This window comes from Pelodiscus sinensis, chromosome 14 (assembly GCF_052426305.1).
Source record: "Pelodiscus sinensis isolate ZL-2025 chromosome 14, ASM5242630v1, whole genome shotgun sequence".
Taxonomy (NCBI): Eukaryota; Metazoa; Chordata; order Testudines; family Trionychidae; genus Pelodiscus; species Pelodiscus sinensis.
Window position 1 is genome coordinate 26,290,081 of NC_143065.1, and position 116,855 is coordinate 26,406,935.

The window sequence follows — 116,855 nt, forward strand, 5'->3', positions numbered from 1 at the left end:
CCTAAAAGTCCAGTGGTGGCACAGGATTAAGGCAGGTTCCTTGCCTGCCCTAGCCACATGCTGCTCCTGAAAGCAGATGGCATGTCCCTGTTGTCCCAGAGGTGGGGGGTGTCTCCATGCGTTGCCTCTGCCCTGTATGCCAACTCCATAGCTCCCATTGACTGGGAACTGCAGCCGATGGGAACTGTGGGGAAGTACCTGCCCTCCCCTACCCCCAGGGGACACAGGGATGTGCTGTTTCTGGGAATGGCGGGGGGCCAGGACAGGAAGGGAGTCTACCTTAGCCCTCCTGCACTTCTGACCAGGAGCTACGTGAGGTAAGTGCTGCCTGGCTGGAGTCACCACCCTGAGCCCCCTCCTGTACCCTGAACTCCCTGCCCCAGCCCTGAGCCCCCTCCCAGGCCCAAATTCCCTTCCAGATCTTATACCCCTTGCCCCCTCTGGCATCCCAACCCCCCTGCCCTGAGCCCCTCTAGAACCCTAACTCCTTCCCAAAGCTTGCACCCGTACCCTGCACCTGTACCCCAACCTCCTGCTCCAGGCTCAGCTGGGAGCTCTTGCCCACACACTAACCCCTCAGCCCCAGCCCAGAGCCTACACCTCTCCCCTCCCCCTGCATCCCAACCCTCTGCCCCAGTGCAGTGAAAGTGAATGAGGGTGGGGGAGAGTAGATGATGGAGGGAGAGGTAGAGTGAGTGGGGTTGGACCAGGCCTCAGAGAAAGGGTAGGAGGTGAGGCAGGGGGCAGGACAAGGCTGTTTGGGTTTGTGAGACTAGACAGTTGGCAACTCAACACTTAGTCTAGCTAGCGAAGATGTACCCATCAAGCCCCAGTCTGATCAGATCTATCCAAGCACCAGGCTCTTGTCCAATTCAGTTTCTTTCAGCTGGCTCTGCACTCCCAGCAGATTTCCAAGTGAAACTTACTGTGTTCCTGAATTTCTCTTTGCAGTGGAATTGGTGGCAGGATAAAATAACACAAGAGAACTGGACAGAGCCACTCTGCTACTAACCCCCACTAAAAGAAAGTTTTACAAATCCAGACTCTAAATACGAAAGCACAGTGTTATTGGGACATGTTTATCTGAACAAGAGTTTTACTACTTAGGAAATCATGAAATATTTCTGACTCTGCTGCACCTGTACTATATATAAATGGGTTTACTACTGCAATCTACTCACAGCTTGCAGTTCAGCATCAGAACAAAGACCTAAAATGACCCTCTACAATTTTATGACAAAGAAAATATTGTAAATATAACAAGGGAATTCTTCTTTCAGGGTCTAAAAGTATCATCAAAGGCTTGATTGCTCTGATATTAAAGATTTAACGAAAAGAAATTGGAAGGAAAGGTTTGTGGGTCTAGTCACAGAAGAAAAAATACCCAAAGTTTAAAAACAACATCCAAATGGTCTTTAGCTCCCAGTGCACCTGAAACTGTCAGCAGTTTTGGAGACTGTGGTCACACCGGTTTGGGAAGAATGAAAAGCATAGCCTGCCAAGGAAATGAAGACCTGAAACTCCATGGTGCTCTGTGTTATGAACACTGGGGCTGCTCATAAGAAGGAGTTTACTGATTCAGATACTCTTGCATCACAAAGTTCTTTGGATCTCATTCATCTATGTGACAGTGAGTGGTGGGGGGGCAATGTAACTGATGGGGGCTGAAAAGTTTTCTGCTTAAATCTTTATAGGCTCCAACCCTAAATACAGAAAGGAAAAGAAAAACAGACAGGCCAAGAGGCAAAGTGCAAGGGGTACCCAAAAGATGGCGAGATTGGGGGAAAGAAGGAACACTAGTGCAAAGAGTAGTCAAAACCATGGATGGCTGGTATCCTAGAGGGAAGAAACTGCCAGCCTGGCCCCCGCCCACACTCCACCTCCAGAATACCTACTGTAGGCAGACTGGGGGCAGAGTATTGCTGCCCCTGAGTGCCCGCCCTCCCTGTGCTCTGGGACTGGGGAGGCTGGGGACATGCACCCTCCTGCCTCTCCATGCTCCTGGTCCAAGGATTCTGGAGCCGTGTGCTCTCCCTGTGCTCCAGGACTGGGGAAGCTGGGACATGCACACATGCCCACCTACACTCCCCTCCTTGTGGTGGTGGGGGTGCACATGGTGCACTGCTCCGCCTCCCCATGGTAGGGAGGTGGCTTGGCTCCTGTGAGGGCAGAGCCTCAGGGAAGGGGCAGGGCTGGAAGTGGGGCTGGAGGCTTGTCTTCTCCGGCTCTACCCTCATCGACCGCTCATGGTCAAAACAATGCTTAAGACCAGGTCCTCAGCAGGGGTAAATAGCCAGACTTAGCTGAGCCTACAGCCACCCTTGGGCCCAGGGCAACGGGAGGCGGTTCCCACCCTCAGACGGGGGCACAGCTTCAGGTGGAAGGGATGGGACTGGGCAGCCTGGACTATGGTGTCCCCCCAGCCCTCATAGCTGTGTGGAGCAACACTCCACACAGGGTAAAAATTTCTGACAGGCTATGATATTCTGTTAAGAACCCCTATTCTAAATTTCAAGTCTGAAACTATCACACAAACCCAGTACATGATGGTTACCTTCCCACCCCGCTTAGCTCATCGGAGGAAGGTCATCATGGAGCTAACGATCCAGACAACGGTGAGAGACAGGACATAACACGTTCAATGGTGCTAGGAACAAATGCTTATTGTCTCTGCTTTAATCTCCAGGTGCAACACCAATGGATCACATCCGTGCAAAGATACCTTCCTGAAGCTAACAGACACATCGCCACTTAATACATAACTGATAATTGATGTCTGCTTTGTTTAAATACTTGTTTAACTAGATATAAGGTATTCTCTAACCTATGGGTAGAAAATACTATGGAACCTTTAGATTATTGCTTCTTTGTGCCTTACGATTAGCACCTATCCAGGGGTCCTGGATTTCTCCCTCTCTCCCCCCCCCCCATCACTTCATCCGTCCATTAAGCATCCTATATACAAAAGGGAAAACTACCAGTATGTAGCACTTTAAAGACTAACAAGATGGTTTAATAGGTGATGAGCTTTTGTGGGCCAGACCCACTTCCTCAGATCATATTCTGGAAGGGTATGTCTACACTACAGCGCTAATTCGAACTAACTTAGTTCGAATTAGTTAATTCGAACTAAGCTAATTCGAACTAACGCATCTAGAACTAAAAACTAGTTCGAATTAGCGTTTTGCTAATTCGAACTAGCATGTCCACATTGAGTGAACCCTGAACAGGGCTTAAGGATGGCCGGAAGCAGTGCCAGCAGGGCATCAGAGGAGGACTTAGAGCGTGGAGCCGCTGTCTCAGGCTAGCCGAGGGCTGCGCTTAAAGGGACCCGACCCCCACCCCGGACAGACAGTTCTCAGGAGTGCCCTGCTTGAAAATCAGTCCTGGCTTGGAGTGCCCGGAGTGCCCACACTGGGCACATCACACCACTCGGCCATCAGCCCGGCTGCACTTGCCGCAGGCTGCCATCTGGGGAGAGGGGGCAATTGGGGGGCTGCAGGAGAGCTTCCACCCCCAGAAGCCCGCAGAGCCAGCCCAGTCCTCCCCATCGGGGGCTCGAACCCCATTCCTCCCTCACCTCCTTCCACTTACCCCTCCCTAGCCCCCCTTCCTGATGTACAAAATAAAGATAATGTTTCTTCCAACATTGACTCTGTCTTTACTGAACAAAACTGGGGGAGACTGGGAAAAGGAGGTGGGAGAGGGGAAGAGAAAGGCTGGGAGAGGGGAGGGCAACTAACATGATCAGGGGTTGGGAACAGGTCCCAGATGAAGAAAGGCTACAGAGACTGGGACTGTTCAGCTTAGAAAAGAGGAGATGGAGCGGGGACAGGATAGAGGTCTCTAAAAGCAAGGGTTGGGTGGAGAGGGTGCATTCAGAAAAGTTCTTCATGAGTTCCCATAAAGAAGGCCTAGAGGACACCAAAGGAAAGGAATGGGTAGCAGGCTTGAAACTAGTAAGAGAAAGTTGTTGTTCTTGACAAAGCAAATAGTTAACCTGTGGAACTCCTTGCTGCAGGAGGCTGTGAAGGCTACAACTAGAACAGAGTTTAAAGGGAAGTGAGATCAAGTCATGGAGGTTGGGTCCATGGAGTAGTCTTAGCCAGGGGGTAGGAGTGGTGTCCCTGCCCAAAGTTTGTGGAAGACTGGAGAGGGATGGCACGAGACAAATGGCTTGGTCACTGTCTTCGGTCCATCCCCTCCAGGGTCCCTAGGGTTGGCCGCTGTCGGCAGACAGGCTACTGGGCTAGATGGACCTTTGGTCTGACCCAGGACGGCCATTGTAAGCTCAGGGCTCAGGGTCGGGGGTCTCAGTGGACCCCCTTGATTTTCATGCACACCTGCTCCTGGGTGGCCAGGCTGGCAGCTCTCCTGCCCTAGACAGCCACTTTCCTGTGCCTAGTGCGGAGATCGTGGACGAGGTCCACGATGTCCGCACTAGCCCAGGAAGGTGCCCGCCTCTTGCGGTCCTGGGCAAGCTCCCGGGAGCCGCCAGCCTGGTCCCGGGAAGAGGGGGGTGGGCTGGGGGACATCGGGTGGGTGGCTCTGTGCCGTGCCAGGTGCAGGGTCTGCTGGCTGGGTGCTGGCAGGCTTGCACCTGGCACGGGCACCGTAGCCAGCCTGTGCCCCTTTAAAGGGTCCGGGGTCGGGAGGGGGGCAATAGAGTTTCCCTGGTGTTGGCCAGAGTGGCCACCAGGGAAACCTGGGGAGGGCTAGCCTCCCACTAGTTCGAATTAAGGGGCTACACACCCCTTAATTCGAACTAGTAAATTCGAACTAGGCTTAATCCTCGTAAAATGAGGTTTTCCTAGTTCGAACTAAGCGCTCCGCTAGTTCGATTCAAATTCGAACTAGCGGAGCGCTAGTGTAGCGCCTATGAATGTTAGTTCGAACTAACGTCCGTTAGTTCGAGCTAACATTGTAGTGTAGACATACCCGAAGAGAATTGGCATGACTATATATTGGTCATGCCAATTGGTCATGCCAATTCTCTTCCAGAATATGATCTGAGGAAGTGGGTCTGGCCCACAAAAGCTCATCACCTATTAAACCATTTTGTTAGTCTTTAAAGTGCTACATAGTTTTTCCTTTTGTTTTAGCAAGATCAGACTAACACGGCTACCTCTCTATTACTATTCAGCATCCTATATAATTAGCTGTAACCTGGCAGTGTTCACCAAGCCTAACAAGCGAAGTGACACTACACCAGCGCTGTGTGTTAATAAACCCTTCTGCTTGCTTCATATATGGTGTCCAGATTCTTTCCAACAGTGACAGTGGTGGCAGCTGGAGCCCTGGGTCCTTTTGATGGGTCCTGAGGCAACTACCCCTTTTGCCCTGCTCTCCTCCGCCAAAGCTCTGGGCCCTGTCAAAATCACTTCTCAAGAAAATTTATTTTTTAAACTAACGTAGGTCCCAGAAATAGGAATGTGCATTTGTCTGGCTCTTACTCTTCCCTGTCTGCTTGAACCTGCGCAGTCCTTAATGAACTGTGTGACTTCCCTTTGTCTTTCTCCAAATTCTAAAGTTAGCTGCTTCTTTCTTTGCAGCAAGAGATTGCTGCTGTGCTCCACTGTACATCAACTTTTCTAATTACTAGCTGTGGTGAATCTGAACAGTAACAATTTGGTACGTGGGCTCTGTCAGCCTCCCACAGAATGTGATAAAAGGAGGAAGGAGTGAGGTCTAAGCAGATGCTTGTCAGAAACCCAGTGACGATGCTGCCATTGAGAATCAGCATGAAGTGTATAATTATCCTGCCTGGGGAATGTTTTACATTAGTTATGGGGTTGTATGAACGCCTTTCTCGATAAAAGCACGTGAGCAATGGTTGTAAGGTAACTTCCTGCTACTGGATCTCAATTACTGTGCAGTTTGTGGCCAACGGGCTAAAACACCAAAAAATTGCACATAGAAAATGGTGGCTGCTGAAAATATCGTCTCTCCTGACAAAATCTAATCTCCTATTAAAAATATATGACGTTTAATCAAAGGCTCAGTGTAAACTGTTTCACCTTTGCGCTGTAGCAGCCTGGTCAGTCAAACTGCAGCAACAAAGACAAGAACTGTAACTATCTAGATACTGGAGCCCATCACTATAGTTAGCACCCTCCCAAATTCACAGCCATGCAAAATGTGTCATGGACTGTGAAATGTGGTGTCCTCCTGTGAAATCTGGTCTTTTGTGTGCTTTTATCCTGTACTATACAGATTTCACAGTGGGAGAACAATGTTTTATAAATTGGGGGTCCTGACCCAAATGGAAGTTGCAGGGGGAATCACAAGGTCATTTTAGGAAGGTCATGGTATAGTCACCCTTACTTCTGAGTTACCTTCAGAGCTGGACAACTGGACAGCAGAGGTTGCAATATTGGCCTGGCGCCCAGCTCTGAAGGCAGCAAAGCAGAATGCAGGGTTGCAACACCATAACATGCATCCTTCCTTCTATGCTACTGCCAGCAGGGTAGCTGTGCCTTCACAGCTTGATTCCTGGTCAGCAGCCACCACTCTCCAGTTGCCCAGAAGTAAGGGTCGTAGCAATTCACAACCCCCATATAATAATCTTACAACTCCCACTTAATTCCCTTTTGGGTCAGGACCACAATTATATCCCCATTAAATTTCAGATTTAAATATATAAAATCATGCCATTTACCATTTGAAAAATCCCACGACCATGACTGACCAAAATGGACCATGAATTTGGTAGGGCCCTAACTATAATAAATAGTTGTCATGCCTTCACTGTGTATTTAAGGCAAAAATTTCAATCCTAAATATCTAAAATTAGGCTCTTAAGCCAACATTTTCAAAGGTGACTTGTGATTTTGGTTCCTCACTTCAACAGTTCCTGATTTACAGGGGGTTGGTCCTTAGTGTTGTCTAAGAAGCCAGCTCCTTTAGGGTACTTCAAGCTGGATACCTAATATTGTGGAATCCAAAATGGCTATTTTTTTAAAAGTGACCCAAATCCATATTTAGGTCACCTTTAGCCTGTTTATTCTGCATTTGCACAAAATTAAGTATGTGTGTTTGTAGGGCCTTAGGAACCGCATGCACAGTTCCCCCTGAAGTTACTCACTGCCCTGTGGTCCGCACCTTTGAAAAATCCATGAGACAATCCAAGTTTAAAAATCCTGGCCCTGGTGCATATGCAATTCTATTGATCTAACTAACCCTACCACAAGCTAGAAGAGAGACACTTTTTAAACATTTCAACTGCGTGTAAAACAAAAACAACTTTCCCCAAACCGGCAGCGATCGCGATTAACCGGTGCGAACAAGCCAACCCAGACACTGTACTGGCCCTGGGGGGTTTTAGGGACAAAATTCCCCCGGGTCCGAGTCCGCCTCCCTCAAACAGCGGGCGATTGCGGCGCGTTCGCCAGCCTCCCTTCCCGAGTGCCAGTCCCAGCGTGGCGGCCCCTGCTGCACGCCGGGCGGGGGCACACGAGTGCGTTGCATCGCTACCCGCAGCAGCCACGTGCGGGCCGGCAGGGGGAGCGGCAAGTTGCGCGCTCTAGGCCCGGCGGCAGGAAGCCGCTGCAGCGTGCGGCGCCCGGTGCAAGTAGCCGCCCGTGCAGCAGGGCGAGCTGCTGCCTGGCTCACGCCGTCGGCCGCCCTAAGCGCCCGCGGCCCTGCTCGCCCCGCCTCCCAGGATCGGACGCTCTGGATCCGCAAGGGCTGGCTGAGCGGCTGCAGAAAGGCCTCGCCTCTTCCCCCCCTTCCAGCCACGAGGCGGGACCGCGGGCCCAGGCTCCCTCAGCCCCTGCTGGGCTGTCTCCGCAGGCCGAGCCGAGGCCAGGCTGGATCTAGGTAGGGAGAGGAAGGGGCGAGCGAGGCTGCCCCGGAGATAGCCCCCGGGTCAAAGAACGGGGCCAGCTCCGGCCAGGGATTTCTCTTGGGTCTAATCCGGGTAACTGGTATTGGAGCCACTGGAGAGCAGCTCGGAAGCCACCGGCTGGCGTTAGGGCAAACTGACTATTGCACCCCGGACTATCTTGCCTTGTGCAGACCGGACTGAATCGTGTGCTAGCAGGTGGGGGAACTAGCAACCCGGCCTTCCCATCTTTCAGTGCGCTTCTAAGTGGCAATAGTGCAGAATGTGGCGCCTCGAAATGGTGAATTGCAAGAGGTAGGCGCTTGCTAAGGAGAAGGGAAATCTGCTTTCATGGAGTCTTGTCTTAATTTTTTCCTATGTGCTCTTACCTTCACAGTGACACACAAAGTTTGCCTTTGCTAATGGTGGGTGGGCTAGTAGAAGAGCTCAGAATCCGGAGGACACAGAAGGCCTCCCTGGACTGTGATTCCTGGAGAGACAAACTTGGAATCTCAGCTGAAAAATGCTGAGTGAAAAGTAATGTTGCCATGTGATTCACTCTCTTTACAGGTTGCAAAGACCGACCCTCTCTTGAGTTAGCGTCTGAATTAAGTTATGCACACAGCCAGGAAATCCAGAAATCTGTGTGGGTATTTTTGTTTTGTTTTGAAATAAGCAATGAAAAGACTGAACTCTGCTTCATCACAAGTTTGATAATGCCAGTGTATCCAGCATGCATAGGTGTAACTATATTTTAATATGTTGCTCTGTTAAAGGAACATGCTTAGGAATTGTGTGTTCTGCCCAAAGATTATAATTTTGATAAGTGCCTAGGTAACCAATTCCTATTTTCAGCTGTCCATTGGGAACCTGAGTTCCATTGACTTTCAGTAAACCTTAGACTCCTAAATCACAGAAGGTGTCACAACAGCATCTGTCTTAACTCTGCAGAGTTGGGATGATCTCTTTGTTTCACTGGTAGCCTGTCCATAACAAAAATATGTGGGTATAATTGGTGATACAGCAACAGGGACACAAACTGATCATAGGAAACATTTTTGTGCTAATTTTAGTAGAAAATTAATAGGGCATTAAGGTACATAGAGGGTCATCCCAATAATTAATTGTCTTATCCTGTAATGGGGAAAATGGTTTGGATTTTTTTTTAACCTTTCTATCCATAAGTAACACAAAAGGTGTATGTTTTTCTTAGGCATGACTGAAACTGGCCCAACATAACATGACCTTAGAGATAGTGATGATAAGCAGCCTTGAATCTTCCACAGAGCAACTCTGCTCATCTGAGGTAGGTCTGTAGAAAGGTAATGGCAGGCACATAGCAATACTGTAAAAATTCTGGGCTCTCTCCATAGTTCTGTGGTAATGTAAAAGCCATAAGGGGTTCCTCAGTGAATATCTTCCGTGGAAGGGCCCCTGTGTTTGTTCAGGGCCAGCCATTAGTTATATGCTGCCTCCACAGCAGCCCTGGGCATAAGAGATGTTCCAAGGTGGAAGTGAGTTATGGGCAGGTTAAAGGAAGGAAGAGGCATGGATGGGGCCTGCACTCTAGCAGTTTGCAGAGTCACAAAGGCACCATTGAAGAAGGAACTTCACTGAGGGATGATCTGGTCCTCCAGCTATAGAATAAGACTGGTACAGACTCTCATTCTGTCCCTTCCAGCACAAGAATCAATATTGTTCTTCACAACTTACTCCTCCCATCATACTCTGCTATTAAAACTAGTCTTCGTGTGAGTTACAGAAATAATTACAGTTTTGCAGGTCGGTTGACTGCTATAGAAGAAGAGCTTGAAAAAGAACCACTCTTTGAAAGTCAGATCGATTTTGCTTCAAGATTTGGCCTTTTAAGAACAGTGAAACTGCATTTAGCTAGCCCGTGAGGCAGATGGTGCTACAGACTGCGCAGCACTCACCCTCTGGTGTGGGTTTGGGGCTGTGTGTGATTGTTAAGTTTGCTGCATAGTAAGGTTGTGACTTCAAATACCTTCTTATTTGTAATGATCCATCTTCATTATATACTTTCATTCTAGGTGCATCAGTTGATGAGATTTGCCAGCATGACAGATCCCTTTTGTCACTTCTGTGCCTCTGCATCGCTTTCAGCCATGGCTGCACTGGCTCTCTTGCCATTTAGGATAGAACCTTTTCTGATCTCTGTGTTTTCTCATGTTGGAAAGGTAAGCACGGCAGTAGCCAATCGTTCTTCATGTTGTCCACTGGGTTCTTGCTCTTGTGGGTGCATTGGTTCAGACAAGCACTCGTAAAGGCCAAAGCTGTGTCAAGTAGGGATGTGAAAAGTTAACCGGTAAGCATCACCCTAAACGGGTGATGCTTACTGGTTCCGGTTAACCAGTAAGATCTGGAGCAGCTTCTCTTCCTCCCCCACTCCCACTGCAGGTTACACGCGCCTTCCCTGGAAGGGGGCTGGCAGGGAGTTGACTAGAACCCACAGCAAAGCCTCACCAGGAGTAGAGCTGGCAGCCCCTGCTGACCCTACTCTTGGGAAAGCAGCTTCACTGTAGCCTCTTCCCCGGGAGCAGGTCCGGCAGCTCTCACCGGCTACATGCTCTGCAGTATAAAGCTTATTTCACTGCATACTGCAGAGCCCACAGTGTGTAACCATTTAACTGCTAAGATTGTTTACTGGATACACGGTTATCTTTTTAAACAAATTTTTACATTCCTAGTGTCAAGGGAAACTGAGACTGGCTTGGTGTCCATGCAGTCCATTACTGCATCATTTCACAGGTTGCAGCTACACAGGTTTTTGTGAACATTGTGTGGTACTAACTCCATTCCAGCTGCACTTGTGGTAGCAATGCAATCTAGTGTAAATTGGCCTGTGGTGTTTTCACCATCATAACCGTGGCTGTAACTCCATAGCATGTGCCGGTGACTCAGTGAGGAAAAGATCTGATCCCTATGTACATTCTAATAGCACCACTGGAGCTACACTAGTGCTAATGTGACTGAAGAAGATAAAAACTTCAGTGTAGACAGGGCATCTCTTGTGATCTTGAAACTGGTTCAGTGAAAATTATGCAGCCAGCTCTTAGTGGGATGCAGACTGTGGCTAAGTCTGAATATGAAATAAGAATTTGTTTCATTATTCTGCCGCTTTCTGCATCATTCTGTGCCTGCTTTAATACATCTCTCCAATGCATAACACTATAATATGGTTATCAGTGGTAAACATTATTGATCAAGAGCCTAAAATAGGGTGAGTATAAAAATGCCTGTGGGCTTCAAACCTATTAATTATTTAATAGAAAGCAAGGAGGATTAAGTAATTGCTCCCACGGGGAGGGAGGAATCCTAGTAAGTTACGGAAATGGACTCAGATGCAGAAGAACTGGATTCAATTTCTGGCTTTGCCATGAGGCATTTCTTATTGATGTTCACCTGGAGGACTAAGAAAGTAGAGCCAGTGAAGTCAAGTTGACTCTACTGATACTATCCTCCTAAATTAAATGGTAGAAGAACAGGGCCTGTCTCAGAGATGGAGTCAGGACCTACTTATTTTATCAACAGTGACTGTTTTATTTTGGAAGTTCTTATGGCAATAAAGGGACGCTGCCAAGTTAAAATGTAACTAATTCTCTTGTTAAAACGGAATAAATTTTACATTTCTGTTTACCTTTCAACTCCTTTCACCAGTGACATTGTGTGTTAAGCCCGTCACCTTGCACGTTACTAAAGTCACACTATTGACTTTTCGTGTCTTGTGTAACATGGATTTGTTTGCTTATAGCATTCTAGAGCCCTTCATTCCAAGCACTTCTTTTGACTGGATGGTGACAGAAATGGGATGGAAAAAAGATTGGTAACTGGTTGCAAGCTGTAATTGTTTCCTTATTATTTAGTGACTATCTCTTGGACTATTTAGTGACTATCTCTTGTCAGCTCTGCAGCTGATGGATTAATGCTGCCGTTCGTGGTGTCCATAAAATGCATTCTTCTAAACCAGCATCATTTGATGCCCTCAAGTGGTGACACTGTGTACTGGTGCTTGAAATTAGCAGTGGACAAGAGGAAATAGCAACAGTTATTGTAGATTGACTGGCACTAAACATTTGGTACGAGTGGTGACAAAAATATCTAGCACCCTAATGTGTTTGGCAAGGGCAGAAAGAGTCTTTTGCAGGTAGGCACTGTTCTGAGATTCATGAGAGCTGGGTACAATCCCCTGCTTTTTCATAGTCTTTCTGTTTGACTCTGGGGTAACTTATTTACAATTATTATTGGGCCTAGGACCTCTGTGTTTCACAGTTTTCCATCTGCAAAATGAGGTTTGTATTTCCTTACCATGGAGGGTGGTGTTGAGGATAAATTTGTTAATCTGTGTGAAGCATGAAATAGTCCAAAGATGGGGAGGCTTTACAAACAATATATCATGGGGTAGAGGGAAGGGGAGAAATTTGAGGAAAGAGATTCCCCCATATTTGTTGGTTATAAATATGCTTTCTTACTTACCTAGTCCTGTATTGTTATGTGCATCCATGTCATTCTAGAGTAATTTAGTAAATTAACCTGGTGTAAAACAGAGAAGAGAAATCTAAAAAAGTAAAAATTATTTAACCTTCTTTAAAATCTTAACACTCACTTAACCCAAATACTGACAAAGGAAGTCATTTGTTCAATAGAGCATTTATTGCATTTCAAGAGAGATTGGATCCAGCTTGCTCTTTAGCAATTACGGGCAGCTTCTAATCTAGTCAATTAAAGAATAAAGTAGCAGCTTTGGGTGTTATTCCTGCTTCTCAGCCTCCTTCCAAGGTTTGTGGCCTTACCATCATTTTTTCTACTGATCAAGATGGGTTTTCTCTCCCCTCTTGTGCTGCAGAGCCTCCCCCCCCCCGGCCCCCATGCAAAGCAAAAGGGAAGCTGAGCATACAGTGACACTCCCTACTCACAAGGGGCAGTCAGTATTGTCCTACAATCTCTTGCAGTATTTGCATAAATGGTCTGTACTCCTGCCTCTGGTAAACAAGAGCAGTACAAGGGCCTCTGGGCTACTCTGAAAGAAGTTCTCTGTTCAGGGACATTCTGGGTGGATCTGGGACTGGCCAGAGGTGAGACGAGGCCGGGATGGTCCTACACTCCCTTCCTGGCATATTACCAGAGAGTAAGTTAGGGTAGCCTTTGATGTTGAGCCTAGTCTGAGGAAAGGCGGAGGAGGGGCTACATCAACCCTTAAATACATGAATAGCACAATCCACCTTCCTTCGGTGTTGAGCTGGTGTGAGGATAAATTTGGTTTTGTGCTGCCAAATGCTCAAAGTAAACTGGTGGTATAAAGAAAAATACCAGAGGAGCTCAGGGGATTTTAGTGTGTTACTGTGATGGAAGTGGGCAAGCCATCCAGAGAGAAACCTGACTTGTTTTACGTTTGCTGGTGTCCCTGAGGTGGTCTACTCTGATAGGGAGCCAAACTTTCTTTCGTCAGCCCACAGGGGAGAATTGGTTTTGCTTTATTCAACTCTTCCTGCCCAAAGGAATAGCTCAGACACTTAAATCAATAATTAAGCAAATGTTCTAACAGTTTCATTCTTCTACTGAAAAAAACCCTGGATGGCAGTGGTTAATCTCCTGTGGAACTGCCAGGAATAACAAGTACAAATCTACTCTAGCTCCAGTAGGAAACTCATCCATTATTTTCAAATGCAGGTTTCAGTCTGTAAGGGGTTGGGCCCTCATTATCTTGAGTAAAGATGCACTGAGCTCTCTCTTCTACAGTGAGCACACATGCAAAAACTCTGGGCTCATGTCTTCAATACTGAGGACTGTGTTTAAGGATAACTCATAGTGACAGCTGGTTTAAAAAATGCAGGTTGTTTGTGCCTCTTCTGCTTTATATATATTTTAACAAACAACAAGCTTTGGATTCCCTAGAAAGATGCTTGGGCAACAGCCAGCCAGAGACATTTTTGTTAAGCAAATCTCTGCAAACTCATTTCCTCTGTTGTTTGTAACCTTGTAGTTAATCATTGTGTATTTGTTCTTTTTTAGATGTTCCTGTGGCTGTCGTTGCCAGGGATCTGCCATCCCCTTTAGTGAACACAGAGTCCTGTTGTGGTCAGCTCCCAATTCAATAGGAAACCACCAGACTTACTCTGACAGTCATACATCAAGCAACACAGTGACCTAGGTACGGAACTTTCACAAGCCCCTATTGCTATGGCAACTGAACCCCTCCCAATGATATCATGTGTGTATTCTCATCACAGCCTGGGGAGGTAGGGAAGTGCTATGGACCCTGATGATTGCTTGCCAGGTGGAATCTATTGTGGGCCAGGATCTTGGTCATGGTGGACTATAGAATAAGGGAATGGTGCAAAAATGTGTATATGCATGAAGGAAGATGTAAAGTGATTGTGGGGAGTGGCATCATTCAAATCTAGGACAAGGCGAACACCTGTGTCTGGTTTCAAGTATCAGAGGGGTAGCCGTGTTAGTCTGAATCTGCAAAAGCGACGAGGAGTCCTGTGGCACCTTATAGACTGACAGATTTATTGGCCCATGCATCTGACGAAGTGGGTCTTTGCTCACGAAAGCTTATGCTCCAATAAATCTGTTAAGTCTATAAGGTGCCACAGGACTCCTTGTCGCTTTTGTGTCTGGTTGGAAGCCAGCAGTGATTTCGGATACATAGTTTGGGAAAGCGTCTTCCCCTTCAGCCTTAAGTGACATAGTTAATCCTGCCTCCTGGGAAAGTTATTCAGTTGTCTTAATACTCATGTTGTCTTTTTTGTTTTGTTTTTTCCTCCTTCCAGATTTTGGTTCATTATTCCTTCTACATGAAAAAAGATTCTTGCTTGCAGGGGACTTTAAATTGGCAGATAGAAACATAACAAGGTCCAATGGCTGGGAGTTAAAACAGGACACGTTCAAACTGGAAAGGAGGCCCATATCTTTAAGTAAGGGATATGTTCTCAGCTGTGTCAATTGTCATAGATCTGACATCAGTGGAGCTAAGAATGTTTACAGCAGCTAAGAATTTGGGCCATTTTTACATCTTTCTACAATACGTGCTCTTGGCCAACCACAAGCTATTTGGCTCAATGCCGGAATTGCTGGGTCAAATTCTCTTGCCTGTGTTAGACAGGGAGATTAGATGATTGCAATGGTCCCTTCTGGCTTTAGAATCTGTGAATTGTTGCTAGGATAAATTCTAAAAGGTGATACTGTACCTTGATAGATTTGTATTACCAGACATCTTGAAAGAGAAGGTAGCTGCAAACATTGCCTTCATTTTAAAAGTCAGCACCCCCATGAATTTTCTCCTATTCCTCTAATGCTGGTAACTAAATTTTCAATGCCTGTGTTCAGTGTTCTTTGTAAGCAAACACCCAGGAAAGATTAAAGTGTTGCCCAGCTGATTGTCAGAGTGCCCACCTCTGCCCTAAACTGGCAGCATGTGTTTCTATTGGTGATGCATATCTGCACATGCCTCAGTGCGCATAACCATTTTTTTCCCACACACAGATGGAAAAAATTTGAGGGAACATTGCCTTTGTTTATTCCTGTGGAATGTGTGTTTTGCAGATTTGGTTCATTCTTGAGCATCTTCTGGCACGTGAGGTTGTACTGATAATTTTGTAATGTGAATACTAAATAAAACTTCATTGCTGCATCTCAGCTAATATTCTTCATTTAATGTATATAGCTTTGATACATTTGAGTGAAACTGTCTGGAATCCCTCCAGGCCTGCCAGCTGGAATATAGCAAGCACACTTTAAGGTTTTGGAAGGCCTGATGTTATCCCTGAGGGTGTGTCTAGACTACAGGGTTTTGTCGACAAAAGTGGACTTTTGTCGACAAAACTAAACCTGCGTCTACACTACCGCTGAGTTCTGTCGACGCTGGTAAACCTCATTTTACGAGGAATAACGCCTTCTGTCGACAGAGTTCTGTCGACAGAAAACGTTATTGTATCTAACTGTCCTTTGCGTCTACACTGCCATGTCGACAAAGCAGCTTGCTTTGTCGACAGAACTGAATGTAGTCTAGACACTCTTTGTTGACAGAAACTTTGTCGACTAAAGCCTTTAGTCTAGACGTACCCTAAGTGACGTGCCAACAAATAAATTGGAACTGAAATCAAATACTGGGTCGGAATACTTCAAACTTGAGTTGGGAAGACCTCATGCTAAAGGCACAGGTCCTCGATTCTATTCCTACTTGCTGCAGGTGTGTAAATATGAATAGATTTGTGAGTGGCAGGACAGTTGGCTCCTAAGTATGTAAGTGGGAAAGTAGCACATGCTAAGAATGAGGTCTGTGACTTTGTATTTACAAGCAGCATAAGAACGGTCATACTGAGTCAGACCAAAGGTCCATCTTCCGACAGTGGCCAATACCAGACGTCCCAGAGGGAGGGATCACAACAGGTAATCCTCACGTGATCACGCCCCTGTCAAAGATATGAAGGTACCATGAAGAGCCTAGTCTGCAGTTCTGCTGAAAAACTGAATGAGAAGCATAGACATTTTGTGAAATGACTTTTATGACTGAGCATATAACATGGTTGATTATTTCACAAGGCCTCTCCTAGTGGTAAAAGTGATTCACATGACAGTGAGGCGTATTTGATTATTTTGTTCATAGACTTCAAAAAGTCTATAGCAGCTGCAAAAAATACTTTGAGATCAGCTTTATGGTACTTGCGTAACTTATGAGCATTTTTGGCTTCATCTGACAACTCTGTGGTGATAAAGCCCTTTGCTCTTCTGGTCATTTTTGTATAGCTCTTTCCTAGCTCTTAGCCTTACATAAGCGAGAATAGAAATCACTTGGTTTTTTAAAACAATGATCATCAAAATATATTGGCGTTCCTTATGCAGTCTGCCCCATCCTCACTCTGCGTGCCTCTGCGTTTGAGCTGGGAGGCATGATTCCCACCATACCTAGATGTAACTGGGGTAGCATGGGTGGTGCCTCATATTAGCCACCTTGCGACATACCCACGACATCTCATTCTCAGCCCTCTTTCTGTGAACACTTGCAAGCTTACACTACAGGTGGGACTGAGCTCCCAGTTCAGAAAGATTCCTGCTATCTAGACCTGAGGACTGGCCCACCGATGAGGGAAAGCAGGGGGCAAAGGGAGCAATTGCCCTGAGGCATGGCGATTCAGAAGGGTCTGGGTTCAGGCTGCCTCTGCCTCTTACCATGGATTCAGTGGCTGTGTGAGCCCAGCACCTTTTCAATCACTGCCGGAATGCTGAGTGGCTCTGAGGGCTACTTTGCGGGGGTGGAGAGCTGGAGCACCGTGCTCTGGGCAGAGCTGAGGGCTGGCTGCCCAAGGCCCCGCCCCTTCCACCCGAGGCTCCGCCCCTTCTGAGAGCATGGACTCGGCTCCCCTGCCTCAGAGCATAAGTTTCAGCCCAAGCCACGCTGTCCACACTGCTATTTTTAGTGCACTAGTACGAGCTTGTCCATCTCCAGCAGGGTCAGAAACTTTCTGAACTTAGGAAGCCTGTGAATGACATAAGATGGATATATCAGTCTATGGGCTTGATCTTGCAGATCTTCAGCTGGCAGGGTCTTCCATAGGAGTTGTGCATGCAGTACTGAGCCTTGAGAGATTCACTGGCGTATAAATGATGTGTACATAAAAGGGAGAAAATGATTGTGATGGATTTTTGTCAGTGTGCTGGGCACAGATGTACCATGCTCTTCAGCTGCCCCTCAAGCCATTGATCATAAAAGAGTAATAGATGTGGGCATCGCGATGCCATTTCGTATCCTTAGTTTTCCAGGCTTTTCTAAAGAAAAACAGGGATGCACATAATGCTGGAAAGGACCCTCGAACGTGTAAAGGTGCTGTGCAATATCCAGGTTAAAAAAGGACAGTTTCCAGCTTTCATAATCCAGCAGGATGCCAATCCTCTTCGGGGGAACCGTAATCCTAATGTCTGGCGTTGTCCCGCTGTGCAAAAATTCATACTTATGCCTGCAAGTTTAAAATAGGAAGAAATGAACAATTGTCTGCACTCTGCCCTAGGGATGTAAGGGACTAGTCGACTATCCAGTTACATAAGAACGGCCGTACTGGGTCAGACCAAAGGTCCATCTAGCCCAGTATCCTGTCTACCGACAGTGGCCAGCACCAGGTACCCCAGAGAGGGTTGACCGAAGACAATGATCAAGCGATTTGTCTCCTGCCATCCCTCTCCAGCCTCTGACAAACAGAGGCCAAGGACACCATTTTATCCCCTGGCTAATAGCCTTTTATGGACCTAACCTCCATGAATTTATCCAGCTTCTCTTTAAACTCTATTATAGTCCTAGCCTTCACCGCCTCCTCTGGCAAGGAGTTCCACAGGTTGACAACACGCTGTGTGAAGAAGAACTTCCTTTTATTAGTTTTCAACCTGCTACCCATTCATTTCATTCGGTGTCCTCTAGTTCTTCTATTATGGGAACTAATAAATAACTTTTCTTTATCAGCCCTCTCCACACCACTCATGATTTTATAGACCTCTATCATATCCCCCCTCAGTCTTCTCTTTTCTAAACTGAAAAGTCCCAGTCTCTTTAGCCTCTCCTCATATGGGACCCATTCCAAACCCCTAATCATTTTAGTTGCCCTTTTCTGAACCCTTTCCAAGGCCAAAATATCTTTTTTGAGGTGAGGAGACCACATCTGTATACAGTATTCAAGATGTGGGCGTACCATAGTTTTATACAGGGGCAGTAAGATGTTCTGGGTCTTATTTTCTATCCCTTTCCTAACAATTCCTAGCATCCTATTTGCCTTTTTGACCGCCGCTGTACACTGTGTGGAAGTTTTCAGAGAACTGTCCACGATAACTCCAAGATCTCTTTCCTGATTTGTCGTAGCCAAATTAGCCCCCATCATACCGTACGTATAGTTGGGGTTATTTTTCCCGATGTGCACGACTTTACAATTAGCATATGCTTATCGGGTAGTCAAGTAGTGACTCAACTAGTCACTTTCCCCACCCCTTGCTGCCTCTATCAGAGAGGTAGTGGGGGGAGCAGGAGCCGGTGTTGGGGGGGAGGGTGCTGACTTAAAAGCCGGTTCCCCCAGCACTCTCTGTGGGGGGTAGGGGAGGCAAAAGCATCCCAACTACTGCATCTCTCCTTTTAAAATATACAAGAGCCACCCCCAGGTCTTGTACATTTCAAAGGCAGAGGTACAGCGGGATAGCAAGCACCCCCCCTCCCGTTATTGACTGAGTATTTGATGGAAATTCCATTGACTACTTAATTAGTTGATTAATCAAAATTTATCATCCCTACTCTGCCCCTTGTAGAGAGAAGCTGCTTTCCATAGTTATGTGTGCAGCCCTGTCCCACCCAATACTGTCCCTTTCTGCCCACAGGATAGCTGTGACCCCTCCCCAAATGTATACCTAGCCCTGTTTCACCCACAATGTACAGGCAGTCTCCCCCTACCTAACTATGAGCATTCTAAAATGGTGGGCTTATATAGTTGGCGGCTGCAGCCTTACTCACAATAGTTATATAGGCCCAGATTCTCCCTTTCAGGGAAAAATCAGGGTGGGGGCTATGACCTACATTTCCCCCCATCCCTGCTAAATGTGCAGAGTTTTGGCCTGAAATGAACATGAGAGCTGAGCTTTATGAAGCATCTATACAACTTCAGAAGCCACCTCTCCTCCATATAGGGGTTATGCTGTACCAGCCACCTTTCCTTCCAGTTGTACGTAGAATCCACTGGGAGTTAATCTTGCCTGGAGCAGCTTTATCCCCTGCTCAGAGCTGCAGTTTGATAGCTGCAAGCTCTGGCAAGGAATACGCTATAAAGAACAGCCACTGTGCTATTCCACCCCCTCAAGATCCAGCCCAAGTCCCCAGAGCTCAAGTCCTGTGGCAAGAGCTCTAAGGGATGTAGATACTATTAAACCATCTTCCCTGAGCCTTTGGGGGGCACTGACACTGCTCGCGTCTGTCAGCAGATGGGGAATGTGTCCCATTGAGCAAAGACTGTCTAATTTAGTGGAGGGGTTGATGGCCTCCAAAGTAACTAGTTTTGGTTGTAAAGCTGTATTTTCTAAATTGCATCTCTGGCCCCTTGTCCCAGAAGCACTCCTAATTCAACCACCGTGGTGCTGCTGAGACAAGCCAGTGAATTCTAGCTATGCACATTCAGTTACTAGATGGTGCTCTCTTTAAGTCGAGACTCCCAAGACGCAACTAAAAGTCACACGTGAATGGCATTCTGATTTCAGCGCTGACTGCGTTAGGTGTTTGTAATGGAGTTAGACCTTGTCTCCTTTATTAACTCACAATCAGGTAAAGGAGACTGCGAGTTGCTCAGATGCTCATATTCCACCCCCCCAACCCAGAGCGCTGCAGCCAGAAACAGGCCTTTTTGCAGCCTGAGAACACGCAGCCTGTGTTCCCGTGGGAGCACTTTGGAGCGAAAATGGGAAATGTTTTTCAGCAGCGGCAGTGAAGTGATCCAGCATTTCACAAGGGACAGCTTCCTCCCTCACCACACGCTCATCCCAGCCTGCTCTCAAAGGCAGCCTGCTTTCCCTAAGTGTTCCCAGAAGCTGGGCTTGGAATTGACTCAGAAAGAACCTTGCTCGTGTCAATTTATCTCCTCTCTCCCACCAAAGTCCTTATTCATCAGATTCCTCCAGAGTCACTAATTGTGTGTCTCAGCCACAGTTAGCTGGAAAATCAAACTAACCTTCCTGCAGGGGCAGAAGGGGTAATAAGTTTGGTAGCCTGGCCTGGGGGTGAACAGCATCCCTTCCTGTGTAAGAAATGAGTCCAGTTATTAATAGGGCTGTCACCTAGCCAGGGTCCAAACAAAACTCTTGTTGTATTGAATGGTGGTGAGCATGGAGCCTCCCTCAGGTGAGGCACACTGGGATAATGCCTCAGGGAGAATGCTTTTTACATTAGCCACAGACCAGTGCAGTGCGTGCTGCATCTCCCACCTCCTCTGGGTGTCAGTAGGAAGGCAGGGGACTTGGGGATGATTTATGGAACCTCTTTATGACTTACGAATTCTGGTTGCTATGACAAAGTTCTTACTGTGAAAACTGCTGTTTTGTGGATGCCCCGCTGTTGCTATGTATCCACCTCTGGCTGGCAGGGTTATATTACGTGTCCACCAGGCCAGAGGCTATGGTGGGTCAGTAAAACCCAGCCACCACTGAGTCAGAATGAAGCAATTTGGGGGAGTGGATTTGTTAAAGTGGTTCCCTGACAGAAGATGCTTCATACTCTTATCTGAAAGAAAGACGGAAGTGAAGAGAGTGGAAATTTCCCAAGTAGGACAGAGAGAGAGGAGATGAGACAAGGGCTTGCAGGGAGAAGACTCAGAGGCTATGTCTACACTGCAGGCTTCTTACGCAAGAACTGTTTTGCACAAGAGTTCTTGTGCAAAAAGTCTGCCACAAGAGCATGTCCACACTGCCATGTGTTTTTGCACAAGAGATGTGCTTTTGCGCAAGAGTGTCCATGGCAGTGTGGACGCTCTCTTGCGCAAGAAAGCTCTGATGGCCATTTTAGCCATAGGGGTTTCTTGCTCAAGAAAATCATGTTGCCTTTCTACACTGCCTTTTTATGGAAGAGCTCTTGCGCAAGAAAGCTTATTCCTCGTGGGAAGAGGAATAACTCTTCTGGAAGAAGCCCTGTTTTCTGATGCTATACTGTAAATTTACTTGCGCATGAACACATGTGCAATGTAGACACCCTGCAAGTTTTTGCATAAGAGCAACTGTTCTTGCGCAAAAAGCCTGTATTGCAGACGTAGCCAGAGAGACATACAGAGGAAAGTTTGAAAAGGAGATGGGAAGGGGACAGACTGGCCACAGTCAGAATAGGTATACGGGGGCCAGAAGGCTCCATGTTTCAGAGCCCCAGGCGCACACTGCAACAGAAGTACCTTGGATGACCACAGCCCAAAGAATGCTGTGGACTGGTGAGTAAAAATGAGGCAGAGAAATGTAAGAATTATTATTTTTCTGTAGATCTTATTTGTTGTGCTATTCAGAAGCAAAAGTGCTGTAGATTCCCATGCAAAGTTTTTGTATTATATGCTACCATATCATGTGCCACCTTGAAGATGTAAACCAGAAGCTCACACCTTCAGGTGGAAGTCTGGGAGCCTGTTTAATCTGTGGAATCAAATACATTCTGTATTTCTGACTTTAGCCAAATACCTGTATCATTTACTGTCTAAATGAATCCTTCACCTGGGCTGTTTCTGGTTGGGATTTGAATGCCCCGAAAGGGGGTCTGACACCCACTTTGACAACACAGGTTTTGTTTGGATTTAAATATGGGATAGCCCATTTCATGGGGAGATGCCTGCCGATGACTAGGACTCTTAAGCAGCTTAAAAGCCTTTTGTATAATGTTTCCATTATATCCATTTCCAGTTCACAGAGTCTAAGCTGGAAATTTACAGCCACACAGTTCAATGACTGGCTCAGGCTTTGTTCATCTGCCCGTCGCATAGGGCCACATACAGCTTTCTTAGCTATGGCTCCTGAGGGATCTGGAGTGCTCATGTGTTTACCTTGCTGGTGTGACAATATGCCTCATGCACCAGGATGAGTTGTTTGCCCCCAGGTACCCGTGTCTGTGAGTATTTTCAAAAGCCACGCCGACCCTGTATTCCATATTTTCATCAACTTCCACCTCCCAGTAATGTTTCCCTTGGAATGGTATCATGTTTCCCAGGATAGCAATGCATCTGGGAAAGGAAAATCAGAGCATGTAATTGTATATGCATAGTATTTAAAATGCTTCGGTCTTGCATGCAAACCTTAAATATTTACAAATAGAAGTGGAGCTAGCTGACTTGTTAACAACGTGGGTTGGTTCCTTCGTGATCATTAACTGTTATAGCTCCCCTGAAGTCAGTGGGACTATGCCACTTTACACCAGCTAAGGATCTGGCCTAGAGAATACAAAGGAAACATTTACTCAGCCTGTTACATCTAATGAAATTCTAAAGGTTTATGTCTGTGTTTTATTGCATAGAAGTGTGTGCTGAGCTCTTACGGGAACAGAGAATAGCTTCATATATTTTTGGTCGTTGGTTAAATAGTAATTTGCTAGAAAGAGACCCAGAGATTGCACACACAGTTGTTATATATCAGAGTGAACAGGACGAGTTTTAACATACCATAGCTAAGAAGCCAGATAAATCAGGCTTGTGAGAGAGACTGTTTTAGTAATAAGCTTTAGTTTCTGATCAGTGTGCATTCATTCCAACAGCGCAACCTGCAAGCAGCACGGAGCTAGACAAACATGCAGCAGTAGGGGATTGACCTTGCACTTATTGAAATCAATAGCAAAACTCCTGTTGACTGCAGTGGTGCAGGATCAGGCTTTATAAGAGCCCCTGTTCCATCAGGGTGTTTTTAGCTAAAAATTTACGTTGTAGAAAAGGCAAAATCTGCAGAAGCCCAGAGTCTAACCCTCTGATACGGCACAGCCACCTTGTATCATGCTGCCAGCAAAATCGAGTCTTACATCTGGTTAAATGGCCCTGAACAGTCGTGATCCATTTTTGCATTAGCAAGAGTGGGGCCTTCCAATACTCTCCCTGCTGCCAGTGTAGCAGGGAAAAGGGGACATGGCCAAGCCAACCCTTAGGTATTAATGTGTGTTTCTTCCTATGCAGCCAGGGATTTACTGTTACCTTCCAGTTCATCCACCCACACAGACACCAAAGTGTTAGAAGTAATGGGGCTACTTAATGAGCAGGATAGACTCAGTGTGAGTAAGAGTAGCAGACCGTCCCCATATTTGAATGCAGCACAGGATGAGTGCCAAAACTGCTTCTGAATTTGTACCCTCGTCACCTGTCTCTATATCTCATTGGTCTATGGGGCCTTTAGAAAGAGACTTGAGTTGATTTGTTTAGTGCCTTAAGCAATTTGTATGTTGCTTAAACTTCTCAGCTACACTCAGGGCAGTGAGCCCTAAAGGTTAACCAGTTACATTCAGTCTTGCCCTGGGAAAATCCATGCTACAGCCCTCTTCATGTCAATGTCACAGAGGAGAGCTGGTGATAAATCACACAAATAAGTTTTAATTGCGGATTTACAGGCTGTGTTTTTATTCTGTGGAAGTAAATTACAAAGGCTTAGCTGGCAACAGTGCTCTGCTGCTTCTAGGCATGATTAAACTCCCACCCTGCTGGGAGCTCAGTGCATGTAGAAGGGCACAAGGAGCAAGAGACAGTTCCTAAGCCACACAACACCTAAGCAACAACCACTTAAATCAATTCTGTAGTTCATTAGAAGCCCAAGTAAATGTCTCAAGACCAGAGAAAGAGAGAGTGTTGAAATTTGAAATAAGATGAAAATATTGCATTTTTTTATGAGTTGAGAGAGGGGAGAATGGGAGGACATGCACAAAGATGTGCAAGCATCCGGTAACAAAGTATTACCATAGTAATTAAGGTTGAGAAGCCAGCATGGCAAGCCTGCATCTGATTGAGAGGGTTAGGAAATGCATTATTTGTTTTCAGATTACATAAACTTTCAGAAAAAAGTTTGCTGCGTAATTTCCTTGTTGTACGTGTCTTAGTGATTTTGGCACAGGAGCTGTACCCTGACATAATAGAGGGTTTCAAAAATTAACAGCAGCTTCCAAAACTCAGTCTCAGCATTCAGAACTATTAGTGTGCCAGCACCAGCTGTTCATGTGCAACATAAAAGAGCCCCCACCCTCCGCGAATAGGGGTAAGCAATGAGCGGCCCACATGCCGGATGCAATTCGCCAGGATTAGCCCCTGCTGGGCTGCCAAATTGTTTATTTACCTGTGCACTCGCAGCTCTTGTTGTCCATGGTTTCTAAAATTCCCAATCTGATTAAGGATGTGTCAGTCCTTCTAGGCACATATCTTCATCTGCAGATGCTTAAATACCTTTGTAAACCTGGCTCTTAGGCTACTGAATTGCACCAGTTACAATGATTCTTAGGTTTCTAAGGGCCAGACTTTAAAATATATTTAGGCACCTAGAGATTTTGAAACCAATGGGAATTAGACACCTATGGACTTTTAAAAAATATACTAGAGGGCTATGTCTAGACTGGCATGATTTTCCGGAAATGCTTTTAATGGAAAAGTTTTCCATTAAAAGCATTTTCGGAAAAGCGCGTCTAGATTGGCCCGGATGCTTTTCCACAAAATCACTTTTTGCGGAAAAGCATCCGTGCCAATCTAGATGCGCTTTTCCGCAAAAAAAAGCTCCGATCGCCATTTTCGCGATCGGGGCTTTTTTGCGGAAAACAAATCTGAGCTGTCTACACTGGCCCTTTTGCGCAAAAGTTTTGCGCAAAAGGACTTTTTCCTGAATGGGAGCGGCATAGTATTTCCGCAAAAAACACTGATTTCTTACAGTAGGAAGTCAGTGCTTTTGCGGAAATTCAAGCGGCCAGTGTAGACAGCTGGCAAGTTTTTCCAGAAAAGCGGCTGATTTTCTGGAAAAACTGGCCAGTCTAGACACAGCCGAGGACTCTGCATCTTTAGGCAAATTAATACAGGTTGGACTTCCCTGGTCCAGCACTCTTGGAACCGTACTTGTCCCAAAGGAGGGAGTTTGCTGGACCAGGAGAGGTTAGCTCCTCTGCTGACAGACTCAAGGCTCTCCCAGGGTCTGTCAACAGATTAGCAGGCTTTGCTGCCCCGAGCCGGGGCTCTCTGGTCCAGGGGCTCTCTAGTTTGGCGACACCATGGAGATGTTCAACCTGTACTTTAAAAATCTGGCCCTTATGCATCTCAATACCTCTGAGAGTCTAGGCCTTAGTACCTAAGTCACTGTGGAAAATGTGATTTAGGCTCCAATGGCAAAAGCAGGGTAGGTATTTTCCTTTCAATAGCAACAGATAAAAACAGCCCCAGCTCTCACCATCCATGAATAGAGACTCATGGACACATCCCTGTGTTCCATTACGTGTGAGGAGGCATTGCCATGGCAACTTTGGCAGCTTTTAGTAATAGGAGCAGGAGGAAGGGAACTCCCACTACCTCTTGAAGCCTATGAAGTATGCAAATGTTGGATCACTGTATTTAAAAAAAAATCTAGTAATTATGCTAATTTTAGAATCCCACTGCTGCCGGATTAAGAGCGTATGGTTTTGAGCTGTTTTTGTGACATTCATCTTTGGGCTTTGAGCGCTGTGCCGAATTAAAAGACAAATGAGTTTCCAAGGCAAGAGATCTGGATATGTGCACATGGGCCGTGCAATAAGAAGGACAATGTAATTTATATAACCCAAGATGAAGCCACCACAAAGGAAATTCTAATGATGCTACAAAGTGAACTGCAAGCAATGAAATACGACGTCAAAGAACAATGCCCTCCGAATGGGTGGGGGCAGTTTTGGTGACAAAGGAGCAGCACCTGAAAGCTTATTTAAAGGTGTTTGGTTCTAAAAAAGGATTAAGTAAAAAAATAGTCCTTTTTGCTAATGTCGGAGAGCCACGAGCCTCCATTCTCAAGCTATGCTGAGCCCATGCCTGGTGTAAAGGCAAAGATGGCTTTATATTACCTGTGTCCCTAATCTGGGTGTGCTGGGGAGCTAACCCTGAAGTGAATTGAAAACTACCACCTTTGCAATGAAACTGAGGGCACGTCTACACACTAGCCCTTCAGTAGCACAGCCGCAGCTCTGCGGTCTATGTAGTGAAGATGCTCTAGGCCAACAGGAGAGTGTTCTCCAGCCTGCTTAGCTCTGTACATGTAACTTATGCCATTGAGGTGTGGCTTACTCAAGCCCCTGAGTAGCATAAATCATACCAATATAAGCTGAAACGAGGACATATCATGTGTGGGTAGTTTCAGGCTTTGTTTACACTGGCAATTGAGCAACAAAGCTTTTGTCATTCCCAGCAATGTTCCCTCTCATCCACTGGGTCTCAAACTTTTTGGCCTATTTATAGCCCATCTTTCTGTGGACCACCAGTTACTAATGGAAATTTGCCATTAATTACATAATTACGCCTGAACCATTTTGCTAATGCTGCAGCTAGGGAGAACGGTTTAATTTAATTGGTAAGAAAGGAAATATTAAATTATTAAAAAGCTTAAGAGTTTTAACTTTCTCATGTTAGTTTATCAAACTTCATTTTCAATAAAGTAAAATATTAATTTGTCCAACTCAAAAGGTTTCCATGTTTTCTTTATTAATGGCAGGGGTGAGAAACCTTTTCTGGATGGGGGCGGGGGGGCACTGACCCACAGAAAAATCAGTTGAGGACCACACAAGTGAGAAGCAAAACAAACAAAATAAAACAAAACAAAAACCCTCTGAAAACCTCCAACCCTCATTGATGTGGCCCCAGTAGAGACACCTCACGTCTCTGGTCCTCCAGCCCCATAGGGGAGCAGGGAGGACTGTGGTTCAGGCTTCTCATGGCTGGATTTACTCTTTTGGAATTTTGGGGTTACTGGAATTTGTGGACCCCCCTCTAGGCTCATAAAAACCAATATCACATCAATGAACCTTTTGAAGAGGATTTCAAGTTCTTGCAAATAAACAGAAGCAATAAGCTATAACTGCTAAGTGCCTACATTTACCTTGTAAAACCATTATCCCGGAAGGGCAAATCACATTCTAAGCTTTCTATTTCACTGCAAGCAATTGTTAATCCATCTTCTAGAACAGACAGCAAAGGATGGGCAGTGTCCTCATTAAGATAAAAGTAAGTGCCTACAAGAGAACAGAATGGTTGTAATTTGTCGCAGCACCTTGAAGCTGCATTAAGTAACATATACATAAGCTGCAATGGGGCTGGAGATCAGTGTCTGGAGCCAGAGTAGGGTTAGAGTCCTGGCAATGGGCTAGCAACTGATTTTGTGAGTTTCCTTTATTACAGGCCAAAGCTTATCACCACATCTCTGTTCCTAGCCAGTCTGATACACAGAAAAGGCTTTGTCTGGCCTAGGACCAAAAGCCAACCGTTAGTTGGGTTGCGAACAAAGTATTAAGATGTTACACGCTCACAAAAATACAGTAGGGTGGGTTTTGATGTTCCAGTTTTGTCTCATCTAGATCATAATCTAAAAAGCAGTTTAAAAAAATATTGACTTGGGAAAGGGCTTTAAATTGTGTGCTGTGGCCTCAATCCTCAGCTGCTGCCTATAAAGGCTGATTTCAGAAACGGCAATGGGGCCATATGCAGCATCCCAATCCAGAGCTGAACAGGGGTCTTTTCGGACCCTAGCATAGGGTTCCACCAAACTAGCTGTGGCCTGGCTGGATCAGTGTGGCAGCAGGAGAGTACCAGATCATGTCACACATGCTGTCCTGTACCGGAGAATCTGGAGCTAGCGGGTGCACTGCTCCAGTGTTTCTCAACCAGAGGTCTGAGTACCCTTAGGGGTACGTCAACACAACTGAAATTTGGAGAAAACTGAATTTTTGTTTTAAGTTTTACAGCGCTTTGTTATTTTTGTACTTTTTACACCCCCAAAATTTTATCACCCGCCCGGCTGCAATTAAGATGTTTAAACAAATTGTGTTGCAATGGTAGAAAAAAATTGTGTGTCTGAAAACTGTAGGTACTGGGGGTATTATAATTTTTTTAAAGGGGTACTTTATAAAAAAAGGTTGAGAAACACTGTACTATCCGCCTCGGGATTCTCCTATGTAAAGAGACTTGCCTGGTGGGGAGCTTCACAAACAGCACAAAGGGCTCAGGAATTCACAATAGGGTCAATATCTTTGAGTGCTAGAAACTTGCTGTAGGTAGCATGTAAGACCTGCTGGGACATTGCCATTGCACAGATGACACACTAACAAAATTGAGCACATCTGAAGCTGCTTGTCCAGCAGAAGCAACAGGACGCTTTTCTTGTATTTATGTTTATGCTGTTAGCAGCAGTAGAGAAAGAGAGAAACATGGGGCCCAGTTCATTTTTGCAGTGCAGTTACTAGTGTGTTAGTTCCACTGATGCAAAGTCACTACCAAGCCATAGTAAGTGCTTCCAAGAGAACTCCTACTTGGAGGCGGTACTTGCCCAGGCAATTACAAAGGCGGCATAGCTGGCTGCAGAAACGTGCCGTACAAGGGACATGCCAAGGTCTTTTGGGGAGCCTAGAGGGATGGGGAAATGTTACTAGCACCATGACACCTTGGCTACGTCTACACTGGCAGCTTCTTGCGCAAGAACTCTTCCACAACAGAGCATCTACACTGGCATGTGCTTTTGCGCAGGAGATGTGCTTTTGCACAAGAGCATCCATGGCAGTGTAGACGCTCTCTTCCGCAAGAAAGCTCTGATGGCCATTTTAACCATAGGGGCTTCTTGCACAAGAAATTCACGTTGCCTGTCTACACTGGCCTCTTCTGGAAGAGTTCTTGTGCAAGAAGCCCTGATTTTATACAGTACAACGTCAGTTTACTTGCGCAAGAACACGCAGCCAGGGTAGACAGGTGGCATGTTTTTGTGCAAGAGCAGCCATTTTCGCGCAAGAATGCGCCAGTGTAGACACAGCCCTTGAGTTTATAATAGGGGCTGCTAATTTTGGTTGCACATTTTGCTGGATGCTTTATTACATAACATCTCTCTATATATTAAAAAAAAAGTCTTTCCTGCGGCATGACAGAGTAACGTCATCATTTCACTCTACAACCCACCTGCCTCCTCCTCCTCCTATTCCTCCTCCCCTACTCCCAGCTCGAGCCCAACCTCACTGTTTCCCCTCATCATTTGGAATTGCTATTTTAAACTTGGTTCCTACTCCTCTTCCTCCACCCCACAGGACTTTCTATGCCAAGAAGCATAGCACAGTAGCCAGGAGACCTCCCCCCCCGACGCACACATCACAGGAGCAGGGTGAAGGAGGTTACAGTGCTTGGGACAGCAGCCCGGGGAGTGGGCTAGGAGTGGGACTGCCAACCAGACATATGTGCCAGCAGTGGGCTCTTGGGGGCTCCCCCGCCGCCAGGCTCTCGTGGTGCCCGACCACCCGGTGCAGCTGCCCTCACAGAGACTCTCTCCCTGCCCAGTGGCTGCACTTACTGTGGCTGCCAGAGCACCCCGGAGCTGCCTAGGGGAGCAGTCACGCCAACCTGTCTGCTCCTTCCCGTCCACTCCCAGCAGGTGGGCTGGCTGCCCTGGTCTCTGTGGGCAGGGCTGGGGTGCTGAGCGGGGCAGGCAGGACCAGATCAGGAAGAGGTCGGGACAGCGGCCCCCTGCACTACGGCTTTCCCTACCTCAGCAGGCTGCAGTGCCCCAGAGCATCAGGTGCACATGGCACTACCTGAACCCCACACAAGGCGGTCAAGCCCCCCTGCACCTCCCCAGCTGCCAGGGTTAGAGCTGGGCCAGGCACATGCCATGGACAGCAAAGGGGGGGGGGGAATGGAGGGGTGGGAGAAAGGACCTGGACTGGCCCGGCTGCAGGCTGGCCTACCCTGCCAGCAGGGAGAGCCAGGGTTGCCAACACCCCCACGAGAGACGGGTTGGCATTCGCGGTGAGCAGGCCCCACAGCCCCCTAGTAAGCTTTAATTAAAGTTCAATCTTTAATGCCTGAAAACTCCAGGACAATCCCGGAAGGTTGGCAAGCTTAGTTTATAGGCAACTGGGTGTAAATTAGAGCAATCCTCAGGCGGTTCTAACGTCACTGGGACCCAAAGCAGCTTTGGGCCATCCCAGCAAAGAGAACACACATAAGCAGCATAAATTAATCTTTGTCCTTTGTCCTTGTCTGCCATGTGCATGCTTTAATCCTGGCACTGGTGCAGGGATGCGTTGTGCCTACAGCATGCTGGAGCCCAGCAACATGTGCTGCAGGGGTAATAATGAACGTGTGTATTTCATCCCCAACAATAGCACTTTCTGATGATAATCCAGAGCATCCATTTTAACTGCTGATGAGATTCCCAGCATTCTAGTTTTGTGTTTACCATTCCCAGTAGTATCAGGAGTTTGCATAATGTCGACTTTGTGAAGAGAAATCGCTTGGCACTAATCCCAAGGGAAATCAGCATAATCAAAATGCAGTTACTTCAATACAAGTACAATACAAACAACAGCATGGCAATTATTGGCATGTGTTACCGAAAGCAAACATATGCAGTGCAAGCAGACGTCAAGCAGCTGTTTGTAATTTCAAACACCTAGATTGATTTATGCAGGTTGAAATGTCACACACTTGAGATAATAGCATGATTACAACTGTGGTGGAAAGGGAACCAGACCACATAATCATCCTCATAGCCAACAATAGAAATTCGGTGCGGGGGGATTTTTGTAAGTATTACGAGAAGTGCAGATTGACTGAATCTTCCATAATTCCCAGAAGCGCTATCTTTACACAGCAGTAACGCTAGGAGTAAAGTAAAATTACCAATGGTGGTTGTAGCTGGGCAGCACCCACAGTTACTGGGTTGATTTAGTCTCTCAGCAGCATTTCGAAATAGTATTTTTAAGCAACACATATAATGGCCAGTAATAGAGATGTAGCCGTGTTAGTCTGGGCTGGCTGAAACAAAAGACAGGGCTATGCAGCACTTTAAAGACTAACAAGATGGTTTATTAGGTGATGAGCTTTCGTGGGCCAGACCTACTTCCTCAGATCAAATTGTGGAAGAAAATTGGCATGACCATATATACCAAAGGGATACAATAAAAAAAAAGTGAACACATAAAATTGACAAATCAGATTTTAGAACAGAGGAGGGGGCCTTACGAATGGGCCTTAACAAATATGCTAATTATCTTATCCATTACAAAGATAGCTTCCCCAATTATCACCCCTAATATCATTATCTCATAGACACTAACCTCCCCCCTCAGTTCTAAAATCTGATTTGTCAATTTTATGTGTGTTCACTTTTTTTTTTTATTGTATCCCTTTGGTATATATGGTCATGCTAATTTTCTTCCACAGTTTGAGCTGAGGAAGTGGCTCGAAAGCTCATCACCTAATAAACCATCTTGTTAGTCTTTAAAGTGCTGCATAGTCCTGTCTTTTGTTTCATATAATGGCCAGGCCTCATTCAGAACTGTAGAGTTAAGATGATATATTTACTACTCAAAGAAATTCAGTTCACAAAAAGTACCACACGTGTAACTAGACAAGAGAGAGTTTGGGCCAGATCCAGAGCCTGTGGAAATCAATGGCAAACTTTTCCATTGATTACAGTGGGCTTTGAATCAGGCTCTTAAAGATGCCTACAGATTTATCACCGCACCTGTGGTATGGATAGAAATAGGCTCACTTCTCTCACTGGGACCACCCATGTTTACAGCTCTTACAGAGATAAGATAACTTTGTCCTGGCTGCAGCTGAATTAGAGCTTCACAGTTAGGAATTCCAACAATAGATCTGTTGAATATAAAGAAATGGAAAACTGTAAGATGCAAAATAAAGGTATATTCTTGTCTGTAAACTGAGAGCAATTTATTTTACTCTTTTCATCTTAGTTGCCAGCACAGTGAACATGGGGGGATGCCTGTTTATTCAGATTTTAAAATTACTGCATGTCCGCCACATTTCAATCCCTTGTAATTTAAATTGCGCATAAAACATTTGTACAATCAAATTTACTAACATCACAGAACGTGAGGTCACCCTTATGTGGAAAGCAAATTTTTCAGTTTGCTTTCTGAATATATTCACACCAAAATATAATAGGAATAGAACTTATCCAATCAGGGAACATGCTCATCATTCTCCAACGCTTGTGCTATGCATCATCCACATGTGTATTTCAGGGTATATTGTCTCATCTTTTCAACCTACAAGTGCTTTGAAATATACAGCATGCCATATAACAAGGGGTCGTTTTGGATCCCCAGGCGGTGTGATAGAGGACTGACTCACTCTGTAATGATATCTCCATTCTCTCCATTTATTAGTTTGGACAATTCAACTGTGTAGGAGTCAACAGGATTCATGTTTCCAGATTCCCAACACACCAGTGCTGCATTTTCACAGCTTCGGCTTTCTTTTCTTTTAAGGATAGGAGGTGAAGGCGCTAAAATGCAGATAAAATAGAGTCTAAGCCATTTTGTTATGGGATTTGCTATTTGAAAATAACGCTCTTATTGTTGTTGAATTTCCATAGAACTGATGTGATATTAAACGGTAAAAGGAACTCATTCATGACTTCCCCAGTGAACAGAAAACTCTTGGGCTGATAAATGCTAGTGCTACTCAGATATGTTATTGAACTGTTAAAGTCATATAGCAACCACAAGGCAGTAGATCAGAAAGAAATGTGAATGCTCACTGTTCTTTTTCATGTCGGTTTATCCTGGCCATTGACGTTTATCTTCACTATATGGATTATTAATTTAAAACAGCTGAGCATCAGACAGCTATCCTGAGGTCCAAGGAGATCTGGTGAGAGGACTTCCTGCTCTAAATTGCTCTTCAGAAGTTAGATGCCAATGTGTTAGGAAAGAAAACAGCAAACCAGGGACTGTGCTTGATTCTAATGCATTTCAGATTTTGTGATGTGTTCTGTGGACGCTACTTAAATTGTCTCTCATCCAGAGATGGGCAACAACAAATAGTGGGTGGGTCGCATGAGCAGCAGCAGCCCGTGGCCCACTTGAGTTCCACCTGTGGCCCTGTGGCCCACTGGCTATCCTCCCACCCCAGGGGCTTCTCACGCACTGGGGTATCAGAGACCTGCACTTACCTGCTCCTCCCCCTGCCTCCCAAAGCTGGAATGCCATGAACAGCTGATTTGTGGCCTTCTAGCTCTGGGAGGGAGGGCGAGGAGTGGGGAGGGAGCACAAATCGGGTGATTCATGGCTCCACTGAAAATGCTGGGAGGGAGGGAAGGAGCAGGTATGTTCAGGTCTCTGATACCCCAGTGCGTGAGATGTTCAGGGATCTAGTGCACAAGGTATATGGGGAAGGGATGAAGTCAGGGGGTCCATGGGCCACATGTGGCCCACAAACTGCAGGTTGCCCACCACTACTCTAGTCTGACAGCACTGCCTGTTCAAAAGTGCTCTTTGCACTCACATTTACCAATACATTAACCCTGAGGATTCCTGAATGTTGGTGGAGTTTGGAGCCAAATCCAGCTATCATGACTGGCCCCCCTCACTCTACAATGGAACCAAATCCCTGGATCTGAACATACCAAAATATAGGGGATGCTGAGATCTGGATCGGAACCTTGCGACTCTGGCTGATCACTAATCAAAATCTAATTTACTGCCCTGCAATTACAAAGAGCTCACTGACGGACAAAATGGCAAAACCTGTGCAGAGAAAGTAGTATTGTCCATTATTTGGAGATGGAAACCAGCAGAGCTGCAGACATTCCAGTCCCAGCTTAGTCAAGACCTTGTTTTGTGTCCTGGAATAAGTCATTTAACCTCCATGCCTCAGTTTCCCATCTCTAAATGACCATAATGGGCCTCATGCCCTTTCTCTATTCTAATATAAATCAGGGTAACCCCACTGAAGTCAATGGAGTCATACCACACTAAATTCAAACTGATTCTGCTGGCTTGGTGCTTTAAGTATTATTATTATAAAGTCCAGAGAGTCATCATTATGATAAGTCACTTACTCATATTATAGTCATGAAAAACATTTACCTGTCACATAAACTGCTCGTTCGCTCACTGGACTGATGCCGGCGGCATTTAAAGCACTGACCCAAAATTCATATTGTGTATTAGGCACCAGGTTCATTACTGTGCAGTATGTTTCTTTCACTTTCAGCATCAGCTCTGAAATGAAAAAAACACCAGGTATCCATTCCGCAGTTCCTTGGACATTCCACCTTCCAACTCACCATCCCAAGTGAAGGAGAACATTGCTTTTTGTTGCCTCTTGTGAGAGGAGTGTTGCATCATTCTTCTGTCTTGTTCGTTCAATTAGCTCTGAGATCACATTGCTCACTCAGTCACAGTACAGTTGCTGATACCTTAGTACCTTTAGATCCCCTAGTACTTCATCCATCATAAACGGGGACATAAATGCAATGAAGCATCCTCTTCTGTAGTATTAATACTACCCAAACAAAACAAAAATGAATGGCTACATCTTGGTCACCTGTCACTGGAGTTTCTTCAAAACGGATGCTGCATATTCCACAATTTATCCCAACAGCGGAAACATGCAAAGACCATTCAAAGATTGTTGTTTTCATTATTTGAATCTTATAAAGTTCATATGGGTTCTGCTTTCCTTTCTAACCAGCCCGTTCAGGCATGCTCAGGCCTCCATCTATGCTGGGAAATGGACTGGGCTCTGGAATTGTTTTCAACAGGAGCGCATACAGATAGTATGAGCTAATGCCGTTTTGTAACTGGGGTGGCTGGCAGGTGGGGAGAGTTGCAGCCTATTATTGGCATTGAGCTACACTGCAAAGTGAATGTAGTTTTTAAGTTGGCACATAGATAATATAGTGATCTATGTTCTAAAATACCTCAAGGTAGATCAGCTACCCATCCCCAAGCAGTAGCAGCAGCAGGTACAAATGTATTCACTGAAGCCCTTTGTGAGACCAGTTTCAGGAGCCAGTTGCTTTCTGAACTGGAGCCTATGGGTGTCCCTGGATCTGTGCCTTCTTACCAGCTTGCTCCTCACTAGGTGTGTCGTCGCTGACTTGTTTGTAATACAGCTGGTAGAATTCGACGGTGTCGTCTGAGAACAGGCCCCAGCATATTCTCACGGAGGTGCCAGTTGCTGAGTTGGGAGCCTGGGGATTTATCACTGGAGCAGAAGGAGCTGAAATGAAGACAGATGTTTTTGTTTATGAACACACGTCAGCAAGGAGAGGAACAGATACCCTCTTTAATAGAGTATTACATGGCATGAGGGTACTTTCCCTCAGTGGAAGCATGGTTTGTTATCCCCAGTTGAGACAAAATACACAAAGGTATCTAGTGTACACTGGCAGTCCCATTTCAAACAGTGCTATAGTAATGTGGAAACCTTTCAGAGCACATCAGCAGGGAGCACATAGAGTTGTTAGAATACACAACATTTAGGCCATGTCTAGACTGCAAAGGTAAGTCGGAAAAAGATACAATTTGCAAAAATCCACAAAGATTTTTTGTGGTTGAAAGAGGCATTTCCCAAATTTGGCGTGTCTACACGGCACCAAATTTCAGAAAAACATGCTTTTTCGACACATCCCTTCTTCCTCGTAAAACAAGATTTACTGGGATGGCAAAAGAGCGTGTCCGCTTTTTCAAAATTTTTTCCAAAAAAGTGGACATGTTCCTTGGGTGCAGAATTGCTTTTCTGGGATGCCTCCGGTACCTCTATGCTACACATTACTGTACTTCATAGGCCACCCGCATATTAACACAGAGCCCTGTTTCCACCCTCATGCATGCTAGTGTGCATCATAAGTAACACCACTAAAATCAAGGGTCTAAAATGGGTAGGAACCAGATTTAGATCCCCTAGTACTTGATCCAAACTCAGCCACTACCTGGGATTTGCTTTCAGGCAACAAAAACATAAACCTCTCCTAAACTTGGTTGTCCCTAAGAGTTAGACTGAAAGCTGCTGGCCTAGTGCATATAGGTGACTTTGAATGAGGGAAGGAAAACTGGAAACTTCACAAGCTGCCCAGTTAACAGGATGAAGGATGCCGCAGCAGAGAAGTCTGTAGTGATCTGCACTATTGCCAACAACAGATAAAGCTTTTAGTTCCAGTATTAAGAAGCCACTGGTGATAATGCTGAATGCACAAACTTGAAGGAAGAACATGTCAAGCACTTGGCTTGCATAATGTTCAAGGGCAAACAAGTTACATAGCAAATATTTCATTGCACCAGCAAAACTTTTTAAAGGTGACCAGGAAAAAAGAAAAAAGTATAATGCCTTTTCTGGGTCTTTGTGCTATATAAAGGAGACCTGAAAGATCTTACTTTCTATGGGGATTTATCTCTCTCTCTCTCTATCTCTTTTTATTTTAATAATTAGAAAACCAAACTTTATGTACCCTCTTTTTCTTTGAGGACTCCAAGGATGACTGGAGAATTACAGAGTCCTATCAGGAGAGCAAGCAACTAAAATCTGATTAATTGAGAGAAGTAGTTCAGACTGTTTTAAACTTTGGGGTTTTGTTATTTATTAATCTCTATTTATACAATGGTCTAGAAGGAAAGACAAGCTTGTTATAAAGGACAGGTCTGAACCCACTTCTCTGAGTCTTCCAAAAAGTCACCCAGCAAACCTAGGGAAGACCACACTTGACAGTGTTGATAATTCCAAGATTTAAAAAAACCAGCAAAAAATCTATGGGTATGTCTAGACTAAATGGCTCCATCAACAGAGCCATGTAGATGAGTTTACTAGACATAAGAAAATGAAGCGGCAATTTAAATAATCACCACTTCATTTACAAAAAAATAGCCACCGCGCTGTGCTGATAAGCTGTTTGGTGGCACAGCGGGGCAGTTTGGATGCTCCGCGGTCGACAAGGGAAGCTTTTGTCGACCGCTCCGGTAAACCTCATTTCACGAGGCATACCGAGCGGTTGACAAAGGCTTCCCTTGTCGACCACAGGGCATCCAGACTGCCCTGCTGTGCTGCCAAACAACTGATCGGCACAGCGCAGCGGCCATTTTTATGTAAATGAAGCGGCGATTATTTAAATCGCCGCTTCATTTTCCTATGTCTAGTAAACTCATCTACATGGTTCCATTGACGGAGCCATGTACTCTAGACATACCCTATGAAAATAACTTCGAAGCTAATTTTATCTATCTACTATATATTATGGAAAGCTTTTGTCTGTCTGTCAGTCCATCTATTTGTACATCTGTTTGTTCAAGAACGCCCCCTACAAAGTAAGAGCTAGAACCACCAATTTTGGTATACAGCTTCCTCTTTTCATAACTTAAAGGAGGATAAGAGTTTGGCTGTGCCAGGACAATGGGATGTGCCTGCAATCCAATTGTTTCTCATCAAATGGAAAGGGAGAGGGCCTGATATCAGGGACAGTTATACTCCAGAATGACCATGAAGGAGGGCAGCAAGCACAGCGGAACATTTATATTCTAAAATGACCACAGGGGCATCAAGCATGCCAGCCCCAAAGAGCCACCACTGCCTGGCTCCTATACCCCCCTACACCTCCAGCTCCCTGTCCTCAGCCCCCCACATCCCAAAGCCCTGCCCTGACGCCCGCATCACCCCAACCCCAGACCTCTGCCCTGAGCCCTCCTTAAGGACCTAGGCAATGCCAAGTCATAAATATACAAGCAAAATATATAAGCAAACAACTTTGTGTCCTTGCAAGTTCCCTTTAAAAGAAATAACAGGCTTCCATTCACATGACACTAAACGTGAATTGTAAAAAGGATTGAAATGGTGGACAAATAAAACAAATACCTGACATGGTATTAATGGAATCCATTAGTTGCTGAATATCAGCGAAATCTATGACTCTGTCTCCAAAGTCTGGCAGTGCTGAAAGCTCTAAATCTATATCTTTTTTTAAGAACTCTCCCAGCCTGTAAGTGTAAAAGAGACTAATTCATATAAGACGACAGTACCATCCTCTCTAAGAGATCCTTCAGTGAATAACGTCAGTGTTAATAAGAAGAGAGAACTCTTTATTTTATTATTCAATAGAGGCTGCATTTTCTGACACTAAAAAGAGAGCAAAGTCCTTTCTTAAAACGTCTAGATAGTTGCACAAGACATATTTTGGCTTCCATTTGTCACTTAGCTTATATCATTTATTCAGAAATGTATTTCTGGGCATGCATAAGATTATTGCTCACATTTTCTTATATCCAAATTGGGCCAAATCTTGCCACTAGTCCTTCAATCTAGTCCATCCCCTAATCATTCTTCAGCTTGCAGTGGTTTGACTGGCATGTAATTCTAAAGGAAGCACATTTTGCCTCCATAAACTGTCTTTGTGTTTATTATTCATAGTCCAGTAACAAAGTCAGGCCCCTTTGTACTAGGTGCTGCACAGTTATGAAAAAGAGGCTCTTTTTCTCCTACTTGTTTTTATGATGAATTGAAGTGAACTAAATGTACATTTTGCAATTGATTTGTCACATCCCAGGGCTCTTTCCTGACCATTACTACATTTCATGCTATCAGTTTTGAGGACCCTCAGCTGCATTTAGTAAATCTCCTTATTGCTGTATGTATAAGCTTGTTACTAAGCTATGTATTTAGAAAGCCCAGCTGCAGCGGATTTTGTATCCAAAGCATTTCTTTAAGATTTTGAAAGCAATCCTGTTTTTCAGTCATTCCAATCATTTTTCTATCACTAAACCCAGGTGACATTGGTTTAGTTATGCTCTGTCTCTTAGATCTGTGCTTATTAAATTAGTTCTGAATCAGTTTCAAGCTGTTGAACTTGTTTCGGAGACTTTTCCAGTTCAAGTTTAAATTAGAATGATGAAAGATTTCAAGAGTTCTAACTCCTAACTTCAGTAATCTTTGGAGTGCCCCTATCAAAATCGTCACAAAATTAGTAAATACTTGAGAACACAGCATGCTCACGATTAGCATTTCAGATTATTTTGGATGTGTGAAAAGCAAAATAAAATATTATTGACATTACCTGTCCAGCACAGGTACTGCAGCCTGCAAAAAAAAAAAAAAAAAAAAAGAGAGAGCAAATAAGATAGAAAATCTTCCATTTATGCAGCACAATCAGGGCCGAATTAAGAGCTTTAGAGGCCCAAAGCACTGAAAAGATGGTGTCCCCTCATAATTAATTCAAAATAAAAACAATACTATACCGTAAAATAAAATTTTATTTTTTGAAATGACACAAAACTTACATGTATGCTGAAATTAAAATAGCTTCTTTCTAGATTTTCTGATTGCAAAATTCTGGCTAAGTTCATCGAAGCTGACTCGACAAAGCATGTCCGCTTCCATACACAATAGGGAAAATGAATCAAGTATGTCCTGACACATTGTTGTTCTCTGAGGGTTTTTTATTCTTTTCAGCTGAGAAAAAGAGCGTTCTGCGGAGTTCTGATTTTTCCCATGATTACTTTGATGCTTTTTTTGGAATTATCAAATATCAAATTTTTTGATAAGCACGTGCTTAGTCTGCCTATTGGGTAACCCAGCCCTGAGCACAATTTAGCTTATTAACCCAAATGCAGACTATGCAATACCACATATGTGAGCAAAAATGAAGCTCTGGCTTTCTCTTATTTTCAGAAGTTTCAGGGAGTAGCTGAGTTAGTCTGTACAGGATAAGCTTAAATAACAACAAATGGTCTGGTAGCACTTTCTAGACTAACAAAACATGTAGATGGTATCATGAGCTTTCATGGATACAGCCCACTTCTTCAGAAGACCGGAGTTTTGAGTTTAGGATGTGCAGGCCCAAAATAAATAGGGGAGAAGGGAGGGAGAGGGGGGAGAAGGAAAAAAAAGGAGGGGGACGGGAAACATGGAGCAGAGGGTATGGAAATATCAAAGGGAAAAACAAGAAGGCAGAACTGGGAATCAGTAAGCACCTGAAGATTGGGTAGTTAAAACAAAGCAGATAAGAATCAAAGGAAATGCCAAACTGCTCCAGACTATTTCCAATGAGGCACCTGAAAAGGGGAATGTCATGAAAAGAGCTCAATAGACCAGACCAAAATGATCAAAGTAGAAGGGATCCATGAGTTGCACTTCAAGTGATACATGAGTGTTTGTTATGTTTTGTAATGTCCAGCTCAGACATAGCTGCAGCTATGCTATGGAATTGCCCCCTCTCCCAGTGGACCTCCACCCACCAATCATGGGACAGCTCAGGTAAGAGTGATCACTCACTGACTCTGAGAATGCCTGATATCTTCCCAGGGGAAGGCACCTGTCAAAGAAAAATATTTCTCTGAAGTTGCTTCAATGTCAGGTTTCATTAATGATTTTGCAGCTGTCCCTAATGGATGGAGGTGGGGCCGGCTGTTTAACTGCATATTTGAACTTCCTGGAAAAATGAGCAAAACAGAGCAAAGGGAGACAACATCCTGGTGCAGCAATTGTATTAATCTGCCTGCAGACTAGAACATGAACACGAAAATTGTATGAGCCAATAAACACCACCAAGCCCTTCAAAACTTTCCCAAGTGGTTAGACCTGGGGAACAAACAGTATTTTCTCCAAGTCAGAATGACATGTGTGACTCATGAAGTTTACCAGGGACAAACCTCTGCTGATGTGATGCTAGTAATGTTGAACTGACGGTGATAGAGTCTCAGAGGGGTAGCCAAGTTAGAGACTAACCAGACTGAGTCAGTGCCATGTACACAGCACCTAGAGCACTAACATCAGGGCTGTCCTTAGGATGTATGGGGTCCTTCGCAGACCTATTTAACTGGTGACCCTATGCCCTATGGCAGCTGGGGGGCAGTGATGTTTTTTTAGAGAGATGATTTTATAATCTATAGCAACAACCTAATGAAATATTTTTAAAACAAATTTTACACTTGGATCCTGTAGGCTAACACAGTAAATTCAGAGACTGACAGGCTGTGTCTAGACTGGCAAGTTTTGATTTTGCGGAAAAACTTGCCAGCTGTCTACACTGGCCGCTTGAATTTCCGCAAGAACACTGACAATCTCATGTAAGATTGTCAGTGTTCTTGCGGCAATACTGTGCTGCTCCCGTTCGGGCAAAAGCCCTCTTGCTCAAATCATTTGTGCAAGAGGGCCAGTATAGACAGCACAGTACAGTTTTACGCAAAAAAGCCCTGATGGCTAAAATGGCGATTGGGGCTTTTTTGCGCAAAACCGCATCTAGATTGGCCACGGACACTTTTCCGCAAAAAGTGCTTTTGCGGAAAAGCATCCTGCCAATCTAGACGTGATTTTCCGAAAATGCTTTTAACGGAAAACTTTTCCGTTAAAAGCATTTCTGGAAAATCATGCCAGTGTAGACGTAGCCACAGTGATTAGCACTTGAATGACTCTTTCACAGGTTCGATGTTCTGTTAATAGGTCTGGCTGGCTTTTTCATTTTTAAGTTAACTAAATACTCTCTGGAGGAAGCAGAGCCACAGAACAGAGATAGGAAGAGGCAGGGGGTGGACATTAAGGCCCAGAAATGCCTCAAATTTACAGGTGCCCTATGCAACCGTGTATTCAGCATATGGGTTTGGATGGCTCTGACTGGCATCATCATAAATTTGGCAAGTGGAAATTAAGTCACTCATTATCTTAATGCCAGATCCTTCTACTCTTAACTGGGCAGCCTTGTGAGGAAATGGATCATCCCTGAGGGGTCTTCTCAATGTAATTTCTTTACCTCTATGAAATCAGCTTTCTCCTTGTCTTTGTACACTTCCTGGATTGTTTCCATCAGCTCCTTACAGATGTCCAGATTTTCTCCGCAACTGACCAATTGCCCATACAGGGCTTCCAGCTTCTGTTTCTTCTCTTCCCCAAGGGCTTCTACCTTTTCTTCATATCTCTGAGCTAGGGTTTGCATGACTTCATCATAATGCATCTCGAAGTTCTGCTCTTGCCGCCCAAAATTTTCCTGGAAGGCATTTGGGTTTTATTTTATTCATCTAAGGCCTGAGCCAAAGCCCACTGAGGTCAGTAGGAAGGAAAAATCATACTGATACCAAATCAATGTGAAACAATTATGTTACATATAGTTACTAGCCTCAGCAATATTATCATTAGCTTATAAATCAGGATCATATTTTATAACTGCTATTGATGAAGCCCCCAATGAAGGCACTGGGAATGCTAGACAATCATTCTAGATATCATACAAACATAGTAAAGTGCAATACAAGCAATAACATGATGAATTAATCCTGCCTCTCAACTAAAAACTAGAAACACAAATAGATGCACATTCCAGTTATAAGAATTGGCTGATTCCACCTATATATTGCACTGGGGAAACCATCGCACCCCACTGGGGATTCATCGCATTCACTCTAGGGGAGATGAGCAGCTAGTACTGACATCCTCTCCCTCCCTAATGAGGAGGTTCATTAGGAGTGTAGATATAAGTGGAAATCTGGTCTTCCTTGCCAGCAGCTTTTCACTTTTTCACTGTTTCCACTGCCTGGCTGTAGCCACCCTCAGTTATGTCATAGAATCATAGAATAATAGGACTGGAAGGGACCTCGAGAGGTCATCGAGTCCAGCCCCCCGCCCTCAAGGCAGGACCAAGCTCCGTCTACACCATCCCTGACAGATGTCTATCTAACCTGTTCTTAAATATCTCCAGAGAGGGAGATTCCACCACCTCCCTTGGCAATTTATTCCAATATTTGACCACCCTGACAGTTAGGAATTTTTTCCTAATGTCCAATCTAAACCTCCCCTGCTGCACTTTAAGCCCATTACTCCTTGTCCTGTCCTCAGCAACCAAGAGGAACACATTTTCTCCTTCCTCCTTGTGACACCCTTTTAGATATTTGAAAACCGCTATCATGTCCCCCCGTAATCTTCTTTTTTCCAAACTAAACAAGCCCAGTTCATGAAGCCTGGCTTCATAGGTCATGTTCTCTAGGCCTTTAATCATTCTTATCGCTCTTCTCTGTACCCTTTCCAATTTCTCCACATCTTTCTTGAAATGTGGCGCCCAGAACTGGACACAGTACTCCAGCTGAGGCCTAACTAGTGCAGAGTAGAGCGGCAGAATGACTTCACGAGTTTTGCTTACAACACACCTGTTGATACAACCTAGAATCATATTTGCTTTTTTTGCAACAGCATCACACTGTTGACTCATATTCAACTTGTGGTCCACTATGACCCCTAGATCCCTTTCCGCCATGCTCCTTCCTAGACAGTCGCTTCCCATCTTGTATGTATGGAACTGATTGTTCCTTCCTAAGTGGAGCACTTTGCATTTCTCTTTATTAAACCTCATCCTGTTTACCTCTGACCATTTCTCTAACTTGCTAAGGTCATTTTGAATTATGTCCCTATCCTCCAAAGAAGTTGCAACCCCACCCAGTTTGGTATCATCTGCAAACTTAATAAGCGTACTCTCTATCCCAATATCTACATCATTGATGAAGATATTGAACAGTACGGGTCCCAAAACAGACCCTTGCGGAACTCCACTTGTTATCCCTTTCCAACAGGATTTAGCACCGTTAACAACAACTCTCTGACTACGGTTATCGAGCCAATTATGCACCCACCTTATCGTGGCCCTATCTAAGTTATATTTGCCTAGTTTATCAATAAGAATATCATGTGAGACCGTATCAAATGCCTTACTAAAGTCTAGGTATATGACATCCACCGCTTCTCCCTTATCCACAAGGCTCGTTATCCTATCAAAGAAAGCTATCAGATTAGTTTGGCATGACTTGTTCTTCACAAACCCATGCTGGCTATTCCCTATCACTTTATTACCTTCCAAGTGTTTGCATATGATTTCCTTAATTACCTGCTCCATTATCTTCCCTGGGACAGACGTTAAACTGACCGGTCTGTAGTTTCCTGGGTTGTTCTTATTCCCCTTTTTATAGATGGGCACAATATTTGCCCTTTTCCAGTCTTCTGGAATCTCCCCTGTCTGCCATGATTTTTCAAAAATCATAGCTAAAGGCTCAGATACCTCCTCTATCAGCTCCTTGAGTATCCTGGGATGCATCTCATCAGGACCTGGTGACTTGCTGTCATGCTACTGCAACCTCCTGCCAATGAGATTTTCCACCACTGGGGCCAGGTACCTTTGGATGAGCTGGAATAAGCTAAGAGCGAATCTACAGTGTCATGTTACATTTTGCTCAAGGTAGCCAGGGCCTCTATTTCTGTGTTTGCTCACCCACGAAACACTGCAGTCTTGTCAAAGCAGCTGTGTACTCAGCTGGTCCCACATTGCTCTTAACCAAAGAGTAAATTGCTTACCTCTACAGTGCTGAAAATTTCCTCCAAGTGACTGGCAAAGTTTTCCATTTGAGTAATCTGTTCTTCTAATTTACACATGCTTTTATGAATCTCCTCCTACCAAAGAGAGCATTACTATTAATAGGTTCATGTGCTATTTAACAGATACACAGAATAATGGAAGAGTCCCCTTGGATTATTCTTACCTTTGCACTTGTCACTGCATTGGCAAGCTGGGTCACCTCATGGTCCTTATGAGCACCAAACAACTTGTCAAATGCTCTAATGGGAAACTTGCAGGTAGCACAATAAATATCAGCATCTTCCTCTTCACTGTTTGGCTGAATACTCTGATCATCTTGCTCACCAGAACTCCTGAGCTCTTCTTTGGAACATGCCTGATTCAGCAACTCATCAGCTGCTGTGGTGTTGGGTAAGTGCTGAGATTCATCTTGAGAATCCTCACCAGGGAGCGTCTGTTCCTCTGGGCTTTGCATGTGATTTTGAGGCTGAGCGCCATTTACTGGTGAGCTGCTCTGTTCCTCTGGGCTTTGCGTGTGATTGTGAGGCTGAGTGCCATTTACTGGTGAGCTGCTCTGTTCCTCTGGGCTTTGCGTGTGATTTTGAAGCTGAGCACCATTTACTGGTGAGCTGCTCTGTTCCTCTGGGCTTTGCGTGTGATTTTGAGGCTGAGCACTGTTTACTGGTGAGCTGCTCTCCGGGGCATATGATTCTGCAGCTACTGCTTCCTTGTTATAAGAAGATGTCTCTTTGCTCTGTAAAATCCCAGCCATAGCTTTAGTCCCACGAAGAAGCTCCTGTTCTATTTCTGTATCGTCATCAAGTCCATATAGTTTTGCTAGTTCATCAACTTCCTTTTCCAAGTCATATGGATTAGGGTCTGAACTGCAAAAATCTTCACCTGGCTCTGTTGACTCTTTGCTGGTTTCTCCCAAATCCCCATTGCCTCTTCCAACAGGCTCATCAGGAAAGATTTCTAATCTTTCCTTTGATTCATAGAGATCCATGTGATAAAATGTAAAGCCTTCAGGCTCATATCCACTAGATTCTGGAACCATGATAGAAGCTGATGGATCAGTCACTGGACCTAAAGCGTCTGTATCACTACTTAAAAGAAATTCACTCTCCATTGCAGTGGTAGGGCTAGATGGCAGCAGGTCTGTATCCCTCGTAAGGCCTTCTATATGTGCAGTGGAAATGTGTCTTAGTCCATCAGAATAAAAAGAAAAGAATTAGTCCTGTGTTTGTTTTACAATGCGCAGACAGAAGAGCTTGTGTTTAGGACTGCTGGGGATCTGGGGTTAGGCCCTGTCTGGAAAATACCAGTTAGTAAATGGATTTTCCAACAGGACTTTTTACTTTTATTCTTGGATCCGCCATAGCTGATCCAAAGCTCACCTAAGGCCTGTTGTGTGCATGGGGACAGAAAGATAGAAACAGAGAAATATGTTCTGCAGAAGTGGCTAGTGGAAACCAGAGTTTCCAACAGAACAAGGGGAAGAGCAGCCTAGTCAAGGTGACATACGGGAGTGACACAAAATGAACATCTTAAAAAGCAGATTGTCGTCTCCTTCTGTTATTATATTGGCTAATGGTGGCAATGTGTCAATCACCAGGTGGGGCCAAATACCAGGGACTAAACTAGGGAACTTCCAGAGCTAAAAGTATAACTCTGCAGTTCATGCTAATGAACCAAGGTCTCACACAGAGACGCTGGGCAGACTTCTTACATTTTAGCAACTAAATGCTCTGAAGCTTCCATTGACTCTGGTCATGCTGAAGATGCAGGATTTCCCTGCAATTGCAGCTCTCTGTCCCAGAACTGAGTGCAGGGAGGGAGCCTGTCTCTCCTTGCTCTTGGTGACGCCTATGCTGGGCCCAGGCAGCCCAAAGGAGAAAACTGCCAGAATCAAATGCAGAGGGCAAAAGATGGGAGGGATAGACTGTGTCCAGATGAGGTACCTGGTGGAGACTGTGACTAGCTAGACAAGAAGACTAAGACTGAGAATTAGTGGGACAAGGGGAAAGAAGTGAAGGGGAAGGAGAGGCAGACCCAGTAAGGAGCCAGGGATTGAATGGGCAAAGAAACTGGGAGAAAGAGCTTGAGTGACACACTGAGATTGAACAAGGAGCCTGGAGATTAACCTTGGACCTGGCAGCCAATGCAGCTAAAGATTCTGAGCAGGTGTGGGATGCCTGGAGGCCAGGGGGGTGAAGAGAGAGAGATTGTATGAAGAACCAGGAGGGAATATCTGGGACTGGAATGGGAAGCCTGAGGAGGAGAACTATCTAAGTGGGGGAAAGAGAGGCCTGGGACAAAGACGTACTGGAGGAGACTAGGTAGAAAGGGGTTGTGTTTGGAGGGAAAGGGTGCCCACCAGAGCATACTACCCTCAGGAGTCTTTAATGGAACCTAAAATTCCTGCATCTTCCCATCTCTCTGCGGTCAGCAAAGAGCGTCTCTTAGTGCTGGTCCACCCAGACCAGGGGTGAGCAAGATACCTCTTGCAGGCCGAATCTAGCTCACCAAGCCACCAGATCCGGTCCGTGGCCACACACCACCCTGTCGGGACCCTCAGGCACACAGCAGCCATTGTTTTAAGCACAGGGCTGCTCTATGTGACTCTCTGCTCTGGAGGGAGGGGAAAGCTTCATGTGATCTCCTCACTCTCGGCCCAGTCTTCATCTCCTCTTGGCTGGAAACAACCAGCCAATAGGAACTGACCTCAGCCAATCTCTCAACGCCTATTGGCTCGAAAAAAACAACCAATAGGATCTGAGAGATTGGCCTGGGGGATGGGGGCAGCACAAGCCTCTCCCCTCTCCCAGGGTATGTCTAGATTACAAGTCTCTTTTGAAGGAACTTGTCTAGACAGCCACAAGGGCTTTGAAAAAGTGATCCGCTTGTTCAAAAGAGAGCACCCAGGCAATCTGGATACGCTCTTTCAAAAAAACCCTGTTTGCATTCAAGAATGCCTTTTTTTGAAAGAGCTCTTTCAAAAAAAGGTGTTCTTCCTGGTAAAAGTAGGTGTACCAATTTCAAAAAAACTGCCGCGTTCTTTTGATTTAATTTCAAAAGTACGCGACGGCAGTCTAGATACAGGTGAAGTTTGTTTGAAAAAAGGCCACTTTTTTCAAAAAAACTCAGTAGTCTAGACACACCTCCAGAGCTGAGAGCCATATGGAGGGAGCAACCTGCAGTTTTAAGCAATCTGGGGCACAGTAGGCAGAGAGCCTACTGGGGGTGGTGCAGGGCTGCTGGCCAGGCGACATTTAGAGTTCCAGCCAAAGCCTGACTCTGGCACCTGTGCCTCTCCTGCACCCCACTCCCTCCCCCAGTCACCATCCAAACCCTCTGCAATCCCTGCCCCAAGTCACAACCCCCTCCCAAACCCTGTACCCCCTGTTATACCCCGTCCCCCAGGCCAGAATCCTCTCCTGCACCCAAACACCCTCCTAGACCCTGCACCCCAATCCCCTGATCCAGGTCACTTCCCCCTCCACCCAAACTCCCCCTCAGACCTCGCTGCAACTCCTGCCCCCCAGCTCCTTACCCCAGGCACCCTCTGCACCCAGCCTCCATCCTAGAGCCCACACCTCCTCCACAGAAAAGTGCAGCCCTTGACCACATTGCAAAATCTTGGAGTGGCCCCCCATCAAAAATTATTGCCCAACCCTGTTCCACACCCAAACTCAGGATGAAGGTCTCATGTTGGTGTCCTAAATATTTCCCTATCTAGGGACAGACATGACCAAATAAGTACTACAGAGAGCCCAGTCTGCACAGGCTCTCTCTACCTGTTTTTTTTAAAGTCATAAACTTCTAGTAACGATCACACAGATGGGAATGTGAAAGAATGTAGTAAGGCCTACCACAGGCGGCTCTTACTGCATTTAAAAGGCTGAGCCGCAGCAGAGTAGGTCCGGGATCCAACGCGAGCCGGGACTCAGCAGTTCTAGCTCACACCAGGTCTGGGACCTACCCAGGAGCGGCCCGAGGCCGGCAGCAGCAGCTGGTGCCCCAGGCAGAATGCGGGATCGGCGCCCCCTCCTGCATGGCCATCAATGGTGTGATATCATCATCGGGTGCTCCGGGCGCCCTGTGACGTCATCATCAGGCGCCCCAGGCGCCCCATTAAAGCCAGCGCCCTAGGCAACCGCCGAGTCTGCCTATACTCATGCGCTGCCCCTGGACCTATCCCCACTGCAGCTTTGTAGTGTAAATGTACTAGGAGCCAGGCTGCCTGTGTGCACGGCTCCTACTACGTTTCAACTACAGAGCTGCAGCAGGGCCTTTTATCGACTAACTGTGTACTCAATACAAGTTGTATTAAATACACAATTAGTTAATTACCCACTTCTTAACATCCTTAGTTACAACTCCCTCCTTCACCCGAACTCCCTCTCAGACCTCACACTGTCTCCTGCACCCCATTCCCTTACCCCGGGTACCCTTCTGCACCCAACCTTCATCCTAGACCCTGCATCCCCTCTACAGAAAAGTGCGGCCCTTGACCAGTTTCCAAAATCTTGGAGTGGCCCCGCACCAAAAATTATTTCCCACTCTGACTCAGAGGCTTTTCAATGCTTGGCTTTACAACCTTAATAATGTTATTTTAAAATAGGGTTTTTTGGGAGGAGGGGGAATTGCATGTAATTTAAGCATAATTTTCTCAATACATATGTATAGATTCCTATGTGTGTATCTAACTACTCTCTGTATATTCATGTACAGGCATGGAGACTCCCAATTACTGAAGCTGGAATGTACAGTACATATATTTCATCATGGCATAAATGCATGAAGTTTTACTGAAGAAATGAACTCTACCTCACTCACTCCTGAGTTTTGCAAAAGTCCGCTCACCTTTTATTGAACAGTCCCTACTCTCAGCCCTTCTAGCAAGCCAATTAATGCCAGAATAAGAATTTATGTTAATATTCAGCGAACATTTGGTGTGCACTGTCAGACTGGAAAATTCAGTATGATACCATACAGCTTATCAGCGCTAATGAGATCATGCCTATTGAGTGCATAACTACTTTTGGTTTTATATCCAAAATTTTATTACTATGGTTGAAGGGGTCATAGAAGTACTTCAAGTATTAGTTCAAGTATTTCAATTGTGTGTTAATGAACATACATCATAGTTATAGTCTCTATTTAGTCACATTTTAAGGCTTCTAAATGACAATGTGGGTTTCTTTCTCTCACAGAATCAAAACTGTCGGTCATCACTAAGCATATTGAAGCCATTTTAGACGTTGTAACCATTGGTGTGGTTTCCAAATTGCCATTTAAAGCTCTTGCTGTTTCTGTTAGTTCCTATCCGGTCACATTTTTTCTGTGATTTTATTGATTTCCTGGCAGTTAATTGTTAAGCTAACAACATTGTATTAAGAATATTTTCTCATTTTTTTACCTTTTCAAACGTATCAGGAACAAACAGCCAATTTCCAGCAAGATGATAGGCTCACTGGCCTCTTGGTTTAACAGACATCAAATAGAGGTGAACTGCAAGAAATTTTGTGAAAAACATTCCATCCTCCAGAGTTATATTTGTGTAACTGAGAACTCAGTCTAGCCTTCTGCTTTTACACACAAACACACAGTCACTGAAAATATGAAAGTGGAATTTAGACTTAACACATTTTGCTGTACCTAAAAATATTGATAAAAGGCAGAAAATATATATGCCACAGGCAATAAAATATATCATGTTTATATCCCGAGAGTCATGAAATATTAAAACATTAAACAGGACAATAGTCTTGAAACATATTGAAAAAAAGTCTAACTCTTTCATAATTTAACAACCAAAAATTCTGTTTTACACACTATAAATTATCTGCTACTAAATCAAAAAATGAAATATCAAGTATTTTGCCTAGAATATTGTAATTCAATTACAGAAATTAAAACAAGTATAATTAAATGTGTTTGGAACACTCCTGCCAAAAAAAGAGTCGGGATTATGTGGTATGTTTAATTTACAAACATAGATACAATTATAATGCAGTATGTCTTGAGCCCTTGAGGTTCAATAATCCAAAACACATAAAATCAACTCATACTGCCTAAAAACTTGCCTTATCTTAAGAATCCATACATTCTTCTTATAACCCAGATGAACCAAACTTTACATCTATTTTTCCTAGCACAAATGAATTCACATGAAGGTAATTCCCTGCCAGTTTCCTGTGACTGCAGCTGGAAAACTTATTAAAGTAATTCTAGACAGTTTCTCAAATGACATGTCAGCTGTGAGCAAGAATGACAAATATAGATCTGTCCTTCAGCTTCACACTACTTAAGTGTCACCAGGATGAATGTCATACACTGAAAAAAATGACTCCAAAAGTTTGTGGGGTTCCCAGGCTTGATGTATTTTAAACAGACATGGAATGCCCCCTTAAAAACAGAGAACTCTGTGCAGATATTATTAAAAGCATCTGATGTATCCATCAGCGAATCTAAATATGATGTTTTGCAAGGTTGTGAGTCAAGAATAAGCAACATTTTTTGTACCTTATGTAGGGAGCATAGTCCCTCTCTCTCTTTCTCTCTCTGCCTCTCCCTCTCCCTCTCTGTGACAGGCAGGTATGCACTGACCTAGTTAAGTTTAAATATCTGTTATCTTCTTTATAAAAGTTTAAATGGCACAATCCTGCTCCCACTTCAGTCAGTAGAATTACTGCCATTTATTTCAATGGAAGGCAAGATCAGACTCTAGAAAGCATTATGGTAAAAGTAATTAACTTGTATCTATATTTTTAATTGCAATAATTTATATAAATATCAATATATACAACTTCAGACTACCTGGGGGCTGAAAATAATAGAAAAAACAGCTGCTAGCTAGGTAAATGCACTGCTCATCTGATTAAAGAATGGCCCCCATATTATTAATAATAATTATAAGAAATTATTTAGATTGCAGTAGCCCTTGTGATGTATGAGTCCACACACAAATCCACTGAAATTGAAATATGTAATACTCTGTAGCTTGCAAACAAGCCACAGAATGAGCATTAACTGCAGGTCTTGAATGCCATTCAAATTATTCACCTGTTTCCTTTCTTTAACTGGCATAGTTTTGTGCTTAAAAGGACAATGAAGTTATTGCAGCTTCATAAATATCTGTTGTGTTTCACTGACCATGCAGTCCCACAACGGAAAATTCTGTACCTTGTGTTATTTTTTAGTTTCCTCCTTTCTTTTTCTCGCTCCTGCTGTGATCCTCCCAAGTAATGAATTATGAACTAACTGCTAGTGTGTCCACGCTCATTCTGCATAGTCCTCTGGCATTTCCTCTTATTGTTTAAGTCAGAGAGGAAGTACTTCCAAATGAATGATGCAGCCAACCTCAGTATTTTGTCTAAGAGTGTCTGTATTCATTTTCAAATTAGAAGCAAATGTTGCTGTTATCTTGCTGCAAATCTGCAATGATCTCCTTAAGGTGCCCTGATGCAAAGCTGGCATACATGGCACATGCCCTTATTTTGTAAGGCCACAACAGACTATTGGGTGAAATTCACTGTTGTACGGTGCCTGAAGCAGGGTTCTGGACCACCTAAGTCAGGGGTCTCCAAACTTTTTAAGCATAAGATCACTTTTTGAATTTAAGTGCAATTCAAGATCTACCTCAAACCCAAACACCCTTGCCCCGCCTCCTTTGTGCTCCTTGCCCCGCTCTCCCTGAGGCCTCACCCCTGCTCACTCCATCCTCCCTCCCCATCCTCATTCACTTGTACCAGGCCAGGCTAGAGGGTTGGGGTACAGGTTCTGGTCTTGGGTTACGGGATTTGGAGCTTGAGGGACTCTGAGCTGAGCTTGGGGTAGGCAGTTGGGGCGGAGGAGGGGTTCTAGGTTCAGGCTCTGGGAGGGTGTTTAGATGCATTGGGGCTCAGGATTAGGGCAAGGGCTTGGAGTGCAGGAGGGGGTTCATGACTGGGGTAGGGTTTCGGGATGTGGGCTCCAGCTGGGCACTGTTTACCTCAGATGTCTCTTGGGTGGTGATGCAGTGGGGCTAAGCCAGGCTTCCCCCTGCCCTGGCCCTGCACCACTCCCAAAAGCAGCCAGCAAATTATATCCCAAATCCTGTTGTGCCCCCCCTCCATTCTGTGGAGATAGGATAAAGAGTGGGAGAAGGGGCAGATTGACATCAGTGCCACCTCCTCTCCCTGCCCTGCATAGAAAGCAGGAGGCTCCTGGGGGAACAGCTCCAAGGCAAAGGGCCGGAGTTGTGCAGCAGTTGGAGGAGGAACAGCTGACGTGCTGGCACTTGATAGCCGTGTGGCCAAAGCAGTCAGGATCACCTGTCAGAGGCCCCAAGATCTACCAGTAGATCCCGATTCACTGGTTGGTGACCACTGATTTCCTAATTCCTACTTAACCCCTTAAAAAAGGAGCTATTCATGGGAATCAAGCCTTGTGCCGATCCTCTACACAGAGCTGCATTTCACCTGCAGTGTCTCTGATTAGTTTTTTGCATGCTTCAAGTTGCTCAATTTGAAGGAAAACTTGGTGTTTGCTTATAAAGTGAGTGTATCGGTTTGAAAGTAAGTAAGTTCTATACTTGCAGCTCTTCTCACTTGATACCTTGACTGTTTTGTGTCAAAGATCCCAAATGGTAGCACCTCATTTCTGGGCTCAGACTGAGTTTTTATGCATTGGTATGCTATACAGTCACTTTTCTAGTGACCCCCATACGTTTCTCCAGCGGCAGATATAGGGCAGGGCGAGTGGAGCAGCTGCCCCGGGCTTCAATAGGCCCCGTACACGTGCTACTACCTGTCGAATGTGGCCGTGGCGCATGCGCAAAATTATGCTGCCCCGGGCCCCGCAGTTCAATAGGCCCCGCCTGCACTCTGGGCCCCACAAAACTTTCATCCTGTGTTTCTCTATCATTTTTGCTCCCCTTTTCAATTAAGAAGGCTGAAACAATCTTCAGAATTTGAACTGTTGCAATGCTGGGTCTATAGATTGGGACCAGTGTTCCTCATAAGCTGACCTCTCAGGTTGCCACTTAGGAGAGATTCAGATGCTGCCAAGCTGATTAGCAGAGCACCCACCACTTCTCATAGCTGGCAGTATGTGTTTCTAGTGGTGGTGCACATTGTGCATGCTTTGGCGCACAAACAAAATTTATTCTGCATGTGGATGGAAAAAATTAGAAGGAACACTGATAGGGACACTAGCTTTAAGAGAGATGTGGGTTTCCTCCTTTACCTGAAAGGGGTATTAATGCTGAATGCTAATAATTACAGTTTAAATATCAATGTTGTTAACTCTTTTTCCGCTGATTTTGGCAGAAACATTTAGCAACTCTGGTGTTGAGGGCAAAGTACTATCACCTTTTCTTTCATTGTGACCCCAGCTCAGTATGATCTTTCATCCAAAAATTGCCATTTCTAGTAGCGGCATCGTCTTAATACCATGCTGAGAGAAAATAGTGCTGAATTGCTACTACATCATTGTAATCTCCCATCCATCAAATGAACCTCTCCAGACTGCCTTAATTTATAAGAGCTGATACCTTTACAACACTATTATATGACTGCAACTGAAGATAACCTTCTGAACATCTTACTAGTGTTATTCTTTCCAGAATCAGGTCCTAGATTTGCTATATACTGTACACAGCTCTGTATTTCTTCTTCTGCATCTAAATGACAATGCTTTTTGAGTCAGTGGTTTTTATTAGTAAAGTATCAGTTATCTATGCAATTATATTTGTCACATATCCCGGATAACATGTATTGATGTCTTTCCATTCGTGACTTAATCAGGGGCAGATGACCGTTTTGCGGGGACCCGGGCAGCATAATTCCGCAGGGACTCCCTTTGCCATGGCGCATGCGCAGTGATGCCATGTGCATGCGCAGCGGTGCCACGGCGCATGCGCGGGGCTTTCTGAAGCACGGGGCCCGGGGAGGCCGCCCCGTTCGCCCTGCCCTATATCCGCCCCTGGACTTAACAATTGCTCTTGATTTCATGCAGAAAACTCCTCAGTGGTATCTAGATGCCTCACTATCACTGAAATCAGTGACGCAGACAAGACGAGCAGGGCTTTAAACTAGGTTCTAGAGCAGATGACCAAAGTCCACAGGTAAAGTGAAAAATGTGACGAAGGGTCAGAAACTAGAGGGAGATGATCTGTAATAGCAGAGATAAAGGAGAAACAAGGCAGAACTCGGGAGGGGAGGGGGATCAACCCAATACTTTAGTGGTCTGTATACCAGGGGTGGGCAAATTTCAGCCCGTGAGCCAGATCCAGTCTCCAGAGTTAGCCCATGGCAGGCCCCCACCTCCATGTTTATCTGTACCTCCAAAGGTATCGGAGAATCGCAGCTCTCATTGTCCACGGGTCGCCATTTGCAGCCAATCTAAGCAGTGGGAAGTGGTGTCCTGGTCCGCAACACTTTCTGCCACTTGCATTGACCACGAATGGTGATACACAGCCACCCAGAGTGGCAATCCTCCAAGACCTATTGAGACATAGGTAAACATGGCGGTGGCAGCCCACCAGGGTCTAACTCTGCAAGCTTCTGTTTTTATATTGCCCAACCCTGCTGTATACAAATGAAAGAAGTATGGGGAATAAGTAGGAAAAACTTGAAATGTTAGTAAATAAATACAACTATGATATTGTTGGTATCAGAGACTTGGTGGCATAATACACATGATTGGGATATTGGTTTAGAAGGGTACAGCTTGCTCAGGAATGATAGGAAGGGAAAAAGTGAGGTGTTGTTTTATATATTTAAAAAATATCTATTCTTGGACTGAGGTTGAGATGGACATAGGAGACAGACTTGTTGAGAATCTCTGGGTAAGGTTAAAAGGGGAGAAAACAAGAGTGATGTCAAGGTAGGGGGTCTATTACAGATCACCTAGACAGTAATAAGAGGTGGATCAGACTTTTTTAAGCAACTAACAAATCATCCAAAGCACGGGACTTGGTGATGGGGGACTTAGACTATCCATATATCTGCTGGAAAAATAAGACAGCAGGGCACAGATTATTCAACAAGTTCTTGGAATGCACTGGAGACTTTTTTTTTTTTTGTCTTGTTTTTCAAAAGGTGGAGAAAGCTATTAGAAGAGAAGCTGTTCTAGATTAAAGGTTTGGAAAACATGACCTGTGAGGGAAGACTAAAATAATTGGATTTATTTAGTTTGGAAAAGAGAAGAATGAGAGGGAAACATGATAACAGCTTTCAAGTAAGCAAAAGAGTGTTACAAGGAGAAGGGAGAAAAATTATTCTCCTTAATGTCTGATGATAGGACAAAAAACAATGTCAGGGTAGTTAAGCACTGGAATAAATTACCTAGTGAGGCTATGGAATCTCCATCATTGGAGATATTTAAGAGCAGGTTAGATAAACAGCTATCAGGGATGATCTAGATGGGTCTTGGTTCTGCCGGGAGTACAGACTTGATGACCTTTCCAGGTCCCTTCCAGTTCTAATATTCTATGATTCTATGAGTCGACTAATATTTTTTTACTGGACCATTATCTGTGGGGGAAGAGACACACTTTCAGGGTTAGCTTATTCTTTAGGATAAGATTTTAAAAAACTTGTATATTCCACCACCAGAAGTTGGTCTAATGAAATATATTACCTGACCCACCTAGTAGCTCACATCCTGGGCCAACATACCTACAACATTAAAAGCAAGGGGCGTTAGGTATCTAAATATATTTGAGAGTCTGGGTCACAATACTAGAGTGATGGGCAAACAGATTAGAGAGTTTCTGCTAAAAAGCCTAATACTTGTTATGATACTGTATATTTTATGGACATATTATTTTGACTCTGAATCTGAATAACTTGAATATGCTGTATGTAAACAGGGCAAGGCAAGTAACCTGTCATTCACGAGCTTTTGATCCCCTGAAAGTGTAAACTGTATCTGTGTGCATATATTTTTCTTGTATGTGACATTAGAAATAGGAAGTCGGAACCTGCTTATCAGTCTAGATCTTCTGGTGAAAACCATTATTGATACAAAACCTTTTACCTGGAATAAGGGCTACAATGACAAATTATTATTTTTAAAAATTTCTCTTAGGCTGCATCTGGACTGGCATGATTTTGCGGAAATACTTTTAACAGAAAAGTTTTTCCGTTAAACATATTTCCACAAAAGAGCATCTAGATTGGCATGGACGCTTTTGCGCAAAAAGTGCTTTTGTGAAAAAGCATCCATGCCCAGTATAGACGCACTTTTGTGCAAGAAAGCTCCAATTGCCATTTTAGCCATCGGGCTTTCTTGCGCAAAAAATTAAGGTGCCTATCTACACTGGCCCTCTTGCGCAAGTATTCTTGCACAAGAGTGCTTATCCCTGAGCAGGAGTGTCAAAGTATTTGCACAAGAAGCACTGAATTCTTACATTAGAATGTCAGTGCTCTTGTGCAAATTAAAGCGGCCAGTGTAGACAGCTGGCAAGTTTTTGCACAAAAGCAACTGCTTTTGTGCAAAATCTTGCCAGTCTAGACGCACCCTTAGGCTGCGTCTAGACTGGCATGATTTTCTGGAAATGCTTTTAATGGAAAAGTTTTCCGTTAAAAGCATTTTCGGAACAGAGCGTCTAGATTGGCACAGACGCTTTTCCGCAAAAGCACTTTTTGTGAAAAAGCGTCCGTGCCAATCTAGACGCACTTTTCCACAAAAAAAGCCCCGATCGCCATTTTCGCGATCGGGGCTTTTTTGCAGAAAACAAATCTGAGCTTTCTACACTGGCCCTTTTGCTCAAAAGCTTTGCGCAAAAGGGACTGTTGCCTGAATGGGAGCAGAAAAATATTTCCGCAAGAAGCACTGATTTCTTACAGTAGGAAGTCAGTGCTTTTGCGGAAATTCAAGCGGCCAGTGTAGACAGCTGGCAAGTTTTTCCGGAAAAGCAGCTGATTTTCCGGAAAAACTGACCAGTCTAGACACAGCCTTGGGCTACGTCTAGATTGCATCCTCTTTTTGTAAATGGGATGCAAATTAGACGTATCGCAATTGCTAATGAAGCGGGGATTTAAATCTCCCCCGCTTCATTAGCATAAAAATGGCTGTCGATTTTTTTCGGCTCGGAGCTTTGCCGAAAAAAAGCGCCAGTCTAGACTTGTATCTTTTGGAAAATAAAGCCTTTTCCAAAAGATCCTTTATCCCTCTTAAAATAAGGGTTAAGGGATCTTTCGGAAAAGGCTTTATTTTCCGAAAGATCCGTGTCTAGATTGGCGCTTTTTTCCAGCAACACTCTGAGCTGAAAAAAAGTGGCAGCCATTTTATGCTAATGAAGCAGAGGAGATTTAAATCCCCGCTTTATTAGCAATTGCAATACGTCTAATTTGCATCCCTTTTACGAAAAAGGGATGCAAGCTAGATGTAGCCTTAGTGTATTAGGCTTAATTGGCATATTTTATTTTGTCTTAGTAAATTTGATCTATCTGTCATCACTTGCAACCACTTAAATCCTACTTTTTATACTTAATAAAATAACTCTTGTTTATTATCAAATCCAGTTTAAATAATTGTTACCTGGGGGGAGATGAATATCTGTGCCTATCTCTCCTTCATTGATAAAGAGAACATACTCTATGAGCTTTCTCTGTGTAAAACTTTTTAGAGTAAGCTAGAATCCTTCCAGGGAAGGCTGTGCTCCTGGGTGATGTCAGATGTCTGTAACTGAGTCCTCCTAGAAGTGAGCTTTTAGCAGTGTCTTTGTTACTCTGCTGGGGGGCTGTTACCCCCAAATCTGTGCCTTTGCTGTGGCAGGACAGAGCAGAGCTTCTGGCCCAGCAGGACAGGGTGCTGGAGTGCCCCCAGAGGGTAGGTAGATGGGTTTAATGGTATGATCAGCACATTGGGATGGGTGACAGTCTCAAGAGGGTATCTGTGATCCAACCCATCACACTTGTTTTACAGGGAAAACTGGTAGAATACTAGAGAGGAAAACAGTGAGATGGCAATCCAAGGATAAACTGAGGCAAGGGATGAGCCCTGAACCAGATCTGCCTGTGTTTCAACAGTGGGCAAAATAATACTGAGAGATTGTGATAATGGAAGTGACTGTATTTCATGATTCTTGAGTGAGCATAATTTCTCAATGTTACATTAACACAGTTCTCTGTGACATACTACTTCACATGCACAGCATGAAAATCTCATTTCCTCAACTGACTATTGTTTGTGCTCAGAGAAACTGCAGGTGCCTGAATTATTCGTGTGAACTGCATTTTTATAGTGGTTTAACTCAAAGAACGCTAGCATTTAGGAGGGACGGAGGTTCACATGCATATGTGGAGTTTTTTCATATTCAACTAACTATCCGATACCCGAGCGCCTCTAGGCCCCTCCTTTTAAAGGCACAGGCTGAACACCACTTCCAGCAGCCATCTGTTCGTCAACGCGCTCTACTTCCTGGGGCAACTCTTTGGCTCCGCCCCCAGGCTAAGAAACCAATCAAAAGCTGAAGCTCTGGTGACGTATATCACTCCCGAATACATCTCCCCCTCCTCGCGCTTCCCTTTAAGACATGTCACTTTCCCTTTCGTTCCGCCTGATACAAAGTAGCGGGGGGCGGAACGTTGGGCACAGCTGGGGGAGCAGCGAGTGGCGCCCGCGGGCGGCGGTCCCGGCAGCCTGGCTGAGCTCTGAGCCGCCTGCCCCGGGCTGGGCCATGGAGGCCGAGCAGCAGCCCGACAGCCTGGAGGGCTGGGTGGCTATCCGGGAGAACGCGTTCGCCGAGCCCGAGCCCCACAAGCTGCGCTTCCTTGTGGGCTGGAACGAGATCGAGAGCAAGTTCGCCGTGACCTGCCACAACCGCACCCTGCAGGAGCAGCAGCGGGAGGCGGCCGGCCCGGCAGCCGGAGGAGATGGCGAAGAGACGCAGCAGCAGAGCTGGGCTGGCCTGTTCTCGGCGCAGGCCCTGCTGGGCGTACACCGGCAGCTGGCGGCGCTGAGCGAGCGGCTGGAGCCCTGCTTCCCCCAGCTGCCCCCCGTGCTGCCCGGCCAGAGCAGCGGCAGCCTGTGGGCGCTTCTCTTCCCCAGCGGGCCGGTGCTGGAGGAGGCCGAGCTGGAGGCCCTGTGTCGCGGGCTGGAGCGCTACCTGGGCTGGGCGCTGGAACTGTGCGGCCGCAGGGTGGTGCTGGACTCGCTCTTCGCCCAGGACCAGCAGCAGGAGGCCGAGTACTTCGAGAACCTGCACGAGTTCCGCAGGAAGGCCCTGAAGGGGCAGCTGGTGGGGTCAAAAGAGGCCCTGCGGAGGGTATGGGCTCCTGGGCTGGGTGTTTGGGGATGGGACCTGTGGGCACAGGCATCCTGAGGGGCTGGCCCTGAGGATCCCTGTGCAGGTGCCCAAGCCAGTGGGGGGATGTGCTCTATGCTGTTGACAAGCTGTGTGGCACGGTACATGCTCTGGGGGCACTTCGTGCCAGGTGCCCCTCCCAGCTCTGAAGGTGACAGCATAACCTGGCATGAGAAGCCTGAACACGTGGGCAAACCAGAGTCTCCATCATGGAATGGCCCTGGGGCTAGAGAGAATGGGTCTGCACCACGTGGTGGCTTTGGTAGGGTTGGTACAAGTCACTCTTGTTTGGATTTCAAGCTAAAATTGACCATTAGCCAAAATTGCCACTTTGCTTGGTGTGGACTGAGGAACGTGAAATACGATGGCTTTTGTAAGGTCACCATCTGAACCCAGGAAATAGCCATGCAGTGTTCCCTGTAAACTGAGCGCTTGGGTGGCCGCTCAAGAGAGATTAAAAGGTGACCCAACTGATTAACAGAGCACCCATAGCCACCTACAGCCAGTAGCATGTTTCTACTGCTGGCACACATCTGCAGGGGCCTGAGTGCACATAACATTTGTGCTGCACGTGGATGGAAAAAACTAAAGGGAATATTGGAGCCATGTGCCCTGAAAGAGATTGCTTTTGAACATTTTACCCATCTCCAGACCAGTATCCTAATGCACTACAGTGCTTTGAGCTTTTACAGGTCTAATTCTTTTTTCATAGCACTCTCCAGCCCCAAAGTGCTTTTACAAGTTAATATAAAACCTATGCAGAGGGGCTACTTACTCCTCATTTCACTGGCGACTAAGCTTCCTCCATGAGACAAGGATCAGGACTGCTGCTGGTGGAATCTTTAGGGCTCCTACTAGAAAGTTATATGCCAGCAGGAATGGGAGAATTCATTCTACAAACACCCACTGAAGGGGATTTGTGTGTTTCTGATTAGTTAGCGTGACTGACACTGAAAGCACCACACTGTCCCCAGTTCTTCTTGAACTGCCTCATTTGGACCCCAACCCTTCAAACTTGTACATAGCACTACAATAGATTTACATTATCGATCCAACCACCCTCTCTTGAAGATGCTAGTTCCCTAGTTTGGGCTTAGTTATCAAATATATTCGCTGTTTTAGTAGATCTTCAAATTATGGTGACTTCCTCATTAATCAGTAATGCACCCTCTTCCAGCCCATCATCTAGTCTGATGCTAGAATGCCATTTTAGAGTGTGAGCAAATATAAGGATACAACATTGTGGAATATTGGACTAGTATGAAGCTTTGTGTTTACATGAATAAACACGTATATAGCCAAAAATAGCTGAGACACCAATATCTGAGTTTATATCAGTCATTCCAAAAGCTACGTCTATAAGGCTATGGAATGAAAATGAGTTGCAGGTGCCCTATAAAAAGTAGTGTGCAAGATACTCAAGGCATTATTTTTCAAATAAACCTCAACTAAGAAAATCCACCTGTGTACCCATAGACTGTACAATATGTTCCAAAAATAAGAGCACAAAATAATGTTGCAAACTAATCAGCCCATAATCTTAAAACTACCTTCTCGCTAAAAAGTCTGGGAGCACCTAATTTATGTAGAATACCAACTGGTACATGCTACTGATGTTAGCCTGTAGTCATTTACACGATTAACTGATAAATCTGGGCTCATCGCTTAATCCTAACGACTACACACATCCCCTCTGTGTCAGAGGCACCAAGGGTGGGAGCTGGTGCCAGCTCCCACGGAGCCGCTTCCCCCCCTTTGCTGCCTCCTACAGAGGCAGCAGCACGGGGAGGGGATGTGAGATGGGAGTGGGTGCTTGAGGGTGGAGCAAGCCAGCTATCAAGTTGGCTCCCTGCACTGCTGCCTCTGGATCAGAGGTGGCAGGCGGGAGCTGGGTCTTGCGGGAGCTGGCTTAAAGCCAACTCCCCATGAATACCAGCTCCTGCCTGTCCCCCTTCGTGTAAACATGTAACCATTGAAAAATTCAGCAGTTACAATATTTACAAAAATCAGTGTTTGCTAACATCCCTAGTACTTGCATACAGCTTAAAATTTCAGTTTTTACTGAAGCGATCCTATGCCTGTGCCAAATACCTTGTTATGGATGCCTAAGGGTAGGTCTACACAGCATGCTTATTTTGAAAAACTATTTTGGAATTTTTTCTCCAAAATAGCTATTCTGAAATGGGCGTTATTCCTAGTGGAATGAGGTTTACAGATTTTGGAAGAAGCTGTCCGTTATTTCAGAATTATTTTGAAATAACAGAATTGCTGTGTAGATGCTCGCATTGTTATTTTGAAATAACAGCCATTTTTTCCAAAATAACCGTGCTGTGTAGATGCACACTGAGCATGAGCTTTTGGCTTAGTAGGTGTATAAATTAATTGTGATACAAGCTCTTACTTCCTGTGTGCATAAATACACTTTCTGAAAAACTGCCAATTTTCATTCGTGAACAGATAAAAAATAATCTACTTCAAGGCAATATGATTGAAAGTCTGTTCATTATTATGTTAGGGGCATCTCTCTATTTTCAGCAGTGTTAAGAAATCACTTTAAAAATAGTTCCTAGTAACATAAGACTGACCATACTGGGTCAGACCAAAGGTCCATCCAGCTCAGTATCCTGTCAGCCGACAATGGTCAATGCCAGATGCCCCAGAGGGAGTGAACACAATGGCTGCTGTCTACACTGGGCGCTTGAATTTCCGCGAGAACACTGACGATCTCATGTAAGATTGTCAGTGTTCTTGCGGAAATGCTATGCTGCTTCTGTTCGGGCAAAAGCCCTCTTGCGCAAATGCTTTTGCGCAAGAGGGCCAGTGTAGACAACGCGGTATTGTTTTGCACAAAAAAGCCCCGATGGCAAAAATGGCGATCAGGGCTTTCTTGTGCAAAACCGCGTCTATATTGGCACGGACGCTTTTCCACAAAACATGCTTTTGCGGAAAAGCGTCCGTGCCAATCTAGACGCTCTTTTCCACAAATGCTTTTAACGGAAAAACTTTTCCGTTAAAAGCATTTGCGGAAAATCTTGCCAGTCTAGACGTAGCCAATGGGTAATCATGTTATCCCTCTCCTGTCATCCATTTCCAGACAAACAGACTAAGGACACCATTCCTACCCATCATGGCTAATAGCCATTGATGGACTTAATCTCCATTAATTTATCTAGCTCTTTTTTGAACCCTGTTAAAGTTCTAGTCTTCACAACATCCTGTGGCAAGGAGTTCCACAGGTTGACTGTGTTGTGCATGAAAAAAAACTTTCTTTTGTTTGTTTTAAACCTGCTGCCTATTAATTTCATTGGGTGACCCCAGTTCTTGCATTATGAGAACAAGTAAATAACTTTTCCTTATTTATTTTTTCCACACCAGTCATGATTTTATGAACCTCTATCATATCCTCTGCTTAGTCTCCTTTTTTCTAAGATGAAAAGTCCAAGTCTTTAATCTCTCATCATATGGGATCCGTTCCAAACTCCTAATCATTTTTGTTGCCCTTCTCTGAACCTTTTCCAGTGGCAATTTTTTTTTTTAGATGAGGCAACCACATCTGTACTCAGTATTCAAGAAGTGGGTGTACCATGGTTTTATATAGAGGCAATAAGATATTCTCTGTCTTATTCTCTATCCCTTATTTAATGATTTGTAACATTTGCTTTTTTGACTGCCGCTGCACACTGAGTGGATGTTTTCAGAGAACTGTACACAATGACTCCAAGATATCTCTAATGAGTAATTATACAGGCAGTCCCCGAGTTATACGGATCCAACTTATGTCGGATCCGCAGTTACGAACGGGGCTTTTTTCGCCCCGGAGGACGGGAGCGGCGGGACGCCCAGATGCGCCGCGGTCCGCTGCCCCCGTCCTCCGGGGCGAGAAAAGCTGCTCCCCGTCTCCCTGGTCTGCAGGGAGATGGGGAGCAAAGCCTTGGAGCACGCCTGCAGCGGGACAGCCTGGGCACACTTGAGCTGTCCCCCTGCGGGCGTGCTCCGTGGCTTTGCTCCCCGTCTCCCTGGTCTGCTGGGGGGGGGGATGCAGCTAGTGCCCCCCCCCCCAGCAGACCAGGCTTTTCTTGCCTACACCTGGGGTAGAGCAGCTGGGGGCTGCCGGGTTGGTCCCGCAGCGCCGCTCCGGACCAACCTGGCAGCGCCCCAGCTGCTCTGCCCCAGGCATCCTGATTCAGCCGCTGCTGGTCAGTTTCAGCAGCGGCTGAATCAGGACGCCTGGGGCAGAGCAGCTTGGGTGCTGCTGGGTTGCTCCAGTAGCGCCGAGGAGCAGCGCTACTGGAGCAACCCAGCTGCTCTGCCCCAGGCGTCCCCAAGTCAGCCGCTGCTGAAACTGACCAGCGGCTGACTACAGGAAGCCCGAGGCAGAGCTGCTCTGCCCCGAGCTTCCTGGAATCAGCCGCTGATCAGTTTCAGCAGCAGCTGACTTGGGGACGCCTGGGTTTCTTAAGTTGAATCTGTATGTAAGTCAGAACTGGCGTCCAGATTCAGCCACAGTTGAAACTGATCAGTTTCAGCAGCGGCTGACGCCAGTTCCGACTTACATACAGATTCAACTTAAGAACAAACCTACAGTCCCTATCTTGTACGTAATCCGGGGACTGCCTGTAGTTAAATTAGTCCTCATATTGTATGCGTAGTTGGGATTATTTTTTCTAATGTGCATTACTTTACATTTATCAACATTAAATTTCATTCGCCATTTTGTTGCCCGATCACTTAGTTTGGTGAGATCTTTTTGAAGCTCTTCACAGTCTGCTTTGGTCTAAACTATCTTGAATAGTTTGGTATCATCTGCAAATTTTGCCACCTTACTGTTGACTCCTTTCTCCAACATGTTTGTTGACACCTCAAAGAACTCTATTAGATTAGTAAGGCATGATTTCCCTTTACAGAAACCATGTTGACTTTCCTCCAACAAATTATGTTCATCTATGTGTTTGACAATTTTAGTCTTTACTGTAGTTTCAACCAATTTTCCCAGTACTGATGTTATTCTTACTGATCTGTAATTGTCAGGATCACCTCTGGAGCCCTTTTTAAATGTTGGTGACACATTAGCTATCTTCCAGTCATTAGGTACAGAAGCCGATTTAAAGGATAGGTTGCAAAACACAGGTAATAGTTCCGCGTTTTCACATTTGAGTTCTTTCAGAACTCTTGGGTGAATGCCATCTGGCCCTGATGACTTGTTACTGTTAAGTTTATCAATTTGTTCCTAAACCTCCTCTAAAGACACCTCAATCTGGGACAATCCCTCAGATTTGTCACCTAAAAAGAATGGCTCATGTTTGGCAGTCTCCCTAACATCCTCAATCATGAAGACGGAAGCAAAGAATTCATTTAGTTTCTCTTCAATAACTTTATCATCTGAGTGCTCCTTTAGCATCTTGATTGTCCAAGGACCCTACTGGTTGTCTAGCAGGCTCCCTGCTTTTGATGTACTTAAAAAAAACATTTTGCTATTACTTTTTGAATTTTTGGCTAGCTGTTCTTCAAATTCCCTTTTGGCTTTTCTTATATTTCTACAATTAATTTAATAGAGTTTATGCTCCTTTCTATTTTCCTCGGTAGGATTTGACTGACACTTTTTAAAAGAGATGTCTTTTTATCTATCACTGTGTCTTTTACTTGACTGTTAAGCCATGGTGGCACTTTTTTGGTTCTCTTAGCTGCAGATAGGATTTAACTCTGAAACAGTTTTGAAAAATAATTTTCAAGACTAATTTTACTGCATCCATACAACCATGTTTGCTGTAACTAGATTCCTTTTCTTAAAAGCAATGAGGTGAGTGTTTTTTAGGACAACATAGCAGCTTTATAAGTGGCTGAATAGTCAGTTTTTGGCCTCATTTTCATATGGCCTGCTGTATTTCCTGGTATATCTACACAATAATCAGATTTTTCCTGAATGACAATAAATATTCATGCAGGGGATTCTATTTACATTTTAATAAGGTAAAAAGACTGTAACTGGATCCCCAGAGTAAACATATATGACTCCTGACCCAGTTAAAGCACTGTTAAGTCTTTCCATGTACGTGGGATTTCACACAGTATGAAACTGGCCCTGAATCATGCAACAGCCTGGGACTTTGGCAGGCCTTTAGCACACTTTGGGAACATGATTAAACCATGGCCAAGCTCCATCTATTCTGCAATCTGGGCAAATTATTTAGCCCTGTCAGGGGATGCCTTTCACAGCCCTGTTGTCTACTGGCCTCTTTAATGAATGCAACTGTGAGTTGTTTATATTCATTTTAAAGGTTAGAAAACTGAGGTTCTGTTACTTTCCCCCAAAGTAACATGGGACTGCTGGGTCAGAGCCATCAATAAAATTGTCATCTCCTGACTGGTTTTAAATACAAGATCATCCTTCTGGTGTTATAATCAAGTCCTTCCATTAATGGTGACAGTTCCAGTGTAAATTGAACTAGAGGCAGTAATAAATGGATTCTGCTTGCTTCTCCCTACTGCACCATATTGAAGCATATATCTTTTTTTTATAGTATAGACTAGGCCCAACAGAGACATATAGAAATATATAGAGATTTCATCAATTTTTATTCCAAAGTGAAATTATAGCAATGTAGTTGCAGTTATAGCAACGCCACCTGAACCGTTATAGCTAATAAGGAGTCAGATTTCTTGTGAAAGAAAATTAGGTCTTATAATGGAGGGTTTTACAAAATTTAAGATTAATTCAAATGTTCTCATGAGTATTTAATATTTAGTGATTGGGAGGAAATAATGATAAATGTTCACCAGTTAAGGTTGCCAGGAGTCTGGTTTTGAACCGGACAGTCAGTATTTGAGCTTTCTGTTCAGGAAACAAATTGAGAAAATATAAATATCTGGTATTTTCTAAATAAGATGCAATGTAGATTGTAATATAATGTCAAGTGTCCGGTATTTTTGTTGAAACCATCTGGCAACCCTATCACCAGCAGTGACATGGAACACTTTCTCTCCCCCCCGCGCCCCATTGTACATGAGAACCAAAAATGAAGCAAATCACTGTGCTTTCATTCCAACTTCATTGTTCCCTTGCCTTGTACAATGGAAGAAACAGATCATTAAATTGCCTCAAGTTGCTTGTGGGGGACCCAGCTTAGTTACATCAGCCTCATGGGGCAACCCTATGACCCCCAGTGCTGCCTGAAATCTCAGCAATGCTGTGCAGCCTAGCCTCTAATATGCCTCACCTGTGTCAGGACATGCGGTGTGCATTGGGAGACTTCTCACCTATCTGAAACTGGGGCTTTTTAGGGCCTGTTGATGGTACTCTAGCCCTTTTAGCCACAATCAAGCAGTAGAGGGTGAGGCTTTTCACCTCTCAATGGCAACACGATCAGGTCCAAATTTCCCATTTATTTTCCCTCCCTGCAGAGAAAACTTCATTTCCCTGTCACGTTCCACAGTATCTGCTCTTTTTTTCCTCTTTCACACTTCAAGGCTTGGTATCACAACCAGCGTCCTCCTGTGTAAGGATGATGATTCTCTGTGTAGTTGGCCCCGGCTTAATTGGTACATAGACCGGGCTGTTGTCAGTTTCTCTTTCACAACACATAAAACTAAGAAATTTTTGTGATTTTTTTTTCCTGAACACCTTGAAATAAAAAGAAATGGGTGTCACATGGTGCCATGAAAATGTCATGATTTTGTTTCCATTTTGTGACTAGCAACTAATATGCATTGATCTAGTAGTATTCTATTAAATTTGCAACTTTGAAAAAATTTTTATATTGCAGTAGCACTTAAAAGGCCATAAATGAGCCTGGGTTACCCATGCAAGGCATATCTGTACAGACATAGGAAGAGAGAGTCCCTCCCTAAAAGAATTAAAATTCAAAATACATATTATTGGTATAGTTAAGTTTGAGTTAAAAGATACATGCAGGGTAAGAATGGCATGTATCTTTAAGACTAGAACTATACAGGCAGTCCCCGACTTACACGGATCCGACTTATGTCGGATCCGCAGTTACGAACGGGGCTGCCCCAGAGTACACGGACTGCGGGACCTCGCGGTCCTGCTGCCCGTGTACTCTGGGGCTTTCTCTGCGTCTCCCTGGTCTGCAGACCAGGAAGACGCAGAGCAAAGCCGCGGGGGAGGGGGGGGGCTCGGGCAGCGAGCTGGCTTCCCCCCCGGCAGACTAGGCTTTTCTCCGGACGCCTGTGGCAGAGCAGCTGGGGTGCTGCTGGTTGGTCCCGGAAGAAGCAGCGGCTGAATCTGGACGCCAGTTCCGACTTACATACAGATTCAACTTAAGAACAAACCTACAGTCCCTATCTTGTACGTAACCCGGGGACTGCCTGTCGTATGCTTCAGAAGTTATCAGGAATAAAAGCCTGTGTCTGAACTGATATTTTTAAATTAAAGTTTGTATCTTTGTGCCTGGAGTCACAAAGACACAAAATCCACTTTGCATTAGTAGGCTTTTAGTAGTCTTGGGGGAGGAAGAGAAGATGCAAGAATGAGATTTTAAGAAATGCTTCTTTGTCCTTAGTGTACATAGTGTCTTACCTACTTACTGTGCAAGCCAGCCATATTTATAGTAGGCGATGACAAAATCATTTGTGCAAATTATTACAATTTTTTACAATAAAAAGTAAAATGCCCTAGGCACCATTGTGTAGTCATTCTTCTAACGTAATGTTCAGCAATTAGTGCCCTTACACATTTGTCATTGGTGATACTTCCTGCTCAAGGTCATTGCTGAATGCCTTGAGTACATCTCTTGTAAGTGGAAGTCTTGACTATTTCAACTAATGCTAAGTGACAGGTGCTTTCTACTCACATATGTCAATGGTGACAATATACCCAAATACAAAATGCAGGCTCTGAGGCATAGCTGTGCTGCTGTTCCTGTCCATTCTCCCAAGAAATGTGCACATATTGCAGCTAACGCTAACTGACACACCTTTTTATCTCTTAGGTTCTACAGAAGCATAAAAATGCTCACACAATGGTGGCTTTAATGAAAGTTTATGAAGAAGAAGATGAAGCTTATCAGGAATTAGTTACCTTGGCAACACAATTCTACCAATATTTACTGCAGCCGTTTAGAGATATGCGAGAATTGGCAACATTATACAGACTGGAAATCCTGGTAGGTTTTCCTTTAAAAGATTTTAACTCCCTGGCTTGTGATATGCTCCACCTGCCCCTAGTGCCATTTAGCTTCTGAGTTACTGAAGCATGTCCAAGATTTATGTTCCCTGGCATTATTCCCCAAGTTCATCAAACATGAGTACCATGGTAAAAATCTGAAAAATTCCAAGATATAGCTGACCTGTTGTCAGTAGCCTGTGTAAGATCTATTTGGTGATAAAGGCTTGAATAGCGTCTCATCCCCAGGCTTCAGCTAGCTTTACCTCAGATGCTCTGTTTTGTTTCTTTCATTGATGATGGTGTGTTGGGTTTTTTAAAGCAAAAAACCCTTCAGCTCTGGCATTTTCCTGATATTCTGAGTTTTCAGGGACTTTAGCAACAAAAGAACACAAGTGGTCTTAACTTTCAAAAGGACTTGTGCTCTTTTTTCACTTTTGAAAATTCCAACCATCAGTATTTTATGTTTTTTGCATCAGATGTACCCTCCAATTGTATTAGTATGCTTTTCAGGAGGGCAGTCATGCTTTGCTTTGCTTTTTCTTTTTAATACACTGTTAAAGAAGTGCTAAAATGATGTCTTAGGTGAAATTAACAGAAGCAGAGTAACACAGAGTTAAAGCTATAGCATCATGATTAATTCACTTTATTGAGCCTGCAAATTAAGTCTAAGATCAAAACACAAGTTGTTACAGTAGCCTGTGTGTTGCTTTATTTACAGAGGACCAAACTCTGAAATGTTTTGGTTCTGTTTATATTAAAATCTTAAATATGACACCAGATTTACCCCTAAATGTCTTCTAAGAGCCCATTAAGCAGTTGAAATGTTGGTAATGCTGCTAGAGAGTATTGACCCTGTAGTTCAGCAAATTCTCTGCTTCCGCACCTGTCAGGTCCTGAGTAGGGATGTAAATACCCATGACAATGTTAACTGGTTAAATGAGTTAATTTCTATCATTTAACCAGTTTACTCCCAGTGGGGGCTGTTCCAGGCAGTGGCCCCTGCCGCGTGGGGTCCTGCTGGCCACCCTCCTGTGGGCAGGGGTTTTCTCCAGCCCAGGCTAGCCCTACTGCTCCTCAGCCAGGTGGGTGGGCAGCTGCTCTCCAGCCCATCCCTCCATAACTGGTTACCCCATAAGCATACTGGTAAGGTTAATGCTTATCAGGTAACTGGTTAACCGGTTAACCTTTTATAGCTCTAGAATGCTAGACTAGTGAAGTTGAAACTGTATATTTGAGTTTCTCTTGGTCACAGATAAACCTTTACAGACACAAATGATGAAGGTCAACACTGCTTTAAGAAATAAATTAATCCGTTGTTTTTTCTAACTAGCAGTGCTCAAGCCATTGTTACAGAGCAAAAGTGGCTCTGAAAACGAGAACAAAAAATAGGGTCTCTTCAATTAATTGTAGTGACTCACTTCACTGCAGTAGAGTAGAGATCACGGCAGCCATCGTGGTGTGCCTTGGCTCAGTTTCCACTGTATTGTGCATGCTGAGCTACAACACTGTTGGGATTGACGTGTCGAAGAATAACATGTCTCTTTGTAGAAATCTTTACAGATGGATAGGCTGGGCCCTAAAAGAATAGAAGCCTTGCAGAAAGAGGCTGAAGATTGGACTAAGCAGGCCGAAGAAGCGGTGTGCTCCATTCAGGACATCACTGTGAGCTACTTCAAAGAAACTGTAACAGCTCTGGCAGGTAATGAGGGAGAGCTTACTAAGAACTTCATAAGGAGTTGACTTTAAGGCTGTATGTCCTTGTGTGGCTGAGCTGTGCTCAGTACAAGAGAGCAGATAGGAAAAGAGCACCCTGGAACCACTTTGCATTCTCACCCACCTGCAGATCCTGGGGCCAGCATGAACAATCTCTGACATCTATGTACTTGAGAGTGAGAGAGAGAGAGAGAGAGAGAGAGAGAGAGCGAGTGCGAGTGCGAGTGCGTTCAAGAATGCCTTCTACATGCTAAGAGCTAGGATCACCAAATTCAGCATACGGCTTCCTCTTATCATAACTTAAAGCAAGGTCTCTGTTTGGTTGTGCCAGGAAAATGGGATTTGCCTGGAATCATAAAACCAGAAGGAACCTCGAGAGGTCATCAAGTCCAGTCCCCTGCCCTCACAGCAGGACCAAGCACTGACTACATCATCCCTGACAGATTACTGCCTAACCTCCTCTTAAATATCTCCAGTGATGGAGGTTCCACAACCCCTGTAGGCAATGTACTCCAGTGTTTAACCACCCTGACAGGAAGTTTTTCCTAATGTCCAACCTAAACCTCTCTTGCTGCAATTTAAGCCCATTGCTTCTTGTCCCATCCTCAGAGGTCAAGGAGAAGAATTTTTCTCCCCCCTCCTTGTAAAACCCTTTTAGATATTTGAAAACCATTATTATGTCCCCTCTCAGTCTTCACTTTTCGAAACTAAAAAATCCCAATTCTTTCAGCCTTCCCGAATAGGTCATATTTTCTAGACCTTTAATCATTTTTGTTGCTCTTCTCTGGACCTCCTCCAATTTTTCCACATCTTTCTTGAAACGTGGTATCCAGAATTGGACACAGTACTCCAACCGAGGCCTAACCAGCACAGAATAGAGCGGAAGAATGACTTCTTGTATCTTGCTCATAACACTCCTGTTAATGCATCCCAGAATCATGTTCTGAGATTGCTTCTCATGGAGTAGAATTGCTTCTCAAAACCATACAGAAGAGAGACAGAATCACCACATAGGTGAAAGGGGCTGGCTGGGGGTCACCTCCTTCCTACCCCCATCCAGGACTGTCCCAACCCCAAACCTTCCACCACCTCAGGCACCTTTTAGGGAGGGGGGGAGAACTAAAGCTCCCTCCCCACCCATTTGTATGGGAGCATTGCTGGCTGTTCCCTTTCATCAGTAAGCAAGGGGAAAGTGGACTTTCCTTCATTCTTCCCTCTATCTGGGGGAGTGTAGGGAGCAGATGAATCTGGATCTGTCCCAGCCGGGGTATGTGCCTCCCTCCCTCAGCTGTGCTTGCTGGAGCTGTAATGGCCATGGACAGGTGCTTTTCACCTAGCCCCAAGTTACTGTGGTGAAAGAGGGCTGGGGTTAGTCCTCTCTCCCCGCAGCTGCCTGCGTACTGAACCCCTCGTCCTCAGCTCCTCCCCAGAGCAATGATTCAAATGAAGAAAAACAAAAATTAAGTGAAGGACCCAAGCATGCCATGTAAGTCTTCTAGTCAGTAATAAAAGTGTCTGCATGAAAACTTTCATCGGTTTGATTAAATGGGTTTAAATCCCACCACTGGTTACATCGGTGCAAGTTTGTGTGTAGACAAGGTCTGAGATTTACAGCTGACAAGCCTCTCAACAAACAGCACCTCACGCACATATATTTTACTCTAATTTTTTTCTGGTGCAAACTATTAAGGAGATTTCATCCCATTAATTACATTAGAGAATTTAATGTATTTAAATTATGTGCATGGTGGAACTTGAGACTTTTATTATAATAAAATGCATTAGACTTTTATTATAATAAAATGATTCCTGCCTTGCTAGTTCTAGGATTTCAAAATAATACACAATAAGTACATTAAAATAATTCCCTCAAAATATTGAATACCAGGCAGCGTTCATTGGCACTTCATTTTCAGCAGGACCTAAAGAAGGTTATCAGTGCCACAGCATTTATGACACTTTGTTGCAACCCTTTCGTTTGGCAGCAATGCACAAACAAATGGAACAAGATCAGAAAAGGTTTGGCCAAACCACCTGGGCATCGGCTTCTCCAAGACTAGAAAACCTGAAGTATATGTTAGCTAAAGAGACTCTTCAGCACATGAGAGCACGGGAACTATGCCTGAATCACAAGAGAGCTGACATCCGGAAAAATGTAAGACTTTAGCAAACTGTGACTCAAATTCTTTTCTGTGATTCCAACATAAGGACCTCACGCAAAGCCCACTGTAGTCAGTGGGAGATGTTCAGGGGAGATGTTCAGGGCCAAAAGACCCATTTCAGAAGAGCAGTAAAGTGCCATGCGGAGTAGGAGAGTGGTCTAATTGTGATGAAAAATGTCTTTGTTTAAAATAAACCCAAACCAACCAGGATTTCCTCAGACCATTTTGGGAGGAGGTAGGGAACCTCCCACTTCTAGACTTATCTGATTTTTTTTAAATTTATTTTGGGGAAGGAGGTAATTGAAACAAAAAAGGCTCGTCCCCCCCTTCCCCTTTTTTGATATTGCGGGAAAATGCACATTTTCTCATTTTTTAAAATTATTACTCAGCCCCTTCCCCCCCAGGTGTGCATGGGATGGGAAAAGATGAATGCTTAGCAAAAGGTTACAAATTCAAGTGTTATTTTTACCTTTTTTAAAGTATGTCCACTTGTTAGTGTTAACACTGAGAAATAAGGTATTTTCAGGTAAAAAGGAATCACTTATAATGATTCAGGATATATTAACTTGAAATAGCATTGCATCAGAAATGGGAAATATTGAGCCTTGACTAATACAAGAATTCTAAATGATACTGTCTCTAACCACTACTATATTGTGTCATTTTATTTTCCAAGGACAGTATATAACATTGTCTCCAGTTACTCCTAAGTCCAGTGCATTATATTTTATATAAGGTCCTTTGTAATCAATTTCTGCATACTGGAGACCTGTTATTAATGTTATCCTTTCTTACAAGGGGTGGGAGGAGAATTGTGTATGGCACAATATTCTGTTAATTAAAAAATAAATGTGATGCAGTGTCATGAGACAGTATTTTTATTGGATAAAGCTTTTCAACAGTAAAATCAAACCACTGGAAATAATTACTATTGTGTCATTTCTGATCTACTATTGTATTATCTCTGATCAGTTTGTGGCACACTCATTCATAACACTTGTTTGGCCATTTTTGTTGTATTTCATTTTGAAATAACACAGACTTTGGGTTTCAGTCCTAGATCAGGATTCTACCATGTAAAATCAAATGCTGCACATGAATGTCCAAACAATGTGGCACTGGCCCTCATGAATGGAGATCACATAGAGACCTTCAAAATTCAAAGCTTGGCTTTTTAAGGACGTGATCAAATACTTGACTTGACTGTTACCTTTTACAGGAGGCCTTAAACGTTTTGTCTTTAAATGAACGGTTAACAGAAACTCCTGGTTAATGAGGGTCTATCTAACCACATTCACTTTCTGCTGCCTTTCATTCTAAAGCATTTGTTGTGCTCATCATCTTGGCAGCTAAGCATGTGTCACTGAGGTAAAAATTTTTGCAGGTGACTATGCCCAGTCATGCCCTATAGATCTACACACTATGCAGTTCTTTTTAGTAGGCATTAGCATTAAAAGCAATGAACAGTCCAACTAAACATCCCTTAATTGCTCATCATTCAGTCTCTTGGAACTTGTGATGTCTCCAGTTGCCACGGAGTTGTCCTGGAAAGATGAGATTTTAATTACTAATGGAGAAAAAAAAATCAAGCTTGAAAAAAAAAACTGTGTAGGTGTTTTTTATCTATATAATAAGATTACAGGTTTGTCACTGTGTCCCTCTGAAACCTGAAATGTCTGTTGAGTCAGTGTGAAACAATGGGAATGGCTACAAGCATGGTTGAGAGTTCTTTTAGTTCAGAATATACCAGATTCAATCATCAATGGGATTTGTTATAATCCAGTTTAAGTTCTCAGCCATTTTCAGCTTTCCTTTATCCACCACTTGACAAATTTTAGCCATGCACCAGCACAGGCTTTCAGCTATTAGTTTGTTTATATATTGCACACAATTCTTACTGGTGGTTTTCATTCATTCATAAATAAGTGCCAAAAAAGGGCGCACAGCTATGTCTCATGTCTCTCTTTTGCTCACCGCAGCCATCTGTCCTTAGCTGAAATGGTGAAGTAGTCAGTCTGTTGTTTTTACTCCTGCTGTTTCCATCTGCATTGCTTACTGGGTAGAAAGCTACCTTAGAGTTTGTGTGTGTGTCTGTGTGCACTTTCCTGATTCTTTGTTGTTGTTTTTTTTTCTCTTGTTCGGAAACGTGCAGATGGAAAACCTAGATGAACAAGAGGAGAATGTAGCTCTAGTAGAGAAGCTGGAAATTGAGTATTATGAAACCCAATTGGAATTGTATGATGTTCAGTTTGAGATACTTAAACATGAAGAAATGCTGCTTATTACACAGTTGGAAACTTTAAGGAGACAGATAAAAGGTAAGAAAGAAAAGCATTATTTAAAGACAAATAATAAAGCCAAAAGTTCTTACAAAGAGGTGTACACATCCTACAGAAAAGTAGATCACTCTTACTTGGCTTTTGGTGCCAAGAGAGAATTGCTAGATTTTGTTAGTGCCGAAGCAACTTTTGATTTGTTGTCTTCCTGAGCAACTTTGGTAACACTGTTTGATAAACGGACATTAGGGTTCACATTGACAACATATTTTCTTAACTGCCTCTGTGACATGCACGTGCATTTGTTTTGTATGTACAAATCAAGAAACATGTGCGTGTGTTTCTCTGTCTGGTCCTACAATTACAGTTTAACCTCTCTAGTCTGGCACCCTTGGGGTCTGACTGATGCCAAATCAGAGAATTTGTCTAGCAGCATTACCAACACTTCCACTGCTTACTGGGCTCTTAGAAGACAGTTAGTGGTAAATTAGAGCTAAATCACAGCACAGAACACAGAGCCAGGACTGGTGGCTGTTAAACTTTATGGGTCTGCAGGAAAGTTGGCTACATGCCTGATAAGTGGACATCTGGTCAACTAAAATCATGCCGGATCACAGATGTTGCCAGACCAGAGAGTGCCGGATTACAGAGGTTCAACGTGTACCTGATTTGTGCATCCAAACTGATGTGCCTGCAGGTACTGTGACACAAGGAAACCCACTAATAATTGGATCCTAAGATTGAAAGTTGCAAAACACACACTATTTAAGCCAAAAAGAAGCGATAATAATTTGATGCATAAGTATTGATCAGGGCTAGCAACAGATTTTTGGCAAGTCCCGGGCAAAGGCGGGGGGGGGGGAGAGAGCTTGATTCCGGGTCCACCAGAAGGGGTAGGACTGAGAGCTAGCCGCCCCTTCTAGCCCTCAGCACCACCAGCCCACACCACATGGGGCTCCAGCAGTAATTTAAAGGGCCTGGGATTTCTGGCTGCTGCTTAACTCCTGGGCCCTTTTAGATCGCCAAGCCCCAGGAAAAGCTGCTCCTTTTGCCCCTCCCCTCATCATAAGCCCAGGTACTGATGCTTCCTTGTTGTTTTTCTGAACTCTTGTATATACAGGCAGTCCCTGGGTTACATGGATCCCTACTTACAAACGGGGTGAGGCATCCCCGCACTAGCTGCTTCCCCCCAGCAGACCAGGGAGTCGTGGAGCGGCTTTTCTCAGCAGACACCTCAGCTTGAGAATAAAGGACTGAGGGAAGTGAGGTGTGGGAGAATAAAACTGAGCTCTGGAGAAATGTTTGGCTAGAGTTTCCCCTACAATATGTACCAGTTCCGACTTACATACAAATTCAACTTAAGAACAAACCTACAGTCCCTATCTTGTACGTAACCCGGGGACTGCCTGTATTTGCCATATAGTGTTGGACATTTCTCATATTCATACCAGTCCACGTTAAGTATGCACCATTATTTGTAAATGTGACAACAGATGAAACAAACTGCTTAGCGTTTGTCTCGTAATTCCTGTCAGTTTGCTGCGAGACTCCAATCAGTGAATAAAAAAGTTAGACAAGTTATTCCAGAAAAGAAGACATTTTTAATAGGAAACCAAATGATGGCAAGTGTGGGTGTATAAGCGTGACCCTGCAGACATGAGTGACTTTCCTCATCCTTACGGGATTAAAGTGACAATGTGCTCGTAAGCGTTTGCAGGATCAGACTGAGAGCGTGTCAGAGGAACCTGCCTTGTTTAAAATTGTACATCCAACAACTTGGCTTATTGGCTTCTGTGGTTTTTAAGGTGTCATTAGCTCTCCTAAGTGTTTAAATATTTAAGGAACTCTGGAGTTCGTGCGCTGTTTAAATGCCGACTGCCTTTCTAGAGAAACAGGATGAAGTTGTTTACTATGATACCTGTGAAAATCCCGAGGAGCTCCACGTCATTGAGCAGGCAGTGGGACAACATTGTACCTCCTCATCAGAAATCACTAAGCTGAGGCTGAAGACTCAGCACCTGGAGGCTAAACGAGGGACTATCTGTGCGAGACGAGCCTACCTCAGGAACAAAAAAGTAAATGTGCTCCCAGAGCGGTGCAGCTGCTTTCGCTCATACCTGCTGGCTTGCGACATAGATAGAAAACAGTGGAGGAATCTTGGGAACAATATACAGGGCAATATATATGGGACTAGGTACAGGAGGAAGGGGTTGAGGCAGCTTCACATGCCACTGGTCCTGGCTCAGCTTCCCACGATACCTTAGAGTTGCTCTAACTTCTTCTGGTTGCTGGAGACTCCTGGGATTGATAGACACCGGGGATTAGTAGAGTGCAGGGAAGTCCCGGCCAGATCCCTTGCCAGCAGCTGGAGGGAGCATGGGCTAAGAGCAGTAATGCTGGCTCTGTACCACCAGAGGATCGCTCCTTGGTTGTTATGCTGGGTTTGGCCCTTGCACTGTGGCAGAAAGCATTGACAGGCAGGGGAGACTGTGGCCCAGAGTGTAGGAGGCTGCAGGTACAAACAATTAATGCAGTGCAGCGGTTCCTTCTTTGCCTTTGAGGGCGATGGTCGTTTGGAAGGGAGTTGTTGCTGCAAATTAGTCCAGGCTTTTCCTTGCGGTGGGTCTTTCGTTTACTCACTGTTTTGTGCTTGTGGGAGTTGCAGTCTGAGAGCAGCACAGTGGAAAGACAATACAGTCACAGTTGGCCCTTGCAGCCCATGAAGCTTGCTGGGATGCTTTCGTTTACACCCCGGTAACCGCACTGAATTAAATTCAGAAAGCAGAGTTTGGCCTGTCTCTCCTGCTTCCTACCTCCCTCTCATAGGTTCTGGAGCTAGGGGTGCGGAGGGTATTGCAGCGCCGCCTGATCTGAAGAGGGTTCCATTGTATACAGGTTTTAAAGCTTAGGTCAGTGGTGCTCAGTATCCCCACTATACAAACTATTCTAGCCCCCCCGCCCCGTGGCTCCCTCTAGACTGAGCTTTCTAGAGGAATTAGAAGAGTCTCATGGGAGGCACATCTGGAACACAGTCAGTCATTCTGTCTCTAGTGACCACTTCCTCCTCAGAGAACATGTTTTGCTTCTGACTTCATTCACTTAATTGTTTAACCCTGAAGCCAAGCACCCGCTGATTTGTGACTGCCTACGCACGCCATGGATAAAATCCTCCATGTGGATGGTGACGAATAAACACTGACTGGTGACTCAGGCAAAAATATAATGAAACCCATGTCTTCTCTGACCTGTTCCTGTTGAAGAGTTCTGTACTGTTAGACGTTCCCCAGGCTGTCTGTTGCATGATTCATCTGTAATTCTATACATGAGAGATACTGGGTGGAGGGAGGGAGAAATCAAGTGCAGGGAGTTTCCACGTAACTTACAATGCCCACTTTTTTCCCTGTGTCTCCTTCCTCACGTCTCCACCATCCTTCTTGACTGAGGCTGGCTCTTTAGCACTTATGAATGCTGCTTTTGAATGCACTGCAGGGGAAGAAAAGCGGTGTCAGACAGACAGACAGAGACACGCCCCTCCCCCATGAAAGGCCAAGCATCTTCCTTTATAGCATTCCTAAACCCAGTCTGCCAGTCTAAGACTGTGAACGACTAAGACCCCAATCCAGAGTTCTCTGAAGTCAGTGCAAAGATTCCTACATGTTTCCATTCTTAGGGCTCATGCATTGTATGTTGAGCGCAGGACTTCTACATCGCAGGACAAAGCAAGGCCACTCTGTAAGAGACCTTTCAACTGCTTTAACAGCACAGATTCACACACGCACTTTCAAAGTGAACCAACTAAGGTTTGCATGCGTTATGCTGTTCCCTCAGGATCAGTGTGAAGAGAGCCACCAGTTTAGACTACAGCAGGCACAGGAAAGCATAAACCGCATCCATCAGCATCACAGCATCCAGCTAGTGAGTATGCACAAGGCGCATTTCTTGTGGAGATTGTAGCTGACTGACTAGCATGCACACTTGTTTACTGGCTTGTCTTTAAATGCAGAAAAGAGACAAGAGGAAAGAGGAGGAGAAGAAGAAAAAAGCGTGGATAAGCCAGGAACGCCAGAAAACACTGGAGAGGCTGAAAACATTCAAAGAGGCAAGTACTGAAAATAACATACGAGCATTTTTAAAAGGCATCTGACTGAAGATGTCATGTGAGTAATAGGGTTAATGTGAGCACGGGGGCTGAGGAAAAGGGAGAAGAGTCCTTCCGTTGAATTACTGTTTAGTCTCTCATCCTTTCCAAAGTTCTTGAAATATCATTGAGCCACTTTTGGACCACTACTGTGGGCTCTGGTACTTTCCCCCAAAGAGGTAAGAATAGTATCACAGTGGCTTGTGCTCAGAACAGAATTTAACAGCTTTTCCTTTCGACCTCATATGCCCTAAGACAACCTTCACAATCACGTCTTTGGATCTTTGCATAACGAGTAGCCTTATAATTGTCTTGAAATGCTTTGTGTGTGGGGAGGGTAAGGTGCCCTCAAGAGGCAGGAGTCATTCCCATACACGCCAATGGGCACTTGGCAGACAGAGTGGAGACCTAACCCTTAGTGAAGACGGTAAGGTTGATACAGTTGTGGAGAATTCAGGTGTTAGGAAAAAAAGAAATGTGGCACTTATGCCTCTCCGCATATGTTTTTCATGGTCAGGTGTGCACATATGCCTGCTGTGTGTATACATACACAAGTGGGCCTGTGAGTTTGAAAATCTGGACCAGAAGGTATTATCTATCTGGTGATTGTAGCCTCAGTTGACCCAGGACAGGTTTGAAGCTATAAATGTTTCCTATTTATACCTCTATTCTGTTCAATGGCTGGTACACAGAAGCACAATAAACTGTTTAAGACTGAGTTACAACTTGAGGATTTCTAAACCCTGGCTTTCAGCATTTAAATGGGAAGCCCAAGAGAAGCACGTGGTATTTAGCATTTCTGAGCATTGACTTCCAAGTGAAATCATTAAGAATTAATCCAGTAAGGGGCAACGTAAGCTAGTGAGTGGGCCACATGAGTGGCCCTTCATCTCATTGGGCCGCACGATTGTCGTAACCAAGACAGTCTCCCTGGATACTGCAGTTGCGTACCTAGAATTTGTGGGTTGTGTCAATTGAATCGTAACAGCGCTTGGATTGGATGCAGAGGGGGCGCATGGCTCTCACAGTCAATGTTGGGTGCAATCGGCGCGCACCTCACTTCACATGCCCTTGCTTTACATACGTGTCGTAGTAATATTGGTAGGAAAAAAAACCTAGCTGGACAAAAACCAGCAGAATCTGGCAACCCTGCACATGGGCAATAGTAAACAAAATGTCTTATGGGCCACACATATGACCCCAATGAGCTTTATGTGGCCACAGGTTGCCCATCATTGAATTAATTCATCATGATCCATGCCGAGTGAGGTGAAGAATAAAACATTCGTACATGTGTGTGCACACAGATTCTTGCAGTGAATAAATTAAAGCGCAGCTCACCTTGTTAGGTTTTTTGTTTTGTTTTTATTAAAGAAAGCTAATCAGAGTTTTCCTTTTCTTGTAAGAACCTGAAATCTCATCTTATCACCCCCCAGATGGAATCATATCATGTAATTACCCTTTTCAGTAGTTTTCTTGTGGTTACATAAAACCTAGCAAAGAGAAAATAGTCTTCCCCAATTTGCAAATCAGAGTGTTTAATTAGAATGCGTGGACCATACTTCTTTCCGCCACTTGTGGGAGGCTAGGCAGGAAATCCAGGCTTATGTGTCTAATTTAAGTCTCACTCCTTTTAAAACTATAAACACGTCTTCCATAAAAAATAGCAAAGATAAAAACTCTTTGTGACACCCACATTAGTTTCCATAGCAAGAATTTTTGCTATCCAAGTGGTTATTATTGTCCACATGTATGATTTAGCACAAGGTTGAGAGAGGAAGGCCGGAGAACCTGTGACAAGCACTAGTGTTATAAAGCAGTTCCTTTCAACTTTTCTAGACTTCAGTATCCCCTTTCTGGAGTCTGATTTGTCTTGCATACCTCCAAGATACACCTTACACAAAAACTACTTGCTTACAAAATCAGACATAAAAATACCAATGTGTCCCAGGCTACTATTACTGAAAAATTGCTTACTCTCTCATTTTTAACATATAAATTAATAGGAATATAAATATTGTACTTACATTTCAGTGTATTGTACATAGAGCAGCATAAACCAGTCATTGCCTGTATGAAATTTTAGTTTGTACTGACTGTGCTAGTGCTTTTTATGTAGCCTGTTGAAAAACTAGGCAAATATCTAGGGCCATGTCTACACTACAGATAAGATTGAAGCAGCTGCAGTCGATCTTCCAGGGTTTGAATTAGTGGGTCTAGTGAAGACACACTAGTTCGAACCATCGATACTAGTAGCCCTGTTTCTATGAGGAGTAAGGGAAGTAGAAGGGAGAGCATGTGCCCTTCGACTTTCCCCAGTGTGGACAGTGCCAATATTCAAGTTAAGATACTTCAGCTTAAGATACATTCATAATTAATGAAGCAAAAGTTGCATCTCTTAATTTGACTTTATGCCATAGTGTAGACCAGACCTAGATGAGTTGAGTACTCCCGAGGAGACATCTGCATGTAGCTCAGGTTGAGAACCACTTTGTAAAGAGACACAGCATCATTAAGTCAAGAGAGCAGACCCACTCACACAGTGGTCCCTCCTGCCAAGACTTGCCATCTCAATTGCAACCATGTTTGTCCTTTAATCACCTCCCTGCTTTATCCCAAAGAGTAACAAATCAAACACCTCAGGGTTTTTTCTTGGGCGTGACTTGTGTGGCTGGTATTGGTTCCTGCCAGCAATCTTTTCCTTAGACTGGGACCAGGGAAAACCATCACAGACTGGGATTTTCTAATACAGAAACATTAGCATCATTTTAAAAGACAGTTAAATGGATATTCACCAAGTGGTTAAGGATGTTTGGCCTTTCTGATCCATTAGAACTGCCTATTTAATTCCATTCTCACAACAGGACTAATGCTCCACTACTCTTCTGTCTAAACTGAATGCTTAGAACCTCACACTTGTGAGTAGTTGGCATGATTAAAGTCACATTTGTATGCAGTGAACATAGGGGACGAAATCCACTAATAAAAGCAGATTTTAGTTTTGGGCTATTGTAAAAACTAGGAAGTGGGGACATGGTTTTGAGAACGTCTTTGATACTCTTTTAAATCAATAGTGGGGAACTTAAGACCCAGGGGCCGGATATGCCCCCCAGCTTGCCTGGATCTGGCTGCCAAGGTTCAGAGTTCCCCCTCATGGCGCAAAGACTTACACTGAGCACTCGCTCAAGTGGGAGAAGCCAAGTGAATCGATTTGGGGTGTGGAACCTTTTTTTAGATCGGGGGCTGCTGAGTCTCAGAAAAATCAGTCGGGGGCCACACACAAGTGAAGGGGCCCCTCACTGAGCAGGAGAAAGACACTCTCCACTTTCTCCTCACACCCCAGAGCCTAAGGAAGCCCAGCCTAGTAGATCTGAACGTGCCAGCCGCGGGGTGGAGACTCCCCAATGATGAGGGCTCTTTGCACTGTTGTTTTGACCACCATTAACTCCCGGCTTCTCGTTTTCTTTGCAGAAGTGTCCAGCTGAGTTTGTGCTGAAGACATCTCGGTCGCAGCCTCGCAGCCCCAAGCAGCCACAGGCCACTTCCCGTCAGACTCTAGCATTGTCCCCTCAGCCTGTATCAAGAACGAGTTCATCCCATAAGCAGCTGAAAAGCACTCGGCTGGCACAAGCCAGAGGTTTAAAAGCAGAATGTGGGAATACCCCAGCAGACATCCCTGTCCAGATTTTTGTCCCTGCTGGTGACCCCAAGCAACAAAAGCACAGCGAGGGGCTGATTTTACCACCACCACCACCACCACCTCCACCTCCTCCTCCGCCGCCGCCAGTCTGCCAGCCTCTGCCCTTAAAGACACCAGTGACAACCAAAGATCAGCTGCTTTCCCTCAACAGTGAAAGTGCTGCAAAACAGAGACTAGATGACTCATCCAAACGATCTGTGAATAATTATACAGGTAAATACATTAATGCTGACTGATCTCTTCCTCCTCTTTGGTATTCTGACCTCTTGCCCACCCTCTTGAAAATAAAGAGCGTTGTTGCAGGAGGCAGAGTTTTCCACAGCTACTCTCTTTGCTGGGGGCTAGGAAAATCTTCAATAACTCTGCTCTGAGAGACAAGGGCCATTACCACTGACCTCTCAGTGAACTCAGATGTCAATATAGGCATTTCATCTGCACCTGTCAACACAGCCCACGATTTTCAGCAGTGGCTAGAGATTGTGAGGACTCTGACGCTCAGAGAATGGGTGCTCAGTGTTTTTTGGAAATCACTGTCAAACGTGGGACCCCCAAGATCACTAGTTACTTGAAAATAATGTTGTCTTATGCTAGAATGATAGTTCAAGCTTTCGCTTCTCATGCTAGAGGTGTAACTATTAACAGCTGTTACAAAATAACGTAAACAATTCCTGGTGCCAGTTCTGCAGGTCAGATATAAGTACTTGTTCTTGCCTTTCTTGTGAACCCAAACTCCCATTGGCTTCTAGGGAGTGGTTCTGGATGTACCCCGAGGCACTTATAGCATCCTACAATGGGCAGAACCCTTTTCTCCTGAACAAACTCTTGCCACAAACTTAGGAGAGGGAATGTGCGAGTTAAGATTCGTGACACACTCAGGCAGACTGCAGCATCGGGCAACTTTGTCGTCACAGGATTCCTGCACTTTAATGTTGACTTCAGGCAATATGAATGTTCCTGTCCCCCGACTCTGAGATTATGGGGTGCCATGTTTGAAGGGTCTGATGAGATTTACTTGGCTTCTAGGTTAGAATTACTATGCCTAGGATCTAAAAATCAAGTTGTTTGTTTTTCTAGATAGTTCAGTGACCACAGGAAAAATTCCCGCAGCCAAGTTCTACTTTGTCTCCCCCTTGTTGGGGTTGTACAGGTGTAACCAAAGACTGACTTTTGCCGTTGGCACTTAACTAACAGTTCTTCCATATGTATGAGAACAGAGCTCCGCAAATCTCCCATAACTGTGTTGTCCACTACTTTTATCATTAAAGAAGTAGATGTGATCTTCTGAGTACTCCATGGGCTCGTCTACACTGGCCCCTTTTCCGGAAGGGGCATGTAAATTTCACCTATCGTAGTAGGGAAATCCGCGGGGGATTTAAATATCCCCCGCGGCATTTAAATAAAAATGTCCGCCGCTTTTTTCCGGCTTTTAAAAAAGCCGGAAAAGAGCGTCTACACTGGCCCCGATCCTCCGGAAAAAGCGCCCTTTTCCGGAGGCTCTTATTCCTACTTTGAAGATCCTACTTTTAGATCCTACTTTGAAGTAGGAATAAGAGCCTCCGGAAAAGGGCGCTTTTTCCGGAGGATCGGGGCCAGTGTAGACGCTCTTTTCCGGCTTTTTTAAAAGCCGGAAAAAAGCGGTGGACATTTTTATTTAAATGCCGCGGGGGATATTTAAATCCCCCGCGGATTTCCCTACTACGATAGGTGAAATTTACATGCCCCTTCCGGAAAAGGGGCCAGTGTAGACGTAGCCCATGGGAACAGATGTAGGTAAGAAAACAGTTCTCAGAGCTGCACTGCAGTTTGAGTGAAGTGATTCCTTAAATGTGGTGCATACATTTCCTTTCCCACAGTACATTTGTCCGACCATTGTAATCACGAGAGGCAGGACTCCCAGTTCGGTGTCTTCAATTCTTCCAAAATGCTGTGAAAAGTAGTCTTAGCTACATATCCATAGACCAGAAAGATAAGACTTCAATCAATAAGGTCATGGGGTGAATGCTGCCCATGGATGCACGTGCTGTGACTGACATCAAGAATTACACGCAAGAGCAGAATTTTCATCTCTTTCTGCAAGAACGGCTTTGCAAAAATCATTCACAGCTAATAAAAAATGCTCTGCTATTATTTTTGCATAAACAAAACCTTGGGTTTTCCAGCCTTAACCCCTCAGAACAATACACTTTGACACTTCCAGAAATTAAAATGCAGAAAAGTTGTAGCTTAGAAGTGGTTCAGTCTTGGATTTCTTTAAAGAAGCCTCTCCCCCTGCATTTTAATGGCTGCAGGAGTATCCAAATGAACACCAGGGTTCTGGTAAAGTCACACTAACGTGTCTTGAAGCAACTTGTTTATGAGGAGCCACTTAACTATTCAAAACCTTTGCATGTACTTGCTGTTGGCATAAACTCTTAGTCTGGACGGCTTTCATACAATATATACAGATTTTGGAAGGGAGTATTCTGATTTGTTTGCAGCACATCTGTTATTTGCACTCGCACAAATTAGCTCTAAAATATTACCGTATATCCCTTTTAAATAGCTAATAATTAAATGAGCACCTGTCCAAAAGGCCTTTGCAATCAAGCAGCATTTGCAGACTTCATTTACATTTGACGTAGCAAAGTGTGTACTAAGTAAAATTAGTTTTTGCTGAGCCCTTACCTGGCATCTACAGTTCAGTGTCCCCCAGGACTGCACAGAGTTCCGTATTGTATTACATTCTCAGTACTGTGTGCGAAGAATTAGTCTCACAGCCGTCACTGAAGTGCACATGAAAAGGTATTCTCGACTGCACAGCTCAGCAGAGGGCATGGGCCTATTGATGTCTGGAGACTGCTTCTCTTCAGTGCTAGACAAGGTGACCTCCCCCTTGCTGATTGCATCTAAGGACATCCACAAAGAGTCTGACAAAAGAAATGAAACAGGAGCTGATGCCAGAGTACTTTAAATCCCCCTTTTCCCCCTACACACACACAGTGGAGAGAAGCATGTAGCACAGTGTGGTGTTTCTTAGATTCTTAAGTTCAGAAGCTAACACTCAGCCTTTAAACCCATGGTTTCACTGAGATCTGAATTCTTTTCAAAATGAACCTGAAAAAGATACCCCTGTGCATGCCAAGAACGTGATCTAGCTCCCACCACGGTCAATGGCAATGCTCCAGCTGACTTCACAAGTGCAGGACTGTCATGCCCTTATTCTGTAACCTTCATCTCTTCATTTTTATCTTCCTTGAGGAAAAATATACTTGACAGTCACAGCAGGCATCTAAGCACGGGGGGGGGAAAGATTGGCTCTAATAAGGACTGTGTGGTAGCTTTTTTTGTGTTCAGCCATATTTTTTAAAATACACGTAGACATGTAAAACTAATGAAAAATGTGGCCTCCTTTGTGAATCATTACTTCTTGAGCACAGCATACAAGCTTGTGTATGGATCAAGGGGTCTGGATATTCACTTCAAGAGCTTTCGCTGCCCAGGTCTAAATATTGCGTGTTACATGGTTGAATCCCGTGACAATCTGTGCCAGAACTGACAATCCTTTTTCTTTAAAATCTCTGCTAGAGATAAAAGAAAATAATGTAACCACTCTAAAATGGTTTCATACTGCTCGACTACCCCTTAAGCTTAAGCTTATCGTGTAGTCAAGTGGTGTACAGGAAGCCCCCGACTTGCGACCACCCGAGTTCTGACCCGTCCCTCCCACACTTACCATTTTTGTAAGTACGGAAGGGGTCAAAAACCCCCGACGTTCATCCTCAGCCCACATTTACTATGGCACACGGCGCCTGTCATAAATGAAGGTTCAAGTTACAATGCCCCCGACTTGCGATGCTTCCCTCGGAACCAATTGCGTCACAAGTCGGGGGCCTCCTGTACTCAACTTACTTCTCCTCCCCCACCTTTGCTGCCTCAGTACAACCCTGCTGGAGCAGCCTCTGTCCGTGGCCAGCTGAGGTGCCGCAAATATAGGGGCTGTTGGATCCCGCGCGAGCTGGAACCGAACAGTCCCACCTCGCGTGGGTCCAGGACTGCTGCGCCTCTGCATTTTAAATGTAGTAAGAGCCACTGGGCTCTTACTACATTTAAAAAGCAGAGGTTCAGCAATCCCAGAGCGAGCCTCCCTTATCAGCTAATTGTGTAGTTAATACAAATTGTATTGACTACATGATTAGCAAAATACCCATTCCTTAACATCCTGTTTTCATACCCAACTCTCTAGCTATTTTTGTCCTTCTGAGAATAATAATTTCTTTCGGTTTGTCATAGGATCCATGGACGAAGTTTTGGCTTCTTTAAAACGTGGTGAAATTCTTCTTCGTAAAGTTGAACAGCCCAGTTTGCCACCTTCGAATGCCTCTATAAATGACAGCATCCTCTCTGCTATAAGGCAAGGAGTTAAGCTAAAGAAAGTGACTCAAGATCCCAAGAAAGATATTAGTAAAGGATCCGACAGCGAACTGGAGAGAAGCATAAAGGCAGCCATCCAGAGAATTAAAAAGGTGTCTGCTGATTCTGAAGAGGATGAAAATAGTGATCACAATAATGGAGAATGGGACAGTTAATTGATCTAGACCCAGAGATATATTGGCTGGAACACTGTTTTTGCCAGTTTGCACACTTTGGGAGCTGAGTTCAGTCTTTGGAGAAATGAACGAGTGCACGTCTATGGGAGAACCAATCCCATGATAGTTCAAAAACTCCTGTATATTATTTTAAACTGTCCTGTTGATTCTTTGCAGAGGTTAAGTATTTGAGATACAGGCAAAGCATAGTTTAAAATATATTCTTACGAGGTGAAAAGAGATTCCAGCTCACCCAGACTGACTCAGAGCTCTTCAGTGTAGCTGCCGCAAAAGTGGGCTATAAGTTCATCGGGGTTAGCCCCAGTGGGCTGCTGGCACTTTATTTACCTGCATGTCCACAGATATGGCCACATGGAGCGACAAGCAGCTGTACCTGTGTACCTGCCGACATGCAGGTAAATCAAGAGTCAGCAGCCTGCCAGGGGCTAACTCCTGTGAATCATGTGCAGCCCATGGGCTGCTTATTACCCACCCCTGAGCTACAGGAAGCTAAATCCAGGAACACAATCTCCAAATTACTTTGTGGTGCTGACTTCTGTATCGTTAATGAGAGAGCTACCACCAACTTTTATAGTAATAAAAATCAACAGAAAATCTGTTTCAGACTTAAAAAATAATCCTGGCATTAAAAAAGCAAAATCAAATCCTGAGAGAGCTTTTTAAAGGAGTTTGAAATCCTTTACATTGCTATTTCCAGAGACTGTTTTCCTTGAACTGTGTACTGCCCATAATACAAATTACTCTCAACATTTGTGAATAAGGGCTTTGCTACTCATTAGTAAATAAATTACCATGACATTGTAAGGCCTGCACTGTGGATGAACTCAGTACTCATGAAGAGAAATATTGTATATTGAAATAAGCACTACTGTATTAAAGTCCTGAAAGTTTGTTTCAGATATGAGCAGGGAAACTAATGGGCTTTCCAACTTACATGGATTGTGATTTTTTTAATATTTAAAGTGTTTTCAAGTACAGTGTTTTTATTAACACCACCAGCAGTCATAGTGAATTGTTGGCATAGGAGAGGATGCCAAAATATTTTATGTTCTGCATTTTCTGGGATCCAGAAGTGCTGGATAGAGTGCTGTTACACTTCTATGTGGGGAAAATGAGATTTCATATCTGTGCTCATAATTTTATAATAGCCCAGACAGCCTTATAATATGTGACAAGTATTTACATTATGCCTGGAACCCAACTATTAAAGTATACAATTAAACTGTATTTATAGATCTTATTTTATCTTTTCTTGAATTGAGTGATACATATAAATGAATCTATATTTTGTTCTTTGAGTTTATATTGACCTTTGATTTAAAAAACAAACTACCTTAACACTATGGATGGGGTGTTTTTATTCTCATTTTTAAAACTGTCAACAGTTTGGTTTTAGCTACTGATTCCTTCTTATCTTCAATGCAAAACTTCAAGTCCTTGTCTCAAAAATCTTGACAAGTGCTTTTTTTTGTTAATAAGCTGCAACCTTACAGTGATTGTGCTCTGCCACAATAGGGGACCTTGCTTTCTCAAAGATTTTTATATTGTAATTTGGTAGCAAACGTGAAAGGATGGTAGCTTTAACTCCTTGTTCTTCTATGGTGGAGCGTGGTGATGTAGATCTGAACAAGTGCCACAGAACATCACATTAATGAAAGCTGTTGATTCAGCAGGGCAAGACTAATGAAAGTGGGGTTGAAAGTGTGGGACTAGATGCATCAACCAGAATGTTAAGGGAGGGAGAAAGCTGAAGAAGTGTGAAGTTTCACAAATCTCTTGCATTTTTTCAAAAAGTTCTTAAGAGTCTAGGTCAGCTGTTCCCAACCTTTTCCAGATGGGGACCCATTGTGACAAGTCAGGAAGACTTGGTGACCCAAGGCAATTCAAAAACGGGGGGGAGGAGGGAGGGTAGAGCCACCTGGGGAAATACTTGGCCATCCTTTTGAAATGTAATGGTGACCCTTATTTGGGTCCCGACCCATAGGTTGGGAAACCCTGGTCTAGGTGGTTTTTTGAGAAGCAATTTACATAACAACTCCCCCTTATTAAAAAGTTACAAGTTTTTGAATTAGAACGGTCTAAATCTGGGTTTCCTCTTTGACAGAAGATTTGTTAAGATCTAAAATCGTGGTACAGCCAGTCTTTGGAGTCTTGTGGGTATGGATTGGTATATTTTCATCCGGCATCATGCGACTGCAAGAGAGGCTGGCTCTGTGAAACCTAGCCCTGGTCTGTGTATATAATGCAGCAAAGTACAACACCTTAGTGGTGATGGGGGAACTGTGCAAAAAGCAATTGGTCATGAATCTTTAGCTGACGAAAATATTGGCATGTCACATGTATGCAGATGAGTGGGCTTTTTTAAATTACTATTACGCTAGACAAAAAGGTACCAGCTTCAGCTTAATATTAGAGGCATTGTTAGGAGCACCTGAAACTCCCCTGCTGGAGAGCTTCTTTCACCTAAGTCACTTACACGCTTCAGGTCATAGATTTAGCTCGTGTGAGCTGATGTCACACCACTTGATTTCAGAGAGCTCATCGATTTGCAGGGAACTTGTCTTTTGCTTTTCTTATTAAACTAACAACTGTGAAAGTTGCTTTAGTCAGTGGTTAATCATATATTCTTGTCTTAGCCTTCTTCCTTCACTCTATTATAGCAAGCACAATCTCAGCTTATATTAAAGGTGGTGCTTCACTAAGACTTGTATCCCACACTAGTGTTTGATGCTGCTTTAGCACTTTCATCTCTTGCCCTGTGCTTTATTTTTAGTGTAGTTCCTTATGGGAAGCAGGAGAAGCTATTCTGATACAACTGCATCTGCACTAGTGAGACTTCGCAGTATAACTACACTGGTACAACTTGTGTGTTTGTAGACATCACTTATATATCTTTGAAACACAATGGGGTTTAGGTTCCACAGTCAATTTTAGGCACTTTGGAAAGTTTTATCCCTGAAGTCACAAAGACTGACTGCAATGAAACATAGTAGCAACTCTTCTATTCTGAAGTGATGGACCATAGTACCCAAAACACATTCAAAACATCTATCACCCGCTTGTGATTAAATTTCCACTTAGGGGACATTCCTATCTGGGAGAGAGAGAAACCTCAGTTACTTTTTTATAATGGGCATGGCTAGAATTCTGTGGGCAGGTGAGGCTATGTGTTTCTAAAATAAAAACGAGTCCTATGTTACAAAGCCAAGCATTTGTTTCATAGGCCAAATCCTGAGGTGAGTTTTGCAAGTGTAAATCACGAATCATTCCACTGATGTCAAAAGTGGCAGAACTGGCAACTAGAGGATCTGACAAAACTGGGCCTTTCTGCAAGGGGGCATCAGGAGAAAGGTGCAGGGCTAGAGCAATGAGCCCTCCACCCCACCCTCCCCCAGCCAGCCCTCATAGCCACCCGGAGAGTGCCGCAAAGTTGGCCCCTTTTCTTCCCCAGGTTGGCAGGTCTGCTGCCAACTGAACTCTAGTGGAGCATTAGATAGGTCAATCAAGTTGCTGCTGATTTAGGAGCAACTATCCAGTGAGCAGATGGTTGATGTCTGTGTTATGAAAAGGCCAGGGTGAAGCAAGGGCCGTATCATTTTTGTCTAGAAGTGCTGAGGTTCATGGTCATTTGATCTCTTCCAAGAGTGTATTTCAGCTTCACTAGAACACCTCAGTCCTCATCTGGTACATCAGACACAAGGGCCTGCCTATGTGATTATGGCCCTTACAGGCCAGCTCTGTTCCATAGACTACCCAGCACTAAAAACCCACCTCAAGAATAAAACATGTCACAGAAATCCATGACTATAGTAATGCAATAGTAAGAACAAAGCCAAGTTTTTCAGTCACATAGTTTATTTACTAAAACATGCAACAAAACAAATTGTGGGGTGGGAGGGGGCACTTTACTAGAAGTTTTGTAAATGGTATCTCAGTGTCAGAAAACTGGGGTCAAGTCCCTCCTCCCCATCATCTGTAAAAGGGAGGGGAACTTGGATCTCCCATGTTCAAGGAGAAGACTCAGACCACTGGCCTATGGGCTAGCTTTGGTGGGGGGAGGGGCACCCTTTGTCTATCCTGTTAAAGCGGTTCCATTTTGTATAAATATTCACTAAAGCACAGATTTGGACTTGAATCTCCCACATCCTAGGTGAGTGTTATATGCACCAGATGATCCTATGATTCTCTGAATCTTTCCTAGCACAATGACTGTTCATTTTCATGACTGTTTCATTTCATATTGGCCATTCATTCATTCATTCGAGTGGTCACCTCTCATACTGTTTGCCAACTGTTGGACTGGGCCCTACTTTGCAATCCCTTGTGTATCATGTTCAGACTCTGCAATTCTGTTTTGTCCAGGGAGCAATCGCGGTAGTAATCAAACTGCTCCTTAAAACAAGGTGGCGGCTGCGTCACAATCTACAGCTGAGAAGCGCTAGATACAAGCTAGGCATTATTTAGAACAAAAAGATTTCCATGAAAACTCTGCAAATAATAAACCAGACCGAATCTAGCATTTATTGGTGGCTTATCAGTCACCTGCTTGGGAAAAACCCTACTGGTCAAAGGCCTGCTGCAGTCTCTCTGAGTTACCTTTCTCTGTGCCAAAACAGTGGTTCCCAATCTTTTTCAGCAAACCCATTCACAGACTTTTGGCAGACCAGTAACATTTGCATATTCATTATATTAATTAATTTTAAGAGGTCACATGTTTTACATCTTGTCTGTACATCACACAACAGGTGTCTTTGTAACAGATCAGACTTTGTCAGTATCTACACACTTAAAAAAATCTGTTAAAAGAATCCTTTCCTTTCTTATCTTGAGCTATTAACACCTATGAAACTTTGTTGGAAATGTAATCATGCAAATGTTATGAGCTAGGCCTTTTGTTCCGCACCTGCACCCTGGAGGGAAACAAGTTAGACACCCCAGACTCCCCTCTGTCCTCACCTCACTGCACCAGTGCCCACCCCTGGAGCAAGGGAGATGCTCACAGTGAGGCCCCTCCCAGCCTGCATGTCCTACACGTGAACTGGGCAGAGTGGCTCATGTCTGGTGCCCCTGAGGAAGGCAGGATGCTCCCACCCACCTTTAGGACTGGGGGATGCTCATGGGGAAGCAGGAAGGTCTCACAACTCCGCTGTCAGCAGCCATGGCCCCCTGGTGGTCCCTCTGCGGCTCCCTCAGCAACAGTGGGGTCCCATCCTGACCTGGCCACGCCGCTGCTCTGTGCCGTGGGAGAGGAGCTAGAGTAAACACTCGGCCGCAGGAGCAGACCTGTGGCAGCTAGTGCTCTGTGCAGCAGGCAAGGTGGTCTCCTGCTTGTTCCCCCCTGGCAGCCCCTGCCCTCCGCTGAGCTGGGAAAAGGAGGGAAGGTGGCGAAGGGCTTGGCACCCCCATAAAGCCGTGGGTGAGATCAGCACAGGGACCATGGGGGAGGACATTTGTGTTCCCCTTCCCTCCCTCTCATGTATGGGCCTGTTAAAGCATAAGCATGGCCTGGCAGTGTGCCATGGCTCAGCAGCCAGCGGTTCGCGGCCCAGCACTGGTCCACAGACTGGGAACCACTGTGCAAAGGGACCCCACATCCTAGGTCCCTGGGAAAGGCTTTTCACTGTGTTACTGCTTTTTTGACCTCTAGCTTCTGCAGCTTTAGCAACAAGGTTGTTCTCTATTGGCAACCAGCCACAAGGGGCATGACACTAGCAGCTTCACACTGTGGCTTTCAAGGGCGGGTTGGGATGGTCTTGGCAATGGGGTTGTTTCCTGTTAGCACTGAGCTGTTGCATGGGGGCTGTTGGAAGACCAAGCATACAAGACATTCTTATGACCCAATAGACAGGCATGTCCCCTTGCTTGCCCCTCAGCATTGCTAATCCCCTTACATAGTGTCTGTCCCATTCAGGGCCAGTACAAACCTCTCCACACCTGCTCAAAGTGAGTTTCTTAAATGGGCGGGGGGGATATATAAGGTCGCGTGACTTTGCCCCTCCCCCTATTCTCTACCAGGCAGGGTTCACATTGGAATTTGGCCAGCAGCCGTCTTCTGGCACCGTGTCAGAGGGTAGGGATGGGAGCTGCTTCAAGCTGCAGGGAAATGTCCTGGCCTGTGTCTTTCCAGCACTCATCTCTTCTCCCCCTGGCTGGAAGCAGTTTGTTCCGTCCCGCCCACATAGCATCAAAATGCAGCTATTACCTCCAGGCCACCGACATAATCCGGGGCGGTAAGAATTTTTGATGGGGGACTACAAGAATTTGGTATGTGGTCAAGGGCCATACTTTTCTATGATATTAACAGAGGAGATGCGGGGTCTTGGAGAGAGGTTGGGTACAAAAGGGGGCTTGCAATAGAGGTTCTGGGTGCAGGAGGTGGTGTGGGATTTGGGAAGGAATTTGGACTAAGAGGGGTTATGACATAGGGCAGGGAATTGGTGTTGGGGGGGGAGGGAGTGAGGGAAGAGGGTATGGGTGCAGGAGAGGATTCTGACCTGGGGGAGGTGTGCAGGGTCTTGGAGAGAGCTGTGACTACGGGCAGGGGTGCAAAAGAGGATGCAAGAGGTTGGGGTGTTACCTGGGGCAGGGATGCAGAGCGTTTGGATCGTGATCTGGGTGAGGGAGGGAGGGGGGTGCTAGGTGTAGGCTCTGGCAGGGAGGTGCTTATCATGGTAGGCAGCTCCCGGCCAGCAGCCCAGCCAGACCCTGTACTGAGGGCGGGAGCAGCGCACAGAGTTCCCTTCCCCTCCAAAGAGCGCGCTGTGCAGAGATGCATACACTGGTCCCAGCAGCCAGCCACTTTGAGTGGAGTGTGGAGGTGCAGCAGCCCTACCTGAGGGTCCCGCTGGATTGCAAGACATTGGTAGCCCAGAGGATCGTGGTGGGTTGCATCCAGCCTGTGGGCCATATTTTGCCTGCCCCAGAACATAACCCAGCCACCTTCTGTCTCCCCAGCTACAGGCTGAATCCCCCTGAGCAGGGATCTGGCCTGCAACATGACCTGCCAGTACTGATGGGGAAGAAAGCAAATATGAGACCATTTGCTCTGTTTTAAGAGACAGTCAGGATGCCTTCAGAAAGGCTTAAATATGAGCCTGTCCCTTTAAAAGCAGGATGTCTGGTCACTCTGCTGATAGAGTGAACGAGCCACTGTGAGTAGATGTTCATCACTTTGCCTGGCGCACTACAGGAGGGAGTGCTGATCACACAGCAATGACATGAGAACCTATGCAGAGCAGCTACTTAAGGTTGGCGGTTTCATATATCAACTGAGTGTCCCAGTTCAATTTGAGCAGTCTGATGACACGCCCTGCCCTCCAACCCCACCTCGCAGTCCTGCACTGAAGGCCACATTTCTGCTGCTTCATCGGCTCCTCCTGTTCCCTTATCACACAAAATATTGCCATTGGAATAACTGTGTTTTAACCTCCACATTGTGTACAAGCCTTTGCACAGCTGGGAAAGGGCTTTGCTGGTGTGATTGCCTTGCACCAATATGTGGTTCCCAATGCATCTGACCAGCTGTTCCACAGCCAGCTGCTGCAGGGCCTTGTGCCACTTGACAGCAATAAAAGTTAATAGTGTGTCACCCTGTTGCCTGGTATAGTAGCACACATGCAGCTAGGCACAATGTGAGCTCCACCTTAACCCAAAAACCTCTGGCGTGCCATTTATACATAATCTCTTGCGTGCCTCCACTTAACTGCTGGTCCCACTTACTATGCAGAGCCAGAACATGCTATGCTCAATGTATGCTGCTATTTCATCCTTTCATTGGATAAACCATAAAAGCTTTCCTCCATTTAGCAAATCTAGCCATGCAAGGGCAGGCAGGCCTGTCCCAAGGTGGCAGCAGTAACTCTGGGTTTATGAAGCCCTGCTAACAACAGCTGCAGCTTTGTTTAACTTGCTTCCTCCTCTTAAAGTAGGGCTGCATTCAGCCCATGCTGGTTGTCAACAGTACAAAGTCTCCTTTGCCTGTCCGATTACATACTCTCTCTCTCCCTGCCACCCCCCACAACTTTCCCCCTTTCAATGTGCCCCTCCTCATTTACTTTTTGTTTCATTTTCCTAGGATTTCCATGCCCTGATTATCCCCTTGCTTTCTGTATTCCCACCCAGGCTGTAAGTGTTCTGTGCCTGCAAGTACCTGGTGTATCAAGATATTGTGAGTTAAGCAGAGTGACTGAGTGACTATGAGTTGGGTTCTAATGTATGAGATCACCCCATCTTGGGATGCAGTGTGCACATTCAAGCCACGAGGCTCTGCGACGCCTGTTTGCTGAATGTTCTGTCACACTATTGCTTAAATAACTGCACTTTTAAAAGGCATGATTTGCCAAGGGTTAATTCCAGAACAATGTCAGAGTCTTACCTGTCAGCTGTCATGGTGGGTGTGATAATCAGAGTCCCAGGGAAGCCAGCTGAGGTCACTCAATTAGGGTGCACTACAAGAAATAGGATGACCAATCCCCAAAGATGGTGGTTAGTCCAATATTTATATTTACCACACCAGCACAAGGCACATAAATGTTAATGTATTGTCTTATTGATTAATCGGAAGTCCAAACAATGCAGTTCCCTTAAAGTACCAGCCTCAGACTTCCACCCAGACACCCAAGTCAGATAAAGTTCTACAATCCCAAAGAATCAGACACATTAACTTCCAAGTCAATAAATATTTCAGATCTTATCCCAAATGCACACTTATAGCCAATTCTCATTACCTAAACTAAAATCTATTTAAAAATAGAGAGTATTGGTTAAAAGATCCATATACACACAGACATGAGTTCAATTTTCAAAGTTCAGATACATAATAAAGATGGAAAGCTTGTAGTTGCAAAAAGTTCTTTTAGAATTTAGTCTATGGTTCTAGTCCAAAATCCAACATCATATTCAGGGTGTTTTCAGTCAGGATCCAAGATCTCAATCCATATGGCTTAGGTTTCCCCCGTATGAAACCTCAAAGAGATTGGAGATGGAAAAGGAGCCTCTTCCAAAGGACTTTATACCTTTGCAGCAGCCTGTAGGCCTGGGAGAACACGATAGGCTTTGACATAACCTTCTGTCTCCCAAACATCAGGCAAATAGCACAAGGTAATGTATCCATTAAACAGTTCACCACAATTCTCACAGAGACATATAAACAATAATACTGTTTCAATCAAGTTTCATCATAAATGTTAATATTCCTTTTTGATCTTGAATCAAAGTGATAGTAACACACAAGAACTGTTTGTTCATATCCCAAGACCTGAGCAAATACCTACCATTCTATTGCTCTAACAATGCAAATTTGCATTTCAGAGTTCTATTGTAACAATGAAATAGCTCAACTATCATCTAAAGATCTGCCCAACATGTCTTCAAATGTCAGCCTTGGGTCAGTCAGCCTATGAGCTGGTTAACCCTTTACGGCCATTTGCCACTTTTTAATCAGATGTCTAATATTTCAACAGATGATGTCACAGTAGGAAATAACATGGCTATTTAAAATGCACATGGGGCAACCTGACTTCAGTTACCCCCTATAGACAACCCATTCACAGGTTGAACATCTGCAACTGTACCCAGTAACAGAGGCCAGAGAAATAAAGTTATTGGCTAGTTAGTGTAGTCCTGAGCATTCTCTGACCAAAAATGCTACTAAAAAACATCAACAACCTAAATATAGCAGAGGTCCACACCAATCCATTTTTTTCTTAAAAATTATTCAGAAAACTAACACACACATATGATCTATTCCAAGCTCATTTCTCATTTGCTGGTCACCCATTGGCAAGAAGATTCCCATATGAAAATGTACTGACACCTATAGGTATGCGGACTAATACTATTTCATGGTAAAATCTATCTAATAGCCTTATCAATTGATTTGTGTGTGAATTGCAAAGCCAACTGACAGCAATGGGAACTGCAATGGGTGAGCACCCAAAAAGGGATTCATCCAACACTTCAAAAAATTGCCATCTGAAATTTTCCAGTGTCTGACCATTAAACACCTGCTCAACAATGGATTCAACAGCAGTGTTGTCTGACAGATGTTGGTGGTTTGGGATGCTCAGGAGCAGGATTTTTTGTTTTCTGTATTGCGAGTCTGGACAATCGACAAAGGGGGACAATCGACAAAGAGTCTGAGCAGCTGGCTGCATTGCTAAGGAACATCTCTGTGGGAGCACCTTAATATTAATTTCCATAGCTTCTATGTGGGACCTTTTTGTAGTTTAAAACCCATCAATGTATTACAACCAGGTCTTGTAAATGAACCCTTTTACATGAATGGATCTTTGCCCAGGCTGTGCATTTGCACTTGCTTTTTTTAACACAAGGAAAACCTAACCACACAGGATTACAGTGTGAATACTGTACACAAAAATCTCTGGTTTACCAAGTAATGAGGTTAAAAAGGCCAATTTCTGTTTCAGCATCTGCACTCTTTGCTTTCGATCCCTCTAACAAGGAGTGGGCAGTACAAGCTTTAGCTGATAGTATTTGGGGTAGGGGGAAGGCTTAAGGTTAATGTATTCACAGAGTGTGGTTTGACTGTCACGGAGATAATTTCACTTTGAAATCTGAATGCTTTGATTGCAGCTGGGGAGACTCACAACAGCTTTAGCTGACACAATGGGGATTGTAGCAGTTCCTGGTACAGCAACATGAGCATGAATGCAGATTTGTCACCATTTCCGTAATCAACTCGCATTTTCAGGCCGTACTAAAAATCTACAGTAAATGTATCCATAGTTCAATCAACAGAACTAATTCACAGGCTGCATACCAATGTTTTGATGCAAAATGTAATTGACTCAGATTGCACTTTTTTGAGAGAGAAAAAAAGTCGGAGTACCAGCAAATAAAAGTAATGCAGCCCAGGAGCCTGCAAATACAATTACCTGAATAATTTTACTCTTGCATGTAGGCCCATTGACTTGAAATGCCATTAAGCATGTTCTTAAACGTTTGCTGTGAATGTCTAAGTTCTACCATTTAAAAGTTGCTATTGAATATATTTGCACAATGTATATTGGATCTGCTATTAGTGGTCAGCCAACATAGAAAATAACAGCCTGGTATAGATAATTCTTACCTCTTTGGTTCAAGTTGTAGAGGTGTTTTGGAGTAGAAAGCCCTAGGTTTAGCTCTACTGTCAATCTATGCAGCCTTGTTATTATACTTGCACTGCTGTGATATTCTTATCATATTCTATGATAATTTTCTGAATAGTGCTTCCCAAATTACCTACATATTAATGAAGCTATGGCTCACTCCAATGAGGGGCAACCTAGGTTAGTGAGTGGGCAGCATGAGCGGACCTCCTTTGTTTCAGTGGACTGCAAGATTTTCGTAACCAAGATGGTCTCCTGGGATGGTTTTGCTAACAGCACTTGTGTACCTAACATTTGCGGGGCGTGCCAATTGAACCATAGCAGCACTTTGATTGGATGAAGATGCAGTGAGTGGTTCTCACAATGTTGCGTGAACTCAGCATGCACCTCGCTTCACATGCTCTTGCTTTAAATATGTTACTTTTGTGCTACTGGTAGGAAAAAATTACGCAGACATAAGCCAACAGAATCTGGCAACACTATGCATGTGCAATGGTAATCAAAATGTCTTGTGGGCCACACATAGACCTCCAATGGACCACATGTGGCCCGTGGGTCATAGATTGCCCACCTTTGGCTCATTCTCACAAATGGATCTGCAACATAAAGAGCTGTGACATGCCAAGACCTTCAGCCAGCCAACCAGGTTCACTTAAAAGAAATATGCAATGAACAAACTTGATCAAGTATACTTAGCAATGATCTTCATCAATGATTTAGACAATGCCACAAAAAGTAAACTTACAAAGTTGGAGGACAATATCAAGCTAGGAGGGATTGCAAGTTCTTTGGAGAATTGGGTTAAAATTAAAAATGATCGGGGCAAACCTGAGAAATGATCTGAAGAAAACAAGATTAAATTCAATTAGTACATATGCAAACCACCTCACTTAGGAAGGAAAAATCAGTTACACACATACAAAATGTGAAATGACTGCATTGGAAGGAACACTTTGGAAAGAAATCTGGGGGTCATAGCAGACCAATAAGATGACTGAGTCGACTGTGTAACACTGTTGGAAAAAAAAACACCACACCAACCAAACCATCATTCTGGGTTGTATTAGCAGGAGTGTGGTAAATAAGACATGAGAAATAATTCTTCTGCTCTACTTGGCACTGATTAGGCCTCAGATGATGTATTGTCTCCAGTTCTGGAAGCCACATTTCAGGAAAGATGTGGATAAATTGGAAGAAGTCCAGAGACAAGCAACAAAATGATTAGAAAACATGAATGTCATTCTTATAAGGGAAGATTAAACAATCTGGATTTGTTTTGTCTGGAAAAACAATGACTGAGAAGGGAAATAACAGTTTTTGGGCACACAAAAGGTCGTTGCAAGGAGGAGAGAAAAATTTGTTCAATACTCAACCTCTGCGTATTGAACAAGAACCAATGGGTCTAAATTGCAGCAAGGGCAGTTTAGGTTGGACGTTAGGAAAATCTTCCTGTCAGAGTAGCTAAAAGCACTGGAATAAATTGCCAGAGAGGTTGTGGAATCTTCATTGTTAGAGATTTATAAGAGCAGAGCTGGCCAAACACCTGTCTGGGGATGGTCTAGATCAGGGGTGGGCAATAATTTTTGCCCGGGGCCCACTTCAAAAATTTTTGAAGTAGCCCCAGGCTACCCCGGAATGGGGGGGCCTAAAATAGGAAGGGGCAGAGCTACCCACTCCTAGACCATAATTGGCCCCTTTGCTCCCCCTTCCCACTAGGCAGCCATGCCCTGGAAGAGGCATGCCTGGAAGAGGCTTGGCATGCTCCCCCACCCCCAAGCCAGTCAGAGCATGGGGGCGGGGGAGGGCAGGAAGCCTCCTCCTGCACTGTGAGAAGCACATGGCACTTTGAAGTGCTGCAGGCTCCTCACAGGGCTGGCGCAGGGCAAAAGAAGCTTCACGCAGCTCCCCCACCCCCAGGCCCTGATAAGTCTGGGGGTGGGGAGCACGCGAAGCCTCCTCCGCTCATCCACCCCACCCTGTGAGCAGTATGCAGTGCTTCAAAGTGCCTCATGCTCCTGCCAGGGTGGGAGGAGGTTTCCTGCACTCACCTGCCCCAGGCCAATTACCATCTACTAGTGATTGTGAGGGTTGTAGTAGGTGTTATAGCAGCGTTTCCCAAATTATGGGCTGCAGCCCGGTACCAGGCTGTGGGGAAAAAATACTGGGCCTCAGTGTGGCTGCTGGGAGGGGAGCGGGGCGGGCTAGAGGAGATGGGTGTGTGGGGGAAACTGGTCGCCGGGAAGGAGGGTTGGGGGCAGCGGGGCTGTCCGGCGGAGATCGGGGGGAGGCGGCCAGTGGAAGCAGGGCTGGACAGGGGGGATGGGAGGGGACTGGCTGGGAGAGATTGAGGGAGGAAGACGGGAGAACCAGCCACCGGAAGCAGGGCTAGACGGGGGCAGCGGGGCTGGCCAGGGGAGATTGGTGGGGGATGTGGGGATCCGGCCTCCAGAAGCAGGGCTGGACAGGGTAGCAGGGCTGGATGGTGGAGATCGGGAGGAGAAGTGTTGGGGGGGGGGAGCGACTCGGCCGGTGGGGAGCGGGACTGACCCGGGCACATGCAGACCCGGGCACACTGGTGAGTCCGGCCCCAGGGATTCCATTTTGCCCCCCCCTCCCCATACCCTCTCTCGAGTAGGTGCGAACTGCCTGGCTGGTAGACACACACACACAGCCTGAGCACATCTACTAGCCAGGCAGTTCGCAGCTACGGACTGATACACCTAATAAAAAAACTTGCCTAATTAGAAAATACCAGATATTTTATATGTCTGGTATTTTCTCAATTTGTTTCCCGGACAGAACCCTCAAATACCAGACTGTCCGGTACAAAACTGGACACCTGGCAACCCTACCCCTCATTGCACCCTCCCTCCTACCCAGATACCCTACCCCCAATCTGCTCCTGCTCCTGCCTCCTGGAGTGCCCATGCAGCACCCGGTCCCCCCCAAGTCCTGGCCCAGGCAAGGCGGAATATGCAGCCAGGTGAATCACTGAAAATGTATTCATTTTTAATTCTTTTTTTATATGAATTTATATTTTTGGGCTATAAAAAACAGTACTGGAAAAAAAACCAGGTTCCAACTAAAGTAAAAAGTTTGGGAAATCCTGGTCTAGCCAGCTTTCTATCTTACAGTCCATTTAATCCAATCCATATTCCCTTAACTTGCTGGCAAGAATATTGTGGGTGACCATATCAAAAGCTTTGCTAAAGCTGGCACTGGAGCTTTGGAAGGAACAGAAACAACTTATTTGAATATTCATCATTTGCTTAATGAATATGCAAATGAATGTTACCGGTCCTCCAAAAGCTTGTGAATGGATTTACTGGTCCCCATGTCAAAAAGTTTGGGAACCCCTGTGTTATAGGATGTCCAGAGGCTGTTACTTTCCCATGTGTTGCCATATTCAGTAGTGTGTCTGGTGGCAATGCCATATCTCAGTAATAAAATACCCAACAGAAATGGAAAAAAATAAACAACTGTAAGGTTTGACAGAATCCAGGATTTCATTTGGCTTTTGCAGCCTGTGTGTCATGGTAATGTCATCTGAGTCCCATTTGCCTACAACTAAACTTTGAGAGGAAACGAATTTTTTTTAGGGAACATATAAATACATGGAAATTTTTTTAGGGAACATGTATATAAATACATAGGAAAGCCAAGCGGGAACTAATAGGCCCTGTTTGTAAGCTCCTTTAACAATAGCTGGTGTTTGTGGTTTGCATTAACACATGCTGCACTGTGCACACTGGCAATGCCTTCCCCATCTGCCTGCATATTAATGACATGTAAAATCACCTCATTTGCATATCTGTCATTTATCTGTCATTGGGAAAGGGAAGTCAGCCAGGTAATATTTTTCCCAACCTGGCACAGACTAGAAACCTCTTCCCTCTCCCTTCTTCTCTGAAAAACCCCCCAATTGTGAAGGAGGCAGGGCAGGATGGGGTGGAAGTGAGGGAGGAGGCCAGGGCTGCCATCTCAGACACAAATCTGAAGGGGTGGGCAACTGACCAAAAGAAAATCCAGCAAGGGGCACAAATATACTTGCTCTCCCCCTGCCTCCGGTGCTAAACTGCAAGAGAAAGGCTATTTAGAGCTTATTCAGGTGGCTGATTCATAGGCTTGAACGAGACAGAAGTACCCACAGGACGGGTTGAGCATGTAACAAAGCAGATTACTATGAGCTAGAGCAGGGGTGGGGAACCTCAGGCCTAGGGGCCGGATCCGCCTCCTGAGGCTCAGGATCCTCCCCTCCCCCCCAGCACTGGGGAGCCAATACTGGTGCTCTAGCCTTCCTGTTGCGCCCCCGGGACCTTTACCGCATGATATCTACTTGGCTGGGGCCCTTCAGGCTCTTATGTGCAAAGGGAATGTGGGGAGTGTCTGTGTTCTCCTCACTTGGGGGCCACAGTGAGGCTTCCCCCCTCCTTCTCACTTCCCCCCTCCTTCTCACCTGTATGTGGCCCCTGACTGATTTTTCTGTGTGTCAGTGGCCCCCAGGCACAAAAAAGTTCTCCACCCCTAGAGGACGTGTTGTACTTTATGTTCTTTCAATCTCTGGCCTCTGTGCTGAGATTGCCAGTAAATCAAGGTCATCAAGTGGCACCAACCTGCAGCACCTGTCAATGAGAACAGGACTGAGACCTCCAGCTTATTTCAGGGAGGTCACTGACCACCTATGAGATTGCAGTCAGCATTGAAGATAATTAAACTGGGCTGAATTTGAACTGCAGAGCTGGAGGTGACAGATTTGTGTGCCATCAGTTCCGTATGTCCATCCCTGTTCTGTCTCACAGCCTCTTTTGGATTTTCTTCCTTCTGCCACCTCAATTCATTGTTTCTTTTTAAAAATGCAGTGTGTCTGGTCTTCTATCCTAGAAGGCTAGAAGCAACAGAGACAAAGATGATCAAAATGAATTTATTCATTAAAGTGATAAAACTAAAAAAGGGATGGTGTGTTGTTTTTTGCAGGAGGGGGTTTTAGACCTACACTATAAATAGGAGATCAATAGATATGCACACCCATGTTTGAGAAAAAGGACACTTAAGATTTCGTATTCTCTAGCTTGGAATAGCACTTTTTGTTCCAAAGGTTTCCTTTTTTTAAAAACAGAGGGAACAACTGTACACTGGATATCCTGATAATACATTGTGCAGAAGAAGTTGCATATTATTTCTACTAAATCCAGCGTTACTAAGGAAGGTGAAGGGTATTGTGGGAATCTGTTTTTAAATACCACTTGCAGTCACTGGTAACAAGTACAAATTTAGCACAATATGTGAAGAATCCCTAGAGCAAACATATGAAAGAAGTTTATTCAGCTAGTGAAGAAAGGGTGCGTGCTGGGCATTCACACAACCCAGCTGAACATCTGTGAAAGCACCTTGGCCATAAACTACAGAAATTGATGGTGATGGAAACTGAGAAAGATACAGAGCTTGAATATTTATCCAAAACTATGTAGACCCCCCCCCCCCCCACATGATGTCATCTTCTTTCATAGCTCCCTTCTTCCCAACTAACCCTATATCAGATTCTCCTCCAACACCTTACTTGGAGGGATCTTCCAGAAAGTCCTGGTTGCATGTTATTTCTGTTGGCATTGGGAGTGGTCCATTTGCCACAGTCTGGTACCTTCAACTGTTAGGAATGGCTAACGCCCCCCTAAGCTCCCCTGGAAGGAGACTGAAGTGACTGATAAACAATGCTCCTGCTCTCTAGAAACATGACACAAAACCATTCCTTGCTGTTGCTGCCAGGTTGGTTTCTTTGTTTGTTCTGACTGGCTCAGAAAGGGAACTCAGGATGTGGATCCACAAGCTGAGAAAATACGTCCAAATGGGTTCTACTAATCAGCCCAATCAACATACGGGTAGGTTCAACCAATCAGGGAACTCGAACCACTCACATGTGACTAGCCAAAACTAGCCTCGCTCCAAATTACAAAAAAGAGCAACATGAAAAAAAGCACTGGCAGCAAAATCCATAGTCATCCTATAAACAGAGAAGGGGGAAAGAATGGACAAAATGTTATCACAGCATTTTGAAAATTGGCTCCACTTCTGAACCCTTTAGTGAGCTCAAACCCATGGAAATAGCAAGAGAAGATTTAGTTCTACAGACAGCACTCCCACTCTATTGACATCTTTGCATTCTGGACAAATGTAATTGCACCCAGGCTACCAACTACTGTTACACAGTTACTGGAAGAAGGTATCCACAGACCCTTTTCCTCTTCTCTTCCAGTGTAAGGTTATTTTTTATTTTGTTAATTAATAGGAGACCATATACTGATCTCTTGATTATACTCCAAACAAAAATTGTATGTTCTCCATCTTTCCCCCACAGAATTATTTGGGCAGAATAATTAAAACCCACTTCAAACTGGTAGGGAGGGAAAGAAACCAGCCCCCAGAAACTTTATGCCATAGCTCCGTGTGGATGTAAAGCATATGAATAGCTAGATGGGGAAACCAATTTGTTCTGCTCCTAGAAACATAGTTACAGGTTTATAGAGGGAACCTATGCTAATATTCATTTGGGAATGAGTCTCAGCCATTTCCTAGGTCTCTACTCGCTAGACCCAGGTGGCTTAGAAAAGGATAGATCAGCTGCTAGCACCTAAGTTTGTTTTCACCTTTAAAGAAAACCCTCACTGCCTTTGTCCTACAGACAGCGCTCAGCTAAACTAGCATTCAAACTCATGTAGGATACATACAGCGAGAAACAACAATACAGGCAGTCCCCGGGTTACATGGATCCAACTTACATCAGATCCCTACTTACAAACGGGGTGAGGCAACCCCGCACTAGCTGCTTCCCCCCAGCAGACCAGGGAGACGCAAAGCTAGCGCCCTCCCCCCCAGCAGACTAGGGAGACACGGAGCGGCTTTTCTCAGCAGACACCTCAGCTTGAGAATAAAGGACTGAGGGAAGTGAGGTGTGGGAGAATAAAACTGAGCTCTGGAGAAATGTTTGGCTAGAGTTTCCCCTACAATATGTACCAGTTCCGACTTACATACAAATTCAACTTAAGAACAAACCTACAGTCCCTATCTTGTACGTAACCCGGGGACTGCCTGTACATAGAGGAAAATAAAGACTAGAGATGGGTGTGAAGAGTGTATGTGCTAACAGAATGCTTTGGCTCACTCTCAAAGTTATCTGGAAGCCCAATTCTGTCACACCATTTCAAGCTGTCTTTATTTTGAGTGGGTGATTTGGTATAATGCCATCAGGTATGTGTTACAAAGATGTTACTGTCGCCTACAGTACACTGTTGTATCCATGGTAACACCGGTTGCAAGGATTCCTTCAACTCTGCCAGTTGTATCTGTGATTAGGGTCCACTTTCTGATGTTTCCATTTACATTCCTCAAAGGTTCTTTCCATGGTTCATAAAACACTGCTATTGCATTAGGAAGATATTAGATTTCTGGCGTATTTGGCAACCTGTGACACTAAATAGCATGTCATCTCAGCAGAACAGGTAAGTATGAACTACAGGCAGTCCCCGGGTTACGTACAAGATAGGGACTGTAGGTTTGTTCTTAAGTTGAATTTGTATGCAAGTCGGAACTGGTACATACTGTAGGGGAAACTCTAGCCAAACATTTCTCCAGAGCTCAGTTTTATTCTTCCACACCTCACTTCCCTCAGTCCTTTATTCTCAAGCTGAGGTGTCTGCTGAGAAAAGCCACTCTGCGTCTCCCTGGGGCGGGTGGGGGGGGGCGCTAGCTTCACATCTCCCTGGTCTGCTGGGGGGAAGCAGCTAGTGCGGGGTTGCCTCACCCCGTTTGTAAGTAGGGATCCGATGTAAGTCGGATCCATGTAACCCGGGGACTGCCTGTATCTGTGTGCAGATAAGAGATCATATACATACATACAAATGTATATAGGTATGTAAGGGTCTGCATACATTTTGCATTTTCTGCTTTAAGGGAAAGCCAATATGTATGTGTTCTGTAATTTTGAATGCATGCCGAAACTCTTGAGGAACAAGTCAAAGTCATCAGAGGGGTAGCCGAGTTAGTCTGTAACTGGAAGAACTTTAAAAAACCCAAATAGTCCTGCAGCACCTTAAAGACTAACAAGACATGTAGATGGTATCATGAGCTTTCGTAGGCACAACCCACTTCTTCAGATGAATGGAGTTATTAAAGGTCTATGGCCCCACAATATGCCAATGTCTTTATGGCTGACCTTGAACAATGTTTCCTCAGCTCTCACCCTCTGGCACTCTTACTCTACATTGATGACATCTTCATCATATAGACCCACAGGAATGAGACCCTTGAAGAATTTCACAGGGATTTCAACAACTTCCACCCCACCATCAACCTCAGCCTGGATCTGTCCATATGAGAGATCCACTTCCTTGACACTACAGTACAATTACATGATGGACATATTTCCACCACCTTATACCAGAAACCTACCGACTGCCACACTTACCTTCATATCTCTAGCTTCCATCCCAGACACATTGCTCATTCTATTGTTTACAGCCAAGCCCTAAGATACAACTGGATTTGCTCCAATCCCAAGAGAGAGACAAACACCTGCAGGATCTATATATAGAGCATTCTCAAAACTGAAATACCCACCCGGTGAAGTGAAAACACAGATCGACAGAGCCAGAAGAGTACCCAGACATGAACTACTCCAAGACGGGCCAAGAAGAGAAAACAACAGAATTCCACTTGTCATCACCTACAGCCCACAACTTAAACCCCTCCAACACATTATCAACGATCTACAACCCATCCTGGAAAATGACCCTTCACTTTCACAGGCATTGGGGGTAAGGCCAATCCTCATCTACAGACAATCCTGCCCCAACCTCAACTGAATTCTTTCCACTAACCATGTAGCACACCTCCATTATAATTATCCAGGAACCCACCCCTGCAATCAGCCCTGTGCCAACTTTGTCCACACATCCGCACAAGCGATTTCATCACTGGGTCCAATCACATCAGCCACCACATCAGAGGCTCATTTAACTGCACATCCACTAATGTGAGCTATGCCATCAAATGCCGGCAATGTCCCACTGCCATGTATATTGCCAAACTGGACAGTCTACAGGAAAGAATCAATGGACACAAATCAGATATCCGAAAAGGCAACACACAGAATCCTGTTGGAGAACACTTTAACCTGCCCAGGCACTCATTAATGGATCTCAAAGTCACAGTGTTGTTTTAGGCCAACTCTACAAGCCAAATACACAGGGAAGCCTTGGAACTTAACTTCATTTACAGGTTTGGGACCCATCTCAAAGGTATGAATAAAAATATTACCTAGCTAGCACACTACTTCCACATCCTAATGACTTAAAAACGAACAATGGGTACTTAAGAACAATTTATACCTTCTCTATCAGCATCATGTAACATGAACACTCTAAATGATTCCCCCCCCCCTTTTCCTTTCTTTCTTCCCCGCCCCCATTCCCTATTTATTTTGGAACTGGACCTTTAATAACTCCATTCATCTGAAGAAGTAGGCTGTGCTCACAAAAATTCATGATATCATCTACATGTTTTGTTAGTCTTTAAGGTGCTGCTAGACTATTTGTTGTTTTTTAATATTTTCAAGTCAAAGCCATTCAGCCAACATAGGCAGGTGGAAAATATCTGCAAGAAAACTAGCTTACTGAAAACTAAGTGCAATTATTTCTCTTTAATCTCAAACCCATTCATGTAAATTACTAAGGCGAGAACAATTGTACAGAACCATTGGTTGAAAAAGCAAGATTTTTTTTCTCAGTCTCTCTGGAAGGTGCAAAACTCAAGCTACAGATGACTATATTCTGACTCCAGGAAACAATGGTTTGTAGGAGCCAACCTATAGTATAATACAGCCTTTGTTTATGGCCCCTGTGATAATTCTTAGTGTCTACTAATACTACTCCCTGTGAAGAAAATGTTTTGTTTACAGAAGTTGGGTTGAACTCACTGTGTAGACTTTGTCAGCAGAAATTATGAGTCTGGGTCAAAGCCACCAGGAAGCAAAGACTGTGAAAAGTTCTTTACTAAAGGTAAAAAACTATAAAAGTATGTTTTTAAAACATCAGAACAATGCATACAACAAAAGCTGTGCAAGTGATAAAATATATAGACATATATAATGCTGCCATCTTTTGAGTAAGTGAATGTTGACATCCACAAGCTGATAAAAAGAAATTAAAAATGAAAATTAAAGTAATAATATATTCATATGCAAGATGGCTACCACTCAGATGGAGCAGCATTAATCATTACTTCCAAAGTGAAAAAATCACTTATAAACTGGAACCAACTTACTGCAAGTATACATTCAATATAGAATACATGACAATAAAAATTACAGCAACAGACAATTATGATGAGACCATAGATCAATTCTATGATTGACTACAAATTTTGATTGGGTGTGTTTCAAAGCATGACATTTGCTTAGTAATGGGGGATTTGAATATCAAGATTGGGAATGACAACAATAGAAGAGGAAAAGCAATGGCCAACAGTGCTTTGTTTCCCAGAATAAGAATGGTAAAAGACACAGAGAACCATTCAGTATCAGAACACCTAATTGGTGGAACAATATTCCTGCACAAACATGCCCATAAAAAGTAACTTAGAGTTCTACAGGTGGAGTCACCAGGAACCAAACTAAGTACTGCAAGGAAGCTTCCAGGAGGTCAGAGCATGTAGAAGCGCTGACATAAGAAGTGACCCATAATGCATGGCTAGCTAGAAGATTCAACTTAAGAAAAACAAAGCCCCACAAAGCATGGAGAAAATTGATGAAAAAAGGATAACAGATAGAATATTACAGCAACAATTACAACCTGGCCTGAAGAACAGATTTCAGGTGATACAAGACTTAGATCCACCACAGGAAGTCAAAATTGACATGTGATGTTCCTCTAGGCATGACAGTATCACCGATTCTGCAATAACTATGCTTTGCTCTTCTTTTCTCTCCCCTTTGGTGTGTATTTGTCTTATTTTATCCTTTAGAAAACAGAAATGACTTTAGCAGTAAAGACAGCTCCAGCTCATCATAAGTAATTTCCTCTTTCCCCCAAAAGAATAATTATTACCATATTTGATACCATTTAAAAGACTGTGAAACAACAAGGGTTTTTTTCCCCTTCTCAAAACTCTGTTCAGCTAAAGAGAAAGAAAACAAGGAGTGCTATTAAAATGAAAGCCATTCTTAATATTTTATATTTCAAATCTTTATGGTTTTCCTTCTTTTCTATATCTTTTCTTACAGGTTTAAAGTATTTTAGTGGTTTACCATTGTCAAGCAGACTGAAGTCTCCGTGTGCCAACCTCAAATACTTTGTTAAAACTGTTTAATGCAGCTCAATGACTGGTCATTACATCCCATTTTAATTAATTCAGCAGATTTAGTTGATCGCAATGGTAACACTCCTTTTGGTGACAGGAAATGTCTTCTGCAGTACCATCTTAAGCAGAATGAAAGGAAACAATTGAGGCAAAGCTAAGGATGGATTTCAGCTCAGAAGAGCACATCAAACAGATTTTCATCCTGAGAACAGTTATCAATGAGAGAGAGAGAGAATGACAAAAATCTTCATGAACTGATTTTAAAAAAGCATCTGACAGCTTCCATTGTGATTCACCTTAGCACATATTGAAGTATTATGATATGCCCATAAAAATAATGAACATCAAGGCTGTGTATCAAGGTGCATTTTGCATAATAAATGTAGACTTGAGTGAATGGTTTAACAAATAGTAGTGTCACAGAAGGATTCATTCTGTCACCTCTCCTCTTTGCCATTGCATTCATTATGAGAAAAAGTGTAATCTGATACAACACACAAACATTGCCTGGTTTAACAATAGTCCTAATGACACATAGCATGTCTAAGTGTCAGTTTGACCAATATGCAAGCAAAGACTGAAAGACAATATCCAGCATTCCAAAAACGATGAGGTAATAATCAGTATGAAAATAAATCTAATGACAATCCCAGGAATGCAATAAGTGAATAAGTTAGTATACCCTGGCAATAACATGCAAATAGGGAAATCCACCAGAAAATAATGTCAGGAACTGCTAAAGAGGCAGCTTCATTTGCCAGCTTAAACCACATTTGGTCTTCAAATATATACAAGTTAAAGACCAAACTAGAAATCTTCAACTCAAATGTTATTTTCATCAGATCACATGGATGTGAAAGCTGGAAATCCATCAAAGATGAAGAGGGACAGCTAAATGATTTTGAAAGCAAATCCTCCAGGAAAAATAAAATGAGTTAATTATAAATTCTGAGATTCAATAATGAGTTCAACAATGTCTTATCTCCCAAGTTATTCAGAAAAGATGATGGAATTATTTGGGACATGCGTAAGGAATGAAGCCAAAGCATCTGCCATGGGCCATGCCATTCCGCAACTGGAGGGACATGTAAAAAGAATCCCTCTCCCCCCCTCCCCCATAGAACAGTAGTCCGGGAGAAAAATATATGGACTTAACTTAGAGAGCACTCAGAGAGAAGTCCTGAACAGACAGAAATGTCAGAGACTTATTTGTGCCTTTAGCACAGGAAGGCACAGGGAAAGATTCAGATAGTGGTGACAACTATATTTCAAAAATCAGACACAGTCTGTGTTCCTCTTTTGGTCTCTTGTATTCTATTTAAATAAAAAAGTCCAGCAAACTTTTGCAGTTCATCTTTAAGCCAGCAAACCATGCTAACATGAGCCCTTAGAGAAGGGAAGCCTATTACTAATGAGGGTGGTAAGAAACATCAAGAGCTGAAAACTGGACACATTTACAAAAAACTGAATTACACAGTACCGTAAATAGGGCTATATGCAACAGTTCTATTTGTATTTCCCTGACTGTTCAAAATCCCTTAATATATCAAACAAACCCAATCCAGAAGACATACAACTAACTAAACCCAATGATAGCAATTTGGGAAAAGGTGAGTCTTCATTGTTTTTTGATCACAAAAAAGCACAGCTCAGATTTAGTTTTTTCACTGTCTGCCAGTGTTAATAAAAGGTCACAAGGAAAGAGAAACACACCCCAGTAATAGAATTAAAAAGATTTGATTTTATGTGTTCCTTGTACCAATGGTTGTGCCTACTTACAAATTTAATTTATTACCTGCACAGTAGAGTTAGGCGACAAGGAGTCGTGTGGCACGTTATAAACTAACAGATGTATTGGAGCATAAACTTTCATGGGCAAAGACCCACTTTGTCAGATGCATCTGATGAAGTGGGTCTTTGCCCACGAAAACTTATGCTCCAATACATCTGTATAAGGTGCCACAAGACTCCTTGTCGCTTTTGCAGATCCAGACTAACATGACTACCCCTCTGATACTAGAGTAGAGTCAAGAAATTTTTTGAGGACATTTAACTTCTGAGAACCGGTTCCTGTTGTAATTTAGTCATATGGGGGAAATAGAACTGAAGAGCTATATGACATTTAATGCTGTGTATTACTGAGTATAGAGATTTAATAAATGGCTACAAGGATCCAAGTTTTTATATGCAGAAGCTCTTTGTGTCAACAGAAGGACAAACCATAAAACTTTAGCTTGAACAGGACTCAGTACAATATATGTAGCTGGCACTGCTATGCCATAAGGGTTCGATCCAAAGCCTATTGAAGTCAGTGGACTGAACAGATGTCTTGGCCCTTGACTGACACCATAGAGAAGCACTAGAAGAAATGTACAGTGAATTCATGCATCTTTTTCATCCCATTGCTTTCAGTCCACACAGGTAAGCAAATGGGGATTATTTGATTTGATACTTCTTGTGACGGGGTGAGGCAACCCCGCACTAAAGGCTGAGGACGCGGCCGGCGGGGTAGCCAGGACGCACCGCTTGGGAGGCGGTTTAGCCGGCGCGGCCCCGAGCAGCGGGGGGGAGTGACGGGCTGAGGCAATCCCGCACTGAGGGTGCCCCCCCCAGTGGGGCAGAAAGGAGCGCCGTGGCTTTTCCCGCCACTGCCGAGGACGCGGTCGGCGGGGTAGTCGGGACGCGCCGCCCGGCAGACGGCTTCACGAACGTGGTCCCGAGCACCGCGGGAGAAGGACCCCCCGCGCTAAGGGCGGCAGGGGCAACGGGGGAGGAACGCTACCCCACCAGCCTCGGGGCGGGCGGCCTCGCAGACGCCCCCAGCCAGCCCTATTCTCCACTGCTGCTGGAGGCAAGGAGGATGCCGGGGGTGAGTAGAAACAGCTGGGGAGCTGCAGGTGAACGCAGGTGCGGGTGCTCTGGATGGGCGGGGGCAGCACCCTCCCCAGGTATAAAGCCAACAGAGTCAGAGGAAGAGGGGGAGGCGAGGAGGAGGACGTCAGAGGAAGGGACTGAGAGGCACGAGGAGGCAGCAGGACAAGCTGGCTGGTGAGCGGACGAGCGAGGAAGCAGCCCAGGGCGGGTGTACTGGAGCCCGGGGGCTGATGTGTTGAGGCTCCGTGCCCCATCAGCCAGGTTGGGGGAGAGAGGAGCATCTCCCCCGCCTTAGGGCCCTGGGCTGGGGTCTGGAGAGAGGGAGGGCCCGGACCCCCCTCACCTCCTCGCTCGAGGGATTGTCTGGGCGACCGAAGGGAGGGTTGACCGGGCGCCACTTTATGAAGACCGGGAGCGTCCGGGATGGCAACCGGGGCAGCGGGGCTGCCCAGGGCGGGGTGAGCCTCGGTACCCCGTAACACTTCTCCTAAAAACCTATTGAAATCTCGTTAATTTCAAGAGGAATGTGTTCCGCAGAACTTGAAAACACAAGCACCAGACATCAAAGACAAGAGAACCCACCAAACGTAGAATTTCTTGCTAAAAAATTCACGACAAGCTTAACTGTAGTGGCATGTGATGATTTGTAAAATGTTCCCTGCAAGGCATTATGTTATTAACAGTAGTGGGGTTGTCTTGGAAAGATATGTCGGCTTTTTGTAATGTACCATTACTAAGATCTTTACTTCCTAAGAAGGCCACACAGCTGTACTACTCTGATAAGTGCTAAATAATAAAATCAAAACACACCTTTGAGCAGCTGCATTGGGCTTTCATAGAGCTAGCATAGGAGTTGTTTAAAGGCAACTTTTGACAGTATAATTGAGCACAATTTGGCTTGGTGGTTTGTAGCGGTTCCTCATGAAAGACATGTACATTTTCACTCTATTAATCCTGTATCTGAGGTATAACAGGACCATCACTATGGGCTCTGAATAGGGTCAACACTTTACCGTTTCCTGCCTCCTTGCATTCAAAGATCAGATATGTGCAACTAGCATTTCCATATGCTATTTTTTGTATTGGTCCAATTTGTGTAGCTGATATGCGCAGAGGTTCTGGGCTATAATGGCTGTTCTAGAAAGGATATTTCACATCCCTTGTAATTTTTAATATTTATTTACAAGCTTCTATAGTTGAGCAAAGTACTTTTAAGAGCGGAAAAATAAATATATGCACACAGATTCCTCTACACATAAAAGATTAATGCAGCCTGTGTTTGGACCTAAATCAATAGCAAAACTTCAGTGTATTTCACCCAGACCAGTATTTAGGCTAGAAAGAATAAAGGATTTTACTTATGACATTTTTTGTTTTCAAATACAGACAGAAAGGAGAACTTATGATTAAGTTCTTGGTTATCAGATCTCCTAACAAATGAAGATAAAGCTAAGAGATTCACCATTGTATATAATTAAAATATGTATTTTGGTCTCCGATTGTCTTTAGAGCAGATTTGCTTTTAGATGACAGTGTATAAAAGTGCTTGGTATACATGGGAATAGAGCAACGTTAAACTTTATAAAGCTCAATTATGTCACCAACAATGGGAATTAAACAGAAAAAAGTATATACATATATGCACATCTCTCACACACACACACACTCCCTCGCTTTAATGGAAAGGGCAAGGAATTAGAATTTAGCTGTTCCTTTTTTAACAGAGTATTATAAAATGAACTACATATATGGTAGTTTCTTTTGGAACTTCTGATTACACTTTAAAAGTATATGTTTCCCCTCCATTTTTAGTCTATATGATCACTAGAAATCCTGGGGGATATTTTATATTGTACAACTGGATAAAAATGGATTAATAATTAGAAAAATAAGCAACTACAGAAATACAAAACATGCTGATAATTCCATTGAATTGTTCTAACAAAAATCCATTAGAATATAAGATTAAGGTATTGGGTACGCCTTTCAAGATGAAAGTTCCTTATTTATATTATGCATGTGTTGTTTCTATCAAGTCAAATTCTTTGTTTTTGAATGTGTTTATATCCCACATTCTGAAAAGTTGTTAAAGAAATGTTTTTCCATATAAGGTTACCCCCAAACTAATAATGCTTAGAGTAATTCTAGTAAAGACTCTGTCAGGTGAAACTGACATTCAGAAAAGACTGTCAAAATAGGGGACTATTATTAACAACTGTCATGTTTATCCAAAACAGCTCTAATTTCAAAACAGTTATTTTTGAGTCCTTGACTGCATCTTCAAGAAGAAATTCAGAGTTACCCTAACTGCCACCAGGGGATGCTCTATCAGTTGTGAACATTACATGTAGTTTTTTTTTTTATTCTGGAAAGACATGGAAAACAAGCCAAGAACCTGAAGACAATTCTTAAGTCTTCCTCTAAAAAAGGCCTTTCCTCCTACAGAGCAATAAGCACAGCTGAAGATCCCAATTCTACAAGTATCTACATATTGGCTTAGCTTTAAGCATAGGTGTATGTGTCTGTAGAATCAGGGCCATACAGAAAGATGTCTAGGTGGTGTTTTTCAAATTTAATGAATACATTTAGGACCTAGTCCTGCATACATATATAGACCTACTTAATTTTACCAATATCAGTGATACTAGTCATTGTAGTAAAATTAAGCAAGCATGTAAGAGTTTGCAGAATCAGAGTTTTATATGATCACGTGCTATGGAATATTTCATAGCTAAAATTCACCAGTGGTGCAAATCCACTTGAGATAGTAATGGTAGAAGCTGCAGTGGAGATAGAGCTCAGGTGTTTTTGCCATCATGTCATCTTATGAAACAGAAACACACAGATTCATAAATCCAAATAAACTATTTTGAATGAAAAACTTCCCTGCATTTAAATTCTTAATGACAAGATTATGCAACTGAAACAAAGGACACTCATTATTATAAGTTAAAGCGAGACAAGAGGCTTTTTTACTTAAACTATATATTTTTACATAAACCAAATGTATATGATACAGTAAAATCAGATAAAAATCAGAAAGGTATAATTTCATAAAGAAAAATTAATTTTAATATATAAAAAACAGCATAGACTGCTAACAGGAGAGAGTCCAAATGTTAACATTTACGATTTACCTGTCATTTTAAAAAGTACTTGTTCACAGTAGACAGAATGACGAGGTCAGAGACATTTTTACAACAAACTGTAGTAAACACTTCAGCTCCATTCATCATATATTAAATCAGGATAAAAATATACATTTAAAGCATTGCAGTGTTTTCCCACAGTTGTATATCAATAGAATTGCCATTCACTAAACCTTACTTGAATCAGTAAAAACAGATTGTGTGTTTATCCTTATTACTGAAGACTCAAATTCTAAATATTTTGGTATATTAGACCACACTAAAACACTTCCATAACTGTTAACTACAAATAAGGGATATATTTAAATTTGAGTTTAAAATAATGTGCTCTATCATACATGAATTTTATAACAGATTCTGTATTTATCACTATTAGGCAAATAAAATAAAAAACATCTAAATGCTGCAAGATACTTTTGTTGTTGTTGTTGAGCATATCTCTGCTTTCAGCCCACACAATGTACTGCACCTTTAACAGACCTATTCACAATTCTTTTTCAATATCAGTCTTCTTGGCTGGTATATGGCTAAAATAATTATTGCTGAATAGTGGCTAAAAACAGAAAATACAACAGCAGATAGATTTTTCTCTTGAGTGCCTAGATTTTATGTGCCATCAGCATTTTTTAATTAACTAAATGATCAGAAAAGGAAAACAGTATTTAAAAACATGCATATAAAATTTTTGGATGTATAGGCACCATCATTTGAAAGTATTCTTAATTTAAACTGTTTTTCAAAAACTAGTGCTAACA

The 116,855-nt window shown here is 44.1% G+C and overlaps 2 protein-coding genes, 1 long non-coding RNA gene and 1 other non-coding gene across 8 annotated transcripts; 3 read left to right on the forward strand and 1 right to left on the reverse strand.

Annotated features, from left to right (window-relative positions):
• The first annotated feature begins 7,470 nt into the window (after window positions 1-7,470).
• On the forward strand, window positions 7,471-15,481 carry LOC102446029 (uncharacterized). Of its 3 annotated transcripts, none has more exons than XR_012895745.2 (6): window positions 7,471-7,818; window positions 8,393-8,468; window positions 9,036-9,128; window positions 9,874-10,020; window positions 13,853-14,051; window positions 14,617-15,481. It is a non-coding gene; the product is annotated as an uncharacterized LOC102446029 (long non-coding RNA). The 3 variants fall into 3 exon arrangements; XR_016350666.1 differs by having other exon boundaries at window positions 7,483-8,137; window positions 13,853-13,991; XR_016350665.1 differs by having other exon boundaries at window positions 7,484-7,818; window positions 13,853-13,991.
• On the forward strand, window positions 11,246-11,376 carry LOC112544070 (small Cajal body-specific RNA 15). The gene has a single exon (XR_003087392.1).
• An 81-nt stretch (window positions 15,482-15,562) lies between the features above and the next one.
• On the reverse strand, window positions 15,563-50,866 carry FSD2 (fibronectin type III and SPRY domain containing 2). 3 transcript variants are annotated; one of them, XM_075897144.2, is made up of 14 exons: window positions 50,710-50,866; window positions 50,043-50,235; window positions 44,805-45,822; window positions 44,620-44,715; window positions 42,038-42,271; window positions 39,347-39,369; window positions 38,152-38,273; window positions 35,374-35,529; window positions 34,392-34,526; window positions 32,653-32,806; window positions 32,021-32,154; window positions 27,395-27,527; window positions 22,375-22,551; window positions 15,563-17,799 (listed from the first exon to the last, which is right to left on the reverse strand). In XM_075897144.2, exons 3-14 carry the CDS (start codon window positions 45,747-45,749, stop codon window positions 17,547-17,549), a joined length of 2,562 nt encoding a protein of 853 aa, XP_075753259.2. In that variant the 5' UTR covers window positions 45,750-45,822; window positions 50,043-50,235; window positions 50,710-50,866; the 3' UTR covers window positions 15,563-17,546. The 3 variants fall into 3 exon arrangements, with proteins under 3 accessions (XP_075753259.2, XP_075753260.2, XP_014437148.2); XM_075897145.2 differs by having other exon boundaries at window positions 50,043-50,134; window positions 50,710-50,849; XM_014581662.4 differs by lacking the exons at window positions 50,043-50,235; window positions 50,710-50,866 and having other exon boundaries at window positions 44,805-47,970.
• Window positions 50,867-59,101: 8,235 nt separating this feature from the next.
• Window positions 59,102-88,880, forward strand: WHAMM (WASP homolog associated with actin, golgi membranes and microtubules). Its single transcript, XM_006139241.5, has 10 exons — window positions 59,102-59,882; window positions 68,870-69,043; window positions 70,594-70,744; window positions 72,744-72,913; window positions 75,073-75,238; window positions 77,084-77,271; window positions 79,025-79,111; window positions 79,200-79,295; window positions 82,806-83,247; window positions 87,304-88,880. The coding sequence occupies exons 1-10, from the start codon at window positions 59,151-59,153 to the stop codon at window positions 87,597-87,599; spliced, it is 2,502 nt and encodes an 833-aa protein (XP_006139303.4). The 5' UTR covers window positions 59,102-59,150; the 3' UTR covers window positions 87,600-88,880.
• The last annotated feature ends 27,975 nt before the right edge of the window (window positions 88,881-116,855 follow it).

What these genes read in the sequence shown, in the direction of transcription:
- WHAMM (XM_006139241.5), top strand. Translation starts at nt 59,151, where the DNA reads ATGTCACTTTCCCTTTCGTTCCGCCTGATACAAAGTAGCGGGGGGCGG. An exon ending in CCTACCTCAGGAACAAAAAA is followed by an intron (nt 77,272 to 79,024) that starts GTAAATGTGCTC and finishes CTGTTCCCTCAG; the next exon opens with GATCAGTGTGAAGAGAGCCA. An exon ending in ATCTGTGAATAATTATACAG is followed by an intron (nt 83,248 to 87,303) that starts GTAAATACATTA and finishes GGTTTGTCATAG; the next exon opens with GATCCATGGACGAAGTTTTG.
- FSD2 (XM_075897144.2), bottom strand. Translation starts at nt 45,749, where the DNA reads ATGGAGAGTGAATTTCTTTTAAGTAGTGATACAGACGCTTTAGGTCCA. An exon ending in GCAGTACCTGTGCTGGACAG is followed by an intron (nt 38,274 to 39,346) that starts GTAATGTCAATA and finishes TTACACTTACAG; the next exon opens with GCTGGGAGAGTTCTTAAAAA. An exon ending in TTCCATTAATACCATGTCAG is followed by an intron (nt 35,530 to 38,151) that starts GTATTTGTTTTA and finishes TCTTCATTTCAG; the next exon opens with CTCCTTCTGCTCCAGTGATA.